Source organism: Triturus cristatus, chromosome 5_1, assembly GCF_964204655.1.
Source record: "Triturus cristatus chromosome 5_1, aTriCri1.1, whole genome shotgun sequence".
Taxonomy (NCBI): Eukaryota; Metazoa; Chordata; class Amphibia; order Caudata; family Salamandridae; genus Triturus; species Triturus cristatus.
This window is the reverse complement of record NC_140587.1, coordinates 745,698,857-745,843,035: the sequence shown is the minus strand read 5'-3', so window position 1 is coordinate 745,843,035 and position 144,179 is coordinate 745,698,857.

The window sequence follows — 144,179 nt, the reverse complement described above, 5'->3', positions numbered from 1 at the left end:
GGTTGACAAACCTCTGAACTGCGATTGGGTGCGTCAAAAGTCTTCCCCACAGTCATACTGATTTTCAGCGGGTTTTAATGCTCTCTCTTACTGCAATCAAGATTCAATAATGTTTTTATGGGTTTTCTGTGAACTAAATATTATTTTTGGCACTTGCACTTTGCAATCATTTAGGCTTAAATGATTTGTTTCTTGTTGCTATCGAGATTATAAATTGCACAGCACTAGTTTGCACTTTTTTGTCACATTTTGCACTATTTCACTAGATTACAGACTGGATATTGCATTTTCATCAAATAGACATATGGCTAGATGGCGTTAGTTCGGGAATAAGATATTTTGGCACTTGCATTGTACATTGATATTGAGCATCAGGATTCATTTATATTCGCTCCTACCACTGAGATAAGATGGACCCACTTGGGTGGTGGTCTAGGCTCACTCTATTTCCTGTCAGCCTTTTTATCTTAATATTCATATTTACTATGTTTATTATTTGCCTATTTGCACACTCTGTATGATATTTATTTACTTATTTGTATAGAATTAGACTTTAGTAAAACCTAGCGATTATTTATTGGCATTGTTCTTCATATTTATATAAGGCACTTGCAATTTTTAAATGTGACCAAGCTCTATGTATATATTAATAATTCTAGTATTTCAGGACTATCAGATATTTATATTTATATAGTATTTATATCCAGCTCATAGGTCTATGATTTGCTATTGTGAACAATTATGTATCGAGGTCTATACTTTCATTTAATACTCTGCTGCTACCGAGTTGTTTCCCAGTCTGTTTTCCTTGTTTATTAATTTGGCATTGTTGTGTCAATAGTCATTTGTGCAGGTTTTGGGTTTTTTAAATGTGTATCCTAGGAACTGAGGTGTATCATGTGATCAAACCTGCTTAGATGAGCAAAATGCGTCATGGCAGGCATTATAGCTGTGTAATCCTGTGGTTTATTCTTCATTAAACTTTACTGCTTTCTCCACAAGACTTCGATTTGATGCCTTTCTGTGAGTGTGGTTGAGGCCCGTGCCTGCTGGTTCTGCCGAAGATTGGCAGAGAGGAACTTTTGGCATATATATATTTATATATGTTCACTGAAAATAACATAGGTTTCAGCCACGTTATAGTTAGAAATTAGCATTTAAAAAACCTTAGAAATTCACTGAAAAAAACATAGGTTTCAGGGGCATTATAGTTAGTTGGACATTTTACTCTTACAAAGCCAGTGAAATTCCCCCGTTATAGTTAGTTCAGCTAACTATAACTCGTGTCCCCACAATGCACTGCTGATGACGTCACATATTATTGCATCACTCATGACATGGTTAGTGACATCACTGATGACATCAATGACATGTGCCCACAACTTTTTCAGATGGGCACTGGTGGTAACTGACTCTGACTTACCAGGCCTAGAGCCAGAGCTATGCTAAAAGACACTTAAAATACAGTGAAAACACCTACATACACTAGGGAACACTATGCGTTGGGGTACCCCTGTGATTAGCATGACCTCCTCTGTAAGGCCCTAGTACATAATAGGGCAAGGGGATTACAACTACCTCTAAGTCAGAGGTGCAGAAATATGCTACTTTAACTAGTAGTTGTGTTTGCAGAGTGGTGGAGAAAGGGTTCTGGGCATCCAACGAATGCTCAGGAATTCCACTGCGTAGGACTTACAGGCGGTACCAGGAGGGATTCTTGGCCCCCAGACTCCCTCAGGACTAAATTGGACTTCATCCCCCATCCTGTAGTCTGCCACGAGGCACGTTTACAGAGTGGTAGATAAAGGGGGCCCTGGCCTCTGAAGACGTCTTAGCAATCCCACTGTGTGGGACTTACTGGGGGTAACAAGAGGGGTAGTTGGCCCCCAAGGACATCCTTGGGGGCCAACTTCCCAAACTATTACCTCCAGTCAGTCCCACACAGCAGCATTGGTAAGTACTCGTACCAGGCCATGCCCACTTTGCCCACCACTCTACAAACGTGCTCCCTGGCACGCTCTTCGATGGAGATTGATGTCCCCTTCACTGCTGGGGGTCCTTTAGGGGCTAACTAGCCTACCTTTTACCTCCAGTAAGCCCCACGCAGTGGGATTGGTGAGAGGTAGACAAAGACCATGCCCCCTTTCTCCACCACTCAGCAAACACGCCCCCTGGTGCATTTTAAGTTGGGGGATTAAGTCCCCTTGAATTCTGAGGGTACCTGGGATCCAACTAGCCCACCAGGTACCTCCAGTAAACGCCACAGAGCTGTGTTGCAAAGAGGCGTAAAAAGGTGCGTGGCCTGGACCACCTCTCTGCAACGCAGGCCTTTGGCGTTTACTGAAGGTACCTGGTGGGCTTAGTTGGCCCCCAGGGGCACTCAGGATTGAAGGGGAATTAATTCCCCAACTTAAAACGTGCCACAGGGCGTGTTTCCTCACATGTCACCTCAGGCCACGCTCCCTCCCTTCACCACTGTGCAAACCCGCCCTGTGGCGCGTTTAAAGTTGAGGATTAAGTCCCCTTGAATCCTGAGGGTCCCTGGGGTCAAACTAGCACACCAGGTACCTCCAGTAAGCGCCACAGAGCTGCATTGCAGAGAGGTGTAAAAAGGGGTGTGGCGGGACTACCTCTCTGCAACGCAGCCTTGTGGCGCTTACTGGAGGTACCTGGTGGGCTAGTTGGCTCCCAGGGACCCCCAGTATTGAAGGGGAATTAATTCCCCAATTTAAAATGCGCCACAGGGCGCGTTTGCAGAGTGTTGCTGGGAGGGGGCGGGGCCTCCGGCACGATCGCAGTTATTTTTTTAATTATGTTTTTTTAGAAGGGGGCTATGTGACCCCCCTTCTTTTTACTTTTTTTGGGCCCTGGGGACCCCATCCCCCAGGGCCTTACCCCCATTTAAAAAAAATAAATACATTTGAATGGGAAGGGGGCTGCGTGGGCCCCCCTCCCATGGCCAATTCCAGCCCCGGGGACCCTATCCCCCGGGCATGCCTGCATAAATATTATTATTTTTTATGCAGGGGGCTGCGTGGCCCCCATCCTGAGGCCTCTATAGGCCCCGGGGACCCCATCCCTCGGGTCCGGCCTTTATTTATTTATTTTTTGGGGGGGAGGGGGGCTGCGTTGCCCCCATCCTGGGACACTGCTAGCCCCGGGGACCCCATCCCCGGGGCTGGTCCTCTCCATTGGGGACTGTGGAGGGCGCCCCAATGCCCCCACGGTCCCGCCAGCTCCCCGCCTCCTGCGGAAGCCGGCATTGCTTTTCCACATGGGGAGCTGCTGACATGCAGCTCCCCTTGTGGAAAAGCAATTCTGCTTTGCTTCATTGAAGCGAGAGCATGTTTCCCTGTTCTCACTTCAATGAAGCAAAGCAGAGTTTGCTATGGTAGGGCAGGAGCCGCGCAGCTCCCGCCCTACCATAGCAAACATTAGGGTCGCGGGTGTGGGCACCCCAGGACACTGCAGGAGCTGGCCCTGGGGGGGTGGTGATCCCCAGGGCCATCAAGGGCTCCTGGAGGTGGTGGTCCCCAGGGCGGGGGTCCATTACGGACCCCTGTATTTAAATACCTAGTGCCCCAGGGAGGTGGCGGTCCCCGGGGCATGTGGGGGGCTTGACATGTAGGGGGGCACAAGCCCCCCACACAGGTTCTTTCTTTTTTTTAAAAAATAAGCCCCGGGGGTGGCGGGGGCATGTCCCCCCTGCAAATATTTTAGGAAAGCCCCGGGGGGTGGAGGTCCCCGGGGCTTGGGGGGCCTTGGAGGCCCCCCAAACATCAAACAAAACAAGCCCCGGGGGTAGCGGTCCCCTGGGCTTCGGGGGGCCTTGTGCCCCCCTGCAAATGTTTTAGGAAAGCCCCAGAGGTGTCGGTCCCACAGGGCTGCAGGGGCCTCCCTTGGCCCCCGCAATTAAAATGTGTCATGCCCCCGGGACTTGGCCCACCCGGGGGCAAAATAATAAGGAAGCGCGGGAGCCCGCTCTTCGTTTTTTTTTCTCAGCCGAAATTCGGCGAATCTCGACGATTTTGTTTAAAAAAATGCTTTTTTGGGCCCTGTGGGGCTTGTGGGACACCCTAAGCAGGCCTAGAGGGTCAGGGTGTTTATAGCCAGCCCCCTTTTCATATTTTTCACATTTCTCTTTTTTCTTGTGACTCGGTTCTAGTCCAATACATCGTGACCTCTTGGTGGCATTGAATACCCAAGAGGCTTGCAAATGTGATACTAATGGTCTGCTGAACCACTTAGTGAACAAGCATTGGCATAGCCAATAGGTCTTGCTTTTGGGACCTTATAATTGTTTAGCCATGCAACAGTTGATGTTGTTGCACCAAGGATATTATGCTTGATAACTGAACACTTATAAGGTCCCAAAAGCGAGACCTATTGGCTATGCCAATGCTTGTTTTGTTGGACTTGTATATAGCTTGAACTCGACCATAAAGTATTAGTGCGCTTTACATGAGCATAAGTTGCAATACGGATGGACACATTAATTTTGTTAGGTAAAGGGGATATTAAGTGATTTGCCCAGAATCACAGGGTGCTTGAGCTGACTCCGAGACTCGAACCTGGTTGGTTCTCCAACTTCAAACTCGGCCGCTCTAGCCACATCCTCTCCTTGACCTACAATGTACCACTGCTAGCAACAATTATTAAGTTCGGAGCCTAGAGTAGTCCTCTCTGTGCTACCCCCTAAGCGGGAAGCAGGGATAACAAGGAAGCAGAGTAGACAGAAAAGGAGAGACAGGGCATCAGAGGAGAGACAGAGAAGCAGAGGCGAGACAGTGAAGCAGATGAGAGACAGGGAAGCAGAGGAGACAGAAGCAGAGGAAAGACAGGGAAGCAGAGGAGAGACAGGGAAGCAGAGGAGACAGAGGAGCTGAGGAGACAGAGAAGCAGAGGAGAGACAGGGAATGAGAGGAGAGACAGGGAAGTAGAGGAGAAACAGGGAAGTAGAGGAGAGACAGAAGCAGAGGAGACAGAGAAGCAGAGGAGACAGGGAAGCAGAGGAGGCACAGGAAACAGGGGAGACAGAGAAGCAGAAGAGACAGGGAAGCAGGGATGACATGGAAGCAGATGAGACAGAGAAGGAGAAACAGGGCAGCAGAGGAAAGACATAGAAGCAGAGGAGAGACAGAGAAGCAGAGGAGAGACAGGAAAGCAGAGGAGACAGAGAAGCAGAGGAGACAGAGAAGCTGAGGAGGCAGTAAAGCAGAGGAGAGACAGGAAAGCAGAAGAGAAACATGGAAGCACTTGAGACAGGGAAGCAGAGGAGACAGAGAAGCAGAGGAGAGACAGGTAAGCAGAGGAGAGACAGGGAAGCAGAGGAGAGACAGGGAAGCAGAGGAAACAGAGAGGCAGAGGAGACAGGGAAGCAGAGGAAACAGGGAAGCAGAGGAGACACAGGAAACAGAGGAGACAGGGAAGCAGAAGAGACAGGGAAGCAGGGATGACAGGGATGACAGGGAAGCAGAGGAGACAGAGAAGGAGACACATGGCAGCAGAGGAGAGACAGAGAAGTAGAAGAGAGACAGGGAAGCAGAGGAGACAGGAAGCAGAGGAGACAGAGAAGCAGAAGAGACAGAGAAGCAGAGGACACAGAGAAGCTGAGGAGGCAGGAAAGCACAGGAGAGACAGGAAAGCAGAGGAGAATCATGGAAGCACTTGAGAGACAGGGAAGAAGAGGAGACAGAGAAGCAGAGGAGAGACGGGGAAGCAGAGGAGACAGAGAAGCAGAGGAGAGACGGGGAAGCAGAGTAGACACAGGGAAGCAGGGAAGATGGAAGTCCTGGAACTGTGGCACACAGGCGGCAAGAAACTGGGCAAAATTAGGAAAGGAAAAGGGGTAAGTGGAAGGCAGGAAAATTGGTAGAGTATTGAGACACTGAGTGGCAGTATAAGGGGCAACTGTGTTACGTTTTCCAGATTGTGAACCGAGCCGTGAATTGGAGATAAAATTCCGAAATCCTTCAGGGCCCCGTGCTCTCCTTCGAGCCCCGAACAGAGCTAAATACTTTCCATACAAAGGGGAAACGGAAAGGAAGACACTCAGTGGGGCAGATGGCAAACATGCCAAGCAAACACCAGCATCTAACTGAGAGAGGAACACATATAAACTGTACATTCCTGAAGGTCACCGCTTCCTTGCCCTTGGAAACCACTTCAGGGTTCGCGAACCTAAGGTGCATACACACACGCTTCTGGACACAACTTAAAATAAATATGCACAAACACATAGTAGAATTATCAAAGCGGCCAGAGATGCCTGGTAGCCACATAACGTACAGCGGCGCATCCATCGCAGGGATGAGCACAGACATCAGCGAGCTGCACAGGAGCAAGGAGGGCAGTGAGTGAGACAGAAAGAGCGAGAGGGAAATAATGAGAAAAGTGGAGGTGTGGGGGGAGAGAGATGATTGGATATTAAGAGGGCGCCGCTATACACAGATATACGGGGAGAAAAAACAAGCAGGTAGGGGAAGGAAGGTGGAAGATGGTGAGGTTCAGGAAGTGGAAGAGAGAGGGTCAAAGATGAAGCAGAAATAAAGGGAGAGAGGTTGAAGGGGGGAGGAGAACAAAAAAGAGGTAATGCAAGAAATACGTATAGCGAATATATATTAATCACAATCAAAAAGGTTACGTGCGTGTGTTTTTTCATGGCGATGTCACTCCTATGAAATATTTTTCACAATTAGCAGAAGTTCAACCAGTCCCATCAAATACTAATTTCATCAAAAAGGCTTTGAGTTATTTCTTATCATCTAATTATCTATATGATAATGTATACAAACATGTTGGTCAGCTTCGTTGCTGCCTTTCGTTTAACCAACATTCTCTCCAGGACATGAGACTGTCTGCTCAGTGCCCAATATATTACATAAACCTTTCAGAAAGCAGGTGAAAACCACTTACGTAAACAAACAAATGTGCGTCTCAAAACAGCAGAACACAGCTTCACTGAAACCTGCCTTCTGAACAAGAAATGGAACACTTGACAAGTCATTCCCAACAGCAGCTAAACAGCGGAGTCCATTATTTAATCTTCTCAGTTAAATGGATACTTTCTTGTTTTGAAACATCTATTTTCATGCTAAAGCACCAAAATAAGCATGTAATATGAAAGATGCAACACGGGACACGTATCATGGTGTAACAAAGTCATTTTGGGGATCTAGTGGAAGGGATGTGCATCGCGTACAGTGACGTAGTGCTAGTGACGGCTGCGAAAGTGAAAGTGATCGTGATCAAGCGCGGCGAGCGATGCGCTTAATGAGCATGATGAGGAAAGCCATATGGCGCCTCTGCTTGTAAGCACGCGCCCGCGCTCATGCACTCAAGCTGTAGGCTGGCCATGGTAGCATTTTTTGAACCCCTTACTAAAAGTCTCGCCAGACCAGCGCATGCGCTGGGTCAGGCGAGACCTAAAAATGGACATAAAGTATCCCCATCCAAATTGCAGTTCTGCCAGAAGGAATTCCTGTATCTAGGATATGACATTGAAAAAGGAGCAAAGATGGTGTCTCAAGAGAGAAACTCAGCTGAAAATGAATCCGCCAACCACCCAGAAGGAAGTCCAAATGTTTTGGGGAATGGTGCGCTATTGTCAACAGTGGATTCCCAACTTTTTCCTGATGGCCAAACCTCTTCAGAGGTTGACAAACAAGGATGTATCAGATCCAGCACTATGGGATGACAGCTGCATGTATGCCTTCTCAGAGCTGTGAGAATGTCTCTGTTGCACCCCAGCCCTAAGAATGCCTGATTGCAATAAGAGTTTTGCTTTGTCTTGCAGTGAGAGAGAGGGTTGCACTCTCTCAGTGCTTACAGCCATTGTCGCTGGCCAGTGGCTTATGTTTCTGCTACTCTTGATCCTGTAGCCACTCGCACTGCCCTGTTGCCTGAAAGCAGTTTCTTCCATATGCTTGAGCTTAGAACAGTGTGAAAGCATAGTTAAGGGTCACCCCCTGATAGTGTTTGTACCCCACATAAATCGAGGTGCTGTTATCTTGTACCCGAACACAAGACCTTACTGATAGATGGCCTACCAGATATGAGAAAATCATTATGGATGCAAGGAATGATACCCTTGGAAGGTATACCATTATGAATCCTGCCACCTTATTGCCCCTTCTTAGAAGCTCAACTGAATGGACTTAGTTGGCAGCCAATGATTGAGGTAAAGAGTGTTACAACTTTTGCTATAACAATTCGCATCCATCTGAACCTCCTTGAATCGAACGTTGTGGCTGAACTGAGATTTGAAATTGCATTGCACTAGATAGACTTACTCAATTTGTTCTGGAAGTAATCATCAAAAAAAAATTAACTGCGCATTTACTAAGTTGCACTTTGACCTCTGAAAGAGAAATTTGAGCTATGCTTTGCTGCTCGTGCCAGAGAAAGAATAAATTGCGCTGCAATCTGTTAAAGCCAATGGTCTGTCACTAGTGAACTCATGGAGCCTATCACAAAATCCCTTTTTTTTGCTTCAGAGTTTTATATAGCGCGAACTTGACCCAAAGGTTCAGGTATCAGAGCATTTCACATGAGCGCCAGTTAAGTTACACAAGAACACATTCATTTTTGTTAGGCATGGGGAGATTAAGTGATTTTCCCAGAATCACAGGATGTTGAGCGTGATTGCCTAGACTCGAACCTGGACCCTCAGATTTGTGATCGACCGCCCAAGCCCGTTTGGCCACATCCTTTCCCCTTAGACACAAATGCATATGTGCACAAATGTTTGCTATTGCAGCTATAGTATTAGTTGTTCTGCTTATAATTCTGAGTCTGTGCATGATGAAGAGCTTAAGTCTACCTGCATACCACAGAAGCCTAATCCTACTAGCAATAGCTTACCCACATTAGACGAGAAAAACGTACATATGGATGCTTTTAGAGGAGCTACCTCACTGAATGCGGACACACGTACAATATGAATATGTTGAGACTATGGATGTGAGAGATTGCTATGTTTGCACGCAGTTACCTGTGTCTGTTGCTGAGAGCATAACCTATCATTGTATTCCCTAGACATTAAGGGTTACTTATAGTTTATTGACATGTTTATTTAAAGTGGAAGGTCATTTCTGATATTACTCCAATCAAGATCTTGTTCTTTCTGAAATTCTGGTGCTGAAGCACTAGAATAGATACCAAGACCAAGAATGCTAAGATAGTGGGAACGAGTGAATGTGACCACGCATTTGAGGTTCGAGGAAATTGGGGATTATATTTGGATGGAGGAGCTCCTTTGTTCCCCCGAGTCTAATACATTTTTGGGAAGAGCACATTTTACAGGTTACCCAAGAGATGGTATGGAGCATGTTATCTAGGAACAGTTTTTCAAAAAAATTATCATGTAGACCATATTGAGGACTCAAGAAGAGGGAAAAGAGTGAGAACTAAGAGGTGAGCGATTGCCAGTGACTATCTTTCGTGCCTTAATTACAACTGTAGGAGTGATACTCAACTCACATAGAAAACTTTCTACTGTAGTTGACAAGTTAGCTACCAGTACAGCCGGAGAATTCTTAGTTGTTGATACGGAAATGGTTGCCATTAAATTCATGGTTTTGCAGAATAGACTTGCTTTAGACTTCCATCTCGCAAAGAAGGGCAGAGTCTGCTGGATGTTAAAGGTCCAACAATATTGTACCTACCTCCCAGATGGAAGTAAGGACTTGAAGTTATGTATAAAGCTGTCGAGGAAGATACCCCAACAGGGCAAGGGCAGGTGAATTGCCCCAAAAAGAAAAAACTTATGGCACCATGGGTTTTTAATGATTCTCTTTTGATCAGCGAAGACTCCCCAATTGGCGAGTTATCCCACCCCCCAGCAAAGAAAACCTGTCATTTGGCAGATCTGCCAACCACTAACTTACAAAAAGGGGAGGGCAACTACAGGAGGAAACAGACATTTTTTAACTATAAAGACACCTAGGGCCACTGAAAAAGAAAAAATACCGAAATCTACCAAAGCAACAGATTGGATATGAAAGAAACAACATGATAGACTAACAACATTGGAGGATTAACTCAAGAAGGAATTAGAGGTTATAAAATCCGGGATTTTCAAACTGGAAATAGCTGTAAAGCAAATAGTAGCCCAAGTAAAGATACGAACCGGGAACACTACTATAAGGGAAGTTCCACAACCAAATATACTGGCAACTATGATACCATATATTACTCCTACCCACGAATCCTTAGTCCCGGGTGTAAGAAACAAAACCCCCATGCACCAAGACACATATATACACATGATTTTGCATCTCCCCCGGAAGCAACGCCATATGCAATTAAATTGAGGCCAAATGTGATAGAAACCTGGAACTAGCTCAAAAATAAGGTGCTTCATTGGCTGGCTAAACAATCCTGGAGTACAAACTGTCTTGCCCAAGAAATAATAATGGTTAGAAGAGTTGGAGGGATAGGCCCCTCAAAGAAAACCAGCAATGGTGACTGTGTCGATGTGACCTTCCATTCCCCCAGCTGGTCAGAATTTTTCTCCATGGACTGGAATGCATACGATGTCCCGAGATCGCTAGAGGGAACAGGTAGCTGAACCTCTGAATTTTTTTTATAGGCCAAAATGTTTTCGAGTAGGGCAGATACTCCTGCAGAAGCAGAGCTATCAGTTGAACGGAATACTTTTTGACACCAAACAAAAGCAACAAACAGACCATGGATAACAATCCCGATTACAAACAGGTTTCTTCCCCTCTCGAACTATGATGCACAGACTGACATCTGGGTGGGGAGGGGAGGAAGGGTAGTATATGATGTATATCATGCAGATCGTGAGATACAGATTCCTGACGGGGGTACTCCACTTGTACAGAGATAGGAAACACAAACCTTGTACTTAAGACATGGAATGTTGCTGGAGTAAAGAATAAATTAGCAAACCCAGACTGGTTGGAGTCTATTACCCAAACTCACATAGTCTGCCTGCAAGAGACATGGGCAACGGATGATTTTTATGTGGAGGAGTTTACCTCATTTGTAACCCGGTCAACTCCCTCAGAGGGAGGGCGGCTAAGGGAGGCCTGGCAGTTTTAATACCTACAACCACATCACTGAAACTATGTAGGTCATATATATCCTCCCCCTTCTTTCAATTTCTTCACCTACAAACAGAAGTAAAGCAAAATCTTGTTTTAATTAATTTCTATAATAATGTTTTTGATAAAACCAAAGTAAATGTTACCATGGACTTAAACAAGGAGATTGAATCATTTCTGGTTAGTTCATGTGGTAGGAGGGTGGTCTTAAGGCTGCGGTATGTAAAATTAAATGGGGAAGGAATGACGCATTTTCTACATAATTCATATGGAGAGGCATTAAACGAAATAATTTTTAAATATAGTTTGGATTTGTTAGAATATCGCAAAGGGGAAGAACAATCATCAATACCAACATATAATGGGAATGGCAGAATTTCCATTATTGGCGATATTTTGGTGACTGAAAATGGGCAGCAACTAATAAAATCTTTTGATATCAATCCAAGTATCCTTAGTTACCATGCTATCCTGACAGTGGTCCTCAATATAAATATTTTAAGGTCTAATGGTTTACAAATTATGAACCAAATTGAAACACAGGGTAGAAATGGAATTAGTCTGAAATGGGCAATTATAGATAGCACGGCCATTACAGGGAAAATCATTGCAGAAAATCTTAGAGATTTTCTTATATGCACAGATCTGAAGTCCTCACCACTGTGTATTATGGTGGCCTTTTGTAAAAAATCATGGTAGAAATCTCATAGAAATTAAGATACCCCCAGAAGCAAAAGAAATAGAAAGAGGGGATGGTTAATAAGGACTGTTCCATGATAAATAGAAAATTATGGAAAGCCTTACGGGACACCTCGAGAGATAGGAAAAAGATCTGTAGATTAAGAGCCAAATATAAAACTGCCCTATACAAAAGAAAAAGAGAGCTGAAAGATAACATCTGGAATGACTTACTGTAGGCTGCTGAATTAAAGTAAATTTCCCTTTTCTAGAGAATAATAAATCAACCCTTCCTGACCAGGGGTAGAGGTATCCGTACAACAGGGGATTTGATCAGAATGCTGTAGATATCCCTGCCATAGGCTTAGAAAAGGTCCCTAATGCCCTCATTAAAGCAAATAATGGAAAGGCTGCGGTCCCGGACGGGGTCTCAATAGATGCTTTCAAGGCACGTGTCACTTTATGGGCTCCCATGCTGACACAAGTATGTAATTCCACAGTTAAGGGCTTTCTCGCTGTTTCTTGAACAGTAAGCACAATTGTCCCAATATTTAAAAAAGGAATTGGAGGGGACCCGAGATGCAACCGCCCAATATCCCTCCTGGACTCTAGTGGTAAATTAATGGGCAGAATCCTCTTGGATAGGTTGGAACAATGGGTGGAGGAGAAGCATGCTCGTACTGACATGCATAACAGGTACAGGAGTGGTATAATAGAACAATGTGTTGCACGATAGGGACAGGTGCACCTATGTTTTGCAGACTTAAGCAGTGCGTTTGATCTGGTAAACCATAATAAGTTATGGAAAACCCTTTCAGACATGGGTACCCCAATGGGTATTGTTAATTACTTGTACTCTCATTTGACTGCATGGATACGCTATGGTACAAAGGGGGACGGTACCGAAAGATTTAAGTTTGCCCGAGGGATCAGACAGGGTTGTGTTCTTGCCCCTCTGCTTTTATCACTCTATATAAATGGGGTGGATGAGTGTCTACAGAAAGTTAAGGCTGATGCTCCCATGGTTGGATCTCGCCCTGTCCCAAATTTACTATGTGCAGACGATGCTGTCCTCTTATCTAGAACAGCAAACAGGCTTCAGCTCTTAATTGATAACTTTGTTACCTTTATGGAAAACAAAGATATGAAAGGAAATCAAAAGAAACCCGTTACCATGCTGAGCGGAAAGGGACGAGTAAAAAAGAGGATACACAATATAAAGGGAGAGAGACTAGGTGAGTCTCAAATGTTCTCATACCTGGGAATACAATTTACTGCATCAGGGTGCTGGGAAAGCCAAATAAATATCTCTAAAATGAAATTTCTCAGATTCATAGAATCCATTTTAAGGTTTGCGAGTAAAATGGGACAGAAACCAATTAGGGAGATACTGATAGTGTATAAAAGTAAATGCCTCCAAGTGCTGGTTACGGCGCTGCTTTGTGGGGGTGCACTAACTGTGCACCGCTGCAAACCCTTGAGAATACATTTTTGGATTGATTTTTGGCTGTCTCAAAAATGAGCTCAACATATATAACTCATAAGGAAGAGGCAGTTCTGTTTTCAGAGGATGACCTACATATCAGCCCCATCCTCCTGTGGTGTAATATATGGAGTAAAGCAGGGACCAAGTTCACAAAGGCAATAATACTAGACTGCCTAATGCTAGATGCATGGAAGAAAATAAAATGGCTGACCTATATAGAAAGTCAACTGGAAAAGTGGACAATAGCATCGGAGTCAAGGGTACAGATAAAGTCATAAAATACTCCAAAACTGATGTTAAATCTATACTCAGGGGAAAGAGAGATTTAGAAAGAGACACCCAAGAAATTAAAAAAATCCACCGTGTGTAGATACCTGTTGGGCCCTGTACAGGTGGGTTTGCAAAACTACCTGACAACTGTTAAGAACAGTCAACACAGGTTCTACCTCACCAGATTATGTTTAGTAACATTGCACTTAAGGGTTGCCTTTCCTAAAATTGGGGATTGGACTAACACCTTACCAAATTGCCGATGTGATGGTGGTAGAACTAGCCAAAGCACAATGCACTTTATTTTATTCCGCAGTCTTTATAGGGACCTTAGGAAACGAATGTTAGAGCTGATCTTCAAAACTTCAACTATATTTATTATCAGGATGCTTTTAGCTATGTACGTGCTTTGGGAAATGGGGATATCTGTCTATCTCTCATAGCATTGATCAGATCTGTCCTGGAAAGAAGGAAAAAAACGTGTTCATCCTGAAGCCTTAACTTATGAGGTTCCTTTATAAATCCATCTCACCTGAACTGTCTGATTATAATGATACTTGGTGGATTGATAGAATTGTTCTGAATGATTGATGGGAAGCCCAGGCGACTGTGATTACTAGTATAACTGGATTGTTACATAGGTCCTGGTTTGCCTTTTAAGAAATGTATCCCATGATGCTATATCACAAATGTTACTGGCCACTACCTTTGGGAATGGGCATCCAGACATGAGTTTTTCTATCTTTTTAAGTTATTTATAAATTGTATTTGTTTTTATTTTGTACTTTTATGGTTTTATTTCTATAAACTGAATAAAGATTTTCATATGATATATGACCTGAAAAATGAATTAGTATCATTACAGACCTGAAGAAGGATTTGAAAGGATTGACAGCTACAGGTGCTTGGGAAGTAATAGGGAATGGATTTTCTGATATAGACAGATGGTTTGGTAACTTAGGCAGTGGACTTGTTGGAAGTGTCCTGAGACCTTTAGGGATACTTGCTATTTGCGGAATACTTGTGTTTGTGAAATTGAATGTGTGCAGGCATGCAGAAGTGAAAAAGCGAGTGAAAAGGAAGAGAGCAGATGTAGAACTAGAGGAGAAACATAGTCAACTTTATCGAGAAAGAGATTTCTGGAGGATTTAAGAAGTAAAATGATGAAGACAACAAGGCTGTAATCTAGACATCTGATAAGAGAATGATGTGATCATTTGATTCGCCATTATAAAGGGGATTGGTGAAGTGTAAAGTTGCCCACTCTTTACATGTAAAACAAAACTGAAATTGACTGATATCTAACTCATAAAATGAACGTACACTTTGAGTATGAATCCTGTCTGTCTTTATGATTCTTCCACACGTTACATCTGATACTGTAGATGCAGAGATTCTTTACTTAGATATTTAGGAGCTGATTTCGATGTTGGTGGGACTACCACGGACAGGCCATCGGTGAGACCGCCACCGACAGACAGGTCTTTGAACCGACCGTTGCAGTAGGATGCAGGTGGTTGGAATGTTCAATAGCGGGGGACGGACCGCCGCCTCCACTGGAATCTACCGATCCCAATGGGGTAGCGGTTGGATTCCTGAATGGAGGCTTTGCCTACGCAGGCACTGCCACCTTGATCATGATGTCCATTTCCCACAGGCTTTTCATGAAGTACCCATCACCATGAAAAGGCTGTCGGAAAGGGACATTGGGGGCCACAAGCTGGGCACCCGTCCCCCATGGGCCACTGCCGGTTGGCCGGGGGGCACATGTGGTGTCCCCCAAACATCAATTTGGCACGAGGTGCATGGATGTTTGAAAAATTGCTTTTTCCACTGCAGTAGAAAAAGTCCATTTACGACTGCCTACACAGCGGTCTAATTGAAATACGGCAGGTGGGACTGCCGACTCTTTGTCAGCTTGTCTCAATCCCCCTTCGATGAGGGTTGGAGGCTCGTCAAACTGCCATAGAAATGAACCCCATAGTTCTCACATCAAATGTTTTACAAATCTCGAGAGAAATGCAGCTGATGAGTAATGTAGAATCTGTCTCTATTAATAAAAGAAGGCTTTAAATAAATGATTTAGATAATAAAGTGACTGATGTATTAATACATCACATATGATTTCTTACAACTAAAAGGATTCACGTGAAATAATGCACATTATAATAAACAATGACTCATTTGTAATGTTTGGTTTGAACCATCCTCTTCATTTCTTTGCCGAAGTTTTTCACTCAAGATATAAATGCATTCAATGTTGTCGGTGTAATTGCTAGAAATGTCATTCTTCACTTTAAATGCTATTGATGTGCGTAAGATGTTAGTAATGCTTGAACAATAAAATGTCATCAATGTATGCATTAATGTTACACTTATGTACATTTGAATGTAGTTCTCAAGTGTACTTACTGTCATGTAATTTCATTGCTTGCTATATGATTGATGCAATGTGGACTAAAGTATTAAAGAAATATTAAACACATATATGTTTAAATGTGCACAGGCATATTAAATGTGAATTATAGATTTAATGTCTTAAGTTAGCTGTTTTAAATGAAAGGCCTGAATTTTTGTCGTAACAGAACCTACTGCATTTCTGCATTTCTGCTGACTTGATTTCTTTGCAGGTGTTCCCATATAATGTTAGTTTTGATTAGATACATTTCTTGTAGCAAGCAATAGACACATGTCTGGGAATGGACTTCAATGATGAGCACATGAGAATTCTGTAGGAAAACAATGGACTGTTGTCTCTAACCATGACTGTGGGACCGAAGAGATGTTCCCATGTTCAATGTGTGACTTTCCTTTGATGCTTCGTTATAATGCCATGTGTAGCTATACAGACATTTGAAACAAATACAATGGATTCCTATTGATGACGAACCCTAAGGGGAATTTACTACGAACTTTGTCAATTATAACTTATCTGTTGGCATGGACTGAGGGGCAGATGGCTAAGGACTTTCTTTCAGACAGCAAGCTGAATATATTTGCTGAACTCTTTCTGCAGACTATATCCTGAACCTTCCTTGGACTAGGACATGAATACTTTTTCCTATTTTCCCAAATTCCCATTGCCCCTTAATGGACTTTTAGAGACATTTCCTATGCCATGTAAATGTCCCCAAGTGTGGTTTAGACCAACACTTTACCAACACTTGTACATTTTTCCTGTACTGTTACGCCTGATCCCTGTTGTTTTCTACAGCTTTGTACTATGAGCAGTTATGTGGCGTAATTTGTATCAGAGAGATTTAAATTGCTAATGCCGAGAAAAGACCAAGCCACATTGTATTCTGAATATCAGATCTTGATGTTGTTATTTTGTATTGTGGCTACAGATTTGCTTGTATGCCTGATTCCTGTCCGCTTAAACTTCTTTAGGAGGCTAGGATGTTACCATACCGTATCTATAGAGTCTGAATTAAAGAGTGATCTACTTGAATTTAATTACTAATTTGTAATAAACACCCATGAACTTGGCTACTGAGCCTTGTGTGGTAAAAAGGGTGGCACTGTTAATTGAATTGGATCGGATAAGTGATGCTAACTCTCTTTCCCCTCAGTGCGATGACAAAGGTCCATCAGAGGACCAAGTTAGCAAATAAGTAAGCAGGGATAAATGATCCAGCCAAGGGGGTAAATCCTCAGAGAAAGGTTGGGCCCGGTACCTCAAGATCAAATCTGCTGGGTCATATGGTTCATTTTCAGGAGCAGGAAATTAGAAGGATTGCTACATTTCTAAAACATGCACTCAAGTGCTGTAGAGTGCTTTACAGGAAAAGTGTGTGTGATGGGCTCTAGTAAGAAAAATAGGGTGAAATTACTGAACAATATTATTAATATTATTATGCAGTTCTTGTATAGTGCATGACTACCCTGCCAGGGTTTCCCAGCGCTTGGAGAACATGTAGATCAACCTAGAAAGAGTTAAAGCAACCAAGTGTTCAGTTCCTTGCGAAAGGTGGAAAGGGAGGCACAGCATCTTAAAGGCACTGGAAGAGCATTCCATAGCCTAGGACCTAGAAAAGAAAAAGATCGCCTGCCCATGCAAGTGTATTTGACTCTTGGAACTGTGTACAGAAAACCACTGCTGGAGCTCAGAGTGCGAGCCAGATAATATGGATTCAATAATTTTTGCAAGTACCGTGGTCCTGAGCAAGAGTGGATCTTGTGCAATAACTTAGTGCTATGAATTTGATTTGCTTGTTCATTGGGATCCAGTGGAGTTGATGAAGAAGCCCAGATTTTGAAGAGTTTTTGGGAAGGTAGAGCAGAAGTCTGGCAGTGAAGTGCTGAACAACCTGCAGGCGCTTTAGGGTGTCCTTATCTGCCCCAGGTATAATACTTTGCCGTAATCAAATATAGAAAATATCATAGTCAGGAAGACTGTTCTTTGGTGGCTTGCAGCTTAATAAACAGGGAGAAGTCAAGAAATAAACTGAGGTTCTTTCTTGGTGGGGGTTGGTTGTGTTCCTAGCATGGCTGGCCAGTATTGGGGACAACAGAGCAGGTGGATCTTCTTACCCAGTACCATCAACTCGGTCTCGTCGCCATTTAACTTGAGGGAGTTGGCATTCATCCAGGTGGAGACCAAGCCGAGGCAGGAATTGAGATCATTTGAGTTGACTTCCTGCCCTGACAACAAGGAGAAAATGATCTTGGTGTCAACTGCATACGAGAGCAGAGTCATCCTACAGCTTTCCACCAGGTCCGCCGAAGGGCGGATGTAGATGTGAAAAAAGGAAAGGGCTGAGGGTAGACCCCTGGGAACTTCCGAGGACAGTGGAAGAGATTCTGATGCTGTATTGGATGAGAAGACCAGGGAAGTATGGTCTGTGATGAAGGAGGAGCGCCATGCCAAAGCCATGACATGAATGCCCATTTGGTCACTCTTTCTACAAGAATAGCATGTGACACAGTGTCAAACACCGCACTGAGATTCAATACGATCAGAGCGGCTCTGCAGCCTGACTCTATGAGTAATCTTATGTGCTCAGTGACTCCCAGAAGGGTAGTTTCAGTACTTTGTCCTGCTTGGAATCCGGAGTGGGGGGAGGTGGAGAGCATCCTAGGTTTCCACAAATGAGGTGAGCTGAGAATTTACATGTTTCTCAAGTATTTTAGAGAAGATAGGTAGTAGCAAGATAGGCCTGACATGGGTTCAAATGAGACTTTTTAAGCAAGGAAAGGACCATAGCATGGTTCCAGGCCTTGGGCAGCTGCCCATTGCATAGGGAGGTATTCAGAGGTTCTTGTACTGGCTGCATGGCTTGGGGGCTTAAGTTACTTAGTTTAGCTGAGGGAAGAGGGTCTAGGGGTGACCCTGATTTAATAGATGCCAGAATGTCTGTCAGATGGGGGTTGTTCAGTGGAAGTAGCAACTGCATCTCTACCGTAGCCTAGCTTGTCCCTACGGCATTAGTGTCCCTAGTAAAGGGTGAAATCAGAAGAGGGCTAGGTCTCTCTAGCTTTAGATTGATGTTATTGACTCTAGCAGTGATAAGAATGGCCTGAATATCTACTAACTTTTTGATAAAAAAGTCAGCAAGCTCCTGGCATTGAATTTGGGTCACGGAGGGGGAGGGCAGAAAAGAATCAATCGGATACGTCTTGAATTACTTGAAAAGTGTTTTAGAGCAGTTTTTCATAGTATAACAAGGTGCATGCCTTCCTGACGTGCAAGTGGTACTGGCTCAGGGAGGTTTTGTAGTTAGTTTTCGAGTCAGAGTCATATAGCTTCTTCAAGCCCTCTCTAATCGCTTGCAGAGCTTTTTTTCTGTCTGTAAGGACTTGCTAAACCAGGGATGGGTGGGTAGTATCGTAGTGAAGATTTCAGTTTAGCTGGTAATATAGTGTTCAAGGAAGCTCAGAGTCAGTTATTCATTATGGTAGATCAAATTCGTCCTTGTGATCTAGTTGGGTAAGCGTCCTTAGCAGGTTGGTATTGAGCACAGGGTTATCCAGTTTGGCCCAGTTTCTGATCATGGCCTTGGGCCTGACTGTTGCTAAGAACAGTGAGGAGAAAGAGGATATGAAGAAGGGCACAGCAAGGTGATCAGACCACAGTAGCACAAGAGGGGAGTCCGTAGCAAGACCAGGGATGTTTGAAAAAATAGGGTCTGACAGGTGGCCGGCTTTATGAGTCAGAGACAGATTGATTAGATTAAGATTCATGGCAAATTGTTTGCACATATATTGATGGTTTTGACTTCTTATACACATTGGCAGCCCCTGATATTTGTATCGCGGCAGCCAATTACATAAAAGTCTCTAGGGCTATTAGAAAGCGTTATGAGTAAGAGATCATGTGTAACAAACGGTTTTACTGTATGTTGTACCAAACCGCTCACTATCGATTTAGTATTTTATGCTCTCTGAATTTTAAGAATTTTAAACTACTATGCTGCTCCAATTCAATTACTGCATGTAAAGAATTGCATTTCCCTGGAACCTTATGATTTGTTTTTTTAAATTATTGATTGTAATTCTTGTTTGTATTGTGATAATTTTACCGTAAACATTTATGGTTCTCCTAAACCGAAATAAAGTTGTTCTTGATTGACTGACTGATTGATTCATCGCACCAAGGTCCTCAATGAAGGGTACAGGTGGCGTCCTCTAGATGCATTTTAAGGTCTCCGAGTAGAATAAAATTGGTGCTTTTTACATTATGGGGGAGATTGCATCCAAGATAGTGGAGCACCAAGGTCCTGCATAGCCAGGAGTGCAGTAGATTAGGGAGCCGGAGATAGTAAATTTGGGTGTGAGTTGGAGGGAGAAGAGCACATGCTGGGAGAGGTAGTTACTCAATTTTACACTGAAAAATGCCTTTAAAGGTAGTTGCTAATACACCTCCCTTCTTGTCTTTCCAGTCTCTTATAAGGATGCAATAGTTTGGGGGAAGAGCAGTGAAAACGTCTGGCGAGGAAGAATTATGTAGCCAGGTCTCTGTCAAAAACAGGGCATCCGGGGCAGGATATCTACTAGAAGGCCGTAGATGTGTAGTTGATAACTGGTCAAGGACCAGCATTTAATACTAAAAAAACAAAGAAAATACCTGGAGTACCGGTTCTTCATCAGGGCCGGTGTATGGACGACCTCTAGGTGAGGTACTGTCTGAACACTGATTGTAGTGGCCATTGGTTTGGGCAACCTGCATGAGTAGCCATCTTGATTTGAGCTATCCCCACTGGCAAGAGGGCTAATAGATGACTGGCTTGCCTCTAGGTAGGCCGGTCGTAGGGCTCTGAGGTGATCTGGCAGAAACGGTTTTGATCCATGTTGAAACGGGCAGGGTCCCTGCCCCCTGGCCCCGTTCTGGCTCAGACAGGCTTGTCATTGGCCCGCTCAGTGTGTCTGCTGCGCATGAGTGTCAGACTGCCCTTAAATCCCTGAAAGCACCGCAATGCCACTTCCTCTGCCCTTACAAGCCGTCCAAGATGGTGGCCGTCAGGGCACACCGGAACAGCAAGGCACGTCCCAGCTCTCTCTGGGCAATCAGGAAATCCGTGACAGAGCAGGGAGCTGGGGATCGAGAAGTAACAAATGGGAATTTGGGTGAGCCACAAAGTGCAAGTTGTAAAATAGAAACTTGTATTAGGAACATTTCAAAATCCCAATTGCTCTAATGGTAGTGATTCCCCAATGTTGCCCTCAACGAGAGATCAGAAAACATGAAGTTTGAAACCTTTTAAAACAAGATCACCATAAAGATTACTAAAACAATTCCCCCACTCTCAATAAGGTGCTAAATGTATTTTAAAGCTTAAAATTCCCCCAAATCATATTGAGTCGCAGCTGGGCTACCTGTCCGCCAACATGGAGATTTCTGTACTAGCATACAGTTACTTTTTATATGGTGCTCACCAACGTTTTCAGTAATCTGCCTAGAAGGCTTCCTCAGGAGCAGGTTTCTGAGTATACCCCTGTGGATGCCATGTGACAATGCCCGCATGCTCATAGTCCGACCTTGTTGAATTGTGCATAATGTAGAACTCCACCTCGGGAATGCTGCCCCATGTGCAAGCAATTTTTTTTTACTCCACTGGGAAAGCACTTTTTCCAAATGGGAAACGCCTATCCCTTCACCTTTAGCAAATCTGGAGTTGTTCAATTTCTATTCCAATTCTGGAATGGCACTTACTTCAACTACATCTCTGATCGTTCTAGGGTGAAAAGGGGTTGGGTCAAAGTTTGTGAATGCCCACCAATATACGTTTATGGGTATTCCGAAAATTCCAAGACCAACCATGCCTTGGAATGGCCGCTTCCCAACCCCTGCATAGGATTTTCTGCTGCAGATTTCTCTTTATTTGTGGTTGAGATACCCAATTATATATGCATTTATAACCACCAGGAATCCCTTTGTAACTTTGTTGCAGACGTAATAAGCTATTTTGAGTCATAAAAATGTTTTGCAGCCAGAAATCCTTCTGTGAATATGGCATAATGTGCACAATTACAGGAACATAGCTCAGATAAACTCCCAAGCCTTATGTTTACATGGTTAACTGTGCTGCAGCAAGCTTAGCCTTTCACTGTCGATGTATGCTTGCCAAAATCCACAGTATATCACAAGGCAAATATCAAATGTGAATCACAGATGTGAAAATGGAAATGTTCAAAGATACATGAGAATAGTAGCATATTTATTACTGTTTTGCAGCTTAGTCACTTATCAAGAAGACGATTTTCATGTCAAAACTGTATTGTTTGGTTGAAAAATCCTAGAGCTCGAGATTACTTAAATCTGGACATTTCTAATAACCTGTTGTAATACTCCACCATTTACTTATACCATAATTCCTGAGTGGACAAATTCCCTTTTTGCCAGACAAAGCATTGCATCTCAGGCATGAGTTTTGGCTGCCCAACTTAGGACCTGATTACGAGTTTGACGGTGTGGCGCCGAGTTTGCCCCCGCAGCACCGCCAAACCCGTGGTCGGACCGTCAGCCTGATTACAAGTATTTCTCATGCTGGCGTGCTTTTTGTTTATGTTCCCACGGCCGTGCCCTGAATATGGGTACCGCAATGTGTACTCCAAAAACAGTTCCTGCATGGCATGGACTGCAAAGTCAATGCATTGCAGGAACTGTGGGGCTTGCTCACAGGGGGGAAATATTGTGCCCCCCTGCATGTACCCCAGGGCGCAGGGGCATAGGCGGGCCATACAAGGCCCACTTTGTTTCCTCTGTGCCACGGTTTTCATGGAGGAGGGACTGCCATGAAAACAGTGGCAGAGAGGAAATTCGTAATATGCTGTTAGATATTTCCTCATAAATAGAGTTAAATTCTTGCAAGCTTGATGAACTTTTTTCAGATTTTTTAGGTTCTTTTATGGATATTACTGCTCTGCACGTTCATCCTTGGAACAACAGCCTCACTCTTGCATGCTTAAAGACTTTGATAAATGAGCTAGTGTTTCCGAAAAGGCTTGCAGATGGAAGGATAATAATGCCTTTTCAAGTTTTCTTCTGGTTCTATTGTAGAGATGGTGCTTCAAGAAATGACGAGATATCGATTCCAAAAGTTGTATATATCCAAAGATGAAGTTTATTCTTGAGGTGAAAGACCCACGACATATCACATACAGGTAACCGGTAAGAATGACACAATACAGACTTAACATTCTATATGCTAGAACTATTAATGCTACCACATTCTAAATATTTAAAGGTACACAAGAAATTAAGCAATAACAATAATGACCACTTATCACTTCTATTTAGTACTAATTTCCAAAGTGTTCCGTATTTTACCCATATTGCTGTTAGGGGGCATCTCAGGAACAACTGCCCTGAGTCTAGGCACAGACAAATATCTCTTCTTATGTACTGTCTTCATCTAAAGTGTCTTCATTTAACCCTTTACAACAGATGTGAATCCCATTAGCTATACAGGAGAAAAGATTGACATGTTAGGTTTCAGATGGTTAACATTCCTTTTTAAAGGAAGATCCACAAGAGGAAAGTTGTACGTAGCTAAGAGGTGACCGTCAGTTTTGGGGTGGTTCGATCAGAAGGATTTGCATATAATCTTAGACCCTAATAGTGTGGAGAAAGTGCTGATAATGGATGAGTGCAGTAGAATGAGTGAAGTTTTGAGCAAAAGATTCCCTAAGGTGTTTGGGAAAGATTTAGGGGAACTCAAAGGGTTTGAACACAAGATTGTGTTGAAAAAGGATGCAATACCAAAAGTACACAAAGTAAGGCCCATTCCGATTTTAATTAGGGATGAGGTGAAAAAGGAAATACAGAATTTGCTAAGCAAGGGGGTGATTGAAGAAGTGGAGACATCGGAGTGGATTTCTCCGGTCGTAGTTGCCCGCAAGTCCAACGGAAAAATCCGTTTGTGCATAGACTTGCGCCATTTAAACAATAATATTGTGATAGAAAAGTTTCCTTTGCCTAAAATCAATGAGATGGTAGCGTCATTGAGAGGGGCTACGTGGTTCTCTACCATCGATCTATCCGCGGCCTATCATCAGGTCGTATTGGAACCACATTCAAGAGGTTTAACAGCATTTATTACCCCATTTGGGTGTTTCCAATTTACACGAATGCCTTTCGGGCTTGCATCCGCTGCAGCGGTTTTTCAGAAACTAATGCACAGGTTGTTTGGTGATGTGGATGGTGTGCGTTTTTTTCAGGATGACATTTTGGTTGCGGAAAAAGGTAAAGCGGAACATGATAACAAACTGATTCAGGTTTTGGAAACTTTGCAGTCTGTGGGGTTAACAATTGAGTTGACTAAATGTAAATTTGCGCAAAGGAGTGTCTCACATTTGGGACACATTATAAGTGAGGAAGGGGTGAGACCTAAACCTACTTTGGTTGAAAACATTATTAAGTCATCAGCTCCTGTGTCTAAGGAAGAGATAAGGTCGTTTCTGGGAATGGCGGAGTATTGCGCAAAGTTCATAAAGAATTTTGCATCAAAGGTTTACAATATTCGTTCTCTTTTAAAGAAGAACGTCAAATTTGATTGGAGCAAGGAGTGTGAAAGAGAGTTTATGGAAGTCAAAGTGGATCTTCAAGCAGTGAATGCCCTTGCCAGTTTTGATCCGAATTTGGAGAGTTTGTTGACCACGGATGCTAGTGACAAGGGGCTTGGTGCTGTGTTGTCACAGAGAGGTAAAGATGGAAAAGAGGAAATTATCTTATTTGCATCTAGGGCATTGTCACCAGCGGAAAGTAAGTACCCGATCATAGAGAGAGAGGCATTGGCGTGTGCATGGGCACTTGAACATTTTCGTGCTTTTGTGTGGGGGAAGCCTGTGCTGATTCGCACAGATCATAGACCATTGGTTCGCATTTTATCTAGTGAAGGTACAGCAGTTGCTTCGGCTAGATTAGCCAGAATTTCGATGAGGATGAAAGAGTTCATTTATAAGATGGTTCATGTTCCGGGAAAGGAAAACGTGGTGGCGGATTGTCTGTCAAGATTGCCCACTCTGTTGGAGGAATGTGTGGATGATCCGTGGGGGAATTGTAGTGTGGCTTTCGTACACGATTCTGGTGCATCCGCTATTAGTAAAGGTGAATGGTTGGAGGAGCAGTTAAAGGACGAGGTGTTGGGGAAAGTGTTGGATTATATTTCAAATGGGTGGCCGAGGAAGGCAGGTGTCACCGGGAGTATGCAATCTTATTGGGAGGTACGGATGGAATTGGTTCTAGACAGGGATGTGTTGTTGAGAGGAGATAGAATAATTCCCCCAACAATGTTGCGTGGAAGGATTTTACAATTATGCCATGAAGGGCATTTTGGGATTGTCAGGACAAAGTTGATTGTGAAGGGCATGTTCTGGTGGCCTGGAATTGACAAGGAGATTGAAAATTTTGTGAAGAGTTGTTCAGTTTGCTGCTCAGCAGACACGTCTCTTAAAACACTAAGACCCACTATGAGTGAAGGATTGATTCCTGAGTTGCCGTGGGATACCATTGCGGTAGACATTTTTGGACCGGTGGGTGAATTGAAAGAGTATGGGTTGGTAGCTATTGATTTGTTTACCAAGTGGCCAGTGGTGGAAATTGTGGAAAGGGCGGACACCCAGTCTGTTTTGAGCTTTTTAGATAACATTTTTGTGATGGAAGGGTTGCCGGGTTGCATTCTTACAGATAATGGGGTGCAGTTTCTTTCAATTATGGCAAAGGAGTATTTTAGAAGGTGTGGGATTAAACACAAAACTACTGCGTTGTACAACCCAAGTGGGAATGGTACGGTAGAACGTTTTAATAGGGTAATTAAAGGAGTCATACAGGCTTCAATGAACAAAAATCTGGATTGGAGGATACAAGTACAGAAAGCTGTGTGGTCATACAGAATTACTTCTCAAGTTCAAGCTGGTTTATCTCCTTTTGTCATGATGAGGGGTAGAACGCCAAGGAGTAAGTACAATCCAAATTGGTTAGTACAAAGTGAGGTACAACAGTGGTCTCCTAGTGATGTACGGGGGAAGTTGGAAGAAGTGCATTCAAAGGCAAAGGTTTATTATGACAGAGTGCATGGCGCTAAGGAGGTGAATGTTGAGGTTGGTGATTGGGTACGGGTCAGGAAACCGTTCAGAGTTGTTAAAGGAGAGAGTAAATTTGAGGCACCCAAGCAAGTAATGGAGGTTTTGAGGAATTCTGTGAGATTAAATGATGGAAGAGTGTGGAATTTGAAAGACATAGCTGTGGTTAGCAGCTGGGATGGAGATGATGTGGTGAGAGATCAAGGGGGAGATTTTGACTGGGTGGAGGATTATTTTGAAAATAGTAATCTACAATCGCAGTTAGCTGCTGAGGAAGCGAGGGACTGTGAGGTGGCTCAGGAGGATGATTTACTTCATGGGGGTGAAAGGGTTTCTTCTGCTGTTACGGAGGGGGAAGGGTCTGTGATGCGTCCGCCAGTCATGGTAGCTCCAACACAGAGAAGCGTCACGGTACCTACACATGGAAGTGTTGTTTCAGGTGAAGGTGGTATTGGAAAAAGGAAAAGAATTTTGCCTAGTTGGCTCACGGAGTATATTGTGTAGTAGTTTTGTTTTTTTTGTGTTTCTGGATGGAAGCTGTTATTTTGTTTTTGTTTTTGTTGTTTGTTTGTTTTTTGGTATTTTGGTGGTTGCTCGTGTTTGTTATTTAGGGGGGGGATGTGTTGTGTCCTACTTTGATGTTGATGTGTTGGTCTGTGTGGATGTGTCTCTTTAAGGTGAGAGTGTGCGTGCATGGAATGTCACTAAGTAAGTGACATTCGGATTCCAGGTAGTAGCGGTTAGCCAGCAGTGGATGTGGAGGTGTATCCTGGCGCTCACCTGTTTTGTGTATCTTGTTCAATAAAGTATTGAACCACAACAAGGAGTTGTATCATCACTACAGCACAGCTCGGAAACAGAGAGCGGGGTTTGCCTCTTTCTGTTTCAGAGCACTTCTGTCTGAAAATTATGCCGTAACTGGGAGAACTATAGGGTGAAATGAATACAGTTTCTTAGCTCAGCTCTCAGCCAGTACTACAGCTCATAATATGGCACCAGAGCAGATAGTTGGGCCTTTGGGAAGAAATATTAAAGATCAATGCCTAAAGTAGGCCCTTGCAATTTTTCATCACAGACATCTCGGGCATTCAGTCATTCAAATCGCACTATTGTGCTCACAAGAACGCCATGAACATTTTGGGTCTCTGCAACTGACAAGTTAGAGCCTTCTCTGGAAGCATTGAAAAGCACTCTTCCAGCTTTCCCACCATGGTGTGTACTAAAGGCAGAAGTCATATTTGTCTATTGCCCGTGGAAATCCAAAGATCAGCAGCAGACTGTGTAGCAGATGCTCAGTACCCTGCCACCTCTTTTGAAGTATAATAAGTAATCCTGTTGCTGCTTGCAATTTTCCCTCTTGATAAATACAATCTTTAGTATGGGAGCAAGAGAAATTCATGGGATATGGGCCATATTAAACCAACCTTTCTCTACAAATGGCTGGAACAAGAATGAGCCCTGTAGGAGAGTAGGATCTGCTTCACATGTTAACCCCCACGTTTTGCTGGTGTTTCACTGTTTTTCGACTTTAGTCTGGCTGGGACCCTGGTATTCAGGGCCCCAGCCTAGCTGCTTCCTCTCTAAAATGATTCTATGTACTTTAGGTACAGTTCAGATTGGAACTGAGGTGCTCTTGTAAGCCCCTAGTATATGGAATACTATGTACCCAGGGCATAGGTACCCCAGAAGCCTACCAGGGGCTGAAGCATGTATTATGCCACCCCTGGAAAGCCACCCAAAATGACACCACAGGTCTGCTACTGCAGCCTGGGTAAGGTTGTACATGCACCCCTTACGGAGATATAGGTTCACTATATCTCACCATATACCCACATATAAACCTATAAGTCACTCCTATGGCAGGCCTTATCAATTCTGAAGGCAGAGTGCTTGGTTCCTATGTGAGAGGGTGCCCCTGCATGAGCAGAGCTCCTCTGCAGCGTTCAGAGACCCTTCTCTGATGCTGCTGGTAGTGCAGCCTGACCATATACACTTAAGTGCATTATAACCAAATGGTAAATGCTAACTTTGGACTGGCTGCACGGAAACATGTCGTGTTTGGTATCAAACACCTTGGAATCATACCCCCACACCAGTAACTGGTGTGGGAGTATGATCCCACCCTTCTAGAGGGAGAGACATGACAACACTGGTATACCCGGTAGAAACTTAATAGAGCCCTGGCATCACAAAATGGATGCTGCAGCCACAGACACAGGTCTGGCCTCCTGCTTCTGATCGAAATGCCAGCAGGGGAGGCCTGGACAATAGGTTTCCTGTCTTGGAGGTGTAACCACCTCCCAGACAGGCTTATGTGTATTGGGGCTGGGTGGGAGCACTCTCTGTGTGCTTTGAAGTCCTGCACTGGGGGCACATTTGGTGTCCCTGTGCATAGTCCAGCTCAAACCGGTTCAGGGGCTTCCAGCCCCTGATCTGGCACGAAACTGGACAAAGGAAATGGGTGTAGCCACCCCTCTTTCCAAACCCTCCCATAGGTGGGTCCCCAGAGTATGTCCAACCCCCTACCTTAGTATAAGTATGGGACCCCTGTCCTTAGGACTTTAGATTACCCTGGACGAAATTCTGATGCTGAATCCTGGACCTTTGACGCTCTGGTCAAGATCAGAGGACTGAAGAAATCTCCCTTGGGGTCAAGGAGTGACTCCCCTGCTTGGCAGGCCCCAACAAAGCAATTTGCCGGTCTGCATCATCAAAGCTGCTGCCGGACTCCGAAGTATTTGCAGCCTAGGAAGAGGATTTCCAAACATCTCAGAGGCCAACCCGAGTCCCCAGCAAAGCTGAGACCCGCAGCCCTCGTGAGTAGCGTGGAACCGGAACTCCTGGTCACCGTGCATTTCTGCAAGTTCATTGACTTCTCGACATCTCTTGAAGTCGTGCTTGGGCTGACTTGTAGCCCCTACGTCGAGCACTGAATCCACTGAAGATTGTTGGCCTGGTCATTCCGAGTGACCGCCATTTTGTGTTTCATCTCAAGGTCCCTTCATGATAATAAATACATATATTTCATATATATACCTGGTGTGGATATCTTTCATTTAGTGACTCAAGAGATTATAGACTGGTAAAACAAGCTGCTTTACTGGACTTCGCCTGAAGGCTGCTCTCCATAGCTACCACTAGGATAGCTTTCAATAAAGGTTGTCTTTAACCTATAACCAATAAGGGGTTGTTTGGACTGATACAAGGTGCCCACTATAACTAGTGGACAGCATATATCAGGCCATCTTCTCACAAGCCCTATTAAGACACACTTGAGATAGAAGTGGGATACACTTGTAGTACCCTCGACTTACTCCTGGAATTCAGGAGTAAGCCAGACGTAGTGCAAAAGTAAGTCACAACAAAAAAATCTTTATGAACCTAGCCCCTGGTGTGGAGAACATACGGATGACCAGAGTGTGTATCAATGAAAAAGAGTTCTGCTGTGTTGTGGAAAGGGCATACTTATTCACCCATTGAACAATTTCAATTTGACCTGGCAAAATAAACATTTTTGCCAGGCCTAACTCTTCCTTTTCAATACATATATGTCACCCCTAAAGTAGGTCCTAAACAGCCCACAGATTACAGTGCATTGTATTTAAAAAGTAGAACATGTTTTTTTAAGTTTTGCATATCCTGGTAGTAAAAAACACCCGAATTCACTTTTCACTAATGTAAGGCCTACCTTTCCCATAGGGTAACCTTGGATTGTCTTATTACATTCCATATGTGCTAACGTTTGATTACAAACATGTAGAAATGCCATGTATGGATTAAAATGAATTGTTAGTTAAAGTCTCCTTTAATGAAAAAGTAAAATTTGAAGTCACAATTCTGAAAATGCCACATTTAGAAAGTAGGCTTATTCTTGTCCTAACCATTTTGTACCTGCTGCCGGTTTCCAGGGTCTCATGACACTGATGTTAGGCTTTGTCTATTTCTCCCAGGAAGTGATGCAATATGGCTTAGGTGTGGGTAGGATGGGCCATCCTTACAGGATCGGTGGGGGTAGAGCTGATCCCTGTCCCATTTACATGTTTAAAGGGCTTCCACCAGCACTCACAAAAGGAAATTGCCACTAATCTTTTGTCACCCCAGACTACTGGGAGCCTTGGAAGGGGAAGGTAATAACTTTCCTGAACCAGATGGAGAGATAGTCGGATGTCAACCCCACTTTCAAGACTGGCACCAGGTATAAATTTGGAACCCCTGAAACACCTCTTCAGTACACTCCTGGACCTGTGGACATTATGGAAGAAGGACTGCCTTGTTCACAAAAGGAATATCCTGCTGCTTGAGGCCTGTTATGCTCTGTGAGAAGAAAGACTGGACCTGCTCTCTTCATCCCAGGCAATCCTGAGTCACTTCAAGGGACAGTTGGCTAACCACCTGTTCTGAGCTACAGGGACCCAACAAGCTCCAGATGCCTCTCTGCAGTTTCCTAGCTGACCTGCTGAGCTGGAACTGCCTGGACCTGCAACAGGACCTGCCTGATCCCTTCTGGTCTCTGCTGGGATGAGCACCTGATTCTCAGGAGGCTTCTCCCAGGTTCTGGACCCTTGGTTGGCCTCAGAGGGCACACCTCTTTGATTACCTGAAGGTTCAATCATATCTGGCATAAAGTGATGTAAAGTCTCACCAAACAGCTGAAAGCTTTATCGGGATCGATCAGCTACGCAAAGTCCTGCAAAGCCTTGCCACACAGCTGAAAGCTTGATTGGAACAAACTCCGAGTGACGCAAAGCTCAGCAAAGCCTCGCAGCACAGGTTTATGAGAACTAATGCTGAATGACATCAAGCCTCGCAAAGCAATATCACACAGACCGCTCAACAAGGACATAAGGAACAATTCTCTGTGAGCCAAACTTCAACATGTACCCGGCCTGCACTCCGTCGCGCGCTACCTGAACTTGTGATTTTGTCCCACTCCAGCGCAACTATATACCCACAGTTAGGGCCCAATTACAACTTTGGTGGTGCAGCGCCAGGTCTGCTTCACCGCCATACCGCCAAAGCTGTGGTCAGACCGCATGCCAGATTAGGAGTTTCTTCCGGTATGACAGGCTGGTTTTTGGCGTTCCCAAGGCGGTGCCTCTGAAATGGGGCACAACATTGGGAACACCAAAAACAGTTCCTGCACAGCATGGATGGAAAAGTCCATGCCGTGCAGGAACTAGGGTGCATGCTCATGTGTGCATCCTCAGGCAGAGGAGCCACAGGGGGCCCTTTCCTCTCCCCCATGGTGTTTATGGAGGAGGAACCTCCATGACACTGCCGGAGGAGCGGAAACTTGTAATATGCTTAGTGGGATCCCAGCAGTTGCGCCAAGCTTATTGGGGCCTCCTGACCGCTGCAACACCACCAGGGAAGCTGCGGCAGGGCTGTTGCGCTCCAACCGCCCGACTCATAAAAAGGCAGTGGGGAGACCGCCACCTTTGCACCCCTATGAGTCTGGCATTCCGTGGACCCCCTGACTGGTAATCGGGCCCTTAGTGCTTTCTGCTTCTTTGTGCTATTTTTAGATAAACCTTTAAAATTCAAAATCTCTGGTTCTACTGATTGGATTTGTGTTGCTCAGTAAAATGGACTCTATTTGCCTAAATTGGTTGCGGATTTTTATTGTGTTGTGTTTTCACTTTATTACTGTTTGGGGGCTGCGTAAATACTTTATACAATGCCTCTATGTTAATCCGGACTGCTTTTGTTCCAAGCTACCAGGGGATAAAATGCAGGATAGTTTAGTGACTTTTGTGGTTCATCCTGACAATGATTGTAGTTGTTTCTTGAGTAGGGTTATCACCCTCCCCCCCCCTGAATCAATAACGCAGTTTCTTGCATATGGTCAATGTGATAACTTATGAATAGGCAGGAATCAATACAAAAAGCAAGGAAGTCACCTTATTGTTTTAAATTTGGCATGAAGCCTTCAGATTATAGTTTACCTAGCCAGTTCATGGTAATTATGAGGGGCAACTTTCTGCTGAGCAAAATATATTCTGCTTTATCTAGATTTTATGTCAGAAAGTTAGCTAACATCCATTGTTGTATTTGTGATGATGATAACAATGCTAAGCTCTGAATTTTTTATATAAAGTTGTGTGTCATCCCAATTTTGGTGCATGAGACCCTCAGAATCTTTGACCAGCGCACCAACATGGTTCTATATCAAAACTGAACAGTGAATGAGCAAGAACAAAACCCTATGATACATAATACTGGATGGAAGCATTTCAGAGAACAAGCCTCCAATATTTAATAACTGCTTTCTGTTTACCATATATGACAACACCTTGTAAGCACAGTTTATGCTAAAAGTGTGACATTTTTTCAAGGTCTCGATGATCAATGGTGTTCTGATAATCAATGATGTCAAATACTGTTGATTGGTCTAACAGCATCAGCAGACAATCTTTCCCCTTGTCAAACATGATGGATATTGTTTATGATGTGGGCAGTGGTGGTTTCTGTGCTCCATCCTTTGCATAAACCTGATTTCAATCACTTTGCTAAGCTATGCAGTATATGTCCCCCGTCTGCAATTGGGTAAAGGGTTTGCATCTGCTTTCTATTTTTTAGTAGAGATAAGCTATGTCCCAGTTTCATCACATCTAGAAAATTGCTGTCAATCAGTGAAGCATTGACCATAAGAATACTTCTGGAATCTTTTTAATAAATGATCTTAGTATGCAGCCATTTGAATAGGATGTTGGCTCTATTGTTTTGATTATATTTTCCAGTTGTATTGTCAAGAGTTCTTAGACATGGTTTGGTGGGCGATTTCTTGTTTTTGCATGCTGGTTAAAATATGTGTATATGGTAGATATTTTATCTGCGAAATGTTTTATGGATATGTTTCACTTTTCAGAAGAATGTTCTGGAGAATATGCAGCCGTAGGTTTAGTTCGTTTAGAAAGCTGTGGATCTTCTGTTGCAAAAATTTGGATTTTGTAACCAAAAAGCCCTTGAATCAGACTTTTTTTTATATTATTGTCCCAGTTTCTTGATTTCCAGGCTTTCCTGGGGTAATGTATCTGAGAACCATCATTTGGTAGTTTTTGGGTTCATGCTTCTATTTTTAGCAGTGACAGTTTATTAGCAATTTCCTTCACAAACCTGTAAAAGTGTGTACGCACTTTGCAACAAACAGGACCTGTGGTCTGAGCCTTCAGACCTGCATCATAATGGGCCGCCAGTTTCCTTTCCGCCCGCCTCAATATAATGGAGGCAGTCAGAAAGGAAACCGGGCGGTCATTCCGGCTGACTTCCAACAGGCTCAAAGAGCCCCGTCTGCCAGTTGGAAGCCGGCTAGTAATCTCAAGGGCGGTCCTTTCGGCCCTTGAGATTACAATGCATGGTTTTCGACATAGTTTCCATGCTGGCCTGTCCGACATGGAAACCATGTTGGAAAGCATGTTTGAGGACCCCAATCAGGGCCCCCTTCGGTGCACACCCTCCAGTTGGAGGCCGAGGGGGCACTTATTGACCCCCTCTGTTGATCCCCGCACCTTGTGGCAGGCACCTTGCGGTGCCTGCCACGGGGTGCAGGGATGAACCACACGTCCCATTTCACTCTAGGAGCATGCATTACAGCTGGTTTACAGCAGTAATGCATGCTGCCATAGTGAAAAATAGCAATGCGATGAACAGTGTTCATGAGGCGGTTGGGACTACCGACCAGGTGTCGGTCGGTACCAGGACTGAGTCGGTGTAAGACGGAATTCTGCCCGACATCGAAATCAGGCCTAATATGTGATTGGCAAGAAGCAGCCCTTCATTTAAGTTTATTTAAATTACCCTAATTGAGGTATTTGATATATATCTGTAAGACAAAAGTACAGGTATGTAAGCTTAATTGGGTATTTTGTACATTTTAAAGCGTTGTATTCTATTGTAAATCAAACAATATTCCACTTACGTGTTTTTTAATCGAATACTCATTTCGATGTATTCCGGTCCTCCGGTCGGATTGAACATCCTACCAACACTGATTGTTGATGACATATTGGATCATCTTTGAGGTGCATGCCAGCCCTATATTGCACTAACAGAGCATTGCACGATTCCTAGTTTGGAGCCAGAACAGTGAATGTTCCCTGTTAATGCTTCTTCACAGAGAAAGACACATAGGAAATGACCATTCATCCTCTTAGCCCTTGTAGTGATCTTTATCTATCTGAAAATTCTGTCACTGCTCCTTAACTCCTTCAAAGAATACTTAATGGCTACAAGGCTTGCTTTCAGATAGTAAGAATGCGAGACAATGTCAGAGTTTAATGAAAAATATTAAAAGGCTTCAAAAATATATTTTAATCAGACAAAACACAAGCAACATCATATTAATTTAATGTGGAAAAATCATGCAAATGATAATGCAGCATAATAGATGCTATTAACGTTGTCTCTGTCTGATATGCGAGTTCAACGCACGAAAGTCTTTGCAAGGTTCTGTCACTTTAGCCGGACATCATGTAACTGGAGGTGACAGAGATCACAGCACTGGTTAACCTACCACACCTCCACTGAAGTGAACACTTCATATTGGTACAGTAAGTGCTTCACGATGTCTGTTTTTCCAGTGGATCAGAATGGGTGCATTTAAATGTTTGAATTCATATTCAATTGACGATTCTATAAATCAAAACAGTTTCTGGACTGATTTAAAAAAGAATATTGCTATAAAAAATGGTTAATGTAAGTAGGGGGCATATCGACAAGGCGGCGATATAAAATTATCGCCGCTTTTGTGGCCGTTTTCGGCCGAAAAGCGGCGATAATTTTATCGCCATATTAGCAAGGTCATGCTATCGCGTGAAACCTTGCCTTAGCGCCTGAATTCCTAACGCCCATCTTTGCATCTCTAATGAGATGCAAAGCGGGCGTTCCTCCCCAGGATAACGGGAGAAATGTAGCTAAGCGGCATTTCTCCTATTATCAAGCCTCACGCAAAGCAGCATAGCGACAAGAAAAGTAGCGATAACCTCTGTTATTGCTACTTTCCTTACGCCTGCTTTGAAACTGACTTAGCCATGATATCCTATGTAAGGTGGATATCATGGCTAAGTATGTGAGGCCCTATAAGCAAGCTATCACCAAACTTCGTGGGATTATCTCTAGGTTTCCAGCGATAATCTCACGTTTGGCAGTTAGCGCTAGGATTTTTATTGCTTTTGAGATAAGCGTTGCTAATAGCATGCTATCCCAGCGATAAAAATCCACGCTAGCCGGCGATAATTATCCTAGCGCTAAGTGCGCTTAGCGATAATTATCGCCGGTTGTTGCTGATATGCCCCTAAGTTTGTTAATTTAAAGAGAATAATGTGGTAAAGAGAAGGTAAAGATGGCAAAAAGTTAGGGGCATATTATCAAGACAGGCGATAAAATTATTGCCGCTTTAGCGACAGAAAACTGCCGCTAAAACGGCGATAACGGACTTGATAATATGCTCTATGGAATTCCAATTGAAGCTCAGGTTAGATGTCCTTCACATTAAGCAAACTGCTTTGTCAGACACAGAAACTATGGGGCATATTATCAAGCCAGGCGATAAAATTATCGCCGCTTTAGCGGCAGAAAACTGCCACTAAAACGGCGATAATGGGCTTGATAATATGCTCTATGGAGTTCCAATTGAAGCCCATGTTAGATGTGAAGGACATTATTTCAGTCCGAAGATGTTTTGATCATTTTCATCACAGGAAGTGACAAACCATATGCAAAAAAGTTTAGGCCACACCCTAAAAAGATCAGTGGAGCGCAAAGTGCAAGGCCACATTCCCTCTAGTTGGGAACACAGGCAATCACAAACATGCCTTGCCTTTATGGGCATCGAGAGCAAGTTGCAACTTGAGCCCTGTGACACTGTGAGAGTGGGGAGTATAGAAAAAAAATATTCTTAGTATTGAAAAAAATACTCGTACAAAAATATTGTTGCATGAATATTGCAATGCCAATAATATCGCGGACATAAGTATCAAACGTAAGTATATCATTTTTAATCTTGTTTTTATTATTGTTGTAAAACAAAATATCACTGCATCTAATGGCGCTTTGATTATATTTTTGTTAAATAGTTGTGGTAGTTGTGAAATTTATTTTATGAATTTCGTTTTAAAATAGTTTAATGTTATGTTAATTTATTGTAAACTTCATTGTAATGTGTATTGTAATTAATTCTTAAATGAAAATATATGTTTAATTTCATTTTGAGTAGCAAGCCTGTGTGTTTGTATTAAGTGATATATCTCCAGAAGAGTCGGCTCATCACAGGCCGTCCCTTTGCATGCCATCCTAGCATTGCAAAATTGAGATCAGGGTTATGTAGATAAGTAGCAGGTGGCCTGTCCTATCATCTACGGAAGTAGACTATTGTGTGTTTACTGCAGCTGACCCATTGTCAGAGGAATCTCTTGTTATCTGAGTGTACTGATTCTCCAGGTAATACCTGCTGTTCTTAAAATTCTATTTCTGTTTTTGCCTTCATTGCCTTCCTTTGACTTAGTTGCATTGTAGATCACCAATAATTCTGTGGTGTGATTATGAGACGGTTTATGTCTGCCATGGCACTTCGTTCCTGATTATCTGTTTGGCGGTTCTGGTACCTCCATCCTGTCGGAATCACCGATCGCACAGTTGGCGGTCTGCCCATTGTATTACGATGTTGGTGGTTTGCTAAAAGAAAGTCCGCCAAAGCACTGCCGCCACCGCCAGCCGTTTGCAGACCACCAGAGGATGGCACGAAGAAGTTCACCGCCATCTGATTTACGAGTTGGCTGACCATGGTGGGATGAAGGTCTGATTCGAGTCTCCAGACATGAAGGAATCGGGGTGTATGCGCACCCATTTCCTTTTCTTCCTTTCAGTATCGCATGTGGATCCCTTCCTACAGGGTCCCACTTTGCAGCAGCATATTCACTAACCCTGTGCGTAGGACTATGCTACGCTCGCGTAGTTTGCGGAGTTTGCACAACTATGCGCTATGCAAATTGCACGTAGCACAGTGCAAAAACATGTAGCGGGCATTTTTTGGTTGCTCGCGGTCCTCAACGTCAAGTTGGCAACCACGAGCTAGCAAAATAACATCCCGGTGAGATTTTTTCCTCGTTCGCGATCAGCAACATGAAGTTGCCGATCGTGAGCGTGGAAAATAAACCTCCCAGCGAGATTCTCAAAGCGGGGAGGTCAGGTTTCTCATTGCGAGTGGTCGCGTATGTTCGTGACCGCTCACGATGAGAAACTACCAGTCCGCGTTGAGGAAGCTGCAGCTCGAGTAAAAATCTACTCGAGCGGGAGAAAACGGCCACTTGCACTGTGCAAGATGCGGTTTGCATGGATTGCACAGTGCGGTCAAGCATCCGGCACTGTGCAATCAGTGCGAACAGCATTTTGCACAGTGCACTACGCAGTTTGCGTAGCTTGCGTAGTGCCAAGTGCACTTCGCGTAGCTACGTGTAGCGCTACTACGCAAACTACGCCCAGGGTTAATATTTACCCCAAAGAAAACTACCCTGTTGTTGCCAAAATCAAGGTAAGTCAGATTTTTTGTATTTACCCATTGACTGGACTGCGCACATATTGTCCAGACTTCAACAGTGGGAAAGTGCTCGTAGTCTGTATTTTTTCAGATGTGTCATGCATATGTATATGCTGCAGTCAAAATATACACACCTGTATCGACACATATGAAAACATATTGCCTGCAATCAGAAACACCGCTATTTCCCCAGAGGTGACATTGTAATAGGGCAGGCAGGAACCGGCCACCACAGCGGTCTCCTAGGGACCACTGCACCAGCAGTAAAGTGGCAAAACTGCCCAAATCGGAAGCACGCCCTAAGTTACAGCTGTAGTTAACTTTACTCCATGGAACAGTGACACAATATCAATCCAACAAATATTGATAAACCCAATTGTGAAAATGTTTATCGAGAACAAAAATATCAACTTCATACACGTAACTAAAAAATCACTAATATGTAGCACACAAATATCATTATTAAAAATTGTTTTTCGTACATATATCAGAAACACAAATATCATTACCTATAAATAAATATATATCGATTACCACAATATCGCCTACAAAATGTTCATCAACATAACTAATACATTCAATAAAAAACACCAACAAGCCAATTATCACATACACCAATCACTTCAAATAAACCCAAAACTTATAAAGGTCTACAATTAATTAAAAAAACTAACAGCACCCAAAAAATAAATGTTCACCCCATACAAATAATGAACCTATAAATTTTACATTAAATACATCTAAAACATTGGGCATCATTACGATGCAGGATGGTCGGACCGCCATCTGCCATCAAGGTGATCCGGGGACTGCCCAACAGGCAGGCCGGGGTTCGAAGGTGCTTTTTTCCAATGCGGCTTGTGCTGCTACCAGGCAAAGGGCAGCAGCACAAGCTTGCAGTGGTAAAAAGCACTTTGCGCACATCCATGCACTGTTTGCCAAGCACCATGTGGTGCCTTTACATGATGTATGGATGTGTTAGGGGGCACTATATCCATGCTGTGCAGGAACTGGTTTCAACACAAGGAATTCTTGAAATCTGGCGGGTGGCATGACCACAGGTTTGGTAGTGTGGCGGTAAGTCGGCCCCGGTGCCTCAATGCCAAACTCATAATCAGGCCCTATATGGGTGACATTTACTACTAATTATCACTATAGGTATTCTACCATCAAATAATGCTTAGGATAGGACGGGGAGGCCAGTCTCATGTCACCCCTCAATCATGGGAAAGGAAGCAAATCCTTTTGTTCATGTTACCCTCACACACTCTAGTAGTGTCATGCTTCATCATCGGGTTCACCCTGACTCCTAAAGGTCAGGCTGGGCTCGAGCTCTTATGAGAATATGGTCAGGGGGTATAAAGTTTAAAAACTCCTCCTACAGGTCCAGGTATCCCTTTATTGTGGAACTGGGGAAAATAAAATATTAAAAAATGAATAGGGGTCATAAGGAGGTTGATTGTCCTCTGTCCCTAGTGCCAAATTGTTTCAGTCCGTAAAAATAATAGGCCCAAACGGGTCCTGGACTTTCTTCAGGGCAAAAAGATTTAATCCTCCCTGGTTAGAGTAGCGTAGGAATTACCTATTTACGTATTTATATTTTTATATTTCTAGGAAGCAGATTAGGAAGCAGATTGCTGCTCCTTATTCACAATGGAAAAGAGATACCTTGTCTTGTTCCCCCGTTGGATAACGGTCACTCCATCTGAAATGAAAACATCACTGGAAACCATTTTGTACATATTAAACAACCCATCTAGACAAGCTCTGTCAACCCATACTCATCATTCAGCAGGGGTTTGTGGGAGCTGTCAATATCCATACCTATGTCATATGGTATCGGGACTCATGACACTTCTTTGAGTCCAATTTTGTAATTATTCAGAGTGGCAATGTAATTTGCATGCTGCCACTAATCCAAATTCAGTATAGGAGTTTGACCTCCAAAGTTGCCGGAGCACCCTACCTATCAACATCCACAACAGACATAACACACATACACAAATACATACATCTACATATATATGTGCACACTGCCACATAAATTGATATTTTTGTGTTGTTTAATACCCTGTCGACTAGGGGTGGGCGGAATTTGCGAAATCCACTTTCGCAAATTATCGCGAAAATGTTAAAAATTATCGCAAACACGCGGAAATATCGCGAAGATGCGAAAGTTTTTTTCCCGCATGTTCGCGAGATTTTCTGCATGGTTGCGGCTCGCCAACTTACCCATGTTGTTGCTCGCGGGCGCGGCCATCTTGTTTTCAGTTGTCTCGCGGTGCATGATCGCGAGTAGAAAGACGTGATCGCGCGACGAATGACGTCAATGCGGGCGCGAACTGTCGTGAGACAGCGCAAATGTCTATAAACAATACAACATCTCATGTAGAACGCGACCGGATCAAGAAAACTTGTCGGCGAACGCAGGGATTCAGGTAAGGCGATCGCGCGCGTGCGAGAATGTATTATTTTACAGCGCGAGCAAGAACCAAATTATCGCTAAGCTGCGGAATGCGGAAATTTTGACATTTTCGCGCTTTCCGCGGAACGCGAAAATGTCAAATTATCGCAATTTCCGCAAACGGAACGAAATTTTAGCCCAGGCCTACTGTCGACCCCCTTACCCCAATATGGAGGAGATATATCTTCTCACGGTAACCCAATGTTGTGGGGGTAGCCCTGTAGTCACACTCTGGATGTGGTCAAGTGAGAATGGTAATCTGAAACGAAAGGAAAGGGCGGGAGAAAAACCACTCAGAGTTAGAAGAGTGGAGAGGAATCGTTAGCGTAAGACATACCTCCGTGATGTAGGGTACTCACTGCATCAAGGGTTCTGCACCGTAATCCACCTACTTGGTCTGCGTCACAGGGCTTTTGCATCCATCTATGTACTGTAGTTTTTAGACCTCCAATAGAGGTTTGTGTCAATGAAACTCTGATGACCGATGCCAGCTGTCAGTGCTACGGTTTACTGGTTTACTGGTAAAAACAGGATGCAACGGGACCTTAGTGAAGCGTATATTTGGGAGATATGGCAAACCCCGAATAAAGTAAATTATGCATTTTTACCGCAAAAGTGAACTCAAGTCCGGCATACACATGTAGAGACACGAGGCACTCTCAGTTAGAGCAGCGTGACCTCCATAGAAAAAAGGATAATAATCCTCATCATCTTATGCATAGCCACAGTAATATAGTGCATGTTGGTCGGTACTACAGCCCAGAACTACGGCGTAATGAAGGCTATGGATGTTAGTCACGGACAGGAGATATATTTAAAACTCAAACTATCCCCCTAGGTCCGATAGGGTTTGGAAGGAACCTCTGTATACAGGACATACTACATTTAAGGTAGTGTCGGATGTTCAATAGATACTAGGGTATCTAGAATTTGCAGGCAAATAGTAGTGCTGCTCTATTTAGACTGATGGGAGAAACATTTTTTATCTGTGCTCTTATTTGTGATATAATAATCAAGGGGCTAAATGCATTATCTGTGATTCAGTGGGTGCCATGGAATAGAATCGTTCAACCCCTTGATATGGGTCTTGAGTCTATAGACCCACCATTGTTCTCTTTCAAGGAGTCTCCAGGCTATATTTGTGCATCCTTTGACCTTCTCTATGATAGTCCACGCTAGATCGTGGTCAGTGTGCCCCTTTTCCAGGTAGTGGGCTGTCAATTTGGTGACAGTAACAGAGAGTCTGATGGTACTTCAATGTTCACCTATTCGTATTTTAGCCTTTCTAGTAGTCATCCCAACATACATGAGTTGGCAAGGGCATGTGATGAGGTACACTGCGTTGTCTGTTTTACAATTTGTATGGTCACGTTGTTCCCATGGGTACCCCAAACCTAGTTCTAATTGTGTTGTATGTCTATTAAAGGGACATACTACGCATGTCCCGCAGGGGTAGTGGCCTCTGACAGGGGGTTTGTTCCACTGGGTCAGTTGGATGTCTTGTTGAGGCTTGTACATATCTGTGTGGACAAGTTAGTTTCTCAAACTTTTGTTTTGTTTAAATGAAAACATTGGTTTTTCAAACTTGAGTTTGTCAGATGTCAGAATCAACCATTTCTTGTTTATTTCATTTGAAGAGGAATTGTATGTGGTGACACAAATAAGTGAATTGACTTCTGCCCTTATATTGACTTCTATTAGGGCAGCTCTAGGAGTGCTGTGGGACCTCTTGCGAGCTTGGTCAATGACTCTTCTTGGGTAAGCTTTTTGTTGTTGCTTCAGAGTCAATTTGTCAGCCTCCTTATTGTAGCTCTCAAGGTCAGAACAATTTCTCCGAATCCTGAGATACTGGATACTGTCCGATTGGTAAATTCTCCCGCAATGACCGGGGGCGGCCACTTTGAAAGTGCAACAGGCTGTTTCTGTCTGTAGGTTTAGTGTACAGCGTGCTTTGTAATTTTCCGCCTTTAGCGAAGATGTTCACATCTAGGAGCGATACTATCTCTTTGTGTTGACTTTGTGAACCGCAGGTATGGAATCAGCATGTTCATCCACCTTGTGAACTCATCTGTGCTACCCTCATCACCTTTCCAGATGACCAGGATATCGTCTATGTACCTGAACCATTTAAGAATGTTGTCTGAATACGGGTAGTTAGACCATATGTGCTCCTCCTCAAAATTACTCATGTATAGACAAGCTATACTGGGAGCAAACTTGCTGCCCAAGGAAGTCCCATGGACTTGGAGGAACAACTGTTCTTCAAATTTGAAAAACTGCTCTGTGAGGGCCAGATGCATCAGGGACATTATCCATTCTGTTGGTGCTTCCCATGGCCATTCTTGGATCTGTAGTATATTTTTGATAACGTTGAGGTTATCCTCTTGGGGTATGCTGGTATATAGCGCTTCCACATGTAAACAAACACAGTGTTCACTCTGGGGTCATATTCCAGGTGTGTCAGCAGGTTGAGAAGATGTTTTGTGTCCCTGACATATGACTTCTTAGGAACCAGTCAGTATACTTGGACAAAGTCTCAAGTAAAGATCTGATTCCTGATACAATTGGTCTTCCAGGGGGGTGGGCATTCTATCATTATGGATTTTGGGAATCGTGTAGAATAGAGGAATCCTAGGTTCATCTGCAACAAGGAAGTCTCTCTCCTTTTTAGTGATCCAATTATTATCCATAGCTTCCTGAGTTAGTACAGATATCAGTATCATAAAATGATGAGGATGAGGATTATTATCCTTTTTTTCTAAGGAGGGCATGCTGCTCTAACTGAGAGTGCCTTGTGTCTCTACATGTGTATACCGGACTTGAGTTCACTATTGCGGTAAAAATGCACAATTTACTTTATTTAGGGTTTGCCATATCTCCCAAATATACGCTTCACTAAGGTCCCGTTGCATCCTGTTTTTACCAGTAAACCGTAGCACTGACAGCTGGCATCGGGCATCAGAGTTTCATTGACACAAACTTCTATTGGAGGTCTAAAAACTACAGTTCCCGACTCCCCTGGGTAAATACAGTAGTCCCCTCATGCAAGGGACGCCACGCATCATCAAGACGCGCTGAGGGCGTGGTTACTAGTTCCGGCCCTGGCTCAATGCCGAAAAATATCAGTTAAATACACGGGCTCAGCATAGATGGATGCAAAAGCCCGGTGACGCAGACCAAGTAGGTGGATTACGGGGCAGGACCCTCGATGCAGTGAGTACCCCACATCATGGAGGTATGTCTTACGTTAACGATTCCTCTCCACACTTCTAACTACGAGTGGATTTTCTCCCACCCTTTCCTTGCATTTTCAATTACCATTACCATTTGACCCCATCCAGAGTGTGACTACAGGGCTACCCCCACAACATTGCATTACCATGAGAAGATATATCTCCCCCACATTGTGGTAAGGGGGTCGTCAGGGTATTGACAACACAATAATATTGATTTATGTGGCAGCATGCACATATATATGTAGATGCATGTATTAGTGTATGTGTGTTATGTCTGTTATGGATGTTGATGGGTAGGGTGCTACGGCACCTTTGGAGGTCAAACTCCTATACTGAATTTGGATTCGTGGCAGCATGCAAATTACATTGCATAACAACAACATTGGACACAAAGAAGTGTCATAAGTCCTGATACCATATCAAATAGCTATGGACATTGACAGCTCCCACACACCCCTGCTGAATGATGAGTATGGGTTTACAGAGCTTGTCATGGATGGGTTGTTTGACATGTACAAAATAGTTTTTCTGTGATGTTTTAATTTCAGATGGAGTGACCGTTATCTAAAGGGGGAACAAGACAATGTATCTGTTTTCCTTTGTGAATAAGGAGCAGCTATCTGCTTTCTAGAAATATAACAATATAAATACGTAAATAGGGAATTCCTATGCTACTCTAACCAGGGAGGATTACATATTTTTGCCCTGAAGAAAGTCCGGGACCCGTTTTTGCCAATTACTTTTAGGGACTGAAACAATTTGGCACTAGGGACAGAGAATAATCAACCTCCTTACGACCCCTATTGAATTTTTAATATTTTAATTTCCCCTACAGTTCCACAATAAAGGGATACCTGGACCTGTTTGAGGAGTTTTCAATCTTTATGCCCTCTGGTCACATTCTCATAACAGCTCCCTGAAATACGGTTGAGCCCACCCTGACCTTTAGGAGTCGGGGTGAAGCATGACACTACTAGAGTGTTTGGGGGTTACATGAACAAAAGGAATTGCTTCCTTTCCCACGATTGAGTGGTGACATAAGACATGCCTTCTACCATCCTATCCTAAGCATTTTTTGATGGTGGAATACCTATAGTGATAATTAGTCTTACTCGAGAGGTTGAATCTCTATCAAGAACCCCTATCCTTCCCTTTGTGGCTCTAGAGAGATCCCCCTCTCTGTTTAGGCTTTGTGTTGTGACATTTACTACTCCCACATCAGTCTAAATGAATTTGCGGGAGATGTTACATTTTCTATTCCCATTACAATCTAAACCAACTGAGAGAACGTGTCGGATACTCAAAGGTTGACATTTCCTATTCACTCTCCAATCTAAACCAACTCAGTGATTTTGGACACTAAAGGGGTGACATTTACTATTCCCACTCCTATCTAAACCAATTCAGGGAAGGTATTGGACACTAAAAGGTAGCAATTCACTATTTCCACTTCAATCTAATCCAACTCAAGGAAGGTGTTGGATACTAAAGGGATGGCATTTACTATTTCCATTCCAAGCTAAGCCAATTTAAGGGCAGGTGTTGGACACTAAAGGGGTGAAATGTACTATTACCATGGCAATCTAAACCAACTCAGGGAAGCTGTTGGATACTAAAGGGGTGACATTTACTATTCCCAATCCAATCTAAACCAACTCAGGGAAGATATTGGATCCAAAAGGGGTGGCATTTACTATTCCAGCTCCAATCTAAACCAACCCAGTGAAGGTGTTGAACACTAAAACGATTGCATTTACTATTCTCACTTCAATCTAAACCAACTCAGAGAAGGTGTTAGACACTAAAGGGGTGACATTTACTATTCCCACACATATCCAAACCAATTTGGGGAAGGTGTTGGCCAGTAAAGGGGTGACATTTACTATCCCACTCCAACCTAAACCAACTTGAGAAAGGTGTTGGGCACTAAAAGGGTGACATTTACTATTGCCACTCCAATATAAAGCAGCATGGGGAAGGTGTTGGACAATAAAGGGGTGACATTTGCAAATCCCACCCAAATCTAATCAATTTGGGGAAGGTTTTGATCAGTAAAAGGGTGACGTATTCTTGTTCAACTCTAATCTAAACAAACATGGGGGAAGGTATAACAACATAAAAATACAAATTAAATAATTCCAATTTAAAAGAATCCTTTTTACTAACAATATGATATTTAAAAATCTAAAATACTGAATACTGCACATTATCATACTTATGAAAAACTATACATTTTTCTAAAATGTTATATAATAACGCACTAATTTACACTACTATACACATAATAATTAATATTCTCTACCATTCATAAATTTAGAAAAGGTACAACTACATTTCTTGCAAATGAACACATTTACTGAATAATTTTTATCAATTTAAAAAAGTATATTTAATATTATAATAATTGTTAAAAAATGTTCTCCATTACAAATAGTTTTTTTTTCACATTTTTAAACATCTATAACAATTTCATACCAAAAATATAACATTTAATGGAAAGTTAAATAAATACACATGTAGGAGCCTATTACGATGTCGTAAGCAAAGTAGGTGAGCAGCAGCATGCTCGTCATGAGAAGAAGAGCTGCCTTGTTAATTCATCCAAACAATCCAAATATTAATTCATCTTTTCAATCTAATTCACCCATAGCCAACATGATTAAGCTTTATTTTCTCCCATCCAGGCTGTCACCAATATTTCCAATACATTACCCAGCCATTCAATAGCAGCCCTTTCTTAAAACCATCCTTTCGCCAATCGATCCCTTAACTCACCGCACACTCTTTCACCCACCCACCCTTTCAATCATACCAATTTCCTTTCTTTTAAGTTATTTTCCATTCTTTCATGTCTTCCTCAAGCCATCAAAGCTCATTATTTGAGAATTTGCTGTGTTGCAGGTAGAAGAGGCCATAATAACTAAACCACCGCTGTGTCTGGTAAAGCTGGTGGGGAGGGGTTTCACTTCACGGTCATTTTTGATGACGATGAGCTACTCCATGGCAAAAGCTAGTGAGCATGGTAATTGCTAAAATGTATGTGACTTCCCTGCTGCCACTTCTCCCCCTCCATCTGACCCATCTCCTCCTGCAGCAGCCCTGGAGCCGGCATCACCAATGTTCTGTGTAGCTAGAATAAAACATTACACATAATTTAGATCCAAGATATACAACCTCAAATACAACTGCAATGCAGAACTACAGCTCACTTAGCACGCCAGTATCTTCCAAATATCACTCTGGGCAGTTGATCGGTTGGATCACAAAGGCGTGGAATAATTGTCAATGAAAGACATATGGTGTTGGTTGGCAAATGCAATGAGAGTGGGACCTCATACTTTTTCCTGCCTTGCTACACTGTCATGGAAAACTGCAGGTATACTGTATCTATAATGAACGGGTCTGCAGCACACTACATTGGGGGTGTGGGGTGTGGTCCATGATGACCATGACCACTCTATCATGAACGGAACTGTGTTAGAGCTAGGCATAAGCAGGAAAAGGAAAGCATTCTCAACAAACATACCAATACCCCAAGATTGTACCCTTAGGAGTCCACAACACTCATAAAAAGACTTAATGGGATCAGCAGACCCCTTGGCAGTGGCGCTGGTGGTCGTCGCCAGCTGACCAGCTTCTCCCGGAACCTCAGAAAAGTCCCTCTTCTTGCCCTTGGGTGCTGATGAAAGAAATTAAGAAGATACAAGAAATAGATTAGTGATTCTGTTAATAATCTCCACAAAATATTTTATGAAAAACAAATGCAGTCACTAGAACAGATCACCTATAGTACTACTAGTTTTGAGTTTATTGACTGTTGTTAAATCCATATTCCAGAACTACCTTTGGAACTAATGTATTGTAGTGAATGATCTTTCATTCTATCTATTCCCATTTCTCAACATCCTTGATGCGCCAACTCAGTCTTCCTTTTTGCAATGCATAGATGCATTCTTAACATCACTGTGAATTCAATTAAATAATCTGGAACTGTATGAGCTACATAAACACAGAGAGAACGCACTACTCACTGATTCACTATAATGAAAGGAGAACAGTCTGCAATGGCTTCTTAATTAATGATTCAAAGCGAGAACCTGATGAGAGTGAGTAGGTAGCAGCACCTGCCTAGCAGAAACTAGAAACTGGATCACACAATAATATACCAGCATAAACTAAACATACCGTACCTCTGAGTGTGAGCAGCATGCTATTCTGATTTTTTTGAAGAAAATGTTCTAAGACAACATGTCCTAGACGAAGCCTGCACTACCCAGATTTCCACTCTTAGAGTGTTAATTAATATTATACACTATTGGAAAACGTATAAGCAAAATTTCATCCAATGCAACCAATTAAACATAACAAGAGAAACCAATATTCATAAGCAAAAACAATTAATTCACAGTCCAACGTAGTTCGTTGCTTCTTTAATTCAAAAGCGTTGTTTCCAATGCTGAATATAGAACTCCACTGTTACATTAGCATAGGATGTGAAGTCTTGCAATGTGATGTTCCCAATGCATTTCGGGTGATTCATACACCCTTCATCAGGGTAAATCTACAGAAAACATATACAAATTATATTCATACAGTTAAATACAAATTATGATGTCATGCATTTATAGTTTAACGGCCTCCAAATTACCGGGAAAAAGAAATGAACATGATGTCTAAAATGTATCTTCACAGATGTTATCACACCATTTCCAAGTTGCAACCTTAACTTCACCGACCCAGAAACATACCCAACAGAAAATAAATGTGTGAACCAAGTGTGCTAAAAAACAAGTAACGCTGTGACCATAATCCTCTAGTGAGATATACACCATTCCTGTAAGTGCTCATAAGGTCCAGTCTAATGGATGGAATTACCTCTATAAGCCCTCTGGCTCAGACATATGGCGAGTCGCTAATGTCATAGGTTCAATAGATCTGCTACTATCTGTGGAATATAAATCCCGAAATGAGTACTATCTGTGGTGAAAAAGGCTATAACTGAACTTGCAGGCTGTAATAGGCTTACCACTTTCTGATATTGAAGAATGTTGAGACAAGCCGTGTATGCGCCAAGCGCCCGAAATTATCAATAGAATGTCCTGTGGAATGAATGCCAAAAACCTTGCTTTCGTGATTGCCCTGAAAACCAAGACGATAACGTTTCACCTCTAGTGCACTGCCACCTCGTGCATCTCACCTTACTTTTCTTGTCTTGGTTTACAATTCAAGTCGTTCAAAAACTGCTCGTTCTGTCTGAAAGCATGCGCAAAAGATTAGGTGTAAATGGGTATAAGTATTTTCTTATGTAAACTGTCTCTCCACTCTCAACTACCGACTTACTTGATTAAAGATAGAGGACCCTTAACGATGCAGGCTCGCCATCAAGTGGCGTCCGTGCTGTTCCTAGCCGTTAATAAAGCTTACTAGTGCGTTAGCGAGTACGTGCGAAAGCCACTGAACATAAAAATAGGACTGGTGTAGCTGACACATGCAGCAGCCATGTCAGTGTATCTGTGTGTATCCATAGCATGAAGAAAAAAACACCCAGTGTACTCAAAATAGGTACGGATGAACAGTGTGAAAAATGGGTAACCTGTGTTAAAATAAATCTAGTCACTGTAATGTAATCATGTCTCCCGCAGGAATCTTCTAGGAGCAGGAACGAGTGTACAAGGTCATTCACCTACGTGAAGTCTGATTGTTCAAGATGGCGTGAACTTGTTGGCAGTACTATCAAACTGAAAAGCATCCTAGTATATTGCGGATCTGTATATATATAACATTTGTGTGACCGATATTGAAAAGATGACAGCATTAATAATGGTATACATGTAACCATGATTTTTTTAGCATTGTAGAACACAAAGTTTGGTCAGGTCCTGTTACCAGTACAGTTTGTGTGCCCAACAGTGCTTTAACTGCTGGGCGGTGTGCCGAACCTGGCTGGTGCGCTGCATGCAATGACTTTCCAACCCTCAGTACCGCCAGTGCTACCACAGGGGGTAGCCGCTACCGGGCCTGCTGCCTGCTGCCAGCTGCCAGCATAGAGGGGAGGAGGTGCTGCACAAAAAACACTAGTGCTGCCACCTCCTCCTTTCCAAAAATCACCTGGGGCTGCACACCTGGGCGAATGCGTTGCCCACAAGGAATTTGCCCCCCTGGCATCGCGCTGGGTGTGGAAATAATAAGAAGAAAAAGGAAGAGATAGTAAAGAAGAAAGAAATAAGAAAAGAAGGGGAAATAAAATCAAAGTCACATAAACAAGATTTACACAAAAGATCAAAATATGCAAACACAAAGAGACACACGATTACACCAAATAAAAATTAGGGGTAGAAAAGTAATAAATGAAGAGGATTACGAAAATTAAGGACAGATAAAATTTAGGCCCAGCACCATAACAGAGAGCAGGAAAAAAAGATAGGCGTGCCCATGCGGACCTTGTGGTGCTCTTCATGTGCTATTTAGAATGCAAGAACACACTTGAGAACCATATAGTGCAGTTCACGTGTGATTTTGGAGTGCGCAGATACACTCTGCTTTCCCAACCCAACATGAACAGGCAGCAAACTCTGTCCGAAAGTGCAACTCCACATAGCGTGGAGGAAATTTTGTCTGACTCCATGGAATTCCGCATAGTGGGACTCCTGAAACTCCACCCACCCCTACTTGTTATCAGCCACCTGATGTATATGATGTCACATAAACACAGCCTTCCCATAACTTTTACATGAAAAAATTACTTTGTGCCCGTCTAATAAATGACCTCAAGACTGTGTGGTACTCCAAATGGTTTTGGGAGCGATTGGGAGCTTCCATACAACTGTTTGGAAAGCCATGATTTGGGCTGAGGGATTTGTGGGACCATATACATATCTAACATCATGTTCATTTGGTGTGTACAGAAAACCTTTTTATTTACAGTCGTAGAGAGTATATAACATGTTGTCTAATTTACATTATGTGAGTTTTCGACATTGCATTTAATTCAAACATATACATATATATCTCTACATGCACACCAACTAGAATCTAGGGCTTTAAACACCCAACACATATTAATGTTGTTTTTCACATTGTGAAGTGCTTAGAAATCCCCAACATGATTTTCCCCTGAAAGGAAAAAAATGATATGACAATTCACTTCACTCAGTAACCCAAATGGACATTGTAGCCTTGTGTGTGAAATATACCAGTTAGACAGATTTCCATATACATGTTCCTGTTCCTCTGGTGAGCCATAGAGCTGGCCATATAGGGAGAGGACCTCCTATGCCAGCAAATCCAGCACCTCTGGTGAGAATGCAAGGACCCTCTCACTTTTTCAACTAGCTATACTTGCTCCCAGAGGTACGTAACAGGAGCAAAAGTGGAGGGGGTCTTGATGGCGGCAGTGTTTGGAGGCAAGTGAGCTCTTTTTCCAACCGCCTTGTGCATTTATGCTGTGTACTCAATTGTCATCGGGGACGGACACAGCCATTGCCCTTCATACATTACTTTCACCAACGTTGGTTTATGGCTTTGTCTAGCATGGAGTTTGCCGCTCCCTTCACGTCAACTTCTGCCTTGAGCATCTGACTCCAAATGTCCTATTGGCGAGGTCAGGCACACGTCATTTTAGAAGTTCAAAATAGTGTGGTTGTGACTTCGCCACCTCTTAACCCCTTCGACGCGCTTGACGGAACGGTTCCGTCATGCACGTCGGTTGGGCTGTGCTTATGACGGAACCGTTCCGTCATGGCCCCGCCCGCGCACGGAATCTTCAGCGTGGCGCGGAAATCCGCGCCGCGCTGAAGGGGTTAAAATGGGTGCTAGTTTGTTTACATATTCAAATTTCGATGGAAACATATTCTTTTAAAAACAAACATTTATATGTAGTGCATTACTGTGCTGATAAGCAATATTAGTGCCGTGTACTGTACACCTCCTTATTTTTGGAGGAATTTAACTTTTTTTTAAATAATAAATGGGTAAATAATTGTTTTCAAATTAATTTTTTACACAATTTAATTTTGTTTAATTTACATTAGGCTATAAACGTAATTAGTGAAGAATAAAGGACAAAAAGTAAATGTTTTATAAAAAATATGATAGGCTCCCAAGATTTGGTCAATGGAAGTCTGGGTGACAGTGACCCCAGTGGACTCACTACGCTGGCCCAAATAATCCCTCCCATTATCCCTAACCTCACTACCCTCTGCCCTTGGCCCAGTGTGCCCCATCCAACTGGATAAGGGGTGAGCTGGAGCTGGTGGTTCTGTCCACATTACCGAGGACTGTGGGACACACAATCACAGGAAGTGGAGACTTCGGTTAGCTGAGGTGTTACAGCTAGGGTGGGAGGTGTTGGTGTGGTACCAGTGAGACTCACTGGAACTGTTTGCCCAAGCTATAGATGGACCAGGATCCTCATCGCCATCCAGATTACCAGGAGTGTTATTATCACTGAAAGCTTGATTCTGGGCTAGAGTGAAGGTCTCTTCATTGGCAGATTTCTGGCCTGGTGGTCTGGCAGTTCGACCTACTGATAAATTAAGAACATTTTTATTAATAAAAGTGTGTATTATATATCCAAATCTTTTGAGACTTTAGATAGAAGCAAAAATAGTCAGCTTATTATGATGATAGATTTCAGTGGTACCGAATATATTACCATAACGTTTAGCAATTTTAAACAGTACAGCTTCAAATAAGCAGGTAATTAGATGTCTTCAAATGTTTATGAAGTGATTAGGAAGTACACCAAACATCGCCCAACCATTCAATCCAGCACTGTAGGAAAGGTGAAATGTGTAATTGACAATTCCGAGGCCCAGTGAAGAACCAGAACCTTTTGGATCTGGCGGCGCAGGGTACGCCCTCCGTCTTCTGGGTTCACCTGCTTCGTTACACAGAGACACGGGACACTCTGTTGGCGTTAGAAGATTGGATTTATTTAGCTGCAGCTAGTACAGTTATCCTAGAAGTACACAAAGTAGGTTCTCAGGAGACTGCCACTTCACTCTGTGGCGCATCAGATTAAATACTATACAATACAGAATTATTAACAAAACACACGCCCCAAGCAAAGAAGAAAAGAGCCAATAGGGTAAGTGGAAAACAAAGCGGAACCAGTAAGAAGGGTTCGAAAACAGAAAGATCAGATGACTCGAAGAGACCTCTCCTCCAACTGTGTTTGTCATCCCACCCCCAAACTAATTTATTAACAGATTACAACTGACTTGCAGGTGGTGAGATACGTTTGTGTGTATTGGAGGACAGGCATGACACAAGAGAATGCTATCAGGAGACAGTGAAGGCCAGTCGATAAGATATGATCAGGAAAGAATGGTGTGAGCCTACAGATAGTTGAAACAGGGATTAGGAAAGCCAGACACGGATTAGTGTACTCGGCTAGTCCAAACAACAGCTTCACAACCAAGGCCAAGGACGTATTTCGACACCAAGCTACGGGAAAAGCAGAATAGACTTCGTTCGCCGTGCTGCCTGAGTGATGGCAACACAAAATGGCGGCGGGTTACAAAATGGCGGGTCGATTTGATCGTGATCGAAAATCGAAGTTCCTCACCAGCTCACTTCTAAACAGACATTTAAACAACTTTTATAGATGTTGAGCATTAGTTATCATAAGAAGAGTGCAGAATCAATTTTTGCAATTGCCACTTATCTTCAGCATATTAATTTTCATACCTTACCATTTGCTTGTCAAAACAGTTTGATTTGTGGAACTCATGACATTAATTCAATTGGTTGAGAATAACAATACAAACAATTTTCAGAATAGAGCATTGAATCAGGATTGTTCATCTTATCATATGTTGAAATCTGTTAGAGAAGAGAGCATGAGCAATATGACATAGCAATACTCTTTTGACAAAACAGAAACAAGGCATCATGGTAGTTATAGTAAATAAGACAATATCCCAATACTTGCAAACTGGTTAGTGAAACATATCTGAGGAAATGCTGCCGCAGAAAGGGGAGAGACACTTACAATATGACACACATATGGGCAATGGGTTACTTGGTGTTGTAACACTTACAGGCACCATACCATCATTTGACATGTAATGGAGATTTACACCTGTAATCTTAGGCACAACACAATACATTCACACAAATAAACCAAATGATCTGATACTGATAGTTTGAGGTTTCTCTGTTATGATGATATGTGCAGAAAATATTGTCAACAGCTGAGTTGAGAACAAATAGGACATTAAGGTTTAGTGAGACTTCGTAAAGTGTAACTTACCAGACTCCATTCCACTCATCAAAGTATTCCTGTGAAACCTTCAGGATCAAGGATTTACACACCATCTCCTCCTGGAGCTTGAATTGTAAGGTTGGCCTGGGAGAACCACCAGCAGTCATCTGGGCCTCCAGATGACACGTGGAGGCCAGGAAATGCACCCTGCCGCACTGGATGTTCCATCTCTTTCTAATTTCCTCCTCTGTGCTCATGTTGTTAGCTACATCATTCACTGTGTCGACTATTCTGGCCCACATTTGCCTTTTCTGAGACAGGGGTGTATTTTGGAGTTGGGCTCCAAACAATTGTGGCTTTACACTTATGATTTCATCCATCATGTCTGTCAATTCTCCCTCAGTAAAACATGGATTTTAGGGCCTGGCATTGTGCAAGGAAATATGATTAAATAAAAAATTACCTGCAAGGTCATATATGAACGGAGATAAAGGGACAAGAAACAGGGGAAATAAATAAAATGTTGTGGTGCAGTGGAATGGAAAAGGACCATAGTCTGAAATGGAATATGTTTTATAGTGTGGTATGCAGGTGTTTCCATTTGGACATCAGATATATTCTACTAGCATCCATTCAATGGCCACATTGCTGGTCTATTGTTGAGCCTGTAGTGCAACGGACTCCCTCCATCAGGGAACTGCAGCTAGGAGGTCACCAGCACAAATGGGAAATCTAAATCTGCTCGGTGGGAGCCCATTGGCCTGACATCGACGTCATACTATTCACCAGCTTTGCAGTCTGCTGCATCAGCAGCGGTCTGTCGCGATAGTGGCATGAAATACTATGTCGACGTGAATGTTGAGTCAACCTGCATATATCCAAATGTAGAGGGTGAAAAATTGTCAACTTAACAGAGTACTTGGAACTACCACCATGGCGGGAGGCCAGTAAGACCGGCAAGATCTAAATCAGGCTCTCAGACAATTACAAATTACAAATTAATCAATGAAAAAGATCTAAACTGAAAACAAATTATTAAAGAAATATAAACACAAACTAAAATAAAACAATACATTACATAATATTTTTCACTAAAAAACAATATTATATCCAACTATATTTACTACATCGATATTTTTTTATGGCGATATTTAAAACAAGACCTAAAACGATATTTTTACATCAATATTTCAGTCTGCGATATATATGATATCTTGATATTATTGACACAATATATCTGCAGCATGATATTTTTTAACTGACCATGCGGGTTTACCATTTTTATCATTCCCTTGTTTGGAATATTTAGTACACCACTGTTCCAAATTACATGCTTTAGGTTTCACATCCTTACTTTTACCCATCATTACTCTATCTGTATTTGCCTCAATTGAAAGTGAGTCTGGATTTACAGGGTACATGTCTTGTCTTCTTATATAATTGACTACAATGGGATGCATTTGAGTAATTTCTCCCTTCATAGTCTGGCATATTTTTATGATGAATTTGCTATTGTGTATTGGTAACAGACTCACTATCCTGGCCAGTTTGCTAATTCCTTCTGACAGGCTCTGGCTGAAAATCATTTGGAAATATATGAGTTCACAATCTATTATGCCTGAAGGATGCAGATTTGAGGTCTTGAAGATTAAGGATTATAGTAGTTGAATTATTCCTACAAACACCCTGTGTTTTCTTAATCTGTCAATCTTTTTTGCCTCCATCCTTCTGCATACTAATGTCTGAGACAAACAGTTCTTCTGAAGAAGCATTCTCTCCAGAGCTCTGTCACTCACACAAATATTGTTTTCTCCAACTTTCATATATCTACACCAAGTGAATGTGAATAAATTTTTATCAATATCAGTATTTAGCTCTATTTCAGACATCTTCAGTTCTATAGAACTGCTTGAGCTTGAGTACTGCACAGTCTTAGGGACATATCAGCAACAACCGGCGATAATTATCGCTAAGCGCACTTAGCGCTGGGATAATTATCGCTGAGATAGCGTGCTATTAGAAACGCTTATCTCAAAAGCGATAAAAATCCTAGCGCTAACTGCCAATCTTGAGATTATCGCTGGAAACCCAGCGATAATCTCACAAAGGTTGGCGTTAGCTTGATGATAGGGCCTCACATACTTAGCCATGATATCCACCTTCCATAGGATATCATGGCTAAGTCCGTCCTGAAGCAGGCGTATGGAAAGTAGCGATAACAGGGGTTATCACTACTTTTCCTGACGCTATGCTTCATAGCGTGGGGCTTGATGATAGGAGAAATGTCGCTTAGCGAAATTTCTCTAGTCAGGTCAGGTCAGGAACGCCCACTTTGCATCTTATTAGAGATGCGAAGCTGGGCGTTAAGAATTTGGGCGCTAATGCGAAGTTTCACCAGATAGTGTGACCTTGTTGATTTGGCGATAAACTTATCGCCGCTTTTTGGGCGAAAACGGCTGCAAAAGCGGTGATAATTTTCTATTGCCGCCTTGTAGATATACCCCTTAGTTTCCACTGGCAGTATGCTGGCTCAATTTACATGCTCCATGACACAGTTCTGTTTCTGTTCAAAAGGGGTCAGCAAGGACTGCATGACAATCCCTGCTGCAGCTTTGTAGAGCGAGACAAACTCCGAGTTATCTTCAAAGGCGACGGTATTCACATTATTTCCACATCTACGTGCATCAGAAGTCTTGCCTGCAGCTTCTATGTCAGTCTCACAGACTTGTAGTGGACCTCCACCTATAGTGTATGTTCCTGTTAAGAATGCTACAACAGGGGATTCTTTGACCCCTTTTATGATAATGCAGGACTGCTGGAGTGTCTATAGATTATTGGCTCACACAGGCCAACAGTTTGTCACCCTGATGCTCTACACACTCCAACCGTCTTGTGAGTTAGAGGAACCAGCAACAATGTAAAACAAGCTGGGCCTACAATCATTAGGTAAGTTCTGCATATCATATCCCTCCAGTTATATCTCCTTTGTGTTCTTTATGTTTTATTAGTGGCAGTTTAAGAAATAGGTCACAGCAAGGAGGCCTGAGCACTCATGTCGGGTGTAGCACAAACAGCCCACAACTTCTCTCCACACCCTAAATGAACCATGTTTGAATCAGTCCCAAAAAACGAAAGATGATACCTATCACACCAGATGGCATCTGTATGGCAACACTAGCAACATAAAAAAAAATGAAAGCTTTTGAGCCTCATTAGTGAGGTTTAGCTGAGGCCTATGGTACAGCAAGCCACTTGACCCACTTCTGGGCTGGGTGCTCCTGTTCCATTTAGGGTTACTTATCCATAAGAACGAAGGGGCTTTTAGGTAAATTACAAATGTGAGGAATTTACATGTGATAATTTACTCTTACACTTTTGAGTAGCCTTACTACTTTAGACTATTCACATAATCCGAGTGCAAATTTAATCAGAGTAGGCTTGCATGTATCCACGCCCTCAGTTTAGGAGTTTGAGACAGAATAATCATGCCACTGTATAGTTACTACATGTAAATTACAATCATATTTTATGCCTGGTGGCCCTTCCGCAAAATAGGGAAGAGACTCCTCCCTCAATGAGGAAACACCACCTTGTGGCCAGGCCCTGCACCCAACCCCAAATTGGGTAGGGCTGGGGGTTTGCACTGCTAATTACCAGACACATCACAACACTCATGACATGTTCAGTGACTTCATTGATTACATCTCTGCAACATTTGAAATTACATCAATGATGACAACACTGTGCATGACTGGGGCACAAGCTATAGTTACTACTGGGCATAGGTTACAGTTAATTGAGATATTTATAGCTGGTAAATTTTAGTGGTTTTTTTCGTTTAAAAAGGTATGTTTTTACTTGCATTTTCTCCTAACTCTAACATCCCTTTAACCTTTGCTTCTTTCAGCGAACATATATATATATATATTCAAATAAATCAAATATTCAGGCAAAACCTTTGGAGCCACACTTCTTTATTCTGCACAAAAAACAAATGCCAAAATGATATCTTCATGCCTTAGTCCCTACGTGTTTCAGCCCTCTATTCATGTCTTGGTCACAGGTGAAAAGGACCATTGAAATAAGTGATCAAGTCCTTATATGCAATAATTACAAGGAGTAGTCCTTGAACTACTACGCTATCTAGCATGCATCGTAAATACTTGCAGCTTTTCCGTGTCCAGGTTAAAAATCATCCAACCACTGCAGGAATATAGTTCATATGCAGCATGCTGGAAATTAAAGTGACTACATGCAAAAAGCCTTTTCAAAAGTAGTTTGATGCTCAATTCAGCTGCAGTCTTGAAACTTTGGGGGTGATCCATCAAGCGGGGGTAGAGAAAATGAGGGGGTCCCAAAACGCGTTTTCCCCACGTTAATTTCTATAGGAACTTTAGACATGGCTACTGCCTGAACTGCTGAATCGAATTACACAATTTGGCCGAATGGTAGCTGTTAGTCCGGAAAGTGACCTTTTTGTGATTTGGTGTAAATCGATTCAGCAGTTGTGAAGAAATAAATACAAATCTCCAGTGGTATATCTAGGGACACAGAGGATCTGCAACCCCTCCCAATCTCGTGCTAAGATCTGATTGTCTGACAGCACTTCAAACTAGGAAGTGTTGGCAGCCATCTTGTAAAAAGGTTTTATAAAACGGTGGGCAGGGTAAACATTCCCTGATCCCCTCGTCCTCTTGGGGGGTCCCACAGAGATCCCACAGGGCCCAAAAAGCATTTCTTTTTAAATATTTGGCAGGAGTTGCCCTGGACACGCTAATCCCAACAAACATGAATAAAAAAAAATGCAGGCTCCCGTGCTTTGTTATTAATTGTCCCCCAGTTGACCCAGGTATCATGTGCATTGTTAGAATAAAGGAGGGGGTGCATGTACTCCCCCTGCTGGGGATTACTATGCCCCAGGGAACACCACCTCCCCAGGGCTTATTTTTAATGGAAATGCATGGATTGCCTGCTCGGTAACCCCTGCACCCTGGTGACCACCACCTCCCCAGGGCAAAATGTGAAGTTAATGCATTGCAGCCCCAGGGACCACCAGCTCCCCAGTGCAAAATTAAACAATAATGCAAGGGCTGCATGTTCCCCCTGCAGCCCGGGGACTGCCACCTTCCCAGGACTAAAATGAAATTAGTGCGTATGCCCGGGGACCATGACCTCCCAAGTGCTGTGTAGTGCAAAGGAGGGGGGCCAAACAGCCCCAACTCCTGGAGCCATGCTTGGCCCTGGAAACCACCACCCCTAAGGGCCAGCTCCTGCTAATTCCTGGGTGCCCACCCCAGGACATAGCTGTTCGCTATGGCTTGGTGGGAGTATCGCAGCTCATGGCAAGCCATAGCAAACTGTGCTCCGCTTTGAGCAAACAAGAGTATTATGTTCTTGCTTGCTTAAAGGAGAGCACAATTTTTTGACACAGAGGGAGCTGCATGTTCAGCAGCACCCTCTCTGTCAAAGCAATGCTGGCGAAGAGCCGGCAGGGACCACGGGGCCTTGAGACTCCCCCCACAGCCCCCAATAGAGAGGGTGCATTAGGTGGGACCAGGGCATCCCCAATCAAGGCTGGGCCCTGGGGTCCCCAAGGCCAAAATCAGTCCGGGAGGGGTGCCGCTCAGCCTCCATGCCCTTAAGTTTTAATTTTGTTTTTTAAAGGTGGTGTCCCATGAGATGGGGACCAGGGGGCCGGTTTCGGCCCTTGGAGGGGAGCCACTCAGCCCCCTCCCTTTAAGTTATTAAATACATTGAAAGAAAAAGGCGAAGGAGAAGATTATGGATTGTATAATTAATTAGTTTTGATGTTGTATCAATTTCTCCCCCGAATGAGGGTGGCACACAATATATTTTGTTCAGGCTCTCATATTAGGCAACACAAGGGAACAATACCTTCTTTAGCCTCACATTTATGTTATCAATTGATAAATTATTAATGGTGTTTTCATTATAAACATGAAACTGCTTTTACTGTCAGTTCCTCATTTACAAAAGGAAATGTTACCTCTGTAGGATGGAATTTAATCAAGAATGTATCTAGTGCATTACAGATAATAAGGCACTGCACTTTGTGCATGGGTTTCCAATATCCAAAAGCAATCGTAATTATTCTTTTGGACCAAATTATCAGCACTAAAGTCACTAAGAGGTGATTTATATTAACACATGGTATAATATAATACACTTTAGTGGATTTCATTTTTATGCTTCCCTAGCCCTGAAGAACTCACAGGATTGCTTCCCATTAAGGCGACAATACATGTGTTGGCTAGACAACTGTATAATTGGCTAGATTACTGGATAAAAGAATCAATAAAGAACGATAAAGATGTTTCAATTGATGACATTTGACTATATACTTTAAGCATGTGCTCCTGTTACCTTCAGTAAGTCCCACAGAGCACAATTGTTGAGAGGACTTCGGAGGCCATGCCCGCTTTCCCCACCACTCTGAAAATGCACCTCCAGGTGCACTGCTGGTTGGGGGATCAAGTCCCCTTGGGTCTAGAGTGTCCATAGCGGCTAACAAGCCCTCCTGTTACTTCTAGTAAGTCCCACACAGTGGAATTGCTGACAGATATTCGTTGGCCACACACCCTCTCTCCACTACTCTGCAAATGCACCTCCTGGTGCACTGCTTGTTGGGGGATGAAGTCCTCTTAGATGCTGAGGGTTCTTGGGGGCCCAAAAGTCCTCCTGTTATCACCAGCAAGTCTGACACAGCAGGATTCCTGAGAGCTGGTCGGAGGCCCTGCTCCTTTCTCCACCACTCTGCAAACACGACTACTGGTTGAAAAACCATAGAAACTCAATTTAGAAATTTGCTTACAGAGTCATTATAGATAGCAAATAAAATGTGAAAAAATCTTGAAAATTCAGTGAAAAAAACAAAGGTTACCAGAACCTTATAGTCAGGCTTAGATTTCACTCATTAAGCAGTTATAGTTACCTGATCTATAACTATAACTAATGACCAGCAATGCACTGCTCATGCGCACAATATTTTCAATGATGCCATGACCCCCACTGCCGACCCCTAGGTACCATCACAGGGAAAATTCCAAATACCATGAAGTCATTACACACATTAGTGAAAATATATATAAAAAATATATAATTGTACACACTCGCCCATCACTGTCACACACTCATGTACACACTCAGAAACTCCCTCAGACACTTATACTACCATTCACATACTTACTCACTTATACATCAAGTTACATACCAACTTAGATATACATGCGCTCACTCACACATCAGTCTTAGAATGTATGCACTCACTTACAGACTCACCTCCATAGACACATGCTTAAAGTCTCATATCTACTTAGAGACTCTTACACCCACTCACAGAATCACCTGGGCATTTATGCACCCACTTACATACCTACTCAGATACACATGCATCCACTTACAGACTCACTCGGAGAGTCATACACGCATGTACAGACCTACTCAGAGACTCATTCATCTACTTAGAGACCCACTCATAGACTAATGCATGCAGTGTCATACCCAATTAGAGACTTTTACACTCACTCACAGACCCACCTGGGCATTCATGCACCCACTTACAGATCCACTCAGACACTCCTACACCCACACACACACCCATACAGTCACTCCCACAGTGAGTCACAGACTCTCTCAGAGACTTATGAACTCAGTCACTCACTCATATACTCTGAAACTCACACAAACTCACTCAGATATACATGCACCCACTCATGCATAGACCAACTGACCCAGCCAGACATTCTCCCTCACAGTCACAGACCCACTCAGACAGTCATGCATGCAGCTATTCACACATTCACTTAGAGACTTATGCTCTCACTCACAGACCCATTGATACACTCATACACCCACTCACAAAGTTACTCAGACACTCATAAACCCATTCACAGACCCACTAAGATACTCACACACCCATATAGTCACTCATACAGCCACTCATAGACCCAGTCCGAGGCTTATGCACCCAGTCAGTTATGCACTCAGAGATTATGTACCCAATCACAGCCGCACTCAGAGGCCCATGCACCCACTGACAGAACCACTCAAACTTATGCTGCAAGTCATAGACCCACTGAGAGACTCATGCACTCACTCACAGATCTACTTAGACATTCATGCACCCACCCACTCACCCACTCAGACACCTACTAAGACACTCATGTATCCACTCAAAGATCCAGCCAGTCAGTCATATACTTACTAATAAATAGATAAAGGCACTCATGCACCTACTCAAAGATGAGTGAGAGACTTATGCAACCAATTGTTGGCCTAACGGCTAGGGCGCTCGACCTCGGACCTGGGGAACTGGCTTCGAGTCTCGGTAATGACGCTAAACATCCTGTGATTCTGGGCAAATCACTTAATCTCCCTGAGCCTAACAAAAAATGAATGTGTGTCCTCATGTAATGTAACTGGTGCTATGTAAAGCGCTCTGATACCTGATTGGATTCGGGTCAAGTTCGCTCTATATAAAACTCTGCAAAAAAAAAAAAATCACAGACCCATTGTGACACTGATGCACCCACTCATAGATATACTGAGGCAGTCACGCATTTCATTTTAGAAGTATTGATAGACTGAGACACTGTCTCACAGATCCTCTCAAATACATATACAGTGAATGAGAGACTTTGTGATACAGTGATGCATGCAGTCAGAGATTACACTGAAAAAGTTATGCATTTGTTATAGAGATACTAAGGGAGTTGTACATGTTATTATACAGTCATTTAGATAGTAATGTTTTTAATGTGCTTGGTGTAATCCATTTTGCAGTTATAAGTTTTGAATGTGGTGGTGGCTATTGAATGTCTGCATTTGTTTTGTCATTTCGGATGTATTCGATGTGACCACGGCTACCAATATCATCGCGACACCCGATGTCACAGCGGAAACGGAAAATCAGTTTAAATGGTTGTTTTTATACAAACTCTCTAAAAAATATGACCTTAAACAGTGCAGTAAAGAACCCCTACTGTCTAAAATACTGGAAAATGTGTGCATATATGTGTTTTTCAACCTCTAAAAAAGGTGCGATCATCGCGGTTACCGGAGATATCACAACTCTCAGTGTATTCGAGAAAACGGGAAGTAGGGTTTAAATCGTTTCTTAAAAACTTACTAGAAAAATATGTGTACAAATATATTTTTAAAGCAGTGATGTGGTTAATAATATGTGTATTGTAATAGTTAGAATGATTTTTTAAGTAATACATTTTGAATGTGGTAGTGGTCGTTGAATGTCTGCTTTTGTTTTGCGATTTCTCGACGTGATCACGATCATCGCAACGTTGTAGCAGATTTTAAAGATGAAAAAAATATTATTTGACAAAAAAAGAACACAATTTAGGCCTCTTGGGTGGCTCTGACAAGGGTCTTTATGTTGACAGTGTCTATAATACAGATAAGACTGTATGCTGAGTTTCAGGTTGCTTAGGAACCCCCTATTCACCTTGTCTATAAAGTGAACTCCATTGCTTCAATATATTCCATGCATGTCAAAACATATCTTGTTGTTATGGATAGAGCCCATATTATGGTCACTGAGGAAAACAGAAACAGTTTTATTAACATATTTCCTGGCTTTGTCAATCTGTGGACAGAATTGATTTGACCACTTCCATTTCTGTCTTAGGCATATATTAGAGTACACTAAGACAGTGTGAGGGAAAAGCGAAATCAGTTCTGCAAAGGTATTCTTCATTAGCGCCAGGACACCTCCGGGTAGCAGCTGCGCTCTACAAATTTAATTACCATTAACATTAGTATTTTCAGCCCTACAACAGTCAATGTGTCTAGGTCATTGCCACCACAATGCCCAATCATCAGGTGAGGAGCTTAGAAATCCATAATGGTTTTAACCAAAGGCAGTAGCTGATGACATAGTAACATTCTTTGGCAAACCAACTAATCCCCACATTTGGCAAACCCAAGTCACTGTCAATAACTTTGTGTTTTGCAGCCTCTTTAGCCCAATAGACATAGCTGTGGCCCACAATCCATACTCTAAGCATTTTGAAGGAAGGAAGAGTAGCACACAGAACAGGTCTGCAGCTCAATATCACAGTTGCTACAATGAAAGACAGAAATGCATGTGTGCTGGTGGTTTGAAAAAAACTTGTAAATTGATTGGATGAAGGGAATATGCAGGTGAATAAAAGTAGGTTGTATTTGGAAATGATCAGTAAATAGATGTTTCACTGGTTAAGGTAAATAGAAAAAAATGTAAAACAGAGTTGGATATGCTACTCCCCTTTTGGGATGCAATTAGCTCCAAACTTAAAGAGGTTTTGGGAAGGGAACCAGCTTTTGTGGCTCGGTGTATCTACTTGAGCTCTTTCCCTGCCCACACAAAGGTAAGCTTGGGAATAGGCTGATTGATCTGGCCTTGGGTCTAGCCAAGCACAGAATAGCACTAGAGTGGAAGTCCACACTGGGTCCCAGGGTTGACAGCTGGAATTGGGATGTGATTCACTGGATGGGGGCAGAAGGCAGATCACTGAGTTGGAAGGAGGCCAGAGGGATGCGGAAATGCCACATTGCAAAACAATGGCAGGAAATGCTGTTGACATGGGAACAACTGAAGCAAACCAGTGATGAGGAGGAGGGAGGGGAATGAGAAGACCCAAGTGATGACGTTGAAGCAGAATAGTATGGTCCTATTCCTGTATATAGGAGGCTTCCCTCTCCGAACATGTTGCAGTTACTAAACTTATGTACTATGGTAGAAGGAGATTATAAGATCAATGGAGATTAATGGAAAGGGGGTCCTCTCCTGGTTGTTTATTCTATCTCTGTGGACCTATCCAGCTCTGACACCCTAGATGTGAACAGTCGGACCCTAATGTATACCACTCTTCTGCACAGGTTTAACTTTGTTACTTGATGTTTTTTCTTTTATTAAAAAAAGTAATTAATTTATTTAGAATGGAAACATTATACCATAATGTACGGCCAACAGCCGCCCATATAGAAAATATAGAATAAGTGATCCAAGTATACAATGAATAATAGTATATATAACTGTGTTTCCGGTTATTAGCTGGATCTATTAGATCTACTAACCAATACTCACAGTGAACCTGAGTGGATATCGCTAAAAGGGACATACTGCTTTACCCAATGATGCTATACAAAATTGCCTGTTGTTTATGTTTTGAACTGATATATGCGAAATGCCAATAAAAATAAGTACAAATAAAATAAAAATACAGAGTTGCATGTTCTTGGATAGGCAGTAAACCACACCTTCTCTAGTTCATTTTGTAACTAGCATGGTCCTTCTGGAATGAGTTATGAATTTGTGACTTAATGGTTCTAGTGGGTTTCTATGAAGAATCTTCAGAGAGTGTATTGAGGGAAGGGTGTTAAAGAAACAGGCATTATTTTTTTAAATTGGAGAGGTTTAGGTTCATTGTTTTATAAGGTAGGTAAGATTCCCTGGTGAAGATGTTCCAAAAAAGTGTAGTATAGTGATAGAAATATAAAAGTATTAAGGTAAGTAGGTTTTCCAACTCCTCTTTTGTTTCACAAATTCAAGTTTAAACAGATCAGTAAACAACTGGCATCAAACATCAATTAAGATATTTGTAAATATGTGTTTTAGAGTTTCTGATAAACAAGCGATGTCTGCAACTACTGACATCGTCGCGATGTCTGATGTCACCGAAAAAACGGAAAATAGTCTTTGAAGATGAGTTTTCTTGAAACTCACCACAAAAATATGAGTTTGAAAAGTACACTAATAAAGCTCTACTGTTAAATATACTGTAGAATGTGTCTATATATGTTTTACACTTTGTACAAACGACGGGCTCTTCGTGACTAACAAAGTCACTGCTATGTCGTCGGTAGTCGTGTATATAAAATCTTTTTGCAAATGTGGTTTTCTCCTAAATTGATCATCAGAAAGAAAAGTTAAAATAATATCTTACTAAATATGTGAAATACATTTGCTGATCACAGATTCTCTACAATAAATGTGACAATGCTGTGGCGACTCAAAAAAATTCTTTAAAAAAAACCCAGTTATTAATGTACTTTCTGATAAACACATACCAAATCAAAAAATGAGTGGTATGGCTACCTTAAAAAAAGGATGTTACAATTAAGACATAGAATTTAAAAAACCTTAAAAATGCACTGAAAAAATCAAAGGTTACAGGGCTATTATAGTTAGAAAATAGAACTAAAAAAAACCTTAGAAATTCCCTAAAAAAATGAAGAATAAAGGAACATTATAGTTAGGCTTACATTTCACTCATACACAACCTGGGAAATTCAGCAGTTATGGTTAGCTGAGCTAACTATAACTCACGCCTCCATAATGCACTGCTTATGACCTCACATATTACATCACTTATGACATGGTCAGTGACATCACTGATGACATCACTGATGACATCTTAAATGACATCACTCATGATATCACTGATGGCATCCTCCAAAGAATCCCTGACACACCCACTCACACCCCCATATAACTTTTCATATTCCCACTCAAACTTCCACATTATCATTCCCAAAACCACTGACACACCCATACCAGTATTTGCACACCCACTTACTGATTCATAGGCCTACATACACATTCACTCTATTACCCATACACACACTCATACACCAACTCACTCACTAATACAGACACTGATATATCCACTCATACAGCCATGCAACCCTTTACCACTTACATACTGTCAGTCACTCAAAGAGCTACTAACATACCTATAGAGTCAATCAGACAGCCAGTTACTCATTTATACAGTTATACACACACCCACTCATTTATTCATACAGATACTAACATATACTCACTCACCTATGCAGACACTAACACAAGCACACACTCACTCACATAGCCACTCATATACTCCCGCACCAACCTATACTACCTTTCAGATATGGAATTACCCACTATATATAACTGACACATCTATTTCCTCACCGACATAACCATACACACACTTAGTCATTATACAGCCCTTTTCTTACATACTCACAAACCCATACACCCACTGACTCATCCACTCACTCATCCATGCAGGCACTCACACACCTTCTCACCCACCTACACAGATATTCATACACCCAATCATGTACCCACTCACCAACTGCTTAGACACCCTCTGACAGACGGATACAGATATTCAGACAACCTAGTCAGTGACCCATACATGTATGTATGTATGTATGTACATTTGTATGTATGTATGGGATTTATAAAGCGCTGGAATCACCCCCGTGGCGGTATCTCTGCGCTGCCAGAAAGAGAGGGTACAGCACAAGCAAAAATCAGTCCCGGAATAGTTCAGTCTTCAGGAGTTTCCTGAATCGAAGAAGACTGGAGCATTTGCGCAGGACCTTCTGCAGAGTGTTCCAATATCTCAGGGCTAGGTATGCAACAGTTCTGCCACCTGTTCGTAATTTCCTGTATCGGGGGACCATAAGCAGCTCTTTACCTTCAGTAGTCTGCTTGGACAGTAAACTTTAAACTTGTCCGCCAAATAGCTAGGACTTATACCATAAATCGCTTCATGGGTGAGGCAGAAAACTTTGAATTTAATTCTCTGACAGATAGGAAGCCAGTAAAGCTGTTTCAGCAATGGCCCAGAGGAGGTACGAGGCGGCATTTTGAGAGCCAGGCATGTGGCAACATTCTTGACTGTCTGTAGTATACTCAGAAGAGATTTGTTTACTGATGCTAACAGAGCATTGCAGTAATCAAGACGACCAATGACCAGTGCCTGAATCAAAGTTCTTCGAACAGATAGGGGCAGCCACTGGAACACTCTGCACAGAAGACTTAGGGTGTGGTAGCAGGTCCCTAAGGTGGTCATGACTTGATCCCTCATAGACAACGAGACATCTGAAGTGATCCCTAGATTTTTTTACTCAGACGAAGGGGTCGGAGCCCAAAACAGCCAGCCACCAACCAGGGGACCAGGTTGTTTGAGCCGGGCGAAACAGCAGGATTTCGGTCTATGCCGCATTCAAGGCTGATATGGCTAGCATTCCCTTAGCAAAATGGTGTTCAACTAGCTCTATATCCTTATCAAAGGATAAGAGCAGTTGCGTATCATCAGCGTAAGAATAGGGAGTAAATCCGTACTCCCTAATAATCTTGGCAAGGGGGGCCTCATAAATATTAAACAAGGTAGGACTCAGACAAGATCCCTGGGGCACCCCCTTAGCAAGCTTTGTTGTACTTACACTTCCTGCTGCTCAGCCAGTATGTATGAGTATGTGTGTATGGAATGTTGGAATGCGTGATGACTGTGTAGAATGTTGGTGTGCCTGGTGGACTGGAGGAATGACAGTTGGAGGAGTAGGCTGAGCAGCAAAGATGCAGCTCCTGGTGGGATCTTGAATTAGCCTGGTTAACATATTTACTTGGTATCTTGAGATCCTGAACTTGTAACTACGATCTTGAACTAACTTGCAACTTACCAATAAACTTCTACTTGTACTTACCTCGTGACTACAATCCATCTTTTCTACATTGGCGACGATCTGGAAGAAACCCTGCGTGACAAGACTACTGAAGGTGAAGATATTTAAATTTTTATCGAACTGTATTCAAGAAACTACTCAAAGAAAAGAAACTTAAAGATCAAGGAAAAGAACGCCCTCGTAAATCCCACCAGTGTCCTTCACCATCTGGACAGCCTACCCAGGGCGCTTCACATTCCTTGTGGTTATGGATTTCTGCTTTAAAAAAAGAGAGAAAAAGAAAGGATATAGCGCTAACCAGTATACGTCAAAGACTGGCATATTTTCTTACACCTGTTTGCCATGGTGTGATCTTGGCATCTGTGAAGACTGCAGGGACTGGCGAGTTTTTGACTACTGTTGTCAGCAGAATCTAGCTACATGTTTGGACATTCAGAGACAACTTTATCTAGGTCATACAGCGGTACAGAGCATGAAGTCTGGCAATGTTTTCATCAACCGTTATCTACAGAAGACACTGGTCTACGTACATTTTGCCAAGGACTTTGCAAGGGGCACTTTGTGTAAGGAGTGGTTAAGACGGCGCTTTGGTTGAGGCGAGAACTGCACCGTACTGCACTTTTTATCTTTGTTTGTTGTCGAAGGAGGTAAGCCCAATTTTTGGATTTAATTGTGGGCCCCAGCCGTTCTCTTTACATGTGGCAGTTCAATTGCTTAGTTTAAATCGTCACACCGCGCGCTCACCTTGTGTGTGCTTCATTCAAAATGACACTGCACGTGCAGCCTTACCGCTTTCCAGTGTCCAGCGAAGCGGCTGTGCATCCTCTGTGACGTTTGTCGGTTTCCAAGGCTTCAATGTTAGTTACGCTTGGCAGCACGGTGGTGCCGGGAGCCATCCGGCGCAGCGTCACCGGTGCGTGCCGCCATTTTGAGTTTGGCGTGCTTCATCCTGTCCAGCAATTTCCAGCACAAAACGTGCTGTATGCCAACCACGTTTGCTCTTCTGAGCGAGTCAATAAAGTTATATTGACTGTGTGTTCATCCGGAGTCATCTTTATTGCTGCCAGCTACCTGATCACTTTCACGCTACGTAACCCTTCGTGCTCATGTTGGCAGTCTGTGTGAATACTGAGCTTTCTAGCTCACCGAAAATCTACGGAACAGCTGACTTGGCGCCATAAGTCTTTGAGCAACCTTTCCATGATATAAAACCATTGACATTGTTGCTGTCAATTGCCGGAGGGTGCAAGTTTTTCTCTCTCCTCTTTAAGTATTTAAAGGATTTACTAATCTGTGTGAGACGTGTTCAACACTCTTCGGGTGAGAGAGTTCGCTCACCGGCGTTTCTCCTTCTTTTCTCATATTTATTGTCATCTGCAATTAGTTTATAATTACGATTTAATGTGCTTGTAATGACTTATGTATTAATTCGAATGAGACTCTAAAGTGTTTGACAAGTGGTGTGTAAGGGGAGGTGTACCACAGTTCTTATCTTATTTAGTACACTAAGTAATCCGTTATTTACACTGTATTTTATTCTGTATTTTACTCATTTTTAATTGAGTTGTTGCTTACGTGGTATGCATTTAGTGTGAGCTTTAATTGTTAATGATTTGGCCGATCTAGATATCTTCAGGGCACTAAGCTTAGATGCTTCCTTTAGGGTAGTTGTGTATTAGAGCCGGTCTCTATACACTTGTTTTTATCTTTCAGTGTGGGTGGTGCGCACACCCTTTACACTGATTTCTCGGTAAACAGCATTTGTGCCTAACTTTAGTATAGATTGTTTGCCCAGCAGTGTAGTTTGGTAACCTTTTTACACTTGTAGTAACTTGTATATTTGCTCTACCTAGTTGTGTGGGTTGTTTACCCTTTTTAACGTTTGCATTACCTGTATATTTCCTGTATATTTGTTCTACCTAGCAGTGTGGGTTACTTTTCCTTTACACTTATTATTATTTATTTATTTATTTATTTATTTTTCTCTGCATACTTGCGCAATTGGTAGTGTACCCAATTCTTAATATATTTAGTGCGCAATGGGCAGTGTACCCTTTTCTTATATTTAGAATGCGCAATGGGCTGTGTTCCCTATATATCATATATATTTTAGTGCGCAATGGGCAGTGTACCCTCTTCTTAAAGTTATAGTGCGCAATGGGCCGTGTTCCCTTTACATTATATATATTTTGGTGCGCAAGGGGGAGTGTACCCTATAATTGATTATTTTGTATGCATTTATTTTAAATGCATTATGGGTTCCTGTGTGTCCCTTATATGGTTGTGGCGGGTAGAACAGTGTGAATGGTTTGGAATTTACACTTCGCGGGTGTCCTCCATTCTCCAAGTCCTACACCTTGCCCTCTTTAGTGCGTGGTGTGTTGAAATGGGTGACTTGTTTGGATCATATACCTTATTGGTATCAACTTTTCTCCCAATCTTGCACAGTATTTCCATGCTAAAATTGATTTTAATATAGTGGTTTAGAGGATAGCCTTCTTCCTATTCTCATTTTCCATCTGAAATTCTTATTTCCATGTGAATTGCTAATATGTTTTCCCTCTTTATCTCATATTTGCAGTTTCTCGTTTATTCCAATTTCTGAATTTTCTTCTTTATGTTTCCAAGGGAAGGGGATGTGCTATGTTATGTTCGTACTTTCTCATTTGCACTCTTTTCCTTGCTGTATACTTTCACTTACTCTTCCATTCTCTGTTCTTCTGCAATACGTACCTATTTTCTTGCAGCTTTATTGTTCTTCCTTATCTTGCATCCTTTCTTCACCTAAAATATTCTCTTGGATGCAATGTTTTAACAAGCTCTCTGCATATGGGTGCTACCCTCTTAAAAGCTTGTTCCATTTGTTTTAGTTCGTTGATTTCTCAAGGGAAGAGGATATGTTGTACTTACACTTCCTGCTGCTCAGCCAGTATGTATGAGTATGTGTGTATGGAATGTTGGAATGCGTGATGACTGTGTAGAATGTTGGTGTGCCTGGTGGACTGGAGGAATGACAGTTGGAGGAGTAGGCTGAGCAGCAAAGATGCAGCTCCTGGTGGGATCTTGAATTAGCCTGGTTAACATATTTACTTAGTATCTTGAGATCCTGAACTTGTAACTACGATATTGAACTAACTTGCAACTTACCAATAAACTTCTACTTGTACTTACCTCGTGACTACAATCCATCTTTTCTACAAGCTTCAAGGTTTGGCAGCGAAAGGGGCCTAGATTGAGCATCAGGGTGCGCTGATCTAGAAAGGTAGTAAGCCATTTAAGTGCCTGTCCCTGCAAACCAGACTCTCTCAATTGTTAAATCAATTTCTGATGGGAGACATGATCGAAGGCTGCTGTCAGATCCAATAAAACCAACAGCACTGCCTTTTTGTTATCCAAAGCCGTTTTTATATAATCTGTGAAACTAATGAGGGTACTCCCTGTAGAATGATTGGTCTAAACCCAGACTGGGAAGGGTCGAGGATACCTTGAGATTTAAGATAACCCATCAGCTGAGTGTTGACATATCCTTCCACAATTTTGCTCATTAGTGGTAGAAGCGAAATGGAGGAATAGTTGGCAATCACTTCAGTGGGTAACTGAGCTTTCTTCTTAATTGGTAGCACTAGAGCGGCCTTCCAATCAATACGGAGTACCAGTTCACGCAGAGAAGTGTTAAGGATGTCACAGATGGAGGGCAGGAAAGGAGCTAATAGGGCAAATACATGTGCTGGCATAACATCTAGAGGGCATCTACATTTTGCTGCTCTTAGCATGGCTTCAGTCAAAGATGTCTGTATCGCACTAAAATGCTGAAGGCTTTCATCATCAAATTGATTGTAGATTAAGTTTATTTTTTCATCGAAATAATTAGCTATGCTGTCACATAGACCCTGGGAGGGAAGAATCTGCTCTAGGATTAGTGAAAGTGTTGAGAATGTTATAGAGTTCCTTTGTTGAATTACCTGCCTGATTGAGTTTTAATATAACATTAGCTTTTCGTGCCTTTTTAAAATTACGGTGATAGGAAGTAAGCGCTTTTTTATAGTTACGTTTCTCCGCCTCTGTATGGGTTTTGCGCCATATTTTTTCCAAGTGTGTGCATTTAGATTTTTCATTGCGTAAGTCAGGGGTATACCAATCTGTACCTTTTTTTTGAGTGTTAATTTGTTGCCGTTTTAGGGGGGCAAGAGTATGTATTGGCCTCATTGAAAACCGTACATTCACTTAGACACCTAGGGCCTGATTCACAGAATTATCTTAAGACAAAATCCCAAACTTACTACTTTTGGTATTCACAGAATGCACTTACTACTTTTGGTATTCACAGAATGCACTTACTACTTTTGGTATTCACTGAATGGATTTACGACTACTAACTTTACGTCTGCACTCGGGCTGGAGATTCCAGCCCGGAGGCGGAGCTTCCGGCCTGGAGGCGGAACTTCTGGCCCAGAGAAGGAGCTTACGGCCCAGAGGCGGAGCTTCTGGCCTGGAGGAGGGGATTCCTCCCGGTGGCGGAGATTTAGCTATGGCCGAAATCTCCACCTCCGGGCCGGAAGCTCCGTCTCTGGGCCGGAAGCTCCACCTCTGGGCCGGAAGCTCTGCCTCCGGGCTGGAAGCTCGTCCTCCGGGCCGGAATTTCCGGCCGGAGTGCAGACGTAAAGTTAGTAGTCGTAAATCCATTCTGTGAATACCAAAAGTAGTACGTGCATTCTGTGAATACCAAAAGTAGTAAGTTTAGGATTTTGTCTTAAGTTAATTCTGTGAATCGGGCCCCTAGTCCCTCACTTATACAGTCAGTCACACACCTACTAAATCATTGATACAGGCATGTGTACACCCACTGATTCATCAATGCACCTTGGTATAAATATTTAACACTCATAACATTTTAAAAACACTTACAGTTACTCAGTGATGTCATGTGTGATGTCATTTGAGATGTCATGAGTGATGTCACTGACCATGTCATGAGTGATGTAATATGTGAAGTCATAAGCAGAACACTGCGGGGGCGTGAGTTATATTTACCTCAGCTAACTATAACTGCTGAATTTCTCAGGTTTTGTATGCGTGAAATGTCATCCTAACTATAATGTCCTTGTAAACTTTGTTTTTTCAGTGCACTTCTAATGTTTTTTAATTCTATTTCCTAACTATAACGGCACTGTAACCTTTGTTTTTTTCCAGAGATTATACATATATATATATATATACATATATTTTACCTACTGGCTGTTGCCAGTAGGTATTTTATAGTTAGGACCAGCTTTCCATAGGATAAACATTTTTTGACTTGCCTATAACTTTGGCCTAGTTTAACTAATCTTCACAAAATTTTCCCAAAAAAGTGTCTGGTTGTCATGGAAGGTTTGGGGTGATCTGTGCAGCGGGGTCCAAGAATTTGGGGCGCAAATAAAGGCTGGGTTTGTAATGTTAATTCCATAGGAACCTTTAGCCACACCTACAGCCCGAACCACTGAACAGACTTACACCAAATTTGACATGGAGATGGATGTCGGTTCGAGTAAGTGCTTTTTTGACTATTTGATGTAAATCTGTTCAGAGGTTTTTGAGAAATTTAAGCCAAAATTATTAATGATATTTCTGTTCGCAGATATTTTGCGGTGGTCTCGCGATTAATTGGGAATGCATGCGCCAACAAGAATGCTATTTTTAGCTGGATGGAACCTGAGCAGATAGTTTTATTGATCAAGTATTGTTCCCGGGGTAGAAGATTTCTGAAAAAGCTAACATAGGAGGTCAGAGTAGAGGTACTCTGACCCTATGTTTGAGAAATGGCGGTGTTAGTGACATAAGTTATGTGTCCAAAATGGATTTTTTAAATCGCATGCGATATTCGCAATAATGACACGATCACCAGTGCGGCCCCTCTATGTACCGTCATGGCGACATCGTGACTACTGACGCCATCATCAATATTAGTGGAAATATAACAAAATATATCAGTGAACCATTAATACCCATTGTCATAGATATATTGAGAATCTGATAACTGTATTTATAGAGTTATTCATATAGTGAGTTATATACCATGATGGTTAGAATTAATTATATAGTTATAATTTTTTAATGTGGTGGTGGCTTTTGATTTCCTGCTTTTGTTTTTTGTGTTCGTGACGTGTCTAGTGAGATTGCGATTACCGACATCATCAAGATCTCCAGAGTCACTGCAAAAATATAAAATAGGTTTTTGAGATAGTTTTTTATAGAAGCCCTCTAGAAAAGCATGACTTGATTGAATACTGTAAGAAACCCCTAGTGTGTGAAATAATTAAATATGTGTGGATACATGTGGGTTAGACTTTATGGAAAAGGTGCAATGGTCATGGTTAACGACATCATTGCGATGTCCCAAATTACAGTGAAAATGGAAAATCTGTCTGAACGATGGTTTTTAAAGAAGCTTAGTAGAAACATATGAGGTTAAACCTGCTTTGAAAGAAGTATGTATATAGTAATATGTGTAAGGCAATGTTCAGCATGGGATTTTTTAACATTTTATTTTTGGACGTGTTGGTAGTCAAATTATATGTCTGCTTTTGTTTTCCATTTTAGCGACGTGTCTGAGGAGATCGGAACGTCGTTCCTAGGATTGTCAAAAACAAAAGAGAAAAAAACCCTTTAGAAATAAACTTCAAAATATTCCGGGTACTAGAGTGGCTCTGACTCAAGCTGTTGCTTTGGTTGTGTGTATATGGCAGCTATACATAAGACTGGATGCAGAGTTTCAGGTTACTTAGAAACACCCTGTTGCCTTCATCTGTAAAGTGCACATTCCATGCATGTCAAAACGCAGATTTTTGTTATAGATACAGCCCATGCGATGGCCTCTGATGAATGCAGAAACAGTTTTATTAACATGTTTCCTGGCTCTGTCAATCTGTGGACAGAATTGATTTGACCACTTCCATTTCTGTCTTAGGCATATATTAGAGTACACCTAGGCAGTGTGAGGGGAAAGCTAATTCAGTTCTGCAAAGGTTTCTTTCATTAGGATTTACAGCCCTACCCCAGTCAATGTGCCTAGGTCATTGCCACCACAGAGTACAATAATGAGGTGAGGAGCTTGAGAATCCACAATGGATTTAACCATGATGAAACTTTGACCGTCTCTGGCAAAACCAAGTAATCTGCACATGTGGCAAACCCAAATCTCTGTCAATACCTCTCTTATTTGCAGCTTTTTTAGCCTAATAGATTTAGCTGTGGCCCGCAATCCATTCTCTAAGCATTTTGAAGTAAAGGAGCAATAGTAGTCAGGAAAAGGCTCAAGCTGAATGAGGTAGTTTTCCAAAGGAAAAGCAGTTAAAATGGAGGTGTTTAAAAAAAATATATATATTATCTACTGGCGGTCGCCAGTAGAGAGTTATAGTTAGGACCTATTTTCCATAGGAAATCCGCAACATTCTATCGGGAATATCTTTGGCGCCGATTGATGAATCTTTGCAAAATTCTCCAAACGTTTGTCCATCTCCGCTCCGCTCCTTCCCTGAAAGTTTTGCGGTGATCCGTGAAGCGGGGGCCGAGTAAAAAGGGGGGCCCAAAACGCTTTTTCCCCATGCAATTTCCCATAGGATCTGTTGTCGCAGCTACAGCCCGAACCTCTGAACGGAATGACACCAAATTTGGCAAAGAGGTATTCCTCAGTTCGGACTCGTGCCTTTTGCATATTTGGTGTGAATCTGTTCAGTAGTTCCTTAGAAAATGAAGGTAAAAAAGTTAGTGATATCTATGGCCGCGGAGGATCCGTGGACCGTACCCGCACCTTAAGCGCACCCTCCCCGAACGGAGCGCTCACCCTCCCGATCGCGCGCTGAATGCTAATTGGCTGTCGAGCGTCTCTCTACATTCGAAACCAGGAACTGTTGGCAGCCATTTTCTGCCTCGGTAGAAGCGAGGCTGAAGATGGAAGGGGAATAAGTGTGTAAAAGATATAAAGGGGGCAGAGTAGAAATACTCTGACCCTCTAGATCTGATTAGGGGGTCCCAGAAGGACCCCCTGTGGCCCCCCATTTAAAAAAAAAAAAAGCAGCGAAATGCGCGCACCATCCTATCGCGTTGGATGCACGGATTCTCTTGCGGTGGGTGTGCGGATCCACGGCAATGTTTTTTGAAAAACGACAAGAAATCATTGGTTGTATAACAACTTTCTACACTGAAAGGTAGGGTGTATATTTTTGTTTTTTAAAGGTATGATTGTTATTGGTTAATAAAAACAGATTGTAAGGAACATTATATATGATAAGCTGATATGTTGAAAAGTCAAGCACACTTCCTGTCTTGTGTAGGAACATTGTGTGCTGAACTTGTGACCTGTGAGCTCAGTGCAGTGTTCCATGACCTGTTTCTATGGTAACAGGCAGAAGGCAGATTGGGGGAAGGGTTGAAATGTATTTCAGTTGGAAAGGGTTGAAATGTTTAACCAATAGAAATGTGTGTTTGCTTTTGAGTTTATGTGCGAAGGATTGTGATTTGATGTTTACATGTATATGTGTGGAAAATGAAAGGGAAACTTTTTCATTCTTTGCTTTTGCTGAGAGGTGCACAGTGCAAAGATTCTGTAAAAGAAAATATGGTGAGTGATTGATATACTCCTTAATCTACAAAAGAACTTGAAAGATGAGTTATTTAATTGTGAGGGGATGTATGTAGACTATTTTGATTTTAATCAGACTAACGTATTTTTCCTGCTAAAGTGTAGGGAGTTCTTTTCTTCTCTACAATGTGTGTGCATGTACAAACCATTCTGTGATTGGCATTTGTGTTTTTCATGTGTTTGTAGACAGATAACTGTGCAGCTTTTATATTTTGGTAGAATTAGAAACCAGTCATTGTTTATGAATTTGTGAAATGTATTATGTTATGTTTCTATACTAAACTGTAGTACTACTTCTAGATGAAGAAATGTGTTTTGATATAGTGCAAGGGATAGTGTTGTTTGTCTAGAATCACACAGTGAGTCTGTGTGCATTTGGGAACCACTGTGAGAGAAGCATTTGGTAACATCGTGTATTTGCTGACAGATAACTGTTTTAAAAACCAGTCAGGTTGTCAAGTTTTAGTAGCATTAGAAGACAGTTATGGCTTATGCTTTCATTAAATGAGTCAGGCATTGACAGTAAATTGCAGTCGTGAAATATGTAGATTGTGTGCAGTTCCCTTACCACTTGCACTGTAGTGAATGAGTTTTGGTAAACTCATAGGGATAGTGGTGCTTGTCTAGAATCACACTGTGAGTTAGTGTGTATTTGGGATTAGTGTGAGAGAATAATTTGTTAACATCATGTATTTGCTGACAGATAACTGTTTTAAAACCTGTCATGTTGTAAAGTTTTAGTCAGGATTTGACACAAAAGTGCAGTCCTGAAATATGAAGATTGTGTGCAGTTCGCTTACCACTTCCACAGTAGTGAATGATTTTTGGTAAACTCCTAGGTATAGTGGTTGTTGTCTAGAATTACACTGTGAGTCTGTGTGCATTTGAGAACCACTGTGAGAGAAGCATTTCTTAACATCGTGTATTTGCTGACAGATAACTGATTTAAAACCTCTCATGTTGTCAAGTTTTAGTAGCATTAGAGAAGCTAGTCTTTGCTTATGCATTGCTAAAATGAGTCTGGGTTTGACACTAAGGTGCAGTACCATGTTCTATTCTGTTCACTGTGGCAGAACTGAAAATGTAAAGGTTTTACCTAAGCACTGTCCTAGAAGTAGTCTGATCATTTTGTCAGTTTCTAAGTGCCAAATAGACTGCTTCAAATGTCTATGCAGTATGCATGTAGTGTTCTAACATACTATAAACTTGTCTTTTACACCTTCAATTCCCTAGTCAGTATCAATACACTTCCAGGAAACATCCTGTCACTTCCTTTGCAGTCCTCTAGAGACCCATTCAACAGTATGTACTAATCCATTCACTGTGCCAAAACCCAAACACATATAAACTCACCAAGACACTCTCTTTCTACTACTCTTATGATTCAGTCACTGCCTAAGTATTCATGCACTGAGCCAGGTCTTAGCACATGGACTTCTTCAAACCCCTATCCACTATGCATGCAGTCCTCTAAGCACCTACACACTTGTCTTTCACACCTTCAATTCCCCACTCAGTATCCGTGGACTTCCAGCAAACACCCTGTCACTCCATTTGCACTCCTCTAGTGACCCATTCAGCATCATGGACTAATCCATTCACTGCGACAAACCCTAATAAATTCACCCAGGCACTCTCCTCGCAGTACTCTAATCATTCAGTCAGTACCCAAGTACTCATCCAGTGACCCAGGCCTTAGTATATGGACTGCTTCAATCCCTTATCCACTATGCATGCAGGCGTCTAACCACCTACACAATGTTCTTTCTCACCTTCAATTCCCTAGTCAGTATCCCTACACTTCCAGGAAATACCCTGTCACTCCCTTTGCAGTCCTCTAGTGACCCATTCAGCACCATGTACTAATCCATTCACTGTGCTAAAACCCAAACACCTATAAATTCACCAAGATACTATCTTTGCAGTACTCTAATCATTCAGTCACTGCCTAAGTATTCATACACTGAGCCAGGCCTTAGCACATGGACTGTTTCAAACCCCTATGCACTATGCATGCAGTCTTCTAACCACCTAGACACTTGTCTGTCACACTTTAAAATTCCTAGTCAGTATCCATACAGTCCAGCACTTGTGACTGCTTTTGCACTCCTCTAGTGACCCATTCAGTACCAAGTACTAATCCATTCCCTGTGCGAAAAGCCTAGCACTTATAAATTCACCTAGGCACTCCCCTTGCTGTACTCTAATCATTCAGTCAGTACTCAAGTAGTCATGCAGTGAGCCAGGCCTTAGCACATGGACTGCTTTAAATGCCTATGCAGTATGGATGCAGTCCTCTAATCACATACACAGTTGTGTTTCACACCTTCAATTCCCTAGTTAGTATTCATACTCTTCTAGCAAATACCCTGTCACTCACCCGGTGTGTCTCCTCATAGTACTGTAATCATTTAGTCAGTTAGCATGTAGTCTTTTAGTGAGGTAGGCTTTAGGGCATGAACTGCTTCAAAGTAGTATGCACCATGCATGTAGTGTTTTAACGATCGTCACACTTGTGGTTCAGGGCTATAGTTTCTTAGTCAGTTTTTATATAAAATGTGTTTGTACAGTAATGGAATAGTATAAATTTGAAAGTTATTAATATACATTTATTTGTGATTCTTTTTTACAGATACAGAACAGGAGTGTTTCTCATCTGTTTGCACTCTTCTCATGCAAGATTGTTTGGATGAAGGGTCCTTAGGTGTTTCATCATACTTGCTGTGCCGCACAAGTATTTTTTGTTAGGATCCCCTCGTAACAGAACTCTTTGGCAAATCTTGCGAATGAAGAAGGTGGCATTGGTCTTTGTTTGCCCCTTGGAAAAAGTTAAAAATGTCTTCACCACTGAAGGAAAACGTTGTGGGCGTGGTGCCTTCTGCAAAATAAAATCCTCAGATTCTGTAAATATTTTAAAGCGGCAACATTTACAGTTTTTGTAAGTTAAACTTATATTAGCTTTATACATTTTATATATCTGTTATTTTTTTTCTTGTGGTATTTTGTTGAGAATACCATGTTTTTTTTTTTTAACAATCTTTCTGATTTTCCAGGTCTGTCGTCGACATCCGTGGTTCCTACAGGAGTGTTCCGCCTTGTTGTTTTGTATTATGGTTGTTACATTTTGTTTATTAGTTTATTGTTTATATTTATGTTAATAAAAAAGATAAAGTTTGAAAATAGTTTATTGTTTATATACCTATTATTATAAAAAATAAAGTTTGAAAAAAAAATGTATAATGTTTTTTGTTGTTCTCTTAACTGCTGTGTGATTCTTTCTTGTTCTTATTACTGTTATTTGATGGAGTCCACCATGGTGTTAAATTTTGGGGCACTTATCGCTGGAATACTGGTGATATCTGCAGTTTGCACCAACTTCTGAATAGTGTGTTAGATTTATCTCAACTTTACTTCTGTTAAAGTGCTGATAATAAAATGGAGAGTAGCCGTTCCCGTGCAAAAAGACACGAGGTGCACCTTTGCGATTTATTCTAAATACTAAAATCCTGTATTGTATTGCACTGAGGTATTGGCTGCACTTACAGTGTACACACAAAATCTATTAAGAAATCTCATTGTATTTATATTGATTGGGAATAGTGCGTCAGGTGCTGGATCTTGACAAGATACACTGCTCAGTTCGTATATTGTTGTGCACACGAAAAAAATCACATCACAACTTTCACACCAATTGTAATGCAAAACAAATTCCGGCGATAAGACACGTTAGCACCAGGGATTTTACACCTGCTTTCTGCTGGTGTTAAGCAGGACAACTACCTGCACCATGAAAGGGAACACAGCCAAGAGCCACACCAGAACACCCACAGGTGCCATAGAGTTAATGAGCATGATACAGGGATACCCATGAAGGCCAGAAGACTCATCTCAACAACTGCAGGACCGCCAATGCCCCCCAAACCCACATCTTAGTAAGTGTGTCCCCGTGGTCATTGTCTTAGCATGATTGGCACGAGCTCTGCAACATCACAGTGTGCTGTCACCTCAGCGTTGGCAGTGAGCCTGGATGTGTAGCTACGTACGCATCCTCCTGCATGCACAACTGGCGTGTGCTGGTCTGTCGTTCACAGGTCAGTGCAGGGGTGTGCCTATCCGGCAAGGGGAACGGGGTGTCTCGGACATGTCCGTGTACAGGAAGTGCGGTAAGTGTGTCTCTATGTTCTGGTGTGGCCTGTTACAAGAGCCGCAGCAGTCGATGTTGTAAAGTGGCATGCACCCCCTCCAAACGGCACTGTGATGTTGTAGTTGGAATGTAGCAGGAGATGCGCAAATAGGCATTACAATGGCGTGCCGTACGAGTGCACGAGATACAACAGCTCACCGTACAAAAGTGTGGGGGCTTGTGGGAGGGAGGAGCAGCCGTTTGGCAACATAACACACAGTGAACTCGACCATGTGCCACATGCTGGGCATCTCATCCATGATGACCACGGTCGCAGACATCCCACAACACCAACGACTGGCCTTTGTACACATCCTCTATGAATGCAGCGTGGTTTTCACTTCTATGCTCGTTCAGTGGTGTGATGTTGGCAGGTTGTGTGACTTGTTGGTGTGTTTCATTTTGGCCATTGTTAGTCTATATTTGTGTTGTACTTAATTGTGCATGTGTGCCATTCTGCCCATCTCCCCCCTCCCTCCACTCCCTGCTTCTTCCTTTTCCTAGTGCTGTTGTGTCTATAATTTTGTTGCTGCACACATAAATACATGTAAAGAATAAATTAGAATAGTTCCTTGATTCTTTTAGGTTTCAAAACTTCTCTAATGGTTTCTTTTTAATTTTCCATATGAACCGTTTTTTTTAATATTCAACAACACATAGAAGTCAGAAGTGCAACGTATTCTATCAACACACTTCTAGAACATTCTACAATACGTGCAGGTTAAAAGTTCATCAATTTTTTAAAACTTTACGATATTTTTTTGTAACATTTTCTTGAACATTTAACGACATGTGCAGGTTAAAAGTTGACGATTGTTTTAAGTTCGAACAGTGCCTTCCAAATGCAAGTAGCAGGTGTGCTTGAGCTGAGCAAATGTTATCCTATGATATGTACTCCACGTTAAAACTGCTTTTTCTTAACCAATCACAAAGATGCTTTTCCACAAAACTAATGTGCACCCTACTTTTAAAAAAGAATGCTTTTCATGATATCTTCAGAGATAAGTTATAGATAGGTATTAGCATTTAAAAAACCTTTGAAATTCACTGAAAAAACCATAGGTTTCATGCACATTATAGTTAGGAATTGGCATTTAAAAAACCTTTGAAATTCACTGAAAAAACCAAAGGTTTCAAGGGGCATTATAGTTAGGAATTGGCATTTAAAAAACCTTAGAAATTCACTGAAAAAACCATAGGTTTCAGGGGCATTATAGTTAGCTGGACATTTACCTCGTACAAAACCCTAGAAATTCCCCTGTTATAGTTAGTTCAGCTAACTATAACTCGCGCCCCCGCAATGCACTGCTGATAACGTCACATATTACATCACTCATGACATGGTCAGTGACATCACTGATGACATCACTGATGACATCTCAAAAACTATAATGCCCCTGAAACCTATGTTTTTTTCAGTGAATTTCTAAGGTTTTTTAAATGCCAATTCCTAACTATAACGCCCCTGAAACCTTTGGTTTTTTCAGTGAATTTCAAAGGTTTTTTAAATGCCAATTCCTAACTATAACGTGCATGAAACCTTTGTTTTTTTCAGACAATATATATATATATATTTTTTTTTATACAAAGGCTCAAAGCTTTCCAGGATGCACTCGACTGCCAGCTGACCTTCCGGTTAATTTCTTTAATGAGACCCGCTTCGGCATCACGGCAAATATTTCAAAAGTCCAACGCGTTTCAAGGCTCCATTGCCTCTTCTTCATGGACTGCTTTGCTTTTCACGTCTCACAATGTGGGACTCGCTTTTATGGTGTTACGTTAATTAGCCCACAGTGGCCCGCACCCAGCCCCGTCATTCAAAGAATTCTGGGACTGGTAGTCCCTTGTGCAAAAGTACTTCGCCCCCAGTGGGCTTGATCGTGAGTCTGCGTGTTTTTTTGCATATCTTTCCTTTAGTAGGTTCCAAATGTCAAATGCGGGCAAAGTTTCTCCAACTGGCTGTGCCTAAAGGTTTAAGGAAATAGTTTCCATCTCTGCCCTTCTTACATTGAAGTGGTGCTGTCCTGCACGGTCGAGCAACCGTGTTAACATTTTTATACAACGGCTCAAAGTTTTCCAGGACGCACTCGACTGCCAGCTGACCTTCCGGTTAATTTCTTTAATGAGACCCGCTTCGGCATCACGGCAATTATTTCAAAAGTCTGACGCGTTTCAAGGCTCCATTGCCTCTTCTTCATGGACTGCTTTGCTTTTCACGTCTCACAATGCGGGACTCGCTTTTATGGTATTATGTTAATTAGCCCACAGTGGGCCGCGCCCAGCCCCGTCATTCAAAGAATTCTGGGACTGGTAGTCCCTTGTGCAAAAGTACTTCGCCCTCAGTGGGCTTGATTGTGAGTCTGCGTGTTTTTTTGCATATCTTTCCTTTAGTAGGTTCCAAATGTCAAATGCGGGCAAAGTTTCTCCAACTGGCTGTGCCTAAAGGTTTAAGGAAATAGTTTCCATCTCTGCCCTTCTTACATTGAAGTGGTGCTGTCCTGCACGGTCGAGCAACCGTGTTAACATTTTTATACAACGGCTCAAAGTTTTCCAGGACGCACTCGACTGCCAGCTGACCTTCCGGTTAATTTCTTTAATGAGACCCGCTTCGGCATCACGGCAATTATTTCAAAAGTCTGACGCGTTTCAAGGCTCCATTGCCTCTTCTTCATGGACTGCTTTGCTTTTCACGTCTCACAATGCGGGACTCGCTTTTATGGTATTATGTTAATTAGCCCACAGTGGGCCGCGCCCAGCCCCGTCATTCAAAGAATTCTGGGACTGGTAGTCCCTTGTGCAAAAGTACTTCGCCCTCAGTGGGCTTGATTGTGAGTCTGCGTGTTTTTTTGCATATCTTTCCTTTAGTAGGTTCCAAATGTCAAATGCGGGCATAGTTTCTCCAACTGGCTGTGCCTAAAGGTTTAAGGAAATAGTTTCCACCTCTGCCCTTCTTACATTGAAGTGGTGCTGTCCTGCACGGTCGAGCAACCATGTTAACATTTTTATACAAAGGCTCAAAGCTTTCCAGGACGCACTCGACTGCCAGCTGACCTTCCGGTTAATTTCTTTAATAAGACCCGCTTCGGCATCACGGCAATTATTTCAAAAGTCCGACGTGTTTCAAGGCTCCATTGCCTCTTCTTCATGGACTGCTTTGCTTTTATATATATTTCATTGGATGCTGTCAGTAGGAAAGTGAATGAAATTTGGTAGTGTGTTGGATGCCTTACAATGAAGTCTTATTATTGGCTATTGTTTAAAAAAAAGAAATGTAATACAGACATAGATATGCTTTTGAATATGTGGAGTAAACCTCACCTGCTATATCTTATTTGGAAGTAGCATTTTCCTTCTAGAATGCGCTGTAAACTTGTGACCTACTGGTTCCACTGAGGTGTTAGGTTCACTGAGCTAAGAGTGTATGGGGGAAGGGTGTTAAAGAGACAGAATTTTTTTTTTAAAGTTAAGGAATGATGACACAGTTTAAGTAATGTTAAGGACTATGTAAGAAACTGTTGTGTAGTATTTAAATTTAAAAAAAGGAAGCTAGATATTGGTTTGAACAACCGTTTTTTTTTGGATTTCTCAGTGATCATCGCGAACACACATAGGGGGATATTCTCAAGAACGTGCGATAATTATCGCCAACCTAGGTTAACACAATTTTACATAATGCCGTCCATCGCGGGAAACTAATGCCGCGTATTCTCAACAAGCCAGCAACAGGCGATAGTTTCCCGATAGTTTCCCGATAACGCGTCAAATGTCCGTGTTAAAATTACCAGGATGCTGATAAAAATGGAAACCCAAACATAAAAAAAGTGGCGATGGGCCCAACAGCGATAAAACAATCAGCGATAAGCAGCGCCAAGCTTGATATTCCCACGTCATGTGGGAAAAATCACCATAAAAGCAGCAAAAAAATAAAAAATAAATAACTTTTAAAAAAACACAAAACCCAAACAACTGAGAAGCACCATAGAGGAAGCTGGAGCAACTACAGAGGCCAACCAGAACCCCACAAACCCCTGGAGGACTAGCCAGGGACCTCGGGGAAGGAGAAGGGCAAGGAGAAGAAGAAGCGAAATCCGCGATTCAGTCCACAGGAAAACAAGATCCTGATTACCGAGGAGATAGAACACCACCAACAACTGTTCATCACCTTCACTATGTCATTGGCAACTAAAAATGCAATATGGAAGTCCATCTTGGGCAAGGTGAATGCAATCGGAGTGAAGTGCCAAGAAGCGCTGGAATGATGTGAAGCCCAAAACTAAGCTGAAACTCGCTAACAACCGGAAAGCAGCAATGCAGACTGGAGGGATGGAGTCAGCGCCACAGCAGGAGCTGGATGAGATGGAGGAAATGGTGTCCACAGTCATCAGTGGGGAGACGGTGGCAGGAGTTAGGGGACCGGACACTGCTCAACATGACCTGACTCTACAGCAACAGGGTGAGTAACAACCAGGGACTGGGGGACGGGGGAGATGATGGGCACAATGGCACACATGCACAATTAAGTATAGCATAGTGCCCACCCACAATGACTCTGGATCATGTCCCTGATCTCCTTGGCATACTGCAGCACACATAGAAACAGCAAGTAGGCCCCTGTCGACAATGTGTCCAGAGGGGGCCCTTCTCACACATCACTAATCTCACAACAAACCCATGCACATGTGCTGAACCCAGCAAAGCTGCGGGTCCATGAGCCACACTCACAATACAAGTGACACTGCATGACGATTAGCATGGCTGCAGTCCAATTATCATGACATGGTGCATGCCACGACACTGAGGTGGTTGATTGTGGACCACATCTGTAAAGGAGCAGGTCACACTCTGCCACATCCACGTGCACAAACAACCCCTAACATCATCCCCCTAATGTCCATATTGCTCATGTTGTGGGACTTGAGTTACAGGGTGCATCTCTGCATCAGGGTGGTTTATATTTGACCCAAAATGACACCTGAAATGTCATATTTTGCCCCAAATGACACACTGTTGTCTTTTTCTGAACACCAATGGCAGCCTTCATGTCATGTTTTTGTACACATGTGATACGCTGATGAGTGGAATTACGTACTACATTTGACAACCTGAAATGAAACTTCGAATACGTGACACCCTAAATAGCCTCTCTGTACAGAAGTGACATACCCACCATCTATTTGCTATTCTTGAGATTGTTAGCACTTAATGTTGCACTTACACTTGTCAGAGTGATGTGCTAATGCAGAGGACTGACATGCACATAGGGGATATGTATTGCAATTAATTTATTTGCACATGCTGTTCATGTGGTCATTTTTTACTGATCCATGATTGCTAAGGACAGTCACAATGTGACGTGCTCATGCAAAGAAATTGTTAATGATTGTGTTCCTTCCTGCTGCATCTGCAGTGGGGTGTGGTCCACCTGCCTCATCTTCCTCATTATCGTCCGGTGCATCTGGCACTTGGATCCATGGGGCATTGGTGCGTACTCATATTTTGTGCAATACACAACATGCAATGATCATCTTGCACACTATTTCTGGGCTGCACAGGAGTCTTCCACCTGTGATGTCCACGCACCTGAAACATGACTTTAACACGCCAAATGTGCCCCCAAAACCGCCCCTGGTGTGTTTGTGGGCCACATTGTATTGCCTCTGGGCCGGGGTGTTCGGAGCTCGGAATCGTGTCATCATCCAAGGGCAGAGTGCATATCCTTGATCACCTGTGAGAGGTAAGTGAGATTAGTGTAAATTGGTGGTTCTGCATGCTGTGTTGGCAAATTTACAAGTTTTGTGGCGTGTGATTTGTGTGACTTTGGGACTCATGTTTGCCATGTAATGCTTCTGGCAAATGTGCGGGATCAATGTGTATTACGTAGCACAGCTGCTCCTCCCTCCCCCAAGCCTATTTACTTTTGTGCGCTGCGCAGTTGCACTCCTACAGCACACCATTCTCATGCCTGTCTGCGCATGTCTGCAAGCCTGACAACAACACTGTAATGTTGGCCATTGAAGGTAGGTGGCCACGTGTGTGTGTAGGCCTATGGTAAGGTTAGGGCGGGCACAGATGTAGAGTTCAGGCCTGGCTGAACTTGTGCAGCAATTGAGGCTAGGCCTTTGGCTTATGCTGCAGCAGTGAAGATACACACACAGCAGTTGGCATGTATGAGCCAAGACCCCAAGCGGTCTTGCGCTCCTTTATTTATCCATTCGGGCGAGCCCGCCATCCGGGTGCATGATATATTGCAACATTATCGATTAAGGGCCGGGTGGCACTGATACTACAACAGAGACACACGCCATAGTTACTTTTGTGGCCAGCCCGGAACTGAACCACACCCAGAGACCAGAACTGAACCACACCCAGAGCCCCGGGGCATTTCTTCACTCTCCTCACATGCCTACGCATGTCCGCTGCTGCAGCGCTGGGATGACGTGCGCTTCGGAGTACTTCTCCAGATGTTCCACCCAAGCTTTCCAGCGGCCTGCCTGGGACAGGGGTGGCCCCGTGACTGTGAAGGTCTCCAGTGGCGTTACCGAGGACATGCTGTTGGCTGCTGGAGACGGACTTGTGGGGTAGCCCAACGGGACGATGACTTGTGGTGCACAAAGATAGTGGCACCTGAGGCACTGTGTCCGGCACGGGCCTACCGCCATGTGGCGATGACTTGCGGTGCACTGAGGTAGGCCCACCTGAAGAGCTGAGCGGGTGTGCAGCCTGTGATGATGCAGTAGGCATGGAGGTCCGTACTGGAATGGCTTTGTCTGAGACCTGCTGGACCACAGTGTAGGCCGGAGGGAGCAGTCAGCACACACAGAACTCCATGGTGAAGGACCCCAGGGTGTGCTGGGGGTCTGTTGCGTGGAAGCCAGCGATCGGCCTCGGAGGCTGCCAAGCTCACGGGTCTCGGGCTTGAAGATTGCACCGGCATGTGGTGGGCCCTCTTGGATACACGCCGGTGGCGGTAGGTGGACAGTGAGGCCTGGGTGCGCAGGGGCGGGCAATCACCGCTGGGCGCAGGATGGGTCTGGGGACCAGCGGGCTGGGGTGCAGCAGGCACACAGGATCGCACAGGCACTACCGGTCACAGCGGCGGCCTCGTGGCAGGGTGAGGGGCCCCTCCCTGGCAGACATGCCCCTGCAGGTGATGACTAGTTGTGCGCCGGGTGGCATGTGACGTAGCCACCTCATCGCCAGTGTAAATATGTCCATTGAAGGTGGTCGGCCACGTGTGTGTAGGCCTATGGTCAGGATGTGGCAGAGACAAAGACACACGCAATAGTTACATTGGTGGCCATCCCGGAAGTGAACCACACCTAGAGCCCTGGGCTATTTATTTACACTCCTACGCTGGACTGCGTACGCTGGCTCAGCCCACTACACTTACGCCTACAGGGGGGCCGACATAGCTACATGTCGAAGGTCTTCCCCACTGCCTGAGGTAACATGTTGTGTCTACTGTCCACAACACTACAAACACCAGCAGTATATGTCCACATGGACATGTCTGTGCTCTGCATACTCACGACTGTTCAGCACATCACCGCCACACTTGGCATTGTGTACATTTTTATTCATGGGTCCATTGCCTCCTTCGCACATTCTTGGTTCCCACCTCTCCCCACATTCTGCAATTGTGTGGCAGAGAGGCTATGCCTTTGTGGATGGTTTGTCTACATGTCTGGCCCCTGTTACCACAGTTACTTGTCTTGTCTTGTCTGGTAGGTGGGCATGTTGGTTGGCAGGTTGCATGTGATTTTGTTACGTGTGCATTCCCACAGTTGTGAGTTGTATGATTGTGGAGATGAGGTGTATGGTGTGTTCCGTTGGTACTTATCAATGAGCAGTGCATTTCCATATGTGCCATCTTGAAAGCGCTGGTTGATGATGGACTGTCGGAAGATGTAGGAATCATGCACACTGCCTGGGAAGTTGGCAATGACATTGGGGAACAGTCCCCGGTGGTCCACTATTGTCTGCACATTGATGGAATGTGTGTGCTTTCTTTTGCAGTAATTGTGTGCAGTGTTGGCAGGGGGCAAAAGTAGGACATGTGTGCAGTCAATTGCCCCCAACACGTGCGGGAAGCCAGCTATGGCAAAGAAACTTTGCTTGGTCTCTAGATGATCCTGCGCAGTATGGGGGAGGTGAAGGTGCTGGGGTATCAAGCTGATGATGGCATCCAAGACAAGTGTGAGGAACTTTGATAGGGCTGGCTGTGAGACTCCTCCGACTCTGGCAGTTGTTAGTTAGAAGGTACCAGAGGCCAACCTAGTGCAGCACAGCCAGCAGCTTTGTCTGCAGGGGGATGTTGGTTGTCTGCTGTGTTGGTACCGTCAGCCTGTGGGCAATGTGGGTCATGATGCGGAGTATGGTTGTCCTTTTGAGCCTGTAGTGGGCAATGAAATCCTCTGACGTTAAGTCTCTGAGGCTGGCGCGTTTTTGGAAGGTCTGCTGTCTTGTTCTGCACTGCCTCAGTGGCAGTCCGGGGGGGTGGTCCTGAGGGTGGGAATTGTCCTGGGGGTGGTGGCGGTGGGTGTTGTGGCCCTCTTGGGTCTCCAAGCCGCATGATTAGTAGCTCTGTGGCATCTGTTGGTCTTAAGATGTGGCTCTGGGCTGGGCTCCCTTTATACTGCAGGTTTTCATCCTACTTAAGACCAGAAAAAGAAGGTCTTAAGTCCCTGCTGCTAACGTGCCTTATCGCCTGCTTTTGGACCCCATCGCTGATCTGGTTGGTCGTTGAAAATATCGCGAAGTGGTGTTATTGTGAGTTTTTGCACGGGAATGCCTGCTCTGCATATGATTAGCGTTAGTGGTCGCTGTCAGGCTTGGCAATGTTTTTAGCGGCAGCTATCACAGGTAAACTGACGATGTCGGCTGTTAGAGCAGGCTTGTGAATAGGACGATAAATCTATCGCCACTTTCGTGGCGGATAAGTGCCGCTAAATCGAAGATGAGTCCTTGAGAATATGCCCCATAGATAGGAATCTCTTTTTGAAAGAGTGGGAAAGTGTTAACAGATACTAACCATTCACAAGTGGAAATAGTGTAGTTTAAAATAAAAGACATGATTTAATTTGCTGCCTTTCTCATGATCACAGAGTGCAAAGTTGACGAGGTTGCCATTTTATGGTTGCTTTGTATGAGTGTGGTGTATCATTCTTGTGCTTAGTTTTTACAAATCCTAACAGTATCAAAACTATTCACAAAGATCTAAAACAACAATATAGTCTACAAATTGAATTCACTAATATGTTCATAACTTTTTAATTTGTCATAAAAATTACTTTAGAAATGAAGATGTATATGGGAATTTGATAAAAAAGTGTATCGCAGTGCTATGAAAAAATATATCAGATGAACCGTATCTATTAGAGGGTATGTGTTTGAGAGGTTAGTGGAAAATATTTTGAAAAGTATGAAAAAAATGAATTAGTTCCTTTTTATTACATTGTGTACTTTATTGAAGAATAACAGCATAGTATTGTGGAAAGTTGCAATCAGCAATTACGAATGTTTTAAATGTCTAAACATGTGAAGAATAGATAAAGCTGTTAATTGCAATGTGGCAGTTGTAGTACTTTTAGTAACATTATTAGACAGGAGTAGTGTATTCACAAGTAAAAGATAGAGCATTTTGTCTGCCTGGATATGAATTAGAAAAAAGTAATACTTGTTAGGTATGTATTAGGAAGTGTTTATCAATGTGGTTTTTAACTTATATGACCGTAGCGTATGCTTAGATGGTGAAATTTGGTTCTTGTGGTTGTACATAGCTATGTATATGGTGGGACTTTTGAGATAACTTAATGATACAGAGAGATATACATTATTTGAGAGATTGCTTGAAGGTGTACATCTATTAAGAAATCACATATGTGTTTACATGGTGATTTATGTTCAGTGAGGCTGATGAACATTTTATGTATATGGTGAGGGTGGTGCTTTTTCTTTAAACATGGTTTGTTTAAATTTGAGGAGGATTAATAGTGCAGAATGCCTCAAGAGTTCTTGTGCTATCTTCATTTGGAGTGTAACATTTGTTTGAGAAATGCTGAATATATGTTTTAGAAGTAGAAGAAGCATTTGAGAAATGATGTAGGCATGCAATTCACAAAAGGTTTTGTGCTTTGAAAATGTAAAAAATATTGTATTCCATTTTAAAAAAGTACTGATGTTTGTGCACGCTCAGTGATGAAGCAATGTGTGCTCTAACGGTGGGCGAAAATTGCATAATCACGTTACGCAAATCTTCGCAAAAACGCTAAAAATGATCGCGAACGCGCGGAAATTTCGTGAAGACGCGGAAGTTTTTGTCCTGCCCGTTCGCGATGTTTTTTGCGTGATCGCATTGGAAATGTGTCGCCAACTTGCCCATGTGGTTGCTAATGGGCGCAGCCATCTTGTTTTCACTTTTCCCGCCCGCTCGCGATGCTGTTTCCTGTTCCGGGTCGCGCAATGCATGCTCGCGCTTGTTCGCGTTAGGTATTTCCTGTTCGGGAACGCGTATTGCGTGTTCGCGATGCTTTTTGCATGCACAGGGGAAAATATCTTGCGAACTTGCCCATGCGGTCGCAATGGGCGCGGCCATCTTGTTTTTCACTCTCTGCTATGGTTCTGGGGCCTGCTTTTCAATCCTCCCTATATCTTTTCAATCCTTTGCTTCTGAAAACTTTTTTTTGCTCTTTTTTATTTATTATCTCTCTCTCTATTTTCCTGACTCTCTATTTTTTGTTTTTGTCTACTTTTTTTGTGTTTTTTAACTACTTTCTCACTCTTTTTTTATTACCTGCATTTTTTCATTTCTTTTACTTACTTTTTAAATTTTTACCTTTTCTTTTCTGCTCCCCGCCTACTTCTTCCAGAATGTACAATGTATCATTTAATAAATAGGCTGACACTCAAACTAGGGCTGGTCATGAAAAAACAAAACAGTTTCAATGCATGAACAAAAGTCAATTAATGAATGTTTTTATTTTTCACAGTGATCGATGTTCAGACAAACGTATTCAATACATGTACTTATTCATAACTTAATAAAGTAGACATCAAAAAATACACAAAAACCTAAAATTTAAAGGGTCCCAAACATCATCAACTACACACAAATTCACAAACTTATACCGGTATCACAACACGCCAACATCACACTTCATACTTGCAGAGATACAGAAATGGTCAAAAAATGACCCGGAAGAAAACGGCTCAAAAACAACCACAATAAACAAGATATAAATAGAATCATAGAAAAACATTTAATACAATATTGAGAGGTCCAAATTGCACCTAAGGGATTAGGGCTCGGGTGGACTTCAAAGAAGCGCTGACGCGCGTTTCGGTGAACGCACCGAACAATGGGTGCCACCTTCCTCAGGGCAACAGTAAGGAATTTGAGTATATTTTTCTGGGACCTGTTAGGAAATGTTAGGGGCTCAAGATCTTGATCGGAGTTTTCAGAGAGATGATTAAAAGTGGTCCATGTTGATCCGGGCGGGTTTTAATATTGCTTTGAAAAGTGAAACGCGCCGTTGAGAGGTCCACTTAAGCTGCTCCTCGTCATTCATGACTACAAACCTGTGATTCTGAACATGTGGAATGCAAACATAGATGAGCAGTTTGTTGCAAACAATATCAATTGCTGTTGGTCAGTATGTTACACCTTATATAACAAAGTCAGAGAAAACTGAGATGAAGGAGATGTAGGAGGAGATTTCAGCAGAAGAGTCTTATGAAGAAATTGTACACTTTTAGTATAAACATGCTTTCTTATAGAGAGACAGGCTCCTATGAATGTGTAGACCGGTGAAGCTCAGCTGGTTTGTTTTCTAAATCTAGATGAGTTCTATTGGTGAGTTTAGGGCTTTCTAATACTCGTAACAGAGTACCGAAGTCTTTTCCTGAAATTCAATATCTTGCAGAACTTGAGCCACACAGATATTCTGAAGAGTAACATGCTGGATACATACTATCCAAGAAGAAGTCCTCATCTGGAAAGGATGCGTCTCAATGAAATACTTCAGCATTATTCTTTCAGAAGTAATGTCAATGAAAACATAGATGAAGGTAAATTTGCTGTGGCTAGATGTGAAGGATGTTTGTGGGACATAACAAAGGAAATGTAATCTGCCATTGAAACCTAAGTTGCCAAAAAGCAGACAAAAAGAGTCTTTCTATTTAGCCTTGCTACAGTTGTTTAGGCCACGACAAACTGAAAATGAGCTACTTGGAGAATAAGACTCTTATACTCATTCAACACTGTGAAAGACAGCATTGAGTGCTCTGTGATTCCAGTCTATCTTCATATGTTGAGAGAAGAGATTGAGTTTGAAAAAATAAGGGTACACCTGATGTAAATTCCTAAATCAGGTTGCATCAAGCAATTGAAATCAAAACAATTTAGGATCGTAGAAAATAATATTGCGGACCTAAAAAGTATACACAATATTCAATACATACAGCATTAGATATAAAAATATGTATTTTTTTATTTTTATTTTATATATTAATCACATTTCCATGGTAGTTTAAAAGCAGAAGGAAACAAGTATACTAGAGGGAATGATAGCCTCTGTATTTGAAAGTGTATAATGTTTACATATTTGTTTTCATAGATGGTTCTAGACAAGGAATACATCGATTTCTGTTTTATTTGAAATTTATTAAACATTTGTCAAAATATTATGCAGATTCTTATTTGATGTTGTGAAAAGAAACACATTGATTTTGAGCATGGCTCTGGAAATGTTCGATCCTACTCGCGTTTCGGCTTGGAGCCTTCATCAGGACGCTATGTACATATAGCATATAAAATCTCTTGTTATATATTGGGTGCTTTAACCTCTAAAAAACTTCAGACACAATAAGGATCTAGTATATGAAGTTCTTTAAGTAATGTGGACTGAGAAAGTCTAGAAGACGAAAATGTTGTGATGTCCTGTGTCCAAGAATGGATCTAGAACTACTAATACAGCAATTGAATGCAGATCAGAAAGACATTTTTTAACAGGTAAAAGGTAAAGTAGAACATGGATTTCTCCATGAGAAAAAAGTGTTCATGTTCTACATATAAACCTGTTCTATTGTACATAAGGGGTCAAGCTAGAACCAGAATAAGCTTCTTGATTAAAGTACTGACAAGTTACCTACTGAAGACAACAGATTCCAATTTGTTGTGTATAGTCACTGCACCAACAGGTTTGGATGCTCATAATGTTAAAGGAGTTACCCTTCATCAATTATTAATGCTGCCTTTTGAACATAACAACAAACTACAATACAACAAATTATCTGAAGATGCTTATCTTGAAGTGGGAAGAGTATCAAAGAAATTGAAGCTACTAATTATTGATGAAGTCAGCATGGTTTCTAACCTAATGCCAGATTTTATACATTTAAGAATGCAGGAAATATTAAAAACTGACTACGATGTACTTGTTTGAGGGAAATACTTAATAGCCTTTGGAGACCTGCTACAGCTAACTTCCATAAACGGACAACCTGCATTCAAGAAACTACTACATAATTAAACAAGGAATTTACTAGGAAGTATTGGAAATGTAAACATTTGGGAAAACTTTCAATACAAAGAGTTAATCCAAAATATGCGGTAAACATCAGATATGCATTTTGGAGCTATACTAAAGGGCATAAGAGTGGGAGTACTCACAAAAGAGGGAAAGACGGCATTACAAACCCGTCTCATCAAAAATGTGTTTCCAAGTAATGTTTCAGCTGCTGAAGTAATGTATGATTTTGTTAAGGAAGAGAAGTCTATTGTTTGTTTGATGCCAGCTCTTGAGGAATGTAGTAAATTTAATGAATAATTACTGCAACTGAAAAAAGAAGAGATTGTCGAAATTAAAGCAAATGATAAAATGGAACACCAAAGAGTTACAGTGCTACCAACCGAAAACCTGCAATCAAAATTGGATAGTTTAGGAAAGACTGTGTCGAAAAGTGCAGGATTAGAAAAACTGTTACGTAGCTGTAAAAATTGTTGTGTAATCTTACGTCATAATTTAAATGTTGAAGAAGGGATATTGAATGGCGCAATGGGTAAAGTTATGAAATGTATTAATTATCCAAACAGAAATGATGTGGAATACTTGTCCCAAAAAATTGATGATATTGCTGAAGTTAAGCAGATTGGAAGATGCATTGTACGTTTCCAACTTGTGAAAGACATGTATGTCCAGCGAAAGCAGTTCCCAGTGTCTTTAGCGTATGCAGGAATTATTCACAAATCGCAATGTTTAAGTGTAGATGCAGGTCTTGTTAATATCGGTAGTAGTGTAGTCAAAGAAGGAATGTTTTTTGTTGTTTTGTCATGCTTTAGAACATTGGCTGGTTTATTTCTTATTGATTTTGATGAGAAGAAAGTAAGTGCTGATGTGAGCTGTGTAACGGAATATAGTCGGTTAACAGCTCAATATGTTCCTCATTTAGGCCAGTATCCTGTAGTTCAAAATGCAATACTATGTGCAAAGTGAAAAATATCAAAGCAGTCTATCAAAGTTGAACAGAAAGACGAACAAAACGAAAAACAACAAGGAGGAAAGACAAGAAAACTACAGCACAATTAGGAAATAGAAGGGTATCATTATGATACTAAATCCCGAGTTAACTGTTAAGCTAATGTTGTAATAAATGCAGTATACCACATGCCTCATTTCACAAATTCTATTTAAGAAAACATAGATAAAAGAATGTCTTCACAACTGTGTAGTTTACGTGAAGAATTAAGAAGTGACAAAAGTATTACCCATTTTGGTAGTGGAGTAAGAAAACTCACAGAGGACTGTACTGGATCAGTAGTGTGGTCTCTCAAAATCTTCAGCAGGATGATCAAGAATTTCTAATGGTAATGCTAGGACTATTAGATGAAAAAGATGTGATTATCAATTAATTATTTGGTTTAATTTATAAATGGACCAATAACTTCAAAGATTGTAAATGTATGCCTAGCACTGAAATCAATTCAGAACGATTCCTCTAATTGACATTACCAGATTATAAAGCTGTGTCCTTTGAAAATTTAACTACAAACTCCCATCAAGACATGACCTGTACAAACTGCAGATAAGAACTTAAGCTAATGTTGTTTCTACAAAGGTATGGAAAATATGTCATAGTCATGCTAGAACGATGCAGAGTGGATGGAATTAAATTAGGAACTGAAGTTACAAACTTTAAAGCTGCACACATTTCCATCTCAAAGAGATCTTTCACAACTATAGCAATCATATTTCATGAAGGATTTAATATAATCTCTGGACACTACACATTATATTTAAGATGTCAAAAAGGATGGGCAGAGCGCAGTGACATACAAGTGACATTCAATTCAGGACTATCTAAAAAGTTACCAAACACATAACTGCTATTTAAAGAACCGAAGTTCTAAAGAGAATCTAGGATAAGAAAATATGGTATTGTGTGGACATATATATGGATTATGTGTTTCATATGAGACATTAATCGGCCTATATGGGGTATTGTCTACAGCAAGCTGTTAGAAATGAAGGACTCTTTTTAACTGTGGGAAAGGAATGTATAAACTATTTAAGGACTACATTGTGTTAATACAGATAAAAAGTAAATGGAGGTGCTACAATACCAGTAGCCTTAAGTTACATGTGGAGAGTATCTTCACCACCAAAAAAAGTTCCCTTTTGTTTCTGCTACAGCAATGTCTACGGAGTACTATGTGTTATGGTGTTGATACATGGACTTAGAACATTTTAGACATCATTTGGCCTAACAGGGATGGTGTTCACAAAAGGATATGCAAAAATGAAGACTAGTCAGAGTAAACATTGGTACTCCTGAAAATCCTGATCCAGGATTGATGGGTTTAACTATGAAAGACGGGGGTTTGAGGGTAAAGTGATGCAACCTCCCAGTGCCTATAGTGATTAAATCTGTAGTCATCCTCAATATTGCTATTATTATGGAGCCCCTGCTATCTTTGGAAACCTTACCTGCCCTAATTGTGGATGCATTTAACCAGCTAAATGAGTCTACTGTAAATATCATAAGGGATATGATGAGCAGACCCAGGGGTGCCATGCCAGGATGGCTAGATAAAGCCTGTATGTTGACAGGTAACCATTTGCAAGATGCTCTCAACACTAAACCTCGTAACCAGGACATTATTAAGGATGCCAGGAGGGTGTACAAATTAGCCTTAGGGAAGCGAAAGGCTGAACTCAAGGAAGCATTTTGGGATCGGCTGGTATCCACTTGCTCCTCTAGAGATTCAAAGGGCTTTTGAATGGTGGTTAATGGAAGGCAGCTCAATTTGGCTGTGCAAGATGATCTAAGCTTCTATCCCTCCAGCCCCCTGGTTTACCCATTCCCATAAGGTATACGCTCTGGGCAAAGATCTCCCCATTATTCTGGATGATGCTGATAAATTGTACCCTCTAGAGATCCGGTTTGAGTATGTGGAGGTCTATGCGGCTATCATGGTTAGCCCGTCCAATCAAGCACCTGGGCCAGATGGGATACCCATGGATCTATATAAGGCTGAACGACAGCTCTGGGCTACAGTTCTGACCAATGTCCTTAATGCCATGACCCAGCTAGGCCTACCGCTGATTTGGAAATCCACAACCATAGTCCCAGTGATCAAGAAGTGGAACAGGCAGGACCCTACCTGCTACAGCCCAATCTCCCTGTTATGTTCAGTGGTAAAGGTGGTTGGGTGGATTATCCTTCAGCGAATACAAGCTTGGGCCCAGGCAAATGATATTGATTCAACAGTAGCTGAACCTTAACCTTATCATAGGAAAGTATGTTGTGGTGAAGAAGGGGTCTATTTTTCATGCCTTTATGGACCTCAGTAGTGCCTTCGACCAGGTGATTAGGTCCAAGTTTTGGAATATCCTTGGGGAAATGGGACTGCCAGCCCCGTTGAATGCTTTTCTTAGAGCCTTATACGCTGACATAAATGCCTGCATTAGATACAGCACGGAGGGGGAGATAACTGAATCTTTTAGTCTCCACAGGGGTTAGGCAGGGATGTGTGTTGGCTCCAGTATTGTTTTTAATATACATAAATAGCCTGAATAATTACTTGAGTGAAAATGGAGTTGACCTGCCTAGGTTAAAGTCTGTCTGCGTACCTACCCTGCTATATGCCGATGATGCTGTACTGATGGCCCGAACGGCAGATGGGTTAAAACTTCTGGTTGATAAGTTTGTAGAGTTCATGGATGATCTGGACCTAGATACAAACATCTCAAAGACCAACATTATGGTCTGCGGGAGGAAGAAAGCTAGAACGCAACCTATTAATATCAACGGGCATACGATTACTAGGGTGTCTACCTTTCCCTACAAGGGGGTGTCAATTGACCATCAGAACAACTGGCTTTCTTGCATTTTCAGTCCCTGTTCCAAGTTCACACAAGCCTGCTGTGCCTTGTTTAGATTTTCACTGTCAGTGGGTCATAAACCCAGCTTGCTCCTGCTGCAGATCTATAGAAAGAAATGTCTCCCTGTCCTGACATACGGTGCAACCATTTGGGGGTACCGTAGGTGCAGAACGATTTATCTTGAAGAGGACCAATTCTGCAGAAAACTTCTGCAGCTGGGCTCAAACAGCTCCTCGTTTGCAACCCATGAGGAACTGGGTTGGAATTATGTGGAGAATCAGGTTAAACTGGCTCCACTGTTACTATGGATATCTGTCTGGGTAGACAGGAGACTGGGGTTCAACAGGAGTGTGATTGAGGATTGCATGGAATGCACATATGGCCATAAAATACTGTGGATTAACTATATAAAATCCGTTGCACATTCTTTAAACTGCATAGATCTTTTTTACCGGCCATATCTACTTAAAAAGGGCGACCGTGGTCTCTTTAAGGAACACATTTTAAATAAGTTTAAAGATGACAGGGAAGTCTGGGCACGTAAGAAAAACTTGAACAGATACTATTTACTGCTGAAATCCGTTGTTAGTGTAGAACCGTATCTCACAGCAGTCATACATCCAAGGGACAGATCTTTGCTTACTAGATTTTGTCTGGGTTCTATACGCTCAATGATCTGTGTCCCTCTGGGCCAGTTTGATCCCCATGCTCTTTTAACCTTCCCTTGTGAGGACAGTTCACCCCAGACCTTGATTCACCTGGTTTCATTCTGTAAATATTATGAATTCATCTGTAGAAGGTATTTATTACCACTTTTAAAAGAAAGGGGTTTTACTCAGTTTCATCCTGCCTTTTTATATTTACAGCTATTATCAGATCAGGAGGTGATGTTGACGGTTATTAAGTATTTAAAAGGTGCCTTACACTGGAATAAAATAATGTGTGCCCGGTTGACTAGGTTAGGCTGGGTTGCAAATTCTTATAAACATTTTATAAGGTTCTTAAATGCTCACACATTGTTTCTTGGAATGAACTGTACTGTATCATGTTTAATAAGGCTATTTAAGGTTTTAAAGTGGCTTTTATGTATATTTTTTTGATCTGTTATGATTATGATATATATATATATATATAATCAAACAAAGATTAATAAAAAAAAAGACAGCTTCAGAATTGTTGGACATTTTGTACCAGATATAAAAATATCAGATACAGTTTTAACATATAGTTGCCTTCATTAGGGTAGTAAACTATTAGCAAGCCAGTATTAAACAACTTGTATTTAGTGCAGTATGACATAGTTGTAACGATGTACTGTGCACAGTTAGTTTTTTTTACAAACAACTTTTTAATGGTGATGCTTCATACAAAGCACTGTTGAACGTTAAGAAGTATGAAAGCTGAAAACAGTAAAAAACAGTAACACATGCGTCTATGTTGAGTTAAAGTTTTGGTTACAAAATATTGTATGTTGTTTGTTTGATTAATTTTCAAAATGAAATTCTAATACAATTTTGTCTGTTTATATTTTTTCACATTGGTTGGAGGTTGAGCTATATTACATGTGTCAAACCACTAATCTAGTGATCGATTCATGAAGTCACTGCTCATATAGTCATCCCATCTCCCAGGCAAAACAGTTGCACTAGTCCAATCACCCAGCAAATACCCAGGCAGTCATCCAATCCCTCAGGTACTTCACTTCAATTTGTCCAATCTCCCGCCACTCTTCAAGCACTCATCCAATCACCCTGATGCTACCCATTGAGTCATGTCTTCACTTAGTCACTACTAAAACAGCTAACACAGCTATGGCATCAATTAGGCAAAACACTTGCACTCTTTCATTCATCCAGTCACTCCACATGCGCTCATCCATTCACTGAGTGACAACAATAAGGGTTCTGGCTTCAACGCAGTAAGGCTGCGCCAATACAAGATTCAACAAAAAAATGCCAGTACTGCACTTTGATTCAATAATTTCTTCTGATTGAGTAACAATCCTCAATTCATAAAGACCAATCTTTTAGTCTGGCTTCTTATAAACATTTCTTTTATTTTGATTATTAATCCTAGAATTTTTTAAGTTTTTAAAAAAAAAATTTTATATAGGACTTTCTTTAAACAAAAATTTAAGTTCACAACAAAATAGAGACTTGAAAGGTATATACAATAACATACAATATATACAAAGACATAAAAAATGTCACTACTTTCATGCAATGTATATCAATTTACAAATTATTTGGTGAGCACATTAAACATTCAAAAAGACAACATTGAGTGCACTTAGAGACATAAACATCAAGACTAAACAAATTGACGGCACATTAACACATATAGCCTGTTCAAAGACAAGAGAAAACGCCCTGGATTTAATAAAGTTTTTTTGAGAGCAGGTGCGGATTCTAGTGATTAGTACAAAATTAATTTGTTCTTGTTTTCATATAATAGACCATCAGATAATTTAATTTTTAAATTATAATGCTGGAAAGATTGGTCTATTTGAGAAGACGGAGATAAAGGGAACAGGGGTCGACGCGTTTCGAATCCCTTGTGTAGCAGGGATTCTCATCAGGACCATGAGGATTCAATCTATAGAAAAAATGATAATAAAAACATTCTGTCAGTCATACTCAGAACACTCGACTTCAATCAATCAAGCACACTCTCAGATCATACCTGTATTTACGATTCAGTGGTCGATCTCCCAATAAAGTTTTATCGTGTGGCTGAAATGTTAAAAATTCAATGGGCTTAATTAATATTGGTGAACCAATGGAAAGGAAGAATAATGACTTTCGTTGAGGAACTTACATTGAGATGCTGTGTGGCCGCGTGGTCAGTTCCTAATTGTTAGTTTCTTCAAACAATTCTGAAATGTAAAAAAATCTTATTTACTTTGTGAAGAAAAGACACGCACGAGCGGTTTAGTGAGTGAGGTTGACTCGAGCTCCTAGGTTTGTTAGCACGCGGCGAGTCTGATTCCTTAAAGAGGTGTGCCCATAGATAAGATGGTTTTGCGTTCGGTAGCATCCATTAATCAAAATATATTCAGGCGATGCAGTGTCTATACTCGTTTTAAATGTGGCCGCTTCCCAATTGCACGGATGGGTTAAAACTTGTCTGCTGCGCGCTAAGAAGATCTTACCGGTATTGGTTTTTCGAGTCTCCTCCATACGCGTCCATGTCCATCACTGAGGCGCGTTTGTAATTAACCCGGTTGAACCGGTTGTATAAGTGATTGAAGACTGCAACTAAGGATTCTGGGTATCGTAGTTTCCAATGTTTGTTAGCGCGGAATATGAAATGCTGTCTACTATATACTATACTGATTCCTTAAAGAGGTGTGCCCATAGATGAGATGGTTTTGCGTTCGGTAGCATCCATTAATATATTAAGGCGATGCAGTGTCTATACTCGTTTTAAATGTGGCAGCTCCCCAATTGCACAGATGGGTTGAAACTTATCTGCTGCGCGCTAAGAAGATCTTACCGGTATTGGTTTTTCGAGTCTCCTCCATACGCGTCCATGTCCATCACTGAGGCGCGTTTGTAATTGACCCGGTTGAACCGGTTGTATAAGTGATTGAAGACTGCAACTAAGGATTCTGGGTATCGTAGTTTCCAATGTTTGTTAGCGTGGAATATGAAATGCTGTCTACTATATCCATGAATTCTTGCAGCCGTGGGTGTGAAAAGGAGGGAGAAAGGAAAACGCTGTATTCATAAATTGTAAATTTCCGACATTTCGTTCAAGCCCTGTGTGGCCGAGTTGAATTTTAGGATCAGCATTGCTTCTCTTTGCTTAAGTTTGGTCTCTAGATCTCCGCCCCTCTGGTCATGCTCTAATTTTGAAATGACGGTCCATCTGAAGTCTTGATCGCCGTGTGACTCGTCAATCCAATGTTGAACCAGGGGTGCTGTGGTAATTTTTTTCTTTATTCGTGATTTATGTTGAGAGATTCTCTGTCTGATTTCCTGATTTGTTTTCCCTATGTACAATTTGGGGCATGGACATAGGATGGCATAGATCACGTTTTTTGATTTACAGTTCGTAAAGATGTTGTGTTTCCATGAGATGCCTTCGTGTTGGAATACATTCCCCTCAATTGTGGAAATACAACACATGCATGTTCCACACTTCTTATGTCCTATAACGGGAGGCAAATTGACAAATTCACGTATTGTAGGGGTCTTCTTGACGGGGACGGCTGCCCTAATGATCTGGTTCGCTATACTTTTATCTTTTTTAAAAGCAAAAAGTGGTTTAGCGTTCAACTGTATGTCGATATCCTTTATTAGATGCCAGTTTTGGTGGATGGTCTTTTTGAGAAAGTTGGATGATGCCCCAAAGGTAGTAACACATACTGTGCGCTCGAGTTTTTTCTTTTCTTTCTTTCTCAGAAGTTCCTCACGTGGTGTCCACCACGCGCATTTAATTGCTTTTTTGACCAATTTGGATGGATATCCCCGGTCTACAAGTCTCCCCATTAACAAATTTGCATGGTACATGTACTCGTCTTTGAATGAACAATTTCGACGTATGCGGAGAAGTTGGCCTATTGGTAGATTTTCTTTCAAACTGCGCGGATGGTTGCTTGTGAAATGTAAGGATTTATTGCGGTCAGTCTCTTTTCTAGAGGGTGGTCACCAACTGTCCATCTGAGCAATAAACTTCCACATCTAGGAAGGAAAGTCTTGTAGGTGATGACTGGATACTGAATTTGATGTCCATTGTGCGACTGTTGAGCCATCCGTGAAAGTCTGTTAATTGTTCCATTGTGCCAGACCATGTGAAAAAAATGTCGTCAATAAAACGAACCCAGCCCCCTATCCAATGTGAGAAGGGGTTGTTGTTATGTACGTATCTGTCCTCATATACACTCATAAAGAGTATAGCCAGCTCCGGGGCAAAGGGACAGCCCATGGCTACTCCCTTTATTTGGAGAAAGAAGTCCTCATGGAAAAAAACGTGATCTATGCCATCCTATGTCCATGCCCCAAATTGTACATAGGGAAAACAAATCAGGAAATCAGACAGAGAATCTCTCAACATAAATCACGAATAAAGAAAAAAATTACCACAGCACCCCTGGTTCAACATTGGATTGACGAGTCACACGGCGATCAAGACTTCAGATGGACCGTCATTTCAAAATTAGAGCATGACCAGAGGGGCGGAGATCTAGAGACCAAACTTAAGCAAAGAGAAGCAATGCTGATCCTAAAATTCAACTCGGCCACACAGGGCTTGAACAAAATGTCGGAAATTTACAATTTATGAATACAGCGTTTTCCTTTCTCCCTCCTTTTCACACCCACGGCTGCAAGAATTCATGGATATAGTAGACAGCATTTCATATTCCACGCTAACAAACATTGGAAACTACGATACCCAGAATCCTTAGTTGCAGTCTTCAATCACTTATACAACCGGTTCAACCGGGTCAATTACAAACGCGCCTCAGTGATGGACATGGACGCGTATGGAGGAGACTCGAAAAACCAATACCGGTAAGATCTTCTTAGCGCGCAGCAGATAAGTTTCAACCCATCTGTGCAATTGGGGAGCTGCCACATTTAAAACGAGTATAGACACTGCATCGCCTTAATATATTAATGGATGCTACCGAACGCAAAACCATCTCATCTATGGGCACACCTCTTTAAGGAATCAGTATAGTATATAGTAGACAGCATTTCATATTCCGCGCTAACAAACATTGGAAACTACGATACCCAGAATCCTTAGTTGCAGTCTTCAATCACTTATACAACCGGTTCAACCGGGTTAATTACAAACGCGCCTCAGTGATGGACATGGACGCGTATGGAGGAGACTCGAAAAACCAATACCGGTAAGATCTTCTTAGCGCGCAGCAGACAAGTTTTAACCCATCCGTGCAATTGGGAAGCGGCCACATTTAAAACGAGTATAGACACTGCATCGCCTGAATATATTTTGATTAATGGATGCTACCGAACGCAAAACCATCTTATCTATGGGCACACCTCTTTAAGGAATCAGACTCGCCGCGTGCTAACAAACCTAGGAGCTCGAGTCAACCTCACTCACTAAACCGCTCGTGCGTGTCTTTTCTTCACAAAGTAAATAAGATTTTTTTACATTTCAGAATTGTTTGAAGAAACTAACAATTAGGAACTGACCACGCGGCCACACAGCATCTCAATGTAAGTTCCTCAACGAAAGTCATTATTCTTCCTTTCCATTGGTTCACCAATATTAATTAAGCCCATTGAATTTTTAACATTTCAGCCACACGATAAAACTTTATTGGGAGATCGACCACTGAATCGTAAATACAGGTATGATCTGAGAGTGTGCTTGATTGATTGAAGTCGAGTGTTCTGAGTATGACTGACAGAATGTTTTTATTATCATTTTTTCTATAGATTGAATCCTCATGGTCCTGATGAGAATCCCTGCTACACAAGGGATTCGAAACGCGTCGACCCCTGTTCCCTTTATCTCCGTCTTCTCAAATAGACCAATCTTTCCAGCATTATAATTTAAAAATTAAATTATCTGATGGTCTATTATATGAAAACAAGAACAAATTAATTTTGTACTAATCACTAGAATCCGCACCTGCTCTCAAAAAAACTTTATTAAATCCAGGGCGTTTTCTCTTGTCTTTGAACAGGCTATATGTGTTAATGTGCCGTCAATTTGTTTAGTCTTGATGTTTATGTCTCTAAGTGCACTCAATGTTGTCTTTTTGAATGTTTAATGTGCTCACCAAATAATTTGTAAATTGATATACATTGCATGAAAGTAGTGACATTTTTTATGTCTTTGTATATATTGTATGTTATTGTATATACCTTTCAAGTCTCTATTTTGTTGTGAACTTAAATTTTTGTTTAAAGAAAGTCCTATATAAAAAATTTTTTTAAAAACTTAAAAAATTCTAGGATTAATAATCAAAATAAAAGAAATGTTTATAAGAAGCCAGACTAAAAGATTGGTCTTCATCCATTCACTGAGGCATTACACTTGCAGTTACCTAATCATCAAGTCATTACCTGGCAGTACCAGGCAGAATTCATGCACTGATTCATTCACTCAGGTACTACCATTGCACTCATCCATTTACTCAGGCACTATGCTTGTGCTCATCCATTCACTCTGGCACTACTCATGCACTCATGCACTCATCCATTCACATAGCCACTACCCATAGAGTCATCCATTCACTTAGACACTACTCATACAGTGATCCATTCACTCAGGCACTACCCATGCACTTATCTAATGATCCAGGCAGTACCTGTGCACTCTTGCATTCACTGATATACTATCCATGCACTCACCCAATCAACCATGCCATACTCATGCACTCATCGACTCATCCAGCCACTACCCATACAGTCATACATTCACTCAGGAGCTACTCATGCAGGGATCCATTCACTCAGGCACTACCCATGCACTAATGCAATCAACCAAGAACTTCCCATGCACTCATCCTATCACCCAGGCACTACCCATTCACTCATGTAATCACTCAGGCACTATCCTTGCACTCATTCATTCACTCAGGTACTGCCCATGCACTTGTACAGCTAACCAGGCACTACCCATGTACTCATCCAATCCCCAGGCACTACCAATGCACTCATACAATCCCCCAGGCCGTATCCAAACACTCATCCATTCACTCAGGCACTACCCATGCACTCATGCAATCAACCAGGCAGTACCCATGCACTCATCCAATCACTCAGGCACTATGCTTGCACTCATCCATTTACTCAGACGCTACCCATGCAGTCATCCAATCACCCCAACACTTCCCATGCACTCACCCAATCACCCAGGTACTATCAATGAACTCTTACATTCACCTAGGCACTACCAATGCACTCATCCAATCACCCAGGCGCTACCATGCACTCATCCGATCACCCAGGCACCACCCATTCACTCATTAATTTACCCAGCCATTATCCATGCACTCTTCCAATCACCCAGCAACTAGCAATGCACCCATCCAATCAATGAGGCACTGCCCATGCACTTACCCAATCACCCAGGCACTTCTCTTGCACTCATCCATTCAATGAGGCACAACCCATGCCCTAATACTCTCACACAGGCACCACTCTTGCACTCATCCAGTCACCCAGGGAGTACCCATGCACTCATCAAATCACTCAGGCACTACCCATGCACTCATCCAGTCAGTCAGTCAGTCAGAATATCTTTATTCGACTCAATTAAAGTCATACAAAGAGATTAAAAACATTTCATACAAAAAGTTAGGAGCATTTCATGCGTGTTAAAATATGACAGTAAAATAATTTACATTAAAACAAATCTAGGCATACAAAAGTTAAAAAGGAATAACAATGGATCTAATGGGTATGTTTTTTCATCCTAACTGCAGCTACCAAGAAATTGGCTATACAAAAGGTGATATGTATGTTAGGCAATGATTGCAAGAAGAGCAGAGCCGGTCTCACTTGTGTGAAGCCCGCCTCCTTCAAAGCTGATACCAGATATTTTTTCCTTGCCTCTAAATAAAACCCACAAAACATAACAAAATGCATGGTGTCTTGTGGTGAGAAATGATCGCAACTGCAGGGTGAGGCTATTTCCGGTTTTTCCCATGTTTTAAAAGTGCCTAAATAAAAATGTAACAAATTAAACCTGAACTTGGTTAAAAGAAACCTATGGAATGGAATTGTAACGAAACCAAGATACGGTGCTAAAGAAAATGAATTAACAGGTAAGTAATGACCCCTTACTGATGGTTTCACTAATTCCCTTTCTTCACGAAGTGCTCTTGCCCTCCCCATAAAATGCTTTTTAACAAGATCGATGTCTTGGACCTTGATATCTTGGGGGGAAGTAAAGAGCTCTGGTCGTCCCAAATCTGAGAATACCTTCAACAGATAGGCCAGCCAGGGGATCTTTTTACAATGGTCCAGGGACAAGACGTCGGACATGATCTTATGGTTCAGTGGGAGGTCTTTATTAAGCCACGTCTTTAACCAAAAGATCAGGGGGGCCATATTCAACCCACCAGTAAGGAAATCTAGGCCCACCTCCAAGTGTATTGAGTAAGTCGGTGTTGACTGCGGCACAGAGAGGAGTGTCCGTATGAATCTGTTCTCCGCTCTCTGGATTGGTTCCACGTTTACATAGCCCCAAATTGGTGAACCATATAACACAATGGCGACAGGTTTACTCTTGTAAATTTTTAACAACGCTTCCATGGGCCTGGCACCTAACCTGCCCGCAAAGCCCATGAGGGCAGACGATGATCTAATGTCCGCCACACGCCCTCACTTGAGGACCCCAAGTTCCTCTCTGGTCAAAAAGTACCCCCAAGTAGGGGAAAGTGTAAACTCTGGTAACCATATCCCCTCTACATGTAAAGGTTATTGTTCTCCTCTTGCTACTTTCTCGGCCCACCACCATGGTATGTGATTTACTAGCATTTATCTTTAAATCAAGCTGTTCCATGAATGTGCCAAAGGCATTTAAAAGGCGTTGAAGGCCGACACCCGTGCGCGCAATTAGCACGGCGTCGTCCGCGTACAGGACCGCTGGGATCTTAACTGCTCCCGCACGCGGAACGTCGACTTCCTTCTCCTCCAAATGTGCACCCAGACCGTTAATATAAATTGTGAAGAGCAAAGGGGCCAATATGCAGCCCTGCCTTACCCCCCTCAGGGATTTAAAAAGGGACGTGCACCTACCGTCATTTGTGACTCGTACGGCCGAAAAAAGCTCCTGGTGTAGGGAAGCCATAAATCTTACCAATGCCTCATCGATCCCCAATTTCAGCAAGGTCCTCCATAGCTTAGCCCTATTCACCAAATCGAAGGCCGAGGAGAGGTCCATGAATGCTAAAAACAAGGACCCCTCCTTGGCCACCGTATACTTTGATATGAGCAGGTGTAGGTTGGAGCATTGTTCGATTGTACCTTTCCTCTCTCTAAACCCATACTGGATCTCTGACAACCCTCCACAACTCTCGACATTATCCCTCAGCCTGGACAAAAGGACTCTGCCTAAGATCTTCACCGACGAGTCCAGGAGGGATATGGGCCTATAACACCCGGGGTCGTCCCGCTGGCCCTTTTTAAAGATGGGGACAATGGTGGAAATGTCCCAGGAAGATGGTGTAGGGTTGCTATTAACGTCAGTAAAGACATTGGCCAATACCTCTGCCCACAACTTTGGGGCATGTATGAAAAAATCGGCTGGCACCCCGTCGGGGCCCAGGGCCTTATGCTTGGTTGTGGCCAAGATAGCTTTTTCCACTTCTGTACTATGGAAATGAATAGGAGTGGCGTCTAAAGTGGCCAACGACATATCCTGGGTTGCCTGATCATTATCCCCATACACATTTTTGAAATGATTTAACCACTTGTCATCTGGGATGACACAGTCCATGGCCTCATTATTTTGGTCGGAAAAGAATGGTTGTTTAATTGTTTCCCAGAATTTCCGACTGTCCTTCAGGACAGCCACGGATAGGAGATTTTCCCAGGCTTCCCGTTTGATGCTTTCTTGTCTGATTTTTATAGCTGAGTTATAGGTTTTCCTCAATCTGGCAATCTCGCCCCTTACCCTAGGTATTTTTTTCAAAGCTACCATCAAAGACCTGTGTGCTTTTGAACATGCGGTGTCGAACCAGCGCTTCTTATTCGGTTCTCCTTTCTTTGGTCTAGCCAGGAGATCATGCGACACCTGCCCACAGATCGACTCAAAGGCCCCTATAGTTTCACAACCCGGGGCACGAGGGTTCTGGCAAATCTCAACCTGTTCTTTAATTTTCGGGAAAACCTCAGCATAGAAGTTTTCTGGGACCACCTTAGCCCACTTAACTCTCCTACCCTGATCAGAGGTACGCAAAGTATGGTCCGACCTCACTTTCCCCGGATTTGGCCCCATGTAATCTCCCCAAGCCACTTCAAGTAAGACAGGGTTATGATCACTGTGGTGAGATAACACAGTGCAGTAGGAAAGCACCTGATTTAGAATACCTTGTGTGGTGAAAATATAATCAATTATGGTTCCGGGATTGGTGCCAGTGAAGGTAGCTATTCTTGGGCCCCCCTCTAGTTCATACAAGTTGAAATTTGCCAGGAGGTCCTCTAGCTCCTCTCCCTCTGTGGTATGTTCAAAGTGAGGTCCCTCGGGACCATCACCCCATTCCTTGTTACTTAAACTGCATGCTAACGTGCAGGGATGAATGTTAAAATCGCCTAGTAGGATATACTCTGTGTCAAGCTGAGTAATCTGACTGTCTGACCTTAATATAACATCTAAAGTGGCGATATTGCTACCGCTGTTGTCCCTATTCCCTGAGTTATAAAAATTGATATACAAGGACCTCCTAGTGGGGTTGATCTCTCTCTCTACAATAAGTATGTTATACGAGTCAGTACTGATCTGTTTTAGGGAACCCTTCAATTCTAGAGAGAATAACAATAACAGGCCTCCCTTAGCTCTGCCGCTGCGGCTAGGAATAGCTGCCTTGGCGAAACTATTGAACCCATCCAACCAAAAGTTAGCAGTTGTATCCCAGGTTTCCTGGAGGGCAATAATATTATGTCTTACGACAAAGCTTGACCACTCCTTATCATTACGCTTGGAATTAATTCCCGCTACATTCCAACATAGTATCTTGCATGTTTCTATGGTTCTCTTCGCCACAAAATCGGTCAAGGGGACCCCATCTTCTGCTCGTAGGTGGGGGCTTCCATTAGCCGATAAGTGGCCCACTCTCTCTGCTGCATTTGTCTGAACATGCGAAATGACATTATCATTAACAATAACATTCTCGTACTCCTTAAGGGAGCCACCAACGATCACACCCACGATTTGGTCAGGAGCAGTTTCTCTTTCTGGAGCAACTTGCGCTTTGCGGCCTTCCTGATTAATTATCTCAAACATGTTTATACCATCTATAAGACCTCTGCCCCTATCTTTGGTGTGGCTTATTATGCATGGGACCCTTGATCCATTTTTTAGCGTATTTGGGCCCCCCGTGCGTCAATCGCAATCATTTAAGTTTGCCAAGACCCCATACCTATTCGCTGTACCAAACCCCCATTCAAAGGGTGGGGCCTCCACACCCCATCCATTTGTTGCTACATTCCACCTTGTTAATGGGGTATTGGGACGCATCCAAAACTGCTCATCAACCGGCCAAGCTCCAAACCCATTTCCACAGAACCCGGGGTCATTTCGGTCATTTACCGGGACACCTGCCCCCCACCTATTCGTTATATTCCAGTTTAATCTAGGGGTCTTAGAAAATAACACATTCTGATGATCACCTGGCCCTGCAGCAAATCTGTTTGCTGGGCCAATACCGTGGTCATTATGTATGGGTCCAAAACCCCCACCCCATCTGTTACTTCTTGTGACCCACCCTGGTCTTGAAATATTTGGATGGATCGCATTTTGCTGCTCACTATAGAAAAATTTTAGGGTGAGAGGGATTATGTTTCCACTCCTTTGTTGGGGGGGAAATATATTTTACAGGACATTTGGGAGCACGTCTGCGTTTGAGAAATTTAACACTACACAGTCCCCCTTGAACTTTTATTCCCTGTTCCCAATCCATGTCATCCTCCTCGCCATTACAATTTCCCCTGCCAACTGCTCTTTCCCATGATGTGCCATCTGCATGTTGCTTGACAGCCAGTGTAACGCCTTGCTTGTCAGAGATGAAATAGATTCCGTCTGGCCAGGGGGTAAGATGGGTACATTCGCTAGTACCAGTACCAATGGTGAAGCTTCCACTATAAATTGTGTGGGGTTATCCCCTAGGGATGGCGGTGTTGGTGCGGTAGATGGGGGTATAGGGGCCTCTCTTGCTGCTTCCTGGCTAGGTACAACTAGTGGTACCTGACCAGTCGGAATGATCTCTGATAAGCCTTCATCTGCTACTATAACACCCCCATTATTTCCCAACACAGTGTCTGCTGGTTTAGTGACAATGGTTACTACATTCTCTAATTCTTCTAGTAGCTTACGTTGCAACCCTCCCGACCTTTTCACCTCTGCGGTAAGCTTATCAATTTTACCAATCAGTGGTAATGATAGTCTTTATCTTTAGATATATCATATCCGCTATCCTGTTAAATAGATCATCATCTATGATTTGTCTAAGGTTATCTCCCTCATGTTCTTGATTTTTTTCCTTAGACTTTTGTGGGGAAGCGGCCTTTTTCCTCCCTGACCGTGATCCCCCGCGTTTAGGCTGGCTTTTTCTGCAGGTTCTCACCGCCCGAGTCACAGGCACAGAGGGTGAGAATTCCTCTGCTATGAGTTCCGCCTGAGACTCGGGGTCAGACTCTGCATTTGTCTCTAGGTCAACCAACAGTTCTATGCTTTGATCATGGTTTCCAACGTCAAGGGGGTAGGTGTCAGGGATGTTTGTGCTAGGGTCTTGTGATAATGTATCAGTCATTTGCGCACTAGTGGAGGGGCTTGCTGAGTGAAGGTCAGGGAATTGACTCAAACCTAGCGATTGCCTTCTGTCATTGTTTATTTTATTTACCACCTGAACCAGATAGTTATCTATGGTGTTAAATGTATCTAAGGCTCCAGAGACAATTTTCTTAGGCATGTTTTCTGTTGGTAATAAACACTGCTATACAACACAAACAGATAACAACAGCTCTAACAAAAGAATAAGTGCGCGCTAGCTACAATCACATGAAAACTACGTCGATAAAATAGATGGTATAGTCTTACTACAACCAACTAGTTTTGATAATTGTGCGGGCAGGGTGGCGGGCCCAGTCCAGTCCCGGCCAGTCTAGGACTGTCTAAGACTGTCCCACCCTTCGCCCGGGCTTGTCCCGGGCTCAGCCCGGCGTCGCCCGCGCAGTCCCGTGACGCGGAAGGAGTCTCGGTCTTTTGAGCACCTCCGGGCGCGTAGGTGGCGTCAGGGCGTGAGGGACCGCTAGTAGATCTGGGTAATGTAGTCTCCCCCTCTCTCTCGGCCTCAGAACACCATGGCGGCGTCAACGGGGGAGAGATGCAACCAAGGGAACCCTCGCAGCGGCAACAGCAGCGCTGGCCGATAGAACAGACCAGCGAACGAGACCACCAACAGGTAGGCAGGCTTCAGAGCTTGAATTTCTATCCCAACTTGCCAATGATGCAGCAGTTTGCTAAATATCACAACATATCTATAGTACAGCAGTTAGCAAGATAAAAGAGTAACAAACTAAAAGAGTGTTCTTTTTTGCGTGAATAATTGCTCACACTGTTCCCAGGTTAAAGTCTTTTCCTTCCAGTTCAAGTTTAAATGTTCGTAAGAACTGCTGTTGGACTTCGAGTCATAAATACTAAAAGGTCAGAGTTTAACTTGAAGATATCTTGAAAAACTTCCCATGCACTCATCCTATCACCCAGGCACTACCCATTCACTCATGTAATCACTCAGGCACTATCCTTGCACTCATTCATTCACTCAGGTACTGCCCACGCACTTGTACAGCTAACCAGGCACTACCCATGTACTCATCCAATCCCCAGGCACTACCAATGCACTCATACAATCCCCCAGGCCGTATCCAAACACTCATCCATTCACTCAGGCACTACCCATGCACTCATGCAATCAACCAGGCAGTACCCATGCACTCATCCAATCACTCAGGCACTATGGTTGCACTCATCCATTTACTCAGACGCTACCCATGCAGTCATCCAATCACCCCAACACTTCCCATGCACTTACCCAATCACCCAGGTACTATCAATGAACTCTTACATTCACCTAGGCACTACCCATGCACTCATCCAATCACCCAGGCGCTACCATGCACTCATCCGATCACCCAGGCACCACCCATTCACTCATTAATTTACCCAGCCATTATCCATGCACTCTTCCAATCACCCAGCAACTAGCAATGCACCCATCCAATCAATGAGGCACTGCCCATGCACTTACCCAATCACCCAGGCACTTCTCTTGCACTCATCCATTCAATGAGGCACAACCCATGCCCTAATACTCTCACACAGGCACCACTCTTGCACTCATCCAGTCACCCAGGGAGTACCCATGCACTCATCAAATCACTCAGGCACTACCCATGCACTCATCCAGTCAACCAGGCACTATCCATGCACTAACACATCGCCCAGGTACTACCTTGCAGTCATCCATTCACTGAGGTACTATCCATGCACTCATCCAATTTCCCAGGCACTATCCATGCACTCATCCAATCACCCAGACACTACCAATGCACTCATCAAAACATTCAGGCACTACCCATGCACTCGTCCAATCACCCAGGCACCACCCATTCACTTATTAATTCACCCTGCCATTATCCATGCACTCATTCATTCACTCAGGCACTACCCATGCACTGATCCATTCACTATGGCACTACCCTTGCACACATCCATTCACTCAAGCACTTCCCATGCACTCATCCAATAACCCAGACACTGCCATTGCACTCATCCATTCACTCCGGCAGTACCCATGCACTCATCCAGTCACACAGGCACTACCCATGCATTCATCCAATCATCTAGGTACTACCCATGCACTCATCCAATCACCCAGGCGTTACCCTTGCACTCATCCATTCACTCAGGCCCTACCCATGCACTCATACAATCCACCAGGTGTTATGTTATGTTATGTTACTGCGACTTATAGAGCGCTACAGCTGCCCCAGCAAAGGGGCGTCCCGGCGCTAATACCACAAAAGACTAACATAAGCAGATGGAATAGACATGGACTAGGGTGCAGGGAAGAGGTAGGTCTTGATGGCCTTCCTGAATTCTAGAGAGTTGCTAAGGCCACGTATAGGCCCAGGAAGTGAGTTCCAGAGGATGGCCGCTCTACTACAAAAAGAGCAGCCACCAGCACGAACCCTTCGTGTCCAGAGAACCACCACCAAGTGCTTATCCTGTGAGCGGGGATGACGTGAGGGGACATATGGCAAAAGGAGGTTGGCCAAAATAGAGGGAGTGGTCAGTTTCAAAGCTTTGAAGGAGCTATATAAGGCTTTGAATTCAATACGCCTGGCACAGGTAACCAATGAAGACGGCGAATGGCCAAGGACACAGAAAAAGGCCTGCGCAGACCTAAAAGGGATCTTGCTGCCGTGTTCTGTGCCCTCTGCAGCCTCAGAACCTCTGCCTTGTCGGCCCCCAAATAAAGAGAACAGGCATAATCAAGTCTGAACAATACGGACCCCTAAATGATAACCTGATGCGTAGGAGCATCAAAGAAGTAGGCCTGGGCGTAGTTCGCGAAGTAGCACTTCGCGAAGCTACGCAAAGTGAAGTTCGCAATACGCGAGCTATGCGTAGCACTTCGCGAACTGCGTAGTACCTTGTTCGCACTGTGCCAGATGTCGTTTTCAATGATTGCACAGTGCGGACAAGCAACCAGCACTGTGCAGTCATTGAAAATGGCATCTTGCACAGTGCGAGCTGTAGTTTTCTGCTGCTCGAGTAGATTTTTACTCGAGCTTCAGCTTTCTCAACGCGAACTGGTAGTTTCTCATCGTGAGCGGTCGCGAGCATACACGACCACTCGCAATGAGAAACCTGACCTCCTCGCATTGGGAATCTCGCCGGGAGGTTTATTTTCCATGCTCGCGATCGCCAACTTGAAGTTGCTGATCGCGAACAAGGAAAAAGTCTCGCCGGGATGTCATTTTGCTTGTTCGCGGTTGCCAACTTGACGTTGAGGACCGCGAGCAAGCAAAAAATGACCGCAGCACTACGCAACACTACGCTACGCGTGTTCGCACTGTGCTACGTGCAGTTCGCGTAGTGCGAAGTAGCGTGAACTTCGCAAACTACGCGAGCGTAGCGTAGTGCTTTGCCCAGGCTTACAAAGAAGCCCAGCAGGGGTCTCAGCCCCTGTAGGTGTTCAAAACAGGTTCCTGCCGTCTTTTTGGTTTGGACTCGATAGTTAAGAGATGAGTCCAGCCATACCCCAAGATTTTTCACTGCCTGCTTGGGGGAGGGGGCAGTGCCCAGGCTAGCTGGCCACCAGAGTTCACTCCACTGCCCATGGTCCTTTCCCACTAACAATACCTCTGACTTAGAGTTCAGCTGGAGACAGTTGGCGGTCATCCACCCGGCCACTGCCGCAAGGTCGCCCTGAAACTTAAGGGCGCCCCACTCGGTGTTATTTGAGAGTGCCACCACCAACTGTGTATCGTCAGCATAGGAGACCATGGTCAGACCCCTGCTATTGGCTACTGCAGCCAACGGTTGGACATAGATATTAAATAGCAGGGGACTAAGGGAAGAACCCTGTGGCACCCCTTGTTTAACAGGGTGTTCACCAGAGGCAACCGGGGGAGCTGTTACCGAGAATGACCTTTCATGGAGGAATGAGGCAAGCCACTCCATGGCTGAAACAGTAGTTTCCACTTCCCCCAGATGTCTCAGCAGTATGGCTTGAGACACCGTGTCAAACGTGGCGCTCAGATCCAGCAGGATCAGCGCCGATGTACTCATCCAATCACCCAGGCAGTACCCATGTACTCATCCATTCATTCAGGCACTACCAATGCACTCATGGAATCAACCAGGCATTATCCATTAACTCATCCAATCACCCAGGCAGTACCCATGCTCTCATTCAATCAGCACTGCCCTTGCACTCATCGATTTACTCAGACACTACACATTGACTCATCCAATCACCCATGCACTGACCTTGCATGCATCCATTCACTGAGGCACTAACCATGCACTCACCCAATTACCCAGGCACTATCCATGCACTCACACAGTCAAGTCAAGTCAAGCTTTAATCAATTTCTTTTTAAGATAATCATAAAAGCACACAATATCACATATCCTAAAATGAAATATAAAAATATCATGTATAGAATCTATTCACATAGCTTCAATTAATTTCTCTTATTGCTTTCATAATCATTAACATCGAATAGATTTATTTTTTAAATTCACATTAGGATAGTTTTCCTACATTTGAGTACACTTTTCAGAAACAATTTTCTTGAAATTGCAAGGCTTAAAATGCAGGACGACATTGCCTAAGACCAAGTGACTTTAAAATTGGTAAAATCCATCTTTTTCTTTGCGCAGAGTAAAATTTGCAAAATAAAACAACGTGAATTGTTGATTGTTCAAGGACATAAATTCATAACTCTTGACCAATCATTCATTGTTGGAAAACTTTTAATCTATGTAAAGTCCCTAGTCTAAATTTGGTCAATAAAAATCTGTTATATCCACCAGGGACAATTTTGAAATAGGGCCGGAAACTATAGGTTATTAAACTAATTTGATTTGCCAATACTGTTGGCTTCACGATTTCTATAAATAGTCTGAGCGAGTTCAGTAATATCAGACACTTTTCCTTGAGATCTTTTCTTGTTAAGGCTGTCATTGATCTTGGCTCATTATAAAAATCGGGGTAGCCAAGGTCATGCATAACTTTTTTGACATACTTTAACAACAGTATAGTTGATACCCGCTCAAGTTTAAAACTATCATTTAAAATGTCCAGATTGAGCATAGTTTTTGATGATGTCCTAATCCTGTGCCATAATAAAATAGGTTATATTTTTATAAGATCTGATATATATGGCACACCTAGTTCAGAATGACATATATAAGAGGATCTACTACTCAGGACTGCTAATAATAATCTTACAAATGCATTCTCAACTAATTGTAATGGGTACAAATTAGCGTCACCCCAGACACCTGACCCGTACACAGCTGTAGAAACTCCCTTAGCCTGGTAGATATGAAGAAGTTCTACCGGCGATCGTCTTCACAAATTTCTAGCAAGGTTAGCTAAGGCAGCAGTGGCTTTCATGAACATTAGTTTCCTTGCTTGGACTGCCAGAGTTCATGTTCCGTTTTGATCGAAAAGGATGGCCAGATAGGAAAATCTTTTGGGGAATTCAACCTTTTTCTTATCAATATAGATATCTTTATATTTAGAGCTACCAGCACCACATCTCATAATAAAAGTCTTTGAAGTATTTACTCTAAGATTCAAATCGTCTATAAATGAAGAGAAAGTAGCCACTACCCTTTGAAGTCCCACTTGGGTGCGTGACATCATAACGGCTTCATTCGCATACAGTAGAGCGGGTAAGGGACATCTGGCAATTTGTGAGAGGACCTGGCAATGGTTCATTTATTTAGAGAGTAAATAAAAAGGGGGCCAACACAAAGCCTTGCTTTACCCCTCTCTGTATTTTAAACAAGTCAGTGCACTCCCCCCGGCACAGTACCGCACCCTTGCCTTCGCAGCACTATATAGTTGCCTAAAAAATATATTATTGGGGATTCCTCCAGAATTCTCCATAGCTTGTCATGCTTTACACAGTCAAAGATGGCTGTGATGTCGACAAATGCTAAAAAACAGCCTGCCCTGCTTTGCCAGCGTGTGCTTCCCTACAATTATATTCAAATTTAGACTCAAGTGCCTAGACCCTCAGGGAAACCAAATTGTAATTCAGAAATTATCTTATTGTCTTTTGCCCTATCCTGTAGTCTTTCGAGTATAATTTGCCCTTCTACTTTGACCAGGGAGTCTAGTAATGATATGGGCCAGTAACAGCCGGGGTCCTGGCAATCGCCTTTTTAAAAAAATGGACCCAAAATTGATTCGGACCAGCTTTTTATAAAATGAGAAGAACAGCTTGCTGTTATTACTTGAGTTAAAAGCGGGCCCCATAGCGGCAAATTAGATCTGTGTACATCTACGGGGACCCTGTCTGACCCAGGAACTTTCCCACCCATACTTGTCATGATAGCATTGTAAACTTCTTCCAGTGTGAACTGGAGATCAATGGGACAAGTGGTATATAACAATACAGTTTCAGATGATGATTGGGTTCCTATTGATTCCCTTAGATAGTGCATTTATACAGAGTAGAATAATGCTCCACCCATTGTTCTTCTGCTATTGCTATCTCAAAGGAGGGAACGACCCGGGTGTCCAGAAAAGGGACTTTAACTGCCTTCCAGAATGCAGAACTGTCTCTAGATAGAGAGGCTTCATTCAAGGCTATCCATGCTTTTTTTCTCAATGTTACTTTGAGCTTTTTAAGTGCACACTTGTATGCTTTGCTGTTCTGATATCATTGGTGTTTTTGGTGATTTATGTATCTCATGTTTCAATCTAGAATATGCCTGGGTACATTTGGTATCAAACCATCCTGAATTTCTCCCATGCAAATTATTTTTCTGCACAAATAGGGCCTCTTTTATGTCTCCTGATCTCTGTTAGAATGAATGTCATAGGTGGTTGTTTCATCTAGGCAAGTTAGGAAAGCAAATTTATATTTGGTCACTACTTTCTTCGTAATTTCTAATGGATCCACCATCAACCAGCGCAACGAATAACCATTTACTTTACTTAAGGATATATTCTGTGCAGCATGAGAACATTTATCCTTAGAATTGGACTGTTTTTTAAAAGTGTAAATGAGACACTCAATGGAAAATGATCACTCAGGGCATGTTTGTGAGTTGTAAAAGACTTAACTCATTTTGAATGTCTAATTGACATCAATATATAGTCTAAGATCGAAAAGCATCCTCTTCCATTGAAAGTGTGCCTGAGGGGGACAGGTGCAAAAAGAACAATTGATGGACAGAATGCAGAAAAATGTCATACATTCACCCCAGTACAGAGATATGGGCCTCACCATGCCATTCCAGTTTAGACCCAGCCATTTGCAAATCAGTCTTGACCCTGCGCCCAATGAGAACAGTCCAGCCCGAACTGCCAGGCCAAGTCCTCCCTGGACTGGAAACAAGCATCCTAGGACCAGTTTAGGGGTTTCACCCCTCATCAGCCAGGATAGCTTGACTCCAGTGGCATGGAGAGCACGGGACCCACGTCTGGGCATACCTGTCCCGCTCAGAGTGACAAATGCAAAAACAACAATTGATGGACAGAAAGCAGAACAATGTCATACATTCACCCCAGTACAGAGGTCTGGGCCTAAATCCATTGTTTTATTGCTCAGCATGCCATTTCTAGTTTGGACCCAGCCATATGCAAATCAGTCTTGACTCTGCGCCCAATGGGAACAGTCCAGCCCGAACTGCCAGGCCAAGTCCTCCCTGGACTGGAAACAAGCATCCTAGGATCGGTTTTGGGGTTTTACCCCCCATCAGCCAGGATAGCTTGATTCCAGTGCTATAGAGAGCACGGGACCCACGTCTGGGCATACCGGTCCCACTCGGGGTGACTAATGCAAAAAGAACAATTGATATACAGAATGCAGAACAATGTCATACATTCACCCCAGTACAGAGATCTGGGCCTAAATCCATCATTTTTTGCTCACTGTGCCATTCCAGTTTGACCCAGCCATAGGCAAATCAGTCTTGAGCCTGCACCCATGGAACATGTGGCAGGCAACATGCATAACTCATTGGCAAACTCCAAATCAAATCCAAACATTACTTCATTTAGGAGTTCCCCATATTTCGTAGGTGGAAAATGTATGTAACTGTTCTTGTCCTCAGACGTAAACCCGCACACTTCTCCCCAATTTTGTGGACATAGAACAGAGTTAAAGTCCCCACCACATATTATAAACATATCATTTTGAGTGAATTTTAAGTCCTTTTCTAATTTTCTCATTACCACCCCAATCAGTATGAAATACAATTTGTTGATAAAATATTTCCACTTTTTTTCAATTCTATTTTTCTCATATTCACCATATTTGAAACATATGTAGATAGCCCATCCTTAGACCTTCCACAATGCACTGGTATGGCTGCAGTATGAAAAGTTCTATAGCCATTAAAGTGGACAATATCCTCTGCCCAGGTTTCTTGAAAACACATTACGTTAAACTTCAATATGAAGTCCAACCATACCAGGTTTGCAAGTTTTGAGCGTATGCCTGAAATATTCCAAAAAACAAGATGGCAAAGGTCTTAATTGTTACGCCTATGATGTTTGCAGCTTTGTCATTATCGGGAGATACAGGGGAATAGAGAGTGTTACAGGGTCCGAGCTCTTAACTTGGGTGGCTATAGTACCCTCAGATGTGTGCATATTTCCGGCAACCCGGTGACTTTAGTTTCAAGATATTTTTAACAAATCCAGCTTTTTTGCTGTATCATGACTTGAATTCTACGTATTTGTGGCTCATTTATCATGATGTGACTATATTCCTCAATTCGTGTAATGTGTGAATCTATTTCTTTGTACAGTCAATGAGGTACTACCCATGCACTCATCCAATCACCCAGGCACTACCCATGCACTCATCCATTCACTCAGGCTATACCCTTGATCTCATCAATTTACTTAGGCACTACCCATGCACTCATCCATTCATACAGGCACTACCCATGCAGTCAGTAATTCAACTCATTCATTCACGCAGACACTATCAATACACTCAACCATTCAGTCAGCCAATATCCAATCACTCATCTAATGACCCAGGCACTACTGTTGCACTCACCCATTCACTCATGCAGTACCCATGCACACATCCAATCACCTAGGCACTGCCCATACACTCATACAATCATACAGTCACCCAGGCACTACCCATGCACTCATACAATCACCCAGGCACTATGCTTGCACTCATGCTATCCACCAGGCACTACCAATGCACTTATACAATCACCCTTGTACTACTCATGAACTCATACAATTACCTAAGTAATACCAATGCCCTCATCCATTCACCCAGGCACTACGCTTGCACTCATCCATTCACCCAGGACCTACCCATGCACTTATCCGATCACTCAGGCACTACCCACACACTCATACAATCACACAGGCACTATCCATGCACTCATACAAACACTCAGGCACTATGCTTACACTCATTCGTTTGCTCAGGCACTACCCATGCACTCGTACAATCAACCAGGCACTACCCATGCACTCATCTACTCACCCAGGCAGTATCCAAACACTCATCCATTCATTCAGGCACTACCCATGCACTCATGCAATCAACCAGGCACTACCCATGCATTCATCCAATCACTCAGGCAGTACACATTAACTCATCTGTTAAATGAAGCGTGATCCATGCCCTCATCCAATCAGTCAGGCGCTATACTTGCACGCATCCAATCCCCCATGAAGAACCCATGCACTCATCCAACCACTCACCCGCCACCCATGTACTCATCCAATCCCCCCAGCACTTCCCATGCACTCATCCAATCACCCAGGCACTACCATTGCACTCATCTATTCAATGAGGTGCAACCCATGCACTCATCCAATCACTGAGGCACTACCCATGCACTCATGCAATCAACCAGGTGTTAGACCCGGCCTCGTAGCATGGCTCTTCCTGTCCTCGCACTACCTAACCTGGTACCTGGGACCCCAAGCACCCGGCCCAGCCGTTCCTTCCCACCAGAACACACACACGCGACCCGGGCATCCCCGTCCATGGCCTCTCTCCTTTCGGCCACCCCGGGCACACGTGCCCACTTCATGCACCAAGATGGCCGCCCGGCCCCAGCACAACCCGGGCCTAGAGGCGCCACTCCGGCTGGAGGACATCACGCTTCCAGGGGATGAGAGAGGGAGGAGCCGTTTCTATCGCACCTCTGAACTCCCCTAGGACGATGGGTTTCGATCGGCCCTCCGGCCTCCCTGAGGGCTGGCTCCACGCCTGCTGGGTGTCTGGGACTCCTCCCGACCCGGCCCTGAAAGGATCAAAAGACAATGGCAGGAAACCTCGACAAGCGACCCCCAGGTGACAAGACCCCTGCCTGCACAGACTCCGGACATCAAAGAGGGGTCGACCTATAACAAGGGGTGCTCTGGGACTGTCCGGCAGATTCGCCTTGGAACATCTGAGCCCTGCTGAGTGACTCGCGGCTCCCTGAAGATCGTAAGACCTCCGAACTTGTGCTTGAGCCCTGCTGAGTGACTCGCGGCTCCCTGAAGATCGTAAGACCTCCGAACTTGTGCTTGAGCCCTGCTGAGTGACTCGCGGCTCCCTGAAGATCGTAAGACCTCCGAACTTGTGCCTGAGCCTGCTGAGTGACTCGCGGCTCCCTGAAGATCGTAAGACCTCCGAACTTGTGCTTGAGCCCTGCTGAGTGACTCGCGGCTCCCTGAAGATCGTAAGACCTCCGAACTTGTGCTTGAGCCTGCTGAGTGACTCGCGGCTCCCCCAGACTCTCTTTGGTCCCGCCGGACCCCACGACGACAAGCGTATCCCCCGGCTCGAGGATTGTGAGCTGTGTGCCGGGTACGCTCCTGCATTTGATCCCTATCCCCCCAAAGACTGTCCCGCTACCTCCTACCCCCGCCAAGACTCTGTGAGCCCACGCTCTGCTTGTAAATATCTGCCTTGCTGATCATAAAGATCCTACCACTTCGATTTGATAAAGCTTGAATCCTAAGAACCCTCGGTGTGGTGTCCCTTTGTCGTGTGGTGCCGAGTGTACGATCCTAGATACGAGATTCCTCCCCTGCGGAGTCTCCCGCCAGTGCCCGGCTACGATACTTTGAGGGTGGGTCTCAGGACAGTCAGGGCCCCCTCCGGGCCCCTCTGAGGTCGCCTTCTAACATTGGTGGCAAGCGACGGGATTCGGGCCCATAACCTAGAGATCGTACCGTGAACGACTGACGCACTACCGACAAAGATGGCAGAAGGAAGCGCCATGAGCCCTGCAGAAACCAACACCAACAGGGTGTTCCAGGTGGAACAACTAGAAGAATACACGCACAAAGAACTGAAGCAATTCTGCAAAGAACTTAAAATCGCTACCACCGGTCTCAACACCAAAGAAGATTTGCAGAAAGCACTGAAAGCTTGGGTGGATGCCGGGGCCTCCCGCCCAGAAGGCATGGGGGAGCGACACGACGAAGCAGAACCCCCCCAAGGCGAAACCAGCAGCAATCAGGTGCGAGGCTTCGTGCCAGACGGGGGCCTTTCCCCGGAAGAACTCGCAGACAGAGAGAGAAGTCGCAATCACGAACTCGAGTTAGCCAAACTCAAAATCGAAGGCGAATTGAAATTAGCGGAAAAAAAGCTAGCAGTAGAACAAATGCGCGTACAAGGCGAATTGGAAGAGAAGAAGCTCCAACGGGAGCACGAAGGAAGAAAGCTCCAACTAGAGCACGAACGCAGCTTGAAGGAGATCGAGCTCAAAGCCAGAAACAAGGAAGGGAGGCCCCCGGGGAACCGAGAGGCGGCCTCCCCGGCGGAACAGAAGGTCCACATCCCCAAGGACGTGGTCAAAGAATATTATAAAAATGATGACATTCAACAATGGTTCAGGGCCTACGAGGTCGCCATGACCTCTCATCGGGTCCCGCAGAAGGACTGGGGGGCAGGGCTGTGGGGACGGTTTCTGAGCGAAGGAAGGGACACCCTGCTCGACCTACCCATCTCCCTGCAGACCTCCTACAGCCACATGAAAGAGGCTCTCCTCACCAGGTACGGCCTCACCCCAGAGATGTACCGTCAGCGATTCCGGGACAGCAGGAAGATCCCGGGCACCACCTGGGTGGAGTATGTAAACTTTTTCAGTCGGGCCTTCGATGGGTGGATCAAGGGCAGCAAGGTCACCACCCTCGAGGAACTCACCGACCTCATGTTGTGGGAACACCTGGCTGCGAACTGCTTTGTGGAACTACGCCAGCATCTGCTCGACAGCAAACTCACCGATCCCAGGAAGCTGGCTGTGGAAGCAGACCGCTGGACCAACACCCGGGTCCCCCGGAGCATTGTAGGAGAATACCCCCGAGCCAGTCAGGGACCACCCCGCCAGAGAGGGGGAGGGAACCAGGGAGGGCAGAGAGAGTCCCAGTCGAGTCCCCCGAAGACCCAACCTCCACCTTTCCCGGCGCCCCCCCACCAGTCTCCGGACCCCCCGGGAGACGGGGGCACCGGGTAACCATCACTTGTTTCCGTTGTCAGAAGCCCGGGCACTACGCCAATGACCCGGAGTGCCCCATGGCCCCCCAGGTCCCCCCTGCTGCAAACCCTGCTAGACAGATAGCCAACGTAGCCCTGGGGGAGGAGGTTGAGGACACCGGGGAGTGGGAACCCGCAGCTATGGCCCTACTATCCCTGGGAGATAGAGAGATGGTCCCTGGTAGCCTCCTGCCCTCCAACACGAAGAAGTACGGGCAGCTCGTCAAGATCAATGGCCACCAAATAGAAGCCCTGCGAGACACCGGGGCCAGCATCACCGGTGTCCTCAGGCACTTAGTCCCCGAGGAGCAGATCCTACCCAACGTCTTTTGCCCCGTAATTTCCGCAGATAATAGAGAGAGTATGTGTCAGGTAGCCCTGGTGCCGTTTGAGTGGGGAGGGGTGATAGGTAAACTGAGGGTTGCCGTAAGAACCTCCCAGCCGGTCGACTGCCTCTTAGGGAACGACCTGGAGAGTTCTCCCTGGAAGTACGTCGAGCGCAAGGCCCACCTAGGAATGATGGGACTCCCCGAGTGGGTGTGCGCCACCATCCGATCTATGTCCGCCCGACTCACCCCCCTGGGGGAAGTCAAGAACACCCCGACCGAGGGAGTCAGAGCAGTCCCCGCCGAGGGTCCTCCCGTCCCCCCATCGGGAGGGTCAGTCGCCAGCGACGAACCCTCACCGTCCGACACCACCCCGGTCCCAGAGTTAGGTGATCTGACCGAATTGGCCCCGTGGCGCCACAAGGGCGGGCCCACCCGGGAGGAGTTCTGCCGGGAGCAAGCCACCTGTCCTTCACTGGTCGGACTGCGGCACCAGGCCGAGGGCCAAGCCGCAGGCGACCAAACCGGAACGCACCGAGTTTATTGGGAAAATAACCTCTTGTACAGTGAGCAGAAGTCGGTGGAGCTAGGATCCGGCCGGGTGCTGGTGGTACCCCTACGCTTCCGAGACTTCCTCCTGGGCTTGGCCCACGACGTCCCCCTCGCCGGCCACCTGGGTCAGGACAAGACCTACAGCCGTCTCGTGACTCACTTTTACTGGCCTAGGGTGAAAGCAGCTGTAGAAGCCCACTGCAAGTCCTGTCCCACGTGAGTGGGGGGAAGCGCAAGGCTCCCCTCCAACCCTTCCCGGTCGTCAGTACCCCATTCGAACGAGTCGGGATCGACATCGTGGGGCCCCTGGATCCCCCCACCTCCCAAGGTCACCGTTTCATCCTGGTCCTAGTGGATCACGCCACCCGATACCCTGAGGCGATCCCCCTACGCACCGTCACGGCTCCCGTGGTGGGCCGAGCCCTGATGGGGATCTTTTCCCGGGTGGGTTTTCCCCGCGAGGTCGTGAGCGATCGCGGCACTAATTTTATCTCAAAATACATGACATCCCTGTGGCAACAATGTGGAGTGTCCTATAGGTTCACCACCCCGTACCATCCCCAAGGGAACGGCCTAGTAGAAAGGTTTAACCGGACTCTGAAAGGGATGATCAACGGCCTAGAAGAACCCCTCCGGCGTAAGTGGGACGTCCTGCTCCCCTGCCTCCTGTTCGCTTACCGGGAAGTCCCACAGAAGTCCTTGGGGTTCAGCCCGTTTGAATTACTATATGGACACCCCGTCCGAGGTCCCCTCAGCTTGGTTAAGGAAGGGTGGGAGGCAGCACCCCAGACCACCCCACGAGATGTGTTCCAATACGTTCTGGCCCTCCGGAACCAGACCAGGAAGTTCCGAGAGCTGGCCGAGGCCAACCTGGAGGCAAGCCAAGAAGAGATGAAGCGCTGGTACGACCAGAATGCCACTCTGGTCGAGTTCCAGCCGGGCCAGCAGGTATGGGTCATGGCCCCCGTGAAGCCTGGCGCCCTCCAGGACAAGTGGACCGGGCCCTTCAAAGTGATTGAGCGGAAGAGTCCAGTCACGTACTTGGTGGACGTCCAGTCGCCCCGGGATCCCCTGCGGGTCCTACACGTGAACCGCCTCAAGCCTCACTTCGTGCGGACAGAACTGAGCCTCCTGCTGGCCACCGATGACGGGGCCGAAGATGAGTCCGATCCCCTCCCGGACCTCCTGTGTGTCAGGGAGAAGGATGGCTCCGTGGAAGGAGTGAACCTCTCCCCATCCCTCACTGACCAGCAACAAGCGGACTGTCGCCAGCTCCTAGGACAATTCTCCGACCTCTTCTCCCTGATCCCCCGAGTCACCGACTGGTGTGTCCATGACGTGGACACCGGGGACAGCCCGCCAGTAAGACACCGAGCCTACCGAGTCCCTGACCGGGTCCGGTCCTGCATTCAAGCTGAAGTCTCGAAGATGTTGACCCTGGGGGTGATCGAGCCATCCGATAGTCCCTGGGCCAGCCCCGTGGTCCTAGTTCCGAAGGCAGCGGCCCCCGGTGTCGCCCCCGAGCTCCGATTCTGCGTGGACTACCGGGGGCTCAATGACGTCACCCGGGCCGATGCCCACCCCATTCCCCGAGCCGACGAGCTCATTGACCGACTCGGGGCGGCCCGGTTCCTCAGCACATTCGACCTCACCTGCGGATACTGGCAGATTGCGCTCACAGAGGAAGCCAAGGAGCGGTCCGCCTTCTCCACCCCAGATGGGCATTTCTAACACCAGGCAATACCCATGCATTCATCCAATCACTCAGGCAGAACACATGAACTCATCTGTTAAATGAAGCATGATCCATGCCCTCATCCAATCAGTCAGGCACTATACTTGCACGCATCCAATCCCCCATGAAGAACCCATGCAGTCATCCAATCCCTCACCCACCACCCATGTATTCATCCAATCACCCCAGCACTACACATACACTCATCCAATCACCCAGCCACTGCCCTTGCATACATCCATTCAATAAAGCGCTACCAGTGCACTCATCCAATCACCCAGGCACTACCCATGCACTTATCCATTTTTTCAGGCACTACCCATACACTCATGCAATCACACAGCCACTACTAATGCACTCATCCAATCTCCCAGGCACTACCCATTCACCCATCCAATTACCCAGGTGTTATCCTTGTACTCATCCATCCAATCAGGCACTACCTATGCACTCATCCAATCATCCAGGCACTACCCATGTACTCATGCAATCACTCAGGCACTACCATTGCACTCATCCAATCAACTAGGCACTACTAATGTACTCATCCAATCACTCAGGCAGTACCAATGCTCTCATCCAATCCCACAAGCACTACCAATGTATTCATACAATCATCCTTGCACTACTTTTGCACTCATACAATCACCTAGGAACTACCCATACACTCATAAAATCATACAGTCACCCAGGCACTAACCATGCACTCATTCAATCACCCAGGTACAACTCATGCACTCATTCAATCACCCAGGTACTAGCCATGCACTCATCCATTCACCCAGGCACTAATTTTGCACTGATCCATTTACCCAGGCACTATCCATACACTCATCCAATCACTCAGGCACTACCCATGCACTCATCCAATCACCCAGGCACTACTGTCGTACTCATCCATTCACTCACACAGTAAACATGCATACATCCAATCACCCAAGTACTACCCATGCACTCATACAATCACCCAGGCACTATGCTTGCACTCATTCATTCACTCAGGCACTACCCATGTACTCATACAATCAACCAGGCACTCCCCATGCACTCATGCTATCCACCAGGCACTACCAATGCACTTATACAATCACCCTTGTACTACTCATGCACTCATACAATTACCTTGGTACTGCCTATGCACTCATCCATTCACCTAGGCACTACCCTTGCACTCATCCATTCACCCAGGACCTACCTATGCACTCAGGCACTACCCATGCACTCGTACAATCAACCAGGCACTACCCATGCACTCATCTACTCACCCAGGCAGTATCCAAACACTCATCCATTCATTCAGGCACTACCCATGCACTCATGCAATCAACCAGGCACTACCCATGCGTTCATCCAATCATTCAGGCAGTACACATGAACTCATCTGTTAAATGAGGCGTGACCCATGCCCTCATCCAATCAGTCAGGTGCTATACTTGCATGCATCCAATCACCCAGGAAGAACCCACGCACTCATCCAATCACTCACCCACCACCCATGTACTCATCCAATCACCCCAGCACTTCCCATGCACTCATTCAATCACCCATGCACTACCATTGCACTCACCTATTCAATGAGGTGCAACCCATGCACTCATCCAATCACTGAGGCACTACCCATGCACTCATTCAATCACCTAGACACTATCCATGCACTAACTCAATCACTCAGGCACTACACTTTTACTCATCCATTCAATGATGCACTATCCATACACTGACCCAAATACCGGGGCACTATCCATGCACTCATCCAACCACCCAGGCACTATCCTTGTACACACCCAATCACCTAGGTGCTACTCATGCACTGATCCAATCACCCAGGCACTAACGTTGCACTCATCCATTCACTCAAGCAGTACCCATGCACTCATCCAATCACCCTGGCAATACACATGCACTCATGCAATCACACAGGCACCACCCAGGCACTCACGCAATCACCTAGGTACTACCCATTCACTCATCCAGTCACCCAGGCATTAACGTTGTACTCATCCATCCATTCAGGCACTACCCATGCACTCATCCAATCATCCAAGCACTACCCATTCACTCATGCAATCACTCAGGTACTACTCTTGCACTCATCCAATCAACTAGGCACTACCCATTCACTCATCCAGTCACCCAGGCATTACCCTTGTACTCATCCATCTACCCAGGCACTACCCATGCACTCATCCAATCATCCAAGCACTACCTATATACTCATGCAATCACTCAGCCACTACCCTTGCACTCATCCAGTCAACTAGGCACTACCCATGCACTCATCCAATCACCCAGGCAGTACCCATGCTCTCATACAATCCCCCCAGGCACTATCAATGCACTCATACAATCACACTTGCACTACTCATGCACTCATACAATCACCTAGGTACTACCCATACACTCATACAGTCATACAGTCACCCAGGCACTACCCTTGTACTCATCTGTTCAATGAGGTGCAGCCCATGCACTCATCCAATTACTCAGGCATAACACATGCACTCATTCAATCACCCAGGCACTATCCATGCACTAACCCAATCACCCAGACAAAACTTTTGCACTCATCCATTCAATGAGGCATTATCCATGCGCCCGTTCCCCAGCACTACCCAGTCACTCATCCAATCACCCAAGCACTATCCATACACTCATCCAATCACCCAGGCACTACCCATGCACTCACCCATGACCCAGACACTACCGTTGCACTCATTCATTCACTCATATAGTACCCATGCACTCATCAACTCACTCAGGCTCTACCTATGTGCTCATTCAATCATTCAGGCACTACCCAAGCACTCATTCAATCACCCAGGTACTACCCATGCACTCACCTAATCACCCAGGCACTACCCATGCACTCATCCAATCACCCAGGCACTATGCATGCACTCATCCAAGAACTATCTATGTACTCATTCAATCACCCATGGAGCACCCTTTTACTTATCAAATTACCTAGGCACTACCCATGCACCCATCCTATCACTCAGGCACTACTTATGAACTCATATATTCACTCAGGCACCACTGCTGCACACATTGTAACATCCATGCACCAGTAATGCACTCATTCAATCATCATTTCTCCAGTCATACACCCTTTTTTTCTTCTTTTTTATTATAACAAAAATGGTACCTGGGAATCTGCAATGAACATTTTCAAGTGTGATGGTATTTGGTCTCCCTTCAACAGTCAAAAAGCAACGCTTGAGAAAAAGAGGTATAAATGATTGAAAGGCAGAGTAGAGACAGAGTAATAGAAATTGATTTCAACAAGTTAACAAATACAACATAATGAAAGCAACCTGGGACCATCATGAAAACAAGGATAGAGCACAAATCTGCAATATTTAAAGTAGATGATTTGTTCCCGATTAGGGTAAACCTGATACTGAGAACAGCAGCGCAAGACACAGATTTTCCAATTTTATTGTGGCAATTTAAATCCAATGTTGACTTAATTGACTCTGACAGATGATACTCTAATTTCAAATAGAGGGAGTGGATGCTTGACTGATATAAAAAATGTTTACAGTGGGTTTAGCCTTCTCTCCATTTTTCTATATATATATGATACTTTCTCTGTAGATATTTACAGAGTTTAACATTTGCTTTTCCATAAAATGATTTACATAATATAAAATCAATTTTCAATCCAAGTCAAATTAGGGTTTCAAATAGTAGAATTTCTGATAACAATTCCAGATTGTTTGTTCACATGATCTTTCTTGCAAATTGTATTATTGCTTGTGATTCAGAGAAAACATTTGATGGACTGGTGCCTCCTAGAATTGTCTCTTCAATAGTATAGACTTTTATACGTTTTGCCATGGAATTTTAGAATAGTTATATCACTGTGTCCAATTTCAAATGCATATATATTTGTCAAGTGCATACCGTCTGAATCCCTTAATACTTTATAGGGGCCAGGAAGTGATTTCTGATTTCTTCTCTGTTTTTTCTGTTTCTCCCTGAAATTGTACTATGTGATTCAAGAATGCAAAATAAGTTATGGGTAGGAAATTTAAATATGTAGAAACTCTTTTCCTTTGCTAATCATGCTATGATATACATTTGTGATCTAAAAAGCTTCCTTTTGTGAAAGGCAACTTTTTCCAGATATTCTGAGGAACACATATTAATTTGTGTTCTTATACACTAAGGGGCCTATTACGATGCCGGTCATAAGGCCTCCGACTTCAGGTCAAACTAAGCAGACAGTCAACTCCTTTCTTCAGGGCAACCTCAAGGTCCTACTGCTATGGTGGAAAACTTTGCATACTTCTGGTCCCAAACCATGTGAAGGCGAATTGGTAGTCAATTTCCCAACCTTGAAGTACAAGCGAGTTTTCAGTCACCACTGAAACTGGACCCCATATTATGTCATAAAAAACTTGCAATTGTGGCTAGTAGTTTCTGTCCCATACATAAACTCCATTAGAAGACAGAGCTTGTGCATTCCACATGACCAACACTGGGACCCGTTTCGGCAATTCCTCCCTTTTATATATTATTCTAGGCTTGCTCAGCAATGGTCTTTGTCTTGCAGTGTCAGCAGGAAGTTATGGTGAATTCGGGAACTCCAGAACAAAGGCACAAACAATTGAGAGATATCCCCATTTAACCTGGTGTGGGTACCAGTTATGACTATGAATGAAGTAGGAAGAGGGGGCAAGGGATTTTCCCACACCACAAAAAGGAATCTGGTTCCTACTATCTACATCTCAAGTTTGATTTATTTCAAACGGGCCTCAGCAGGGCTGGGGAGAAGCAGTGCAATTCACATTGATGCCTGGGACTCTCTCCAAACCTCCACCTCAGGTTTCACTCTAGTGCAGAAAATAAAAATGGATTCCTGTGTAGCCTCACCCATAGGCCACAAGCTCCATACACACACAGCTTTAACTGCACACCTAGTTCACTCATGCATCATTCATGTGGACCATGGAATGAGAAAAAGACCCAATTGCACAGCAATGTTACTTCAATTTAAAAACACTGGAAAGGCTTGGAAGGCATCTCTTCCTGGCAGGCGACAGGTACATATACTTGCCCTGCGACTATGATATTCAATGGCAAATTTCCACTCGTGCTAAACTGACAGATTGTCTGCCTCAGGTCAATTTCCTGGAATGATATTAGGGTGAAGCAGGTGTGTGTCTACAAATTGTTACGTGTTTCTTGCATTGTAGTTTTTCTTATGTTAGCCTAATTGTGCACATTATAGGCTGCTTTTATTTTATGCATGTTACTACATAGCGTGCTTGTTATTGTGCCATGTTGTATTTTCACAAATAACCTTCACAAAGTTTTGTGTTTTATTCTTTTCCTGGGATAAAGTTTGAACACACTAGATAAGGTCAAATAACAATGTCCCTTGTTATTCTCTCTGGTTAGATATTAGCACCTAGACATATCAAGAGAATGCAGCTGCTGTTTGTGAATACACATGTCTTGTCATGTAACTGAGGACAGAGGTTCTGAAAAGAATACACACTGAGCGAAAGTCCTGAGGCAAGAGTGATCTGTCAGCTGCGATGTAGACCATCCACCTATGTATGCTAAGGTATGGGGTTCACAACTAATCTCAGATATCTATAATATATAATCATTTACCTTCAGTAGAAAAAGGGGGGTTAGGCTAATCTGACTTATAACATGACAGGGCTTTTTCTGATATGCATTTGTTTTCTAATTGTGGTGCAAATACTGCATCATAGAGAACAATAGTATAAATAAATATTATAAACTCCATTTGTGTCTCTTGTATATTTTGTTTTAAACAAGTACTAGTGAGAGAGTGAAGGGTGTGTCCAACTACTGTGATCCCTGAGAGGGTGGAGAATATTGTGTTCTGGGGTGCTAACTCACTTGTTTCTCTGGAAAGGTTAGGAGGACAAGAAAGGCACTATAGCTAGCCGGACTCAGGCTCATAGATACTGAGGTGGTATGTTCACTCAGTACTTACATGCTGATATTCTCTGACCCCAAGCATGATTCTGTTCCTGAGCAGAATCCCGTTAGCATGGCAATGCCAACGTTTGGTCAGGTACTTATTTGAGGGAACCCTGAGTATTGCTTGTGCTTGTCCATAATACCCTTGCACCTTTTACTGTAGACGTTTGCGGTGCTAGGGGTTGATTCTCCACAGGTTTTAAGGATCACTTACTTCTGTTGGTTTTTCAAGCTTGAATATTAAAAGGTTTCAACCCTGTTTGTGTTACACTTTGAATCCATTTCTGCTTACTTACGGTTCAACCAATTGCTATTTCAGCCAACTGCCGACAGGCTGTTTATGCACATCTAAGACAACATGAAGTCCCTAATGCGGGGGCTTCAAGAAATTTAGTTGTAGAAGTAAATGCTGTGTTTCATTTTGAAGTTTTTTTTTCCTGGGTCACATTTCCAGCTGTGGATGCTAATACTAACAAGTTTCATGCATACACTATCCCCTGGCACCTGCTGCATATAGACATTATGCACTTACAGAAATTCCTCTTAAAGTTTGGGAACATCAGACTTGGTTTAATGGTGCCCTTCTCCATGTGCCTGGGCCAGTTCGCATGGGTCCTCATAGCAATGAGGGAATTACTTGGCCAGAATTAGTGGGGTCAATTTAAATCTCATGCCAACCCAGGGTTTGTACAATATTCTTGTCAGTTTATAGAGCTACCTAACGCAATTTATTTTTGACAAATGCTGTTAGCTGGTCCAGCTAGACTTGGCCTGCAAGGGCAAGCCCAGTTGCCTGCAGCGCCTGTAATTAGTCCTGTAATTCTTCATTCAGTTATGGGCAAAAGACCCTCAAATCGTGAGGAAATTCCATTTTTAGATTGTCCAAATAATTGAGCAACTCAAGGCTGTCTTTTCCCTTATGGGATCACAAGACAAGCACAGAATTTTGACTATGTGCTCACCCACTGAACTGGTTCCCACTTTTAGAAACTGCAACACCTGGGGGACTTCTTTTTGCCACAGTCTATACTCTTTGCCATGGGACTCCTTCAATGGCCGTTCTACCAAGCGTCCTCAAACAGATATAGAATGAACATGGGTCAGGTCCTCTCCTAGATTTTGGAACAGAATTAATGGGTAATTTTCCTGTAGTCTCTAAATTATTCTTCCCAATGTTAAAAGTGAATTAGCATTTCTGGCGATACGCCAGAAACTTACTGCCGTGGCGACTGCAGACCACGAACGTGAGTTGCCTATAGTTATTGCTAATGCTTATACCTCAATAGGATGCAATAATTTGGGAACCAGACCTTCAGCACCATCACTTGACAAGCCTAGCACTGATGAGGATGCCAGACCAGCCCGTGAGTTTGCCAAAAAACATGGGATAAATCTAAATAGAAACAGCAAGGTAAGACTTGCTGTGGTTCCCTACCCTCATGTCCTCTGTGAGATGATATGATTTCCGTGATTCTCCTGCAATCAAGATTCCTAAACATTCTCCTACTTCCTTACAAGAATTGTCTGAACAGCAATAAAACAGAGGAGGAAAATCTGACCACAGACAAGAAGAGTACCTGAAAACGAAAAGAAAGACTCAGTGTTTGTCTGACATTGAGATAAAGAAAGACGACAAGACTCCTCAATATGAAGACCTGTTTCAGAAAATCAAAGTAGTAGCTTTGACCTAAATATGTCACAGACAGCGAGAACTCTCCTCCTGAACAGGAGTTAGGTGGCAACTCTCCTCAACAGAGTAGCAGAAGTCACCATAGTACGCCGGAATCTCCAGGAGTTTCTGGTAGCAAATGAAACTGAAACATTTGTTACAGTAGAAACCATGGACCCCCTCATGGCCCCTCCAGTCTCCGTTTATATCCCTTAGATATTCAAATTGAAGGTGACGTTAAATGCACCATTAACTCAATATTCAGAAACAACTAAGCTACATATTATGACATTCTCCTGGCGCAGGTCGATTGGCCCTCCCCATTTGTACTCGCAGCCCCCGAGGTGTGGCTGTGATTCTTCCTTCCTTTTATCACCTTGTCCCTGGTGAACTCAAACAAGCTCATGCATCCGAATTGTCCCTTGCACTTCTCCCTGCAATTTATCGCATTCATGATGGTTGGATAAAAAAGTCCACTTATCATGTTATTCCTATATTGTCCACACCTCAGGTACTACCACAATATTTCATTAAATGGGATGCAAAAGTGTAGTGAAGGATGATCAGGATTCATGAAGTTTCAAGTATATATTTATTTCAAGTAGATGGTACAAGGTGGTAAGTCCATAGGTAATAATTAAAGATGATAAGTAAGAACAAAAACCAGTGGACGAGCAAGGAAGAAGAAAGACAGACACTACAAAAAGTGCCCTTTAAAGAAAAGTCTCTCCCAATTTGAGTACCAGGGAATAATAGAACACTGTGTCTCCCAAATAAATAATCCCCTTTTTCCTGTTTTAAAACTAATCATTCTTATCGCATTGTCTTAGATTATAGAAATTTAGAGTCCGATTCACAAAAGTAATCTGGGACAAAACTCTAACTTGACGACTTTCGGTATTCAAAAAAGGCATTTTGGAGTAATAAAGTTAGGATTCAAATTTTTTCTACTCCTAAACTGAGACAGAATCCTAACTTTATGACTTTTGGTATTCATAAAAGGCATTTAGGAGTAGCAAAGTTAGGATTCCTAATAAAACAATGGGATCACAACCGCATTCAGAGACTTGGACCTGGAACCCCCCTGATGATTCAGGTAGGCCACTGACACCATGTTATCCAAACCACCACATTGCGCCCAAAAAACTGACAGCGAAAACCCATCACAGCATGTGACACCGCAGTCAACTCCCTCCAATTCAATGAACGCTGACCCTCCTGAAAGGACCAATGACCCAGAAGTGACTCCGATTCCAATGTTGCCCCCACCCGAAAGCATTGGCATCTGTTGTCAAAACCGCCGGAGGAGAGGGCTGCAACAGCAGACCCAGAGAAAGAAAGTCTGACACCAGCACAGAGCAGGGAGGAGGGATTGAGACACTGGAACCAGAAGAACTAGATTGCGTGACAATGGATTCCAATGGGCCAACAGATGCACCACAGAAGCCTGAGATGAAACCGAGCCCACGCCACTGTAAACACTGTCACTGCCATTAGACCCAGAAGCTGTAACCAGAGACGGACCAGAAAAGAGCCCTTGCCAAGAACCCTTCGAGCAAGTGAACCCAAGGTCAAAGCCAGAGAAAGAGGCAGGAACACTCTGTTCAGATCGGTGCGATGAAAGTCACGTCCTGCGAGGGCTCCAGTTGACATTTGGGAAGATTCAGAAGAAACCCATGATCTCACAACTCAGAACAACTCAGAACATACCACTCCTGATCCACCAACAACTGATCTAGAGAGGGAGTGTGGATCAACCAATTATCCAGGTACGGGTATATGAGGACCACCTGAAGATGCAAGGAAGCAACAACTGTGCCACCACTTTGGTGAACACTCGAGGGGCTGACCTCAGGCCAAAAGGCAGGACCTGAAACTGGAAATGATGACCCTGAAGGCAGAACCTCAGGTACTGACGAGAGCTGGAGTGACTTGGGACATGATAGTATGCGACCCGGAGATCATGGGTGTGCAAGAAATGGCCTGGGAATACCAAGGGGATCACTCGCTGAAGAGTCTCCATCTGGAAGGGCAGATGAACCACAAACTTGTTTAGAGCCTTCGAGTTGAGAACCAGTCGGAACCCCCCAGTCACTTTGGGAACCAGAAAAATCAGGGAGTAAAACCCCCTCCCCATTTCCAGAGGAGGAGCGGCCTGAATCGTCCCCTTCTTCAAGAGAGACTCGACCCCCAGAGACAGCTCTGACTGCTTTGCCTGACAGGATAGCCAAGGAGTCAGACAAATCCCCGAATCCTGGGGGAGGCTCTGAAAATTCGATTCAATATCCCTGATGAACAATGTGCAGAACCCATACATCAGAACAGGACTGCAGCCATGCCGGTAGAAAGAACCACAGCCAACCTACCAAGAACCTGGGAGCCATGGCCAAATAGTCAGGAACAAGGTTTTAGAGGGGGGGGACTTGGCCTTTCTATCCCAACCCAGACCAGAAGAGAACCTCCCATGGCCCCTGGAAAACTGTTGAATGAAAGGAGGGTGAAGAAAAGACTTAGGTTTGGAAGAAATAGTCACAGCGGAGGGCTGCTTAAAGGAAGAACAGTGCTTTTTCTCCTTAAACAATTTATGCAATTTGCCCTCCAATTCCTCCCCAAACATCATAGTCCCCTGAAAAGGCAAGTGCAAGGCAAAGTCTTCTGAGCGGAATCAGTCTTCCAGTCCTTCAAGTAACACCAGATCGTGGTGGGCTGCCACACCCTTACCACCGGAAAGGGCCAAAGCCCTCACCACATTGAAGGACACATCAAAGAGGATTTCAACCTGCCGCTCGATGTGCTCCAAAAGCACAGAGCAGTCAGATGTATCATCCGTTGACTGATACAAAGCCTTGATATCAGATAGCAGAGACTGAGCCACGTAAGTGCCATAAATACCAGTCCTTAGGGCCAGATGATACTCAGAGAACACTTTCCGAAGAAAAGCATCCACCTTTTTATCCAAAGGAACTTTAATCACTGCATCCTCAGCCAAAGAGGTCTGGCCTCAAGAATAGCCACAAAGGAATCAATCGGAATAAAATCCGTCAATTCCTTGGACATAAACTGAGGTGGGTAAAGTTTGGCCATATACCTCGGAAGCCTAATACGATCTGGATCCTTCCATTCCCTCTTTAGGACTTCACTCATGTAGGGATGGAGGGGAACACCTACCACAGCAGAACACTGAAACTGCCTCAGGAACAAAAAAGAAGACGTGCTGGGCGCTTCATCATCCGGAAAACCCATGTTGGATTTGACATGTTTAAGTAAGTCAGGTAAAATATCCTTGTCAAAATATTTTTCTTTGTGTTCTGCACCACCCCATCCAATCATTCTCCGAATCAGAAGAATGAGGGGTATGAACAGGAAGAGGATCATGGGAATGTGGCCCCCCAGCTCATGCACAGTTTCTTTTATTCATTTCTTGATCCAAGACTCATTCCCCTCTCTGCGGCATTTAGACTGCACCAGAGAAGGGGAGGTAGACAATTCTGAAGCTGAAGAAGAGGAGCAGTCCACATGCTTGCACTTCCTGGAATGCTTCCCTCTGACTAGGAAGCCTGGGGTGGACCTACCAACCAGGTACCAACCGGACACTGCGTAAAGATGTTAAAGTTCCTAGGTCAGAGGAAAGACTGGCTGCAGGATAATCAAAACACATAGACAGAGAAGCCCCAGGACCACCCTCTGCCAAATGTAAAAGATCAGCTCGAGCAGTGAGGCCAGACAGCCACCAGGACCGGTCCACGGGGGCACAAATCCAGCTTGACGTGCCCAGACCACAGGAGAATCACCTCAAAGTTCAAGGAGCAGGAAATAACCAGCAACAAAATATTCCAATAAACCACTATGCAGTACTTACTCATGCCGGCTGTTTTCATAGGCAGCTGTGCTGCCGACCGGAATAACAGCGCCTGACTTCCGGGCCCACCTTCACACCGGAGGTCAGACAGTGAGACCCAGAAGGGAAACTCATTCTGAGAACATCGCTATGAAAAGAACCGCCGTGCCTCCCGACGTGCCCAGCAACCCAGGATGCAGGGTCCCGAATTCCCCCTCATCTACCGGATCACAACCAGGAGGATCAAATCCACCCGTCTCCTCCCAAGCCAGGCAGGGAAGGAGACGGGAATAAACCGCAACACCCCTACTGACCGGCAGTGGAACACGTAAGTAATCCAGGACCTCCCCAGCTCCTGCTTCATCCCATTCAGTCGGAAGACAGAAAAAGGAACAGGGGGAATGCTGGGATAGGTACATATTTATACTCCCAGGGGGAGAGGGTGGGGTAGGGCAAGCATTCCTTCATTCTTTTTTTCTGTTGGTGAGATAATATTATTATCTCACTTTGTCATGAATGGGATGAGGACAGGAGGGACCTGGAGTAATGAACAGTGACTTAAATCAGTCTTTAATGGCTACGGTATTAGACACTGAGTGTGGCTGGTCGAACAATCTCTATGCGGTTCAACATGCTCTTAATACCCTCCTTACAAGATCTCTGGGTGGGCTGACCCCATACGAAGTGCTTATTGGCATCAAGATGTATGTTTCATACCTTGATGGTCCAGACATTGTGGCAGCTGCCGCAACCTTTGACATCGATAACCATTGTGCTGTCTTACAGGACCTACAAAAGTTCTGTGATGTGCAAATCCAGAAATAATTGCTTGCATCTCTATCTTCGAGTGCGGACCAACAAACTACAGTTTCTGGCTGGCTTCCAAAAGTTGGATATCTGGTTTGAGAGAAGGTGGCAATTAAAAAGGAGTTTGGTCCATCCTACCGTGCTCCTGTCCCAGTCCTCGTCTCACAATGTACAAGAACTGTGAGCTTGCCCCACATCCTGGTTCTAAGGACAAACGCTTTGTCTCCATTGAACATGTCAAATTACACCATATAGCTGATTCTGCATATTATGCCTTGAGGTGTTCGTACTCGTCCACAAGTCTTTCCTTTCAAGCCTGTGAGTACCACTGATGCTGATTCTCCCCAGCTGAAGGGGAGGCTGAGTTCTGCACCAACAACCTGACTGAATGGTTAACTGTATCTAATATTGCATCTTCTATAGTTCATGTTCTATATACTGATCCACCATTAGTAAATTCCTCTTAGTTGAATATTCCGAGTTATACCACTGAATCCCTGCCTCCAGTTTTAGAGCTCAGTACCTCTGGGTGCTAGATAGATCAAGGTGATTTTTATTCAGACAGTGCTTCGGTTTTGCATCCACCTCCAGCATGGATTTTTATTTTTATTTCATGGTTGAAACGCACTAATGTAGTCCCGCCTTGGATATGTGTCTGGATCATACTCTCCTTGGTAATTTTGTTCATGTGTATTGGATTTGTGACAGTTTTTTTCCTGTTGATCAATGGCCCCTACCTCCTGAAACGTTCTTCTATGGGACTGGTCGACGGGATGTTGGGCCCCCATTCTTCTTTGCATAAACTGAAAAAAGACTTGTCCCTTGTCAACATTTCAGCTGTTCCAGGGACTGATGGGATTGTTTGGGATAATTCTACCCTATAGAGACCCTTAGAATACCCGGATGTATGACAATTGTTTTGCGGTTGCAAATGGGAAATAGGCCCGTTTGTGACAGCAAAAAAGGGTCCTGGCATGTACAAACCCAATTTTGCGAGTCACTGACTTGCAAAATAGCGTTTGCGACTCTCGCTATTAGGAAGGGCGTCCCTTCCTAATAGCAAGTCTCAATGCAATCTGCTATAGTTTTGAGACCGCATTTGCAGCCACAAAACACGCGCAGTTTACCACCTACTTTAAGTAGTTGGTAAACCACTATCATACGGGAAGGGGTCCCCTATGGACCACTGCCTGCCCTTAAAAATTAAACTGAAAAGTGTAATTTTTCTTTTTTAAATGCATCCCTTTTTCCTTTAAGGAAAATGGGCTGCATTTAAAAAAAAATGCTTTATTAAAAAAGCAGTCACAGACGTGGTGGTCTGCTGACCCAGCAGGCCACCATCCTGGGAGTGCAAACAATTCCCAATGGGGTCGCTAATTGCGCTTGCCTCATGAATATTAATGAGAAATGCAATTTGCGACCCAATTGGGAATCCCAAACAGTGTCTCAGACACTGTTGTGCATTCACTTTTGCGAGTCACAAATTGCGAGTCGCAATTTGATGCAATTTGCAACTCGCAAAAGCGAATGGTCGTACATCTGGCCCCATATGTGTTCAAAGTTTCACGGCATGATGTAATAGTACTAGGGGCACATTCAGATGATTGGGATCTTGAAACTGTAAATTCTATGATTACAGAATTGGATTATACTGTTTTTGAATCAGAGGACCCATATCTGAATTCCACTAACTATGCTCATATGTTCTGTTATAACCATTATGGATATCATTTCATAGAAAGTGCCAGTAGTCAGCATCCACATTTTAACTATACACAATGGAAACATTGTCTGACTCCACTACAAGAGAGTTCTCAAAAGCATAGAGACAAGTTCCCGTATTTTACAGGATATGACACTTCAGACCCCACATCATATTATTTCAAATTAGTTCATACCCCACCCAAAAAATATATACTTACATATACCAAGATAAAATGTACATCTTTGTGTGTTAACAAGTTAGCCCTTAAAGGCTATGATTATTGGAAAAATACAATTGATGTGAAGTCAATTTGGGGAACAAAATCTTGGCAGACTCAGGGAACTGAAACCTTTTTTGGAGCCTGCTTAAATACCACACAAATGACATTCCTGGATGATACCATCCAGCAGACAATGTGTCTGGGTTTGGCAAAAATTTAAGAAATGAATGCCTTCAGCACTGCCTCTATTGTCCATTTTGAAAACTGGCAAAGTTTGACAAATTATACAGAGGAACAACTAAATATCAAGGTGCAGAATGGTACATTCAACTCCACACTTTCAGGCCCTAACGGGTTGTTATTGTGGCTAGTAGACATTAATAGTTGTCATACTCGTTTTCTCAATTCCATGCCTGGGTTCAAATCAGGCAGAGAAAAGTGGGGAATCACATGTGCTAAAACTGCACTCACACACAGAAATCTATGTCATGCTTCATCATAGGTCTGCTAACACACCTCCCCGCAGACCAGCGCTAGAGGTGGAGCAATAGGGAGGGGGAAGACATAACAATAAATAAATGGCAGATAATGTGGGTATAATAAGTGAAAATAAGTGCAGAAACAGTGGTTAAAACTGGCCACAGGGAGTCCCGTCTAACAATTTTAATACTGGGTACCCTGTCCAGAATAAAAATTGGTCACTACAGGACCCGTGACACCTTATTTTTATACCTTACCTAAGATGCACAAACAAATGAGACCTCCTCCGGGTAGACCTATAGTGTCGGGGATCGGATGGCTCCTTGAGCCACTTTCACAGTTTTGTGATTTCTTTTTCAAACCAGTAGTCCAATTGAGATGTGCATACTTGAAAGATACGACTGATGTACATCTCCTACTGCAGGATCTCACCTTTGATACTGCAGAGAGAATTCCTGGTGGGCCTGGACGTAGAGTCCTTGTACACAAACATACCGCAGATGGAGACTCTGTGCGTGGTAGAGGAGATCCTGTACTCATTGGATTGGGACTACTGTCCCACGAGACCTTTCATCCTACACCTTTCTGAATTCGCTTTGACCAAGAACTACTTCAAGTTTGAGGATACCCATTAGCTCCAGACCCATGGGACATCCATGGAGAGTGTTTTTGCTCCCAGTCTTGCAGGGCTCTATATGGCAGCGTTTGAGGATCAATACATCTATGCCCCAAGTAGTGCCTGGTGTAGAAACATCAAGCTATGGCAACGTTATATTGATGATGTCCTCCTGATCTGGGAGGGCAACAGACAATCCATTGAAGAATGTCTGGAGTGGGTGAACAGCTGTAACCCTTGCTCTTGTTTATATCGACCATTACCAAGGAAAACCTCCCTTTCTTGGACTTTACCATCTTTACTAAGGAGGTAGGCTTGCAGACCAGAATGTTTCATAAACCCACTGATAGGAACAGTAACCTGTCTTTTGAGAGCTTTCACCCGAAAACCCTCAGAGAGAACTTTCCGGTAGGCCAATTCTTGCATCTCCGCTGCAACTGTTCCAACACTTTAAATGAGAAGCCAGCACCCTACAACACAGACTACTCCAACAGAAGTACCCCCGATGGACTATCAGTAGGGCCCGAAAGAGAGCAAGCAACTGCCATCAAGAGACACTTCTGGAACATGTGGAAAAACGTCCCACCAACAGAACGATATGTGTAACCACATTCAACATGGCCTCCAGTAAGATCCAGAAGATCGTCTTGCGGAATTGGAGAATTCTCAACTTCAATGGCCTACAACTGGAGAAACCTTTGTTCTCATTTAAGAGAGGACAGAACATAAAAGACATGTTGGTCCACACCAGACCCAGAACACCGGCCAGGAGACCAGGAATAGTGGGTGCAAGTGGGCTTACTTGGACCCTTCCCCTGGTGTCAGGATACACCCGCTGCGGGAAATGGGATGTGTGCCACCTTACTGCTAACACCAAAACTATGGATGTGAGCCTAACCTACCCCTGGGAACAACGGAGGCATACTAATTGCAACTCTGCAAACGTCATCTACATGCTGAGATGCCCCTGTGACCTAGTTTACATCGGGATGACCACGAGGAGAGTAAAAACGATGATCACGGAACATAGGTCCACTTTTAGGTGCCAGAGAACAATCAGCCGCCTTACCACCCACTACAAGGAGAAGAATCATTCACCCGAAGATTTGTTCTGGACAGTTCTGGACACCTATCCTGCGCCCTCTTCATTAGGGAACAGAAATGGATCTACAGGATCCGAAGCCATGTGGTGGGCCTTAACGATGACATTCTGTGGAACAGCCTTACCAACTTGTAGGTTTCCCTACATTCATGAGTGGTGTAGTGGACATGAATAACCAAACACACTACATCAACCTGTACGTTTACTTACATCATTAATTAGTGTGATAACCATGTATAACCGCCCCGAGCACACTATACAGGGTTGCTAGGCCACTCACTCCTGGCCCTCCTCTGTCATATACAAGCCCTACACAGTTGTTTTTACCTACTAAACAGACCAACCCGGTTGGGTTTATACACACAGCCTGTTGAGGAATATGAGCCCAAGAGAACTTTCACGCAACCTTGGGGACCGCATGGCTGTGCTGTGATGGTACATCAAGGACTGGGACTGAGACAGAGGGTAGTTGAGGTGAGAGCGTCAAGAAATCAGGTTTATTTGAATACCCCCACTCTTATCACACCAGACAACAATTTTTTACCTATTGTGCTCCCCTCCTGTCCTCATGGGTAGCGAGAATATCATAATTCGAGCAGGGGGTTTGTAACCAGCACCTCGGTCAGCATTTAGTTCAATTCACTATGTCTTGAGTGAATAGACGAATCAAACGCTTCACCGCACTCCTCTCCCAATATGGGAGCTGCAGTTGATGCTCTAGACTTTTCAAATACCTTCTACCTTCCTGCAGCCCCTCCACATGCAGCCCGTTTTTGACGACGTCACTGTGGGCAGGACCGGAGGGAGTAACAAGGCCTCGGCGGCACAACTAACAGTACCTACGCAGCTCACCTTGATGAAGTAAGGAGGTTCTTGGGGTAACAGTGACCCGTTTTGGGTCAAAGGGGGAAGCACTCCCAGACGGAGTATCTTTTTCAAACCAGTTTGGTTTGGGAGTTTACCCACGATATAACTTTCTTGTAAATGGGGGCGCTTTTCGACCACACTGGACATATCGTGACTATAGGGAGCTGCCCTCGCTCCCCCGCCAGTTCAAGTTTAGTTTTTATATGAACTCTGTAAGCCTCACGTGATGCATGATGGTGTGTCATGTCTCCTAGC